This window comes from Pelmatolapia mariae, linkage group LG3_W (genome assembly GCF_036321145.2).
Source record: "Pelmatolapia mariae isolate MD_Pm_ZW linkage group LG3_W, Pm_UMD_F_2, whole genome shotgun sequence".
NCBI lineage: Eukaryota > Metazoa > Chordata > Actinopteri > Cichliformes > Cichlidae > Pelmatolapia > Pelmatolapia mariae.
The window spans coordinates 26,494,261-26,628,738 of record NC_086229.1 but is presented as its reverse complement, the minus strand read 5'-3'; the positions used below and the strand labels follow the sequence as shown (position 1 = coordinate 26,628,738).

Genomic DNA, 134,478 nt, shown 5'->3' with positions numbered 1-134,478 from the left:
ACACAGTCTGTAGTTGAGGAAGAATTTAGTGAGAGCAGATGTTTGGATGGAATTCCTCCAGTTAACAGTTGGAACCGTCCATCTGCATTGTTGAGCTTGTTGTTGGGGTTCCTACAGAGCTCAGAGTGGACACACCAAGGTTCTTCTAATGAATCAAAGTCCAAACTCAAACTAGGAGTGAAAAACATTTTCATCAACTTCAATAAAAATCCAAAGATTAGATAAAGTGAAGCAACAATGAGTCCTAGTACAGTCCCAGCACTGAAGTCCCTGCTGCTCTTTATACTGGATGTGCTGCATCACTGACTGACCGTTGGTGAAGAGTCTCTGGAAACACTCGTTTATCTCCTCTGCTCTTCCTTCTTCTCTCTGCAGGTGGAGCTGATGGTAAACTGGATGGTGTGTGTGCTGAGAGAGGAGGAGCTGTGTCCTGATGACCCAGAGAGGTTGAAGCAGGAGCAGCTTGTGTGTAGAGATGCTCTGAGTGTGCCATGTTACTGTGAGGTGGAGTGAAGAGGAGAGCTTAATCCAACAGTGAATGACAGATGCATGAGAAGAAGTGCAGATGACTGTCAGTGTTGTAGAGTGAACTGCTCTGAGAACAGCTCCACTGTCAGACACAATGTAGAGTCCAGCATCATCCCTGTGTGTCCCTCTGGATCTAATAGATGATCGTCAGTGTATGTGGACTGCTCTGCTGCTGCTCTGTCCTTCTACAGTCTCTGCACAGTCTCTGTCTGACTCTGGCTTCAGAGCCTGCTGGATCAAACTCACCTGGAAAGGCTTTAAACACTTTTGAATAATAAACATGTTTTTATAAGATAAATATCATGTTTTAATGTGTCTGTGCAGTTTGAGCCTCAGTGGATGAATCCGTGCTTAATGTTCAATGTGGATACTAATGATCAATAAATGTGCTGATTGGAATCAAAGGAATGACTCGGACTGAAGCTGTTTCTGCTTTTCTGTCATGTGTATCCGAACCAGACCTCCAGCGTCTGCCTCCACCTCACATTAGTCACCCAGCACAGCAGCTTCCCCATTAAAGCTCACACACTCTGAAAAAAGTCTCGGGCTGAAACATCTACTTTCTACTTTATTACGTACTCAAGTCATGTTTTTTTAAAGAGTATCACGGGTCCGAGGAGCACTAGGCATGCTTTTCTCCATGAGTGCGGGGGAATAGCGATCTCCAGCCGTGTGAGTTCCTGTGCAAAAGTGAGTCAAATTCCCTCCAGTTCTACGAGTCTATTTCCATTTATAGCACGGGTTGTACTTTGACGTTAATTACAGGGGGTTTATGCTAGCAGATTTAGAGAGATTGGTAAGGGCATGTGACTTGTTATTCAGAACCACACGCTTGTCCGCCCCTCCCACACTTGTTAAGAATGCCTGCTGCTGTACTGTTGAGCTGCAGTTAATTGTCATTAAAGTATATCCGGACACCACTCTCTGTGCCCCACTCTCTGACCGGAGTTTGAGTCCTGAGGGAGCTATCATCCCAGCATCCCAGAGAAAACTCTCTAATACACGGCCTTTTTTTAAACTGATGATCTTAAACATTTGAGCTCATCAGAACTCCAAAGGTTTGATTGCATTTGACATCTATGACTGAAATAAAGTAAACGGTTTAATAATTAAATGTAACATTATTAAGTAACTAAAGTTTTTACTCATGTCTCCCATGTGAATAAGTTGACATAGTATAAAAGCTACAACAGAGTCACTTTCAGTTCAGTAAAACTCAACATTTATTGTTCCCGAATGTAATATTGGGTAATTACACAAACTCAAAGCGCTGAACATTGAAAACTCAAAAACACAAATGAAAATTAAGACAACCAGTTGGCTCAATTCTACTGAGTCCAGCTAAATTTCAAGCTTAAGTACATTTCTCCTGTAACTGTGTTTTCTTGGCCTCCAGTGAGGTGAGCCACCTCCACGGGACAAGACTCAGCAGTCCATCTGCATCTTAAGGATAAAGGTCACTCTTTCGAGGATGCCAATGTTCACATTTTGGACAGAGAGGACAGATGGTTTGAAAGAGGAGTGAAAGAGGCCATCTATGTCCACTGTGAGCGACCATTTTTGAACAGAGGCGGGCTTTACGACACCAACTGTCTGCAATCTATAATCCAGTTTTGAGTTCCCTCCCCAGATGCCTTAACGCCCACTCACATCCTAGGCCATCTGACCTCAGGAAATCACATGACAAGGTGGGGCCAGGTTTCACAATGAGCTCACCCGAAACCCTGGCTGATTAGGTCCCACACCCGCTTTCACACCTTGGCTCAGGTGATTAGAGGATCACCAGGGGGTCCTTTGTCCCTCTTTTGGAGGGATACTCCCACTGGGTTTAAATCTGGGACTCTCGGCCATTTGACCTTAGAACTGAAGAAGCTTCTCGGATGAGAGGTGAAACGTCTTCAAGCAACTTAAAGAGGTCCAGACGCTTTTCTTTGCAAACTCCTTTGAATACAAATAGATTATTTTAAAAAGAAAAAATGTTTAAGATATTGTAAGTATTGTTGAATATGTTAATAGCAGGTTTGATTGAATTACAGTGTAAACGTGGTCAGTCTGATGTATGATTCAAACTGCATTTCTTAATGCAGTTCTGTTAAATACTGTGTTGTTAATGTTGATGCGTCACAAAGATCAGGTCTGTTCCAAATGAAACTCTGCTGCAGTTACTAGTGCTTCTAGTTTAACTTCCATGGAGACTGTGTGCTTGGCTGAAAACAGCAGCATCATTGAAACACCTCTGATTGTCATGAATATGATGTGAGACCGAGCAGACAGCTGATGCTGACTTTAGTAAAGAGCTCAGCTGTGACTGACTGTGTGGATTATATATGTTATACCTATAAGTGTCTCTGCATGTCTGTGACTCTGGATTAATGTGATTCTATATCGTGAACAACTTTGTGACGTCTGCGGAACCCCAACAGTGCACGTCAGAACTTCTCTGACACTGTTATACCAGAAATGTCCTTACCTGGTGTTGGGAAATCAGTTTTACCCCGTAAAACGGAAAAGGAAGTGCTAAGGTACTCTTCAAAATAAAAGCGCAACGTAAAGCGGCTTTGCCGGCATTTACACTCCCACCAAATCCTGATACAATGAACGAACAAATTCACAAAGCAAGTGAATTGTACAGGATTTCTTATACTAATAAATGGATGACTGAATTGAACTATCAGAGTTATACAGGTAAGTGTACTTCATGCATTGAGGTAGTGTATAAACATGACTATTATTGTCTTAACATATTTTGTTTTATTTAATTCTCAAGAAGTACCAGTTTTTGTATTGGTCTCTCAATAACTGAAGGTTTAGAAGGGACATCTTGCTTTCTTTGAGGCTTTCTCTCCCCAACTCGTACTTTAACTCGACGGACTAAGCGACGGACTTGTCTTGAAAGGTCTCCACAACTCGACCTAGCTGCCAATGGTTTCGTGAGAGGTTGCCATCCTTGTCATTTTTGTATCTCAGATAAGAACATGCACCGTATCCTACGCAGCTGGCGTCTGAAAAGTGGTGTAGCTCTACTCTGACAATGTTTTGGAAGTCATGTGGGTGGTAACATCTTGGAATCGAGACTTCATTCAACTTGTGAAGACCATTTATCCATTTCTCCCACCGTGGCTTCACATCTTCTGGGAGTGGGTTGTCCCATCCAATGCCTTTGTGACAAAGCTCTTGTAGGATATGTTTTCCACTTAGGCTGAATGCTGCAATAAATCCAAGTGGATCGTAGAGTGAGGCAATGACAGACAAACAACCACGGCGGGTCGAAGACTGATCTTTCAGGCTGATGTTAAAGCTGAAGGTGTCATCCTTTATCGACCATTGAACGCCAAGAGCGCGTTCTGAAGGGGATGGGTCAAACCCACGAGATTCAATGGTTGCTGCTCTTTCAGAGGGGTCTAAGTTGGAGAGAGCAGCTTCTTCATTTGAATTGAATTTGTAAAGGCGCAGGCCTCCTTTTCTGCACAACTCTTGTGACTGAGTGATCAGTTCTTCGGCTTCCTCAACTGATGAAACGCTGACTAATCCATCATCAACGTAGAAGTTTTTCTACACAAAGGCTGATGCTAGAGGATAGTCGGTTTGATGTTGTTGTGCAAGATGCTTTAAACTGAAATTGGCACATCCTGGAGATGATGCAGCTCCAAACAGATGAACTGCCATTCTGTACTCCTGGGGTTCTCTCTCCAAATCACCTTCTTTCCACCAGAGGAATTTCAGATAGTTTCTGGATTCAGGGGTGACAGTGAATTGATAGAACATTCTTTCAATGTCACAGATTACGGCCAAGGCTTCTTTCCGAAATCTGCAAAGCACCCCAACCAGAGGGTTGATGAGATCAGGTCCAGTTAATAGGGTATCATTTAGAGAGACACCATGGGATTTGGCCGAACAATCAAAAACAACTCTTAATTTGTCCAGCTTCCTGGGGTGATAGATTCCATGATGTGGCAGGTACCACTCGGTCTGCTCCTGAGATGCTGTAGGAGCAGGCTCTGCATCACCCCTGTTGATGGTTTCTATGGGCAGAAATCTGTGCCATCAGAAACTGAATTTGAATTGCTCGGATTGAATCTGAATTGTAAGTTGAATGAAAGCTTTTGAAAACTGAATTTGAATTAGTGTAATTTGAAATTGAATTTATGGTTTGAAAATGAATTCATTTGCTGTGAAACTTCATTTTATCCTTTCAAAATTCAGCTCTCGGACAATTTCAGTTTCACTTCCCACCATTCAGTTTCAGTTCTACAATTCAATTTCAGTTCCAAAATTCAGTTTTTTGGAACTTACATCCGGTTCCGGTTCAAGGGCAATCGAGCGCAGAGTAATCGAACTTCGTTTTACTAGCAGACCGCAAGTGGCAAACTACGACATCTTGAGCTGTAGCTGGAATAATTCTGAAGACATTCGTGATGTCAAATGACCAGCTGCGAAACTCTTGGTAATAAATGTATTACATGTATAAGAACAATCATGTTAACAAATAATACCCGTACAGTAACGTTTATGCGTGTTGTAGCTGTTAGCTAAAAACGCTAATTTTGCGTAGATTCCCGTGGGTTCAGCGTTGACAAACAAATATGAAAGACTCCTTCCAATAGAATTCCAATGTTGTCATCTTGTAGCCTTCAGGAGTACTCCACACTTGCAGAGGCCCCTACAGTAGGAAAACGTGCAAAAGAATATCAAAACCATTGCTGTATGGGTTTACTTATGTCTCACACAGCATCCCAACTCCTTAGCCAACTTAAAAACCTTAGCTACAGTGAATATTTAGTCTAACAGTCATCAGTGTCTGGATCATTACAGATCAGTTCGGTGTGATATGATATATAACTTCTCTGTCACATAGTGTATGATTTATTACACTGTACTCTTAACATACTCCTCAATTGTTGTGTTTGACAGGCAGACAGTTCAGAAATTGTCAGGTCAGCGAGACACCTGCTAAATTTAATAACTGCTACATCTTCTACTGTTCGGCCCAGTGTTCAGACTCACCAAGAGCCTCCCAGGTTTTGTGAAGCTAGACACAAACAACACTTGCACAGATTACCAAATAACTTTTGAATCATTTGACAAGTGTTTTATTGTTGGACTATATCAATTAGTTAGCATAAAATGATGTGATGCATCTTCTGAATATTATGTCGTTCTAGCAGACAGGAAACGAGTCAGGAGAGAGGGAGAGATGGCCGACCAAGTATCCACACAGAAATGACTAGGTTCCTTGTTGTATTTGTTCCTTTGTCAGACCTCTTGTTCCTTATACTTACTTATTCAAGTTCTCAATACCCATAACTTGGTAAGATGTACAGTTGTATTATTTTATATCAACTTACAACATGTCTTGACAGGTCTTTTCCTGCTCTTTACGGGAACAAAGGAAAGCGCCGGTGCCTTCGAGGGCCTGCCAACCAACTCACAGCAGTTAAAGAGTTCCAACTTAATTTCTATCTCTTACCCAAGCTTATTAAGTCTTCTCCAAAAGGCAGTGAAGAATTTGTCCATCTGCAAGCTGGTTTGGGACGTAGGTCTACAGTTATACTTGACAGCTACAGTCATGATGAGGTAAGGTTCTGCTCCACACTGACAGGAAAAAATATTTGTTGTAAGTTAACGATCAAACAGTGTTTGTCTTTATTCGGAGACAATTAATTTGGTGGCTGATGGTTTATTTCAAAGGTATGTTCAAGACTCAAAGCTCTGTATCCAAAACTGGAAAGTGTTTCTGGGGGCTGGCTGATTTACAAAGCAGCAGGTAGAAAAAACCTCTTAATGGCCATTCCAACTTTTGAATTGATAGTTTTAGAAGAATTTTGATGATATCATGACCATGAATGCACTGCCATGTGTACTGCCACATTTTGAATAGTACTGAGTCACTTGCTTTTCTCGACAGGTGGATGGGGTTCTCGGAAACTAAATATGGTGCCTCCTGGGGACAGTGGATATACTGGGTCAGTGCTAAAAACTGCAAGTGCTGGGGGAAAGACCGTCCTATACATTGCTCCACTCCAGGAAGAGTTAGACACTCAGCCGCTCCCCCCTGACTCCAGCTCCTTCTCCAATATGCCAAAGGCGATGTGCCAGTCATGTCAAACCAGCTACCCACTTCAACTCTTAGCGCTGCATGTTGAAACATGTCAGCCTTCTGATACTAATGCACAGGAGGTGTGTACAGTCCCGCGATCACATTACCACGTAGCTGTGTACTATAAAAATATGTAATGACTGAAACATGTGTTTTGAAAATGTTTTTATCAGTCTAAGGAGCTTGGAAAGAAAAGTTTATCAGTCAGGAACTTCATGTTCAATGTTGTGGATGTCACTACACTTTTTTTTCTGTATGTAATTTATGAAGTTTGTACTTGATATTCTCCTTTATCAGACTTGTAATGAAGACAAAGAGGATGCACCACATCCCACACCGCATATAGAAGACGATCAACTAAACTCACATCTAAATTCGGTACCCCTTTAACCTTTATCGATTTGACTGTGCATGACAAAAACAGGAACATAAATATGCTTTAAATTGAATGGGCAGAAAATTGCAATAACTTTGATTAAAGTGTCCTTGAATAGTTGAAGAGGTTCATTATTAGAGGTTTGAATTATTCCTTATATTTAAAGTGGGTAGCCTATGTAAGCTGTATTTGTAATAAAAGTTGACAGATAAGCAACAATCACATGTATGCAATCATGTCACAATTCCATTCTTTTAAAATTGATGTTTTTTACCCTATCTTCGCTTGTCTTCACAGCCTGTGGATGAAGATGTCATTATTTTGTCCTCAACTGCAAAGGTAATGTTGAGTGCAACATGTTGAATGTCTATCTTTGAGGCATTATTGATTCTATCGTTCATATTGTTTCCCGTTACAGATTGTGTGCCCTGTCTGCGGTGAGACATTTCCTCAGAATGAGGTGGAGGCACATGCAAGCGAGTGTTGTGAGAGGTAATGCAGTCTTTTAATGTGTCTTCTGACAGATGTTTGAGGATTTCCCTACAAGCGTTTTGCTTTCCACCTATTAATTTATATTTTGATAGACAGCACTTTATGCTTTGTTACTGATTGTGCCATGTATGTTATACTTTTTTTTATCCTTATAAACTTTTTATTTATTTTTCTTGCATTAGGTTTTGCCATTGTTACCATAACATTTTTAATTGTTTAAGTCTTACAGAAGTATTTACAACACGGTGAAGAAGTTCCTTTTTTAAGTTTTTAAGGTTTAAAGGTATTGTTTTATTTGTTGCTTTTGTACAATAAATATATGAGGTCAAGTGATGTGGTTTTTACTCTGGCATTTTTTCATTACAGCAATGCAAACCTACCTTCACCACCAAAGATGGACATTTCTAGGTTTGTACACATCAGTAGTCTTTCTTCAAGGCTCAGTACAGTTGTTTTCAAACAATTTCTGCCAAGTACCCTTTATGGAAAGGACACAATTCAGTTTGAAAACCTAAAAGACATTAAAGAATACACTTGAATACACACAACATGGTTTCCAGTATCATGTTTCTAATTGTGAGTTTTTCTCCATTAGCCTGGATGAAATCCTGCAGGCCATAAGTACTGCTGTGAACACAGAGGAAGAATTCCGTATCACTGTCTCAAGATCCAATATGGTGGAGCGAGGACTTGCACAGTGGAAGAGGCAAAAAAAGGCATTGCCTACAAATCAGCTGAGGGTCACATTTATCGGAGAGGCAGGAATTGATACTGGGGCATTACGGAAAGAATTCCTTACAGGTACACATATTTAAAATGTGATCTAAACTGATAGGAGTGAAAATGGCTACTTAACCGGATTAACTATTTGTGTTAAAAGACATGGTTGCAGGCTTGGAGCAAAGGCTGTTTGAGGGTGACCAGACTGGGAAAGCTCCAAAATACTCATTGTTGGATCTTGATCTAGGAAACTTCCGGTAGGCCTTTCACACATGCATTGGGGTCCTCATCTGTGTGTACACACACACACACACACACACACACACACACACACGTATTTGAAATTACCTGATTGATGTTATTTATCTCTTCTCCTCTCACAGTAGTGCTGGTGAAATTTGGGCAGTTAGTCTGGCGCAGGGTGGGCCACCACCCTGCTGCCTCAAAGACTGGTGTTACCAGTTCCTGTGTACTGGAGAGTTGCAGATTGAGAACATCATGAAAGAGGATGTCTGTGATGCCCATTACACTTCTGTAATCTCCCAGGTATGAAGTCTTAAAGGTTTCACTGCTCTACAATGTTTTGAATTACATGTTTAGCACAGATTTAACCATCCCTTATGTTAACATGTTATGTTATTTGCAAATTATAGGACTCTGGAATTGGTCATGTTAATGTGTATGCTTGTGTCCTTTAAGGTTCATTCGGCCACAGAAGATGAAATGACAGCACTCACTGATGAAATTTTGAGTTGTGGCTATCATGGACCGGTTAATGTCGAAAAGAAAGAAGAAATTCTTCGGTAAAACTGTTTAACTATTTTCCCCCACGAAAAAGGTTTTTTTTGTGTGTGTGTTTTTCATTTAGCAGCATGCTACCTTTTGTTTCCCTTTCTGCATTTCAGTGCTGTTGTTCTTCATGCCACACTTCGGTTGGTGCCTCTGCTCTCACAGCTACGTGATGGCCTTAACCTTTATGGTCTTACTAATCTACTGAAGCAGTACCCAAGCATCTGCCGATCGCTGTTTGTCCCAGGGGTGGAAGTTAAGGTGAGTAAATTGTGAATAGCAGTGCTCTTTACCTTTACTTTACACTATATACTTTAAGTCCTATAGTAGAGAATGTAAAAATGGTGGCACTGGAAAAACACTATTCAAAATTGTCCTAAGTTTCTTAATATTCCACAAAGCCTGAACCACTTAGAGCAAACACAAGGCATCAGGTGCAATGAAAAAAAAATCCCTTTTACATGTAACCTACAGATTTATAAAGAGGCTTTATTTATACAAAATTATAAGGTTAAATGACAAGACCTAGCAAGCAGCATGAGTCAGACGTTTAAGTCCCCGTCTTTATGAGTGACAGAATAAAGACAAAATAGTAGTTCCTTGATGTCAATTACAAGTCTTGATTCAGATAAAGTCTAAATTTCCTTTGTCTTTCTTACCAGGCTGATGCTGACTTTGTTTTTGCAACATGCCATCCTGAGTTCAGCGAGAAGGGCTCCAACAAAGAACAGGTGGAAATGAGGATTATGAACCATCTACAGGACTTCTTGCAAGAGCTGGAATCACGTCAGTACACATGTAGTTTATTGTCAATGTATTTTGTCTTTCTGTGTTAAACTTTGAATGATATTTTTATTTAAATAATGGCTAAAGGTTTACAGAAAGACAAGGCTTTGTTTTCATGGATTTTACTGCTTCAGTGTTTTTATATCTTTTTGTCCAATGTTTCTGGAGTACACTTCAGAAAACATTTTACACAAAGATATAAAACTACAAAAGAAGGAAAATGTGTGAAAACAAATAATTCTTATTCTGTAAAACTTTGGCTACAGCTGTAGATTACACTATGAGTGCATGTTCACTCTTGTCAGTAATTAAATTTCTAAGTTGTCTTTGTGAAATTACAGGTAAACAGTATCTAATATTTAATCTAAATGACTGCTTTGTCTTTTTTGAAAAAGGTGAAGAGCCTGAGGCCGGTGACCATCCAGTCATCCTTTCCCCAAGTTCATTCTTACAGTGGCTCACAGGACAAGGCCACATTCCTGTCCTGCCAGATGAGAAGATAAACTTCAAAGTCTCCGTGCAGTTCGACCACTCATGCCATATTCAGTATGGCGCTCATGAAGTTTGCTTCCCAACCGTTACAGCATGTAGTAACACAGTCAAACTACCAGTTCAGCATATGCAAAATTATGAAGACTTCAAGTATGTGATGACAAACGCGTTTCACCATGGTCAGGCATTCCTTCATATTTAGGAGCATGATCAGCCAGCCAGACATCATGATTGTTCTATGAAAAGTTATGAAAACCAAAAAATCGACACGGGTTCCTTGATCTTTTTTTTTTGTTTTATTTTATTTATTTATTTTTACATTTTTTTAAGTGTTCTGTTGATTGACATTCAAATTATTAAATAAACAGTTTTTGTCAATATAGTCCTTGTTGATTTCATTCCATCCTACATTTGAGTGTGTCAGCTTGTGAGTATCTATTTGGGTTCATGAGTGTAACAGAAAGTAACACAATAAAAGTTACCATTAAAATAAGGCGAGGTTCTTATTCTTCTTAGAAGAAGGTATTATTTAAAAGAAGAAGTATCACTAGCAGTTTGAAAAATAACATGTTCTTATAATTCTCTCTGATGGGCCAAGCTGCAACTTTCAGGGAAGGTGATGTAGGTGAAGAGCATGTGAGAGTGTGGTCAGGTAAATGTCTCTTCCAAAACTACATGAAGGCACAAGAGGATCTATGGAAAGGCGTAGAGATTCAAGGTCTTCAGCATTTAGTGGACATTCCATTTCTGGCACCAAAACACCTGGGTTGTTTTGATGGGATAGCCCTGCACTCTCCCAATCAATGCTCTCTATTTGGATTTCCTGAAATAAAGCAACATATGTAAATGATTTTAAAAATCTTACATATAGCACTCCAAAAACAACAACATTGCCATTATTACTCAACTGCCAAATTTTCTTCAGATCTCTGTGGCTCTCTGATGGGGTGCTGCAGCATCCCAAGTTCCCACAGCTGGTTTGGTGAAAGGCTATGCTCTGTCCTGATGGAATGATCATTCCAGCCAGCAGAAAACTTGGCCAAATCCACCTTGAGTCTTGGGAGGAAGGTGTAATGGGCACAGAAGAGATGAAGACTATCCGAGATGTTAAGAAATCCATCTTCCTCCAAGCTGTGTAGTACATCATAATAAATGTGTGTCACCCCTGTCCAAACGTCCCTCCATAGGCGCTCAATTCTACATTTGAAAAAATACAGAAAAGGTCTGGAAGATCAATCAAAAACTAACAAAGGACAGCCAAACAGCAATTCAGCTGGAGTCAATCATGATGAAATAATAATGTTATGCCCTTTAGATGTTACAAGCATTACCTCTGGTTGTGCACGCTTTTTCCACTTATGAAGCTTCCACATCCTGTGCCTCTCACAGTGAACATCATTTCAGCAATCTTGACATTTTCAACTCCTTGGTCAGCTCTTACTCTGTACCATATAAGATTTTGAAATAAGTATTCCAACAACAAAATACATACAAACTATTCACAAACATGATTTACACACTTTCAAATTAATAAAAAAATCCTAATAAGTTAATGGTTAAACATGGTAAACACAAATCATGAGACAAACTTCAAAATAAATTTAACGAAGAATTACTCACTTGTAAGGCCATCCAAATCTTCTCACTCCATCCAGAAAAAAATCAAGTGCAGTGCTGGCTGTGTTGTTGCATGCAGCATTAAGGTACATAATCTAAACCGGGGGGGAAAATTGATTAACACCACCACATTAAAAATTCATACATATTTACAAAATGTTTATAGGAGGACATGTGACAAGAGTGTGCAAGCCATCATAATACACAACATGATCAAAGTATGTGAACTGTATAATGACATAAGCAGAGAGAGGAAAGATAACAAGGTGTGATAAAGTCTTTGTGGATTTAATAATATGTGCTGTTTTGGGGTACACAACTTACCTTCCGAGAGTAGCCATCTATGCCGCCAAATATCACTATGTTGTATCTGGTGAAAAAAAAGACAAGCAAAGCATAATTATGATGGATAAAAATATTCAGAATTATGTAAGTCTTAATTTTCTATGCAATAACAAACCTAATTAGTTTGTGATTGGTGTCAATGTGCTGTAGGAAATGTGGGCCTTGAACAGAGTACTTTCGCCGAACCACACAGCCCAAAGTTGACATTCTTGTTAAGATGCCCTCTGTATCAACTCTGTGCATTGATGCCTTTACTCTGTTCCACTGTACACGGTGGCCCTCAGCTTGAAGGCAACCCTTGACAATCTGATATCCAGCATGAGGTAGTCTGGATTTAATGTCTCTCACTTTGGCATCCAGAGCGTCATTAGATATGGTAGAGTAAAGACTCCTAACTGACATGTTGTACTCCTGCATTCTCCTGTACATGGTACGTCTTGAGACACCAAGAAGGTCTGCTACACATGTGGCAGGTAGACCAAGCTGAAGAAGACTTTGGAGGTGATTCTCTGTGACCTGAAGCCTAAAACGCCCATAAGGACCAATAATCTGTAGCACAGAGTTGAAGGGGGGAGGGTTGTTTCGCTGGTGTAACAAGCTGCTCAGTTCTTCTATAGCTTCGCACACATCAGCAGGAAGGTCAGCATTCTCCAGTGCATTCATGAAAGTCCTCTCTTGGGTCACAATGTACTCCAGATAATCAAGGTCAAGTGGGTTGTTGTTGAGGACATACTCCAGCCTTTGCCTAAATCTGGACAAGCACTCCTGAATGAATATATTCTGCAAAAGGCAATGCAATACAATGTCATTTAGTATTAAAATAACTGTTAATAATAAGTGTCACTTAAGGCCATTGCAAACCATCAGTGTTCCCTTCACATTTTAAAACCACAAGAATTTAACAATAATAAGCATTGTTTCATAGATTTCAAGCACTTTAATTAATTAATTAATCAATAGTGCTTTTCAGGAAATCTTAAATTGAGGAAACTTGCAATTTCCTCACACCTGAAACAAAATTTTCCGACCCGTTCTCACTCCAGACGCGTAAAATACTGACGATTTGTTACGTCCCTTAACTTCTCATGCTGAAGCTAAAGGTACCCTTCAAACGTTTTTATGAGACGCGGTGGGTTTCCCTCATCCTACTGTAGGGGGTTACCCTGTAGGTACCCTACCCTGCAAGTGTGGAGTACTCCTGAAGGCTACAAGATGACAACATTGGAATTCTATTGGAAGGAGTCTTTCATATTTGTTTGTCAACGCTGAACCCACGGGAATCTACGCTAAATTAGCGTTTTTAGCTAACAGCTACAACACGCATAAACGTTACTGTACGGGTATTATTTGTTAACATGATTGTTCTTATACATGTAATACATTTATTACCAACCTGAGAGTTTCGCAGCTGGTCATTTGACATCACGAATGTCTTCAGAATTATTCCAGCTACAGCTCAAGATGTCGTAGTTTGCCACTTGCGGTCTGCTAGTAAAACGAAGTTCGATTACTCTGCGCTCGATTGCCCTTGAACCGGAACCGGATGTAAGTTCCAAAAAACTGAATTTTGGAACTGAAATTGAATTGTAGAACTGAAACTGAATGGTGGGAAGTGAAACTGAAATTGTCCGAGAGCTGAATTTTGAAAGGATAAAATGAAGTTTCACAGCAAATGAATTCATTTTCAAACCATAAATTCAATTTCAAATTACACTAATTCAAATTCAGTTTTCAAAAGCTTTCATTCAACTTACAATTCAGATTCAATCCGAGCAATTCAAATTCAGTTTCTGATGGCACAGATTTCTGCCCATAGGTTTCTTCCATGAATGTTCGGTACTGATCGTAGTATTGTTTGTTAGCCTTTAGTTTTGTCTTGAGACACTGTAGACGTACCGTGGCTAACCTCTTGTTGTTTGGCAGGTTGGGTGGGCTGTTGCCTTTGAAAGGGAGAGGCATTTCGTAATGTCCGTCTTCCCTTTGTGTGATGTGATTACTGAGGAACTGTATGAAATGGACATCTTCTTGGGACACATATTTGTTCTCATAGGTTCTCTCAGCAAAATCTGATTCCAGGGCCTTTAGAACATCTGTCGCTGATGGAACAGGCAACTCTTTTACTGTGAGCCGATGCACAAAGCTCTGGTTTCCTTGTCTGTCTAGGTGGGGGTTTGATGAGCCAATTATACTCCATCCTAGTTCTGACCTTTGTGCGAAGGGTTCATGCTTGTCACCTATGATGACTTCAAGAGGAGCCAGCGCTGATGGACAGTCTCACTGGTTCAGTTTCACTGGTTGAACATCCACTTTCAGCTTATCAAGTATGTCCTCCAAGACAAATGTTGAGTCACTTTGTGTGTCTAGCAATGCATAGGTGAATATTTCTCTCTGTGGTTCTTGTACAGAAGTCACAAAGACTCGGACAATACTTGAGGTGGCTGAAACACGTTGTGTTGATGTATGAGACATGACCTTGTGTGTTTCCTGGCTTGCAGGTTCTTCCGTGGGAGGGGAACTATTTGTTACTGCTTCTGCAGGGTTTTGCTTCCTGTTTTCGTGCAGGCAGGTTGGATGACGACGCTCACAAATGTTGCAAGTGTGTCGCCTTTTGCAATCTTTGGTGATATGACCTTTTCTTAAACATCCAAAGCAGAGCCGGTTTTCATGGATGAATGCCTTTTTATCTTCAACACTCTTAGGCTACGTTCACACTGCAGGTCTTAATGCTCAATTCCGATTTTTTGATCAAATCCGATTTTTTTGTCTGCCTGTTCACACTAAATATAAAATGCGACATCAAACGCTCTCCAGTGTGAACGCTCAAAGCGGCCCGGATGCGCAAAAGAAGATGTCACACACAACTCGCTCTGTTTAGACCCAGAGCAAACAATATTGTTTGACTGATTGCCCTTAATATAAAGACTTCGGACTTTATGTTTCCAGATTTTTGCTTTAAGTTATTTTGCTATTTACATAATAATGTAGATGACCTAATAATGATCGTTTTTGCTGTTTTAGAGGAGCGGTGCTTCAAAGGATAGCTGCAGATTTCTGTCAGAATCTGCAGAAAATACAGTAAAAATAAAATGTTCACATTTCTCCAACATTGTCTTCCCAACAGTTTCACCGGATGGTAGGAAATCGTTCGCGATGTCCTATCGGGCGCTTCTCCGGCGCTGATAATTGGCGTCTGTCTTGTGTCAGTGACGTAAAAGACGGATTTAATGCGACTTGACCGTTCACACAGCAGTCGCTTTCTAAAACATCGGATACGTATCGGATTCAGGACCACATACGAAAGTGACCCAGATCGGATTTGAAAAAATCGGATTTGTGCCGTTCACACTGTCATACCAAGATCGGATACGGGTCGCATAGGGGCGAAAAAATCGGATTTGATGCGCTTTCGCCTGCAGTGTGAACGTAGCCTTAGCTGCGAAGATGGGACACTTTGAGATTCCATGCGTTTCATTTTTTACAAACAGAACAAGGTGATTTTGGTTTACTAATGTTTGTGTCTTGTTTCTCTTGAGCGGAACTCTTTGGTTGCATGTTTGTGTTGAAGACCTTGGCTCTCTTTGGGATTCGATCATCTACAGGTTTGAAATTCATCAACAGTGGAGAAGCTATCGGGTTGCAAGCAATCCGTGCTTCTCTACTCAGGAAGTCTGTGAAGCATGCAAGATTTGGATAGGTGCCAGATTCGTCAAGTTCATCTACAACAAGTTCATCTACAACACGATCCATTCTGGCAGTTTTTTGAGCAATTTGTGATTTTCTTCACAATCGTTTAGGATAGCTAGTCCTTTGACGTGTGGGATTGCTTCAGAGCATCCTTTGAGGAAATCGGCAAACTCTCGTAGCGCTAGTGGGTCATTTGCGCTGATTTATGGCCATCTCATGAGTTTATCACGAAATGCTTTCTGTATAATGAATGGGTTCCCATATCTGTCATCTAAAACCTTCCATGCTCCCTTGTATGCATTTTCTGAATCTTGGTAAAAGAAACCTACCGCTTTGCGTGCTTCGCCTGCAAGATAATTTTTCAGATAAAACATCTTCTCGCTTGCTGGAAGGGGTTTTCGGTCAATCAGATTCATGAATGACATCTTCCAACATCTTCGGTAAACTGAAAAGGGTCCCCACTGAATGTGGCAGGCTCAGGGACTGGCAAGCCATTCATACTTAATGAGCTAGTGATTGCTTGTGCTAAGCTGACAGACTCCTGGGTCATTGTCATTTCTGGAATTGCTGGGTGAGGTTGGAATGATGCGGCATTTGGATTCAGCTGAGGTTCAATTTGCCTTCTGTAGCAAGCATAGCTAATTTTACTGTCAATTTCCCTGTTGTGGTTCACAAACCCTTCAAGGCTGTTGTACGCATTCACTCGAGCTGTTGCTATAGCAACTTCTTTGTCTGCTTGTACCTGCTGTAGTTTTGCTCTTTCTTGTTCCAACTGTTGTTGCATTTCCACCTCTTTTAGTTTAATTTCTGACAACATTTTTGTCTCTTTGAGTTTCCATTCACTTTCTAACTTGTGAAGATGTGCTTGCTGTGCTCAAATTTCTTCCATAGCCTTTGATTGCTCCAGCTTGGCAGCAAGCTCTGCTTCTGCATCTACTCTACTGCTGCGGGTGCAGGATGAACCAGAGTGACGGCTCAATTGCTCTGACAACTCTATAGAGCTTGCAGTTTCCGTTATGCTGTCGCCAAAAACAGACCCATATTCGTTCTTGCTTAACACTTCTCTTACTCTTTCTTTCTCAAGATGGTTATTATATTCCTCATGAACAGTCTTTAGACGGTCACTTATGAGGTTACATACCTCCTTTGTTAGCGTAACGCAGGCGTCCATTTTGTTGACAATGTCAGGTGTGGTGTTACTGTTACGCAGGATCAGTTCATACTGTGAACTTACAGCGTTGTGCTTTGCTTCAATGTTTTACTGCAGTTTATTGAAGTCTTCTGCTGTGCAGAGGGATTTCAGTTTTGTTCTAGTTTCCCTTGCTACGAGCTTCCAAGAGTCATAAGTCTTGTTGAATGATTTTTCACGTTATCTGATATCGTGCTTTTGCATCACTAGGCCTTTCTCTGTTAATTTTCTCTCACGTGAGCTGGATTCGCATGGTGCGCTTATGGGGTTGTCTGTTTGCTTTTCTGGTAGTGACATTTTGTTTCCGTAGCTGCCTTAAGTCGATTGTAGCTTTGATTGCCTTAGTGCCTGACTATACTTTTAAGCTGTAGTTAATCTCTACCACAGAGTAACGCTGTGTCAAACATTTACTGATTATGGACATTCAAAGGTATATTTAGTATAAGGCAGCAACAGCAAATGTTCATAAATTAGCTAATAAGCTTCACCTTTTAAACCTGTTCATAAGCAGACATCCTGTGAATAATTATTCCACAAAAAACACATTTCGCTCACCAAGAAACATTAACCAGATTCAGGAATATTATGTGTTGGAAGTCCATGAATTATTTTGGCCTCGTAATATTATTTAAAGAGTTTCTAGTTATGCATTAAGCTTGTGCATGTGTGTAAGCAGTCCCGTGTTTCTTGGTAGTCAATGTCTCTTTCAGTATTTGGAGTCCTGAGCTTTAGTGTGCTGTTCTTTCTAACCTTGCGAGTGCACTTTGTGGATGTGAGCAGAATCAGCTGGCTGGTAACAGGTTGGTAGCTGGATCTCTTTTGAAATGGTGTCAGGTTCTCTGCAGGGACGGCAGGTCTCTGGCAGTCAGAGAGTTTTCACTGTAGCTGCCCACTTGGAATTACCACTCGTGACGCAGAGAGCTTCGACTGATGCAACTTTATTTTCTCCTCTTTTAACCCACCGACAATATGGCACCGTGAAAACTATGAAGATGCACAAACAAATGCCATTATAACATTCAAGTAGAAAGTGCAGAAATGTTCACATTTTACTATATAGAAAATTATTTTGATGAACTCAAATCGTGACATTAATATAAATCAATCGCTTTTAAAACAATTTATGTTACAACATTTAATGAAATGAATTAATGACAACCTTTCTGTCTCTTAAATACATAAACAATCATTCACAATCATTAAACCAACCCCTTTCTGCTTCCAAAGGTGCTAATCATGTCAAACCAGCTAGCCAACCTCCTCCATGCACATCTCTTTGCCAGTCTTTCCACACCACAAACAAATGATATGCATTTATGCAACCTACAGTTACTGCCTGCTACCACGGATGGACAGAGAGTTAAATTAGCTCTCTTAAACGCAGGATCTGCATCAAATAAAACTCTTCGGGACTTTTTTGATACTCATAAGGTGGTGAAGTGGCACCCTTGCTGGAACTTTGCCCCTCCGATGCCAGCTTTTTCAGCTCCCCCAGGTTGTCTGGGAGGGGAGGTGGGGTAGCCTCTGTCATCAAAGACTGTTTTAAATACAAACAGATACAAAGTCCTGGTGTTTTTACCTCATTTGAGTCCCAACTCCCTGACTTTAAGCTGGTTCTAATTATAGTCATCTATCGTCCACCTAAATATAATGACTTGTTTATGTCAGAATTTTCAGACTTCTTGACATGTTTTATCGCTCACTATGAAAGGATTCTTATAGTGGGGGACTTTAATATTCATCTGTGTTGTGAGGATAAACCCCTGGTCAAAGATTTCTTAAATGTAATTGATTCCTTAAACTTCACACAATTTGTGTCTGGCCCAACACGTAAGGGCCACACCCTAGACCTTGTCTTGGGTTACGGACTGAATGTATCAATGACTGAAAATTGTGTTTTACCTATCTTAGATCACTCAGCAATTTTATTTGATATTTTAATCCCTAAATCTCCAGCTTATGAGAGGGGAAAATTGCCCCTCTGATCATCTCGTTATATTAGCCCCGAAGCATTGCTTGGAGTTTAACTACATCTACCTGATGTGTTGGACCCTATTTTTACCCAGGAGTTATGTGTGGACACCTTGATGGGAACCTTAATAATACACTTCTTGAATTACTGGACTCTGTTGCTCCCGTAAAGAAGTTAAAATGTCAAAAAAGGAACCCTATGCCTTGGTTAAATGAGGAGCTCTTGAACTTGAGAAGATTTTGTAGGAAAGCAGAGCGTCACTGGAGATTTTCCAGACTAGAAGTATTTCTCCAGGCTTGGAAGGACTCATTATCTTCTCTTCAATCAGCCATATCGACAGCGAAAGCAAATTATTATTATTATTATATTATAAATCTCATCATCAGTCATAAACATAACTCAGAACTCTTATTCAACACAGTGTCGCAACTTACAGAGAGTAACTCAACTCTCTGCTGTTCGAATTTGATAGCTCATGACTTTCTTACATTTTTCAGAGACAGGGCTGAAACACTTAGGAATCAGATTACTCCCTCGTCAAGCTGTTCATTAGACTACTCGGCTGCTTTGCCTGCTGGTGCTGATAAACTGTTCTCTGACTTCAAGGTTATTTCTCTGTCTGGATTAACTAAGGTTGTAAAAGCAGCTCGATGTACAACCTGTTCTTTGGATCCTCTACCAGCCTGGGCTATAAAGGAACTGTGGTCAGCATTAGGACCCTACATTCGGTTTCTTTGAAATACTTCATTGATGACCGGAGTCTTCAATGAATGCTTTAAATCAGCTGTGGTAGTGCCGATCTTGAAAAAGTCTGGACTGGATGTTGACATGGTCGCAAACTATAGACCCATCTCACATCTGTCTTTTTTATCTAAAGTCTTTGAAAAAGTGGTTTTTGAGCAGCTCACTGAGCATTTGTCAACAAGCAATCTGTTTGAACCATTTCAGTCTGCTTTTAGACCAAATCACTCCACAGAAACAGCTTTAGTAAAAGTGGTAAATGATCTGCTGGTAAATGCAGACAACGATCGCACTTCCGTTTTATTACTGCTGGATCTAAGTGCTGCGTTTGACACTGTGGATCACTGCATTTTATTGGATAGGCTTGAACATTTTATTGGAATTACAGGAAATGTTTTATCATGACTGAGATCTTACCTGTCTGGGAGGTCTCAGACTGTTAGTTTTAAAAATGATCTCTCCGAGACCTGTGCAGTGAGGCACGGGGTCCCTCAGGGCTCTGTTCTTGGACCGTTGCTGTTTTCTATGTGCCTGCTGCCTCTTGGTGTTCTTTTACGTTCTTTTAATGTAACCTTTCATTGTTACGCTGATGACCTGCAGCTTTATGTCCCTTTAACCATTGGAAATTGTGCTGAAGTTTCTAAACTAGAATCTTGTCTATCTGCAATTAAGGGCTGGTTATTGGATAATTTCTTGCTCCTAAATACTGATAAAACAGAGTTGATGGTCATTGGGCCACACAAATTTCAGCACTTGTCCCAAAATTTGAGAATTGATGACAGTGTCATAAATTGCAGAGACAAGGTAAAAAACTTGGGTGTGTGGTTCGACATGGTGCTCTCTTTTGAGTCTCATGTAAAAGAGATAACAAAGACCGCCTTTTATCATTTGAGGAACATAGCCAGAATCAGACAAGTTTTTTCAAGCGACACTGCAGAGGTTCTTATCCATGCATTTATGTCTTCACCTATTGATTATTGTAACGCTCTTCTTTCTGGGCTACCAAAGAAAAGTTTTAGAGGTCTACAGATGGTGCAAAATGCAGCTGCTCGCATTTTAACAAGGACTGGGAAATTTGAGCACATTAGCCCTGTACTGAACTCTCTGCATTGGCTACCTTGTCAGGTTCGAGCAGATTTTAAGGTCCTGCTGCTCACCTACAAGGCTTTAAACGGATTGGCACCTACATACCTATCCGACCTTTTACATCTTTATGTTCCATCCCGTGCTCTAGGATCCCAGGACTCTGGCCTTCTAAAAGTTCCTAGAGCCAGAAAAAAGACAAATGGAGAGCGTGCTTTTTCTTTTCGTGCCCCGTTTCTGTGGAACAACCTCCCTCAAGATATTCGGCAGGCATGCTCTGTGGAGGTTTTTAAAACTAAGCTAAAGACACATTTATTCACCCTATCTTACATGTCTTAATTCTATTGCTTTTAGTTTTTAGATTTTTACTATTTTTAACTTGCATTGTGTCTTTTACCTGTATTGCTATGTATCGCTTTTATTTTACTTATCTTTTTAGTTTTAAATAGTTGTACAGCACTTTGTTTGAAAGCGCTTTATAAATAAAATTATTATTATTATTATTATTATTATTATTATTATTATTACATACAATAAAAAACGAATTCAACCACACTGAGTAAACTTTCAAAGTTATAGCATGTGACAGGTAAATAGAAAACATAGTTTTGCATGAGTATTTTAAAAAAAAAAACGTTTTTACTCACTCTGAAGCATCGTGTTTGAACAGAACAGGAAGTCTGACACAATAAAAGAGGAAGTGCTAAAGTACTCTTCAAATTAAAAGTGCAAAGTAAAGTGGCTTTGCCGGCATTTACACCCCGGTTCTTTTTATTCCTCGGGCCTCCAGAGATGCACCGGACCCAGTAGTCATTTTCACAAAAACTTTATTCATCTTCATTCATCTTCATTCATCTTCATTTAAGCATGCATTCTTCTAGAAGGGAAGACAAGGCCGGTGTCCCTCTGCAAAATCTTCACTCCTTTGTTCGTTACAGTCAGCTTTATAGAAGTGACCCCATCATAAAACCCCCATGGTGTGCTGCAAACTCTGTGTGTCTGTGTGTATGCACGAGCATGTGAGTGCCTGTGTGTGCACGTACCCGCGTGTCTATGTGAGTGCACGTGAGTGAGTGTGTGCGTGAGTGAGTGTGCATGTAGGTGTGGGTGTGTCGTAACAATCAAAGCAGTGTCTCTGTCTGTGACTTCCTGGGGGTCATAAAAGTAATCTCCTCACCCAAGCTACACCAAATTCTTCTACACAACATAGAAACAGAGTTAACATATTACATCTTGTTGTTTTACATTTACAGATCAGGTGGAGAGTCTCTTGCAAGCCTACTTCTAAGTTATGGCAATTATGAGTTTTTATTAAAGGTACAAGCATCAGCGTCAGCAACCCCCAACTGTAGCTTCCTGTCTCCTTTTATGACACCAGACCATAAATTCCTTTCTCTCTAAACAATTACACACACTCCCAGGCCTACAGCTAAGCCAAACTGAAACACAGAGACAAATCCTTTCCTGTTCCTGTGATCTAAACCAATTTAACACATTACACTGTAATAATAATTTTCTTGTACTCACAGTTCTTGCTGTGTCCCAATCCAGCAACCGCATGCTTCGGAGTACGTGCAGTACGTGTACTATGTACGGTGCGTACTACACGTACAAGAAGTGCGGAAGTGAGAGGCTTGTGAAATGGGACGGTCTAGCCTTCGTCGCGCTGCTCAGGTTGCCTAGCAACCTTGATACTAATGGCGTTATTTTTGTGACACGTAAAGAAAATTCTGAGCGCACGTAAAAAAAAGTTTGCAGGTGCAAGAGTTGCATTTTGAGGACAAATTTATTTTGAGCGAAGAAAAGCTACATTTGAGTGAACAAAATTCATTGCTGCGTGCAAAAACTGTATTTCAGTGTTTGCTATTATCCACACACACGCACAACAGCAGCCCCTCTTGCTCAGTTTTTGCCATTGCACTTGCTCACAATGTGTTGCTTGCGCACTCAACTCTTTCTCTATACCATTATATTTTTCATAAAACCAGCCAATCACAGACTTGGAAGCAAAAAAATCTGATTGGCTGTTTTGGTTTCCAATCAGCTAGAAGTGACGAAATGCAATATCCCAGAATCCATTTCGTCCAAAACACAGTTTGAAATATTACTTTTTCTGTGTCACAAAATAAACTTTTAAGATATTTTCATGTGAGACTGGTGCTGTGTAAACTTCAAATATCTGATCAATTTATCCCCACCCCAAAGCCAGGAGGGTCAGCATGTCTGTTTGCCCTGCATTTAAGTTAGTATAAAAAAAAGAATGAATGAGCAGGAGACTGGAGCGGGAGAGTGGAATCTCACACACACACACACACACACACACATACCTGCTTTAGACATGTACTTTGTTGTGATGGCCGCCCTACACAGGAAACTGTTTACTTGTCCCACCTCTTTTCCAACTCCGCATTTGATCTATAGAAAGGAGGTCACAATACATGACTGCTGAATTCATTCAACCTTATAGCAAAATGTCTCAAACTAATGCGGCCATCTGCTGCAACCGGTTGGGGTGAGAGAAGGAAAACAGGATAAAGACATGCTGTGGAAGAGAGACAGAGATTAATAACAGGTATGAATCAATGCAGAGAGGTCTATTAACACATAGTGAGTGAGAAAGGTGACTGGAAAGGAAAAACTCAATGCATCATGGGAATCCCCGGCAGCCTACATCTATTGCAGCATAACTAAGGAGGGATTCAGGGTCACCTGGTCCAGCCCTAACTATATGCTTTAGCAAAAAGGAAAATTTGAAGCCTAATCTTGAAAGTAGAGATAGTGTCTGTCTCCTGAATCCAAACTGGAAGCTGGTTCCACAGAAGAGGGGCCTGAAAACTGAAGGCTCTGCCTCCCATTGTACTACTGTATTAAAATTTCTAAGGGATCCTAGAGAGGTGCCTTTAAAAACCTAATTATTTCTCATGGCCTCCCTGCGTCAGTAGAGCTTTGGGGTTTCTGATCTCCCTGGGACTTCCAACCCAGGACGCTGCCAGTCCTGTACCCTCGTCAGGCATACAGAAGGGACAACCACACAGAGAACAATAAACACTGTACAATTGTATTCATCTCACACTTAATTTATCGACAGACACACTCAGGACACTTGTGGGAATAACTTAGACAATAATCCAATGTGCAGATTTCGATTCAACAGGTTCTTTTCACCTTTTATTTTAAGCCAGATGTTCCCTCAGTGTAAGCACTGCGTTGCCTTGCACAAATGAAAACTCCTGCCAACAACTGGGCGGGAACACCAAAACTGTAGAGATTAGAGCTCTCCCCCATCCTTTGATGTTGGCAGAAGAAGCACGACGAGACAATGGACTAGGTTCAACTTTTTATTGCAGACAAATTAAACAAATGTGCATTTGAAGATCAACAGTTACACACACAATCTGTGCTATGCCCTATGTTGAACTGAAACTTCCTGACTCACCACATTGTTCCAGTCGAGAGATAAGAATCCTGTGATCTACTGTAACAAAAGCAGAACTGAGGTCTAATAATACTAAAATGGCAGAATCTCCTGAGTCAGTAAAAGTTAAAAGGTCATTAAAAACTTTTAAAATCAATGAGGAATTTCTCGGGGGAGCTTCAGATCCAGCCCCATTTGTCTTCTGTCTTTTATTTCCTTTTTTATTTTTTTAAATTTGAGGTGACATTTCTAAAAATGCTTATTCGTTTTTTTCTGTGCCGTCTCTTTTGTTAGGCTGTCCTCAGCCCCCACCACTGTCCCCCCTGCCACCCCACCCACCCCGCCAAGTGTCCTTTGCTGTTGTATCCTCTGCACATTTTTTTTTTCACACCAAAAATGTCAGATTGGGTCAAGAGGATTAAGTCTCTCTTTAAAGGTTTAAAGGCCCCCCAGTGACTCCCCCCCCCCCCCCCCCCCCCCCTTTTCATTATTAAGATATAAGCACTTATCAAACTGTTTTCTCCCTTTCTGCTCCGAGGTCAGCCACCTGCAATGGAAGAATTAAGATGGGTAAGGAAAAAGATCACCAAGGCATAATTTAATCTCAGTAAACCTGTTTATTTCATTCATAATGGACAGAAGCCAAATGGACTTTAACAGAGGGGCACTGAAAATGTCTGAATGGCGAATCAGGAAACATTAATGACAAATGCTCTTTTTGCAGGCTAACCAGGCCAGATCAGCTGATGCTAACCTCCTCAATTCAGCTTTTTTGTAAATGAATTGTTCGGATGAATGAAAGGTTAAGCTCAGTAACAAGCATTGTCTTTGTAGGCGCAGACTTACTGTGGCGGGAATGCAGTCAGATCTCCACATTGGGGTCTGTGAATCCCTTTTTTCCCTCGTTTACAAGGACGGGTTTCTCTGTTCTCGTGTGCCAAACGAGTATCTGGTGAAAACCCCCCAGAAATAAACAAGCAGGAACATTAGTGACACGTCACTCTTTTAATGCACCTATACAGTCAGTCTGATTGTCTGATGATGAGATAATAATGCAGCGTCTTTACCTTACAATATAAAGTACCTCGAGGTAATTATTGTTGTGATTTCGCACTATATAAAAAAAAAATGTATTGAATCAAAAGTCAAGCAGACACTGAAATGCCAAAACCCGGCATTCTTTTTAATGGCCAGTAACTCCTTTGATGTCAAAAATAAGTTCAGTTGTATATATAGAAGCCTGGGAATGTGACTCTTCAACTGCTTTGATACATAATACTGTGCAGAATTCTTATCCCAACCATTTCCTTTCTTTTTAGTTTGCAAGGAAAATTGGAAATAGATGCAGTGATTTATTGAGTTAGGTGACTTTTTTAATGCTTGAATGAGTCACAAGTCAGTGAAATGTGTTAAAAAGGAAACAAAAAAGCTTCCCCTGAAAATCCTTAGAACTGAAAATGAACCAAAAACAAAAATAAATAAATAAAACAAACTTTCAAAAGTGTTCAGAAGTCCTGGGTAACTATTGGTCATGACTATTTGACCAATGGTTACATAAAAGAAGGAGAAACCCACCACGCAAGGCTTGAAAACACAGTCCTACATGATATCAGTAGAGACTTTCCTGCTGGCCACAATTGGTACTTTATAGCCTTGAAAACTGGATAGCAAATATAGTTTGTATTATGCTGTCCCCATTAGAATAAAAGATAGATAGATATAATTTTATTTCGAACATGCAAATATAATTGAAATAACAACAGAAAAAAACAAAAAACAAAACTTAAAAATCATCAAGTTTTCATGTATATATCTTTGTCTACAGAATGTGTGTGCTCGAAAAGGAGTAGGATGAAGTTTACACTTTTCTTGATCCTACCCCCTTATTTCAAATTTCATTGCTTACAAATCCATATCCAAAAAAGGAGTATTAGCCGGCTTAGTGTTAGTGTCGTTATTTTACAAGGCTATAGTAAGTTGTAAGAAGTACATTTACATCAAGTGCATGTTTGTGGTCCTTTACATTAGAGTTTTCCATTTCAGTTTTTACGTTACACCATTATTCCACAACATTTCCAATCACGTGGTTCCCAGCCTGTAAAACAAAGTAGTGTAGTGTTTAAGGCTTTCTGTCTTGTAGGATTTAAAATCCTCACATTGAAGTAGGACTGCCACGATTAGTCACGATTACGTTGAATATTAAAATCGTCGACGCTTGTTTGAAGCTTTGTAAGATCCCGAAAGATGCAGGAATAAGTAGAAGGATTTAAGAGTGTAATAATGGACTGAAACAGCAGTACTCCATGTCCAAGGATGCCAGTTGCCGTTAAACCCCGAAAAAGAAGAAGCTGTGTCCGGTTTCATAGCTGTGTCCAAATTTAGCAGCTGCATCCTTCGGAGGTCGCATTTGTAGGGCAATTACGTTACAGCGATGCAGCGAAGCCTGTCCAAATTCGAAGACTCCCCCAAACGTGGCTAAAAAATGCATCCTTCATTTCCCCAGATTTGAAGGATCCTTCGTGGCCCAACCTATGAATCCTAGAGGATTCATGGCATGGCCCAGCTAATTCCAGTTTCCAACAATGGCGGCAGCTACTTAGTTTTAATATTACTCTTGTTAATCTTACTGGGTCACAAAATAAACTTTTAACATATTTTCAGGCGAGAATGTAGCTGTGTAAACTTCAAATATCTGCTCAGTTTATCAAAACACCACATATTTGCAAAAGTGCTCCGGAGAGATGTCTGTTACCCACCAGCTCGATAGCTAGCCGGGAGCTCAAGGGTCAATAGAGCCGCCGAGAACGGCACAACTCCCAGCACATCATTTTCAAACCCCCCGTGGTCGTTCGCTACTCAGGTTAAACATGATATATAATTCACTTAGATAGTTTAAAAATGTTATTGTTTGGCTTTTTTCAGTGTTTTATTTGGATGCATGATCTGATTAGTCGACTAATCGCAAAAATAATCAGTGACTAGTCAAATATCAAAATAATGGTTTGTGACAGCCCTACAGTGAAGCAAATCCCTGAAATCCAAACCGCTCAAGGTAAGCTGCTTAACATGAGTAAACATGTGGAAAAACTAAACCCTAAAAACAAGGAAATTACCTTCGTACAATTGGCTGCTTTCGGCTCCAGGTCATTGAGTGTGACAAGCTCCTGGAGCAAGCTACTCTCCTGGTAACCTGCCTTTACCCAGTGAAGCTTAAAATATGCCTTTGGCTTGAAGAGGATGAGCCTCAGGTTGATCGCAAAGCCAGCCATGTCGATGGCAAAAGCCCGATGGGTGTCAAACATTATCTTCCATCCGTAGACCTTACCGGCTGCATTGACTTTGGGGGATTCGTACCTTAAGCCACCCACAAAGGCCACAGGCCACACAGAAACCTTCTGAGTCGATCTCATCTAGTGAGAGGAGAGAGGGGGGAACAGTGAATTAGTCAACTGAAAAACCATACATGACAGAAAAGCAGTCTTTGATCATCAGCTGCTGGCTTTACAGTAGACCACGGACCGAGGCTTTTTAGAGCTGCTGCTGCTGTTCATTCTGAAAGAATATTGACCAAGCTATTGTGGCCTGCAAAGCTGACATGCTGTCAGATGAAGGCAGATCACACACACGGTTCAACAGCTGCCCCACAATAAATCTCTATATATGGAGAGGTACCAGCATTGTTTTTCTGCTGCACTGAGTTTGATTAAATGACTTCCCTCATTAGAAAAACATACCTGTTATGGCTGCAGCAGCTCTTTCTCGAATGGCAAAGACTCGCTGAGCTGCAGACAAAGAAGTGCACAGCAAAATGTGTGATGCTGGGAAATTAAAGGATGGGGGGAGTTAAAGAAAAAATAATAAGAAGAAAACGGTGGCTCTCCATCAGTGCCAGTTGCTCTAATGGCTCTGCTACTTCAAACCTGAAAATGGCTCTGCTACTTCTTTTTCTTTGCCTCTCCATATAAACATTACTGTGTGCCTGTAAGATAGAGTGCCTCTGTGCATAGATGATAGGAGAACACATGGAGGCAATATCCATAACCATACTCTCCCTGTAAGAACAGAACGTGAAATATCGGCATAAGGACCAAGCCCATCATATGTTAGTGATGATATATAGTATGGTATTATCCCAACAGAGCACTTCACTCTCATACAGAGTGCAGACTTGCCCGTGGCTCCTAAAGTTATCAAAGGTGGAACGGGAGGTAGAGCCTCCAGCTCTCAGACTCGTCTCCTGATGAACAAGTTTCCAGTTTGGGATTGGCAGATGGCAGAGTCTCTCTGAGTCTGGTTCTGCTTGAGGTTTGTTCTTGTTATGAAGACCCCCTCCTCACTCCAGAGTAAGTGCTTGCTCACAGAGGATCATTGGGCTTTCCTCTATAATGCTGTGTGATCTTTTCTAAAGGTACTGAAATGACTGCTATTGCAACATTGTACTATTTTACTACAATTGAGCTGAATTAAACACCCAAGAATACTTGTTTATATGTGTATTTAGAGCTTGCGATTTTGTGCAAATCACATGCAAATATAGCAGTGCGCATGAGTTGATGCATCAGGTTGGTGTGTGATCTGATGGGCAGCTGGATCAGAGAGAAGAGGTTTGAACAGCATGAAGCAGCATTTTTAAGAATTCCAGTCATTCCTCTTATAGCTGAATGGCTGCTGAAGTTTAAGGCTTTTCTTATTCCCCCTCAAATACCCATCACCAACTCTGCACGTGGTTAATGTTTTGGAAACTCAAGTTGAGCATCTGAAAGATTAATGCAGCTTGAGAGTAACATATTTTTTTTATCTCTGGATAAGCGCTGGCAGCATATTTGCCAAGTTAGTGAAAGTGCTTTTCTGCTTAGCTTACAGCTTTAAGTTCTCTTTGTGTTCATATTGGAGGTGTGGACAGTACATTTTCCTATTGCTGCCAAAGAATAATGTGCATGTGCTCGTATGTTTAGTATGTTTAGTACTACTCTGACACTGACCTCCTCAAACAGCTCCAGGCTGTATGTGTTATCATCGTCAGCAAAGTAGACGATTCCAGGCTGGCTGTTGTTGGTGTTGAATGTCTCCCTCAACCACCGCAAGGCCAGATTCCGCTGCATAGTCCCTCTTGGAGGCTTGAGACCCCCAATGGCACTTCGCAGCTTATAGTTCCTGGGTGTCTCTACATTGAGGTGGGTGTAGTTTAGCCCCGTTTCTCGGAGGAGTCGTGTAACAAGAGGCGTTTTTCTTTGGGAATCTTCCACCAAGATCCAGTGCAGGTTGGGGACATGGAGGAAGGTGTTTGCTAGCCGTGTCAGCTCAGCCTTCTGAATGGGCCGGCTATATGTGGGCGTGATGATGTAGATTGTGGGCAACACATTGGACCAGGGCGGAGGTCGTGTGTACACATATTTTGTCTTCACCACCTCCACAATGTCCTTAGCTGTGGCACAGTATTCCTGGGAGTCCTGCGCTTGGCCGCCTAGGAATAAGAAGAGATGTAAGGCATTAGAGTGGCCTTGAGCTGCTTGTGCCTCAGGTGACTTAAACCCAAATGGGGTAAAGTGTGCCTGAGAGCTGGTGGTGGCGAACTGCAAGGCTGTCTGGAATGATAAAAATCTCTTTTACTAAGTGGCTGCAAAAAGCAAAAGAGTGAGAGGATAACCAGGTGGACTGTATTTTTACACATTTATTTCTCACCAGTCCTAAGAGTCACTGATAGAATTTTTTTCCATTTACCACTGCAGATTTCATTATCTCGTAGAAAACACAGTGGGCTGTATGTGGCCCATCATGTAAAATGAGTTTGACCTAAACATCCACATCTACATGTGTGCTATTACAGTCAGATTTGTGGGCTTTTGAGTCAAGCAGCAGTGCCATAATGTTGGATTCTGCCATTTCTCAATAAGGGCCTTAGGTGAAAACTCTTGTATCAAGCCATCAAGAAATCTGCAAGGCTCTGTTCACTGAAAATCTGCTGCTTTTGTCCATATTTTGTCAGTATCTTCTTTGCATCCATGAGCTGCACATACACATACTGTATGTTAGACAGAAAGAACAGTAAAGTGAAGGTTTCTCATGGAAACGCTTTCATAACACACCCTGTGTGGGTTTCCGGGCATGTTTTAATTAACATGACATAAAATTATGATGGAGCTTAAAGTGTTTCATCGTGTATCAGTGCAGAAACTGAGGTTTGTGAGCTAAGTCGATAGCTTGTGTCAGTGCAGTACATAATTTACAATTTGATGTGTGGGAAGGTGAGGCTCATTTTCAAAAGTCTGATTGTAAGAGAAATGATGGACCTGACCACAGAGTTTGCACATTTTCACTTTATTCTGGCTGCTGTTCCTAGAATCTTGGCTGCAGCTTTTCAGCTGACAGCCACACACAATAACAACCACAACCAAGGTCAGTGTGTCCCATCAAGGGCCCACTTCAAGTTTGATATTGTCATTGGAGTGCAGCGTGCTGCGTACCCTTTTGGCTGGCAGGGAGTGGAGCAAAAGTGTTTTGGTGCCAAACAGTGATGAGCAGGGTCCAGGGTAACACAATCAACACAATGGCAAGAATATGTCTTCCGTTCGGCTCAGTATTACCTGGAGGGAAAAACATTTTAGAAAGATGATAGCATGTGTTATCATTCTTCAAGTAATGTCACAGTGGGAACCTTAAAAAAAAATATTAAAAGCCGTTGTGCTTATTTGCACAAACGTATAACCTTCACCAGATCAAGCTAACATTTTTTTTTCTTTAATGAATCTCAGTTATTTGAAAAAAGGGAAATCACACTTGCAGGACATATATTATTGTTGACAGACAGTGTTTTAAATAGCATCTAAGACATTCAAGAACTTTGTCTTTATGGACCTTGCTGGCTCTCCACAAAGCAAAACCTTAACTGATTAAAACTGAGTAATACACTGTTAGAAAAAGCATCTTGAAAAAACGGTGATATTCCGGCAGCTGGAGCGCCAAAATACGACCGTATAATTACAGAAAATAACTCCTGCATAAAAATACGGTTATTTCCAGTAATGAAAATACAATTAGTTGCGCTAATTTGACATGGGATCTCGGCTTTTCCAAGTGCCGCTAAACATTAAATTAGGAACATGTTCATGTCATTAAACAATGAAATCATCGATAAATAGGAAAAAAAAAACATCCCAAAAAAACAGTAATATTCCGGCAGCTGCGGCACCAAAATACGACCGTAAAATAACAGAAAATAACTGTCCCATAAAAATACGGTCATTTTCAGTAGTGAAAATAGAGTTTGTTGTGCTAATTTTACATGGGATTCTGCATTTTCCAAGTGCTTTTAGACATTAAATTAGGAACATTTTCACGTGATCAAACAATGAAATTACCTATAAACAAGGTCAATGAATGTGGCAATATGAATCATAATACGTAAATGTACAGAAATATACAGTTAACAGTTGGTTTAAATAATAATGGATTGCATGCTCTGGGACAGAGGCGAGGCTGCTATAACGCACCATCGGCCCCTTTGGCCATGGGCAGTAGGTGAAGAGTCTTGACCAAGGACACAACGACCGAGAGTGTCCGAGCCGGGACTCGAACCCGGCAACCTTCTGATCACAAGGCGAACTGCCAACTCTTGAGCCACAACCGCCCTAACTAGCGCTGATAATAATACTTATGTGATGTAACACAAGCTTATTGGGCTCATGTTATATACTTTACCATAGCATTACATTTGAATTCAACAGTTCAATCTTTCAAATAACGGACAGATATTTGTGAAACCATGATACATTTGTGAATGTATTTTAACAATCTAAATATGCATATGTACAGACAGATACATTTAATAATCATGAAAATTATGTTTCATTACATTACAGTGATTTTACGTTAATTGACATTTGAAATGTGAAGTCACAGTCTATTTACGTAACTTTAATGATATTCTAGAAGAACAGAACAAAACTGTAAAATGCACAGTAAAATACATTCATATTAGGATTTTTTCCTACAGTGCAGCCATACCCGCGACCTTGTTGTTGTTAGTTCACATTCATTGGCCAATGCTTAGCGTCATGTCCAATGGCATGTCACATTGTTTTCATGGCCACACCCTCACCCCAGATGCAGAGGCCTATTTCTGTTCAGGAATGTTGTGAACGATTCCTACCTCTACATTTATTTTTCAAAAGATATAATTAGCACAACGTGGCCATGCAATGTTTTATATTGTTTCATGCAGACGAATCTTAACCAAGAAGCTCACAGAAAGAGGTTGAACTTGTTATTCAATCCCAAGCTAGTAGGAGGAGCCCTTTATTAAAACACTTGCTGATGCTACTATGTGCCTCAAGGTTCAACAACAGCACAACAGCAGTCACTCATGGTACAGCACTCTCTCTACAAAACAACAACTGTCAGTACCTCTGCACCACGGCGTAAACACAACATTCAAGATAACAGTTAAAAGTAACGTAACCATAAACAATAAAACAAGAACATCTAAACAGCAGCACATGTCCCAAGGCATGATGGGAGAGAACTAGTTGTTCCCCCAACACGCCACAATATGTTTTTTTTAGTTTTTATTCCTATTAATCATATTTTCACTTGTTACCTCTAAATTATTGAATCAGACCTAGCTAGGTGACATGAAATTTTCAGCAAAATTATAATTCAAATACTCCTTTAATTATTGATTATTCTCATTAATTAATAATAAAAAACAAGTACATTGTGTTTTACTATATTTACAGAGATGTTATGTTATTTAACCTTTGAAATGTAAGATCACAGTCTACTTATGTAAATTTAATGATATCCTAGAAAGACAGTACAAAACTGTAAAATATACAGTAAGATACTTTGACATTACTATTTTTTGGAACAGTGTAGCTTAACTTAACGCTTTCACAGTTTCTACTCAAGTGAAAGAGAACATGATTGCTCTATTACCTACACAGAATTTAAAGTAAAATATAGGGTCTGATTTTAAGCAGTAACCAACAAATTGAAGGTCAAACCTGTTAGGTTTATCTTAGCACAAACCTTCGCTGGAACAAACGAGACAACCTACTGCAGCAGCAAGACAAGACACCAGACAGAGCTCTTTGTGTGATCTCGGACGAGGGAGGCCGACAGCGGTCCAGCGCTGTTACTCCCACTTGAATCCCGTCAGACTCTCGGCCGGCTTTCCTGTAGCGCTCCTTTTTTGCTGTTACATGAATATGCATAGTTTCTTTGACGTGACACCTTAAACAGGTATGTGGGTGTGAACAAAGTATGTGCCTGTCTGTGTGCATGTATCAAAATATGACCCTGTGAAACCTGCTCAGCCAGGCCTCACGATGCTTTCTATTTATCTGCAAAGGATACACACCCAAAGGTTACACCATCATACTGAGAACAGACTTCACTCAGTGTCTGATATATAATGACTCTAGTATCAGGTTATGAGTGTGGATTCATTTTCATTTGTATTTCTGATTATGCTGCTTTTACATGAATTCAATTCAATTCAATTCAATTTTATTTATATAGCGCCAAATCACAACAAAAGTCGCCTCAAGGCGCTTTATATTGTACAGTAGATCGCACAATAATAAATACAGAGAAAAACCCGACAATCATATCATATGACCCCCTATGAGCAAACACTTTGGCGACAGTGGGAAGGAAAAACTCCCTTTTAACAGGAAGAAACCTCCGGCAGAACCAGGCTCAGGGAGGGGCGGGGCCATCTGCTGCGACCGGTTGGGGTGAAAGAAGGAAAACAGGATAAAGACATGCTGTGGAAGAGAGACAGAGATTAATAACAGATATGATTTGATGCAGAGAGGTCTATTAACACATAGTGAGTGAGAAGGTGACTGGAAAGGAAAAACTCAATGCATCATGGGAATCCCCGGCAGCCTACGTCTATTGCAGCATAACTAAGGGAGGATTCAGGGTCACCTGGTCCAGCCCTAACTATATGCTTTAGCAAAAAGGAAAGTTTTAAGCCTAATCTTAAAAGTAGAGATAGTGTCTGTCTCCCGAATCCAAACTGGAAGCTGGTTCCACAGAAGAGGGGCCTGAAAACTGAAGGCTCTCCCTCCCATTCTACTTTTAAATACTCTAGGAACAGCAAGTAGGCCTGCAGAGCGAGAGCGAAGTGCTGTAATAGGGTGATATGGCACTACAAGGTCATTAAGATAAGATGGGGCCTGATTATTTAAGACCTTGTATGTGAGGAGCAGGATTTTGAATTCAATTCTGGATTTAACAGGAAGCCAATGAAGGGAAGCCAAAACAGGAGAAATATGCTCTCTCTTTCTAGTCCCTGTCAGTACTCTTGCTGCAGCATTTTGGATTAACTGAAGACTTTTCAGCGAGTTTTTAGGACATCCTGTGTCATGGTCCTGGGTCGGTTCGGCCCAGCATTTTGAGTTTCTTATGTTTTAGTTTATTTTCTGCATTATGGATTGTTCTTTATCCTCTGGTGCTTTGATTGTAATTGTGTTCTGTTCCTTTGCCGTTCATGATGAGTATTCTGGTTTGGGTTTTTGTTAGCTTGCCCTCATGTTTAGTTTAGGTGGCCTGTGTGTGGTCTTCTCTGTCTGTCCATGATGTGACTGTGCTTGCTTATGAGTCTACGTCTGTGTCACTGTCTGTCGTGTGCTTCCTGTTTTATTCTGAAGGTCCCCGTCTCATGTGAGTATGTTCAGTTTACGTTTTCCCTGTCCCGTCAGCTCTGATTTCTCCCAGGTGTGTTCCCCTCCTGTCTCTCATCCCTTGATTACTGCCATGTGTATATAAGCCCTGTGTTTCCTTTGTTCTCTGTCGCGTCGTTAACGTCTGTTCACCCTCACGTTATCTGTGTGTTCCGTCTGCCTGCCTGCCTGTCTGCTTGCTTAGTTTATTTCTGTATCCTCAGTTTAGTTTAGTTTCGGCTTCTCCAGCAATAAAGCTGTGTATTCTGAGTTCACGTCTGCCTCTGAGTCTCGCATTTGGATCCTCCTCTCCATCCGCCTGCACACTGACCCGTGACATCCTGATAATAACGAATTACAGTAGTCCAGCCTGGAAGTAATGAAGGCATGAACTAGTTTTTCAGCATCACTCTGAGACAGGATATTTCTCATTTTAGAGATGTTGCGCAAATGGAAGAAAGCAGTCTTACATATTTGTTTAACATTTCGTACTGGAAACCAAGGGTTCCCACACGGGTATTTCCACGTTTCCAAAACCCAGAGAAAGCACATGAACCACTAAAGATTACCCAAGTACCCAGTTGGACCCCTCAGACACCACCACTTTGGTTGTGGTGTGTATAACCGAATGAGCTGTGACATTACAGGCAGAATTTTTTATGTGACAAAGCTTTGTTCCTTTTATGTGAAATGTTAATATGCTGTGGATTTGTCTGCTGAAAGAAAATATTTCATCTTGTTTTGTTTCATGTGTTTAAAAAACCCACTGTGACAGCTGTTTTAGCCATAAAGTCATTATTATCCATTCTTCTGCCAGTGAGGAGACAAACAGAGAGAGCAGCAAATACATTTTCATCAAGTATTTGGATCAAAGTACTTACAGACACATTTCACATAGAGCTCTATATTCACACACATTATCTTTTTACGTTTACTGGCCAGCTTACACAATTTAATTATAGTTTTGTATTCATGGACTGACTGAAAGGCCATGTGCACATATCCCAGGGTAAAGGAGAAATGATTTGTAACACAGCATCAGTGGAAGTTGTCACCGTCCTGGGTTTGTGACCCAGTGTTTTATGTTTTTGGTTGAAGTTTTATCCTTTGTATAATGGTTTTCTGTCAATCTATACTTAGAGTTCCTGCTTTCTGTTCTTGTGCCTCACCTCTCCTTGCATCATGTTTCCATACCTCAGTGTCAAGTCTGTGTCTGTCTTATGTTTCCTTTTGTACTTTAACAATCTGTGTCTTGTGTCATTGCCTTCAGTTTTGCGCTCTTGCCCACCTTGTCACATGTGATTAATCCCACCTGTTCGCCATCCTCTCTGTCCTGCTTGTGTATATTGGGGCTGTGTACCAATTCAGGGTCTGCACGCTTGAAATACGCGCACTACGCCTACTACATACGGTGCGGTGCGTACTATAAGTACGAGAAGTGCGGAAGTGACAGGCTTGTGAAATGGGACGCTCTAGCCTTCGTCGTGCTGTTCAGGTTGCCTAGCAACCATGATACTAACTGCAAGAAACGTTTCATACAGCTTTGTTTGACAGAAATGAAGTGAGCAGTGAGCTTGAACTCTGTGTCAAATACGGAGCCTCAGTAAAGATTCAAGTTGCAGTTATTTATGTCCTGTCACCTTAAATCTTCACTCAAAGACAAGTATCTCTGACAGTGTATATATAGATGTATTATATATGAGACAAATATTGTTTATTTGTTGTTTCAGTATGTTGGCATTACTAAATTTGGCTCAATGCTCGCATATATTTATAAAAAGAAAATGTACGAGCTGTGATAACTGTTTCTTATAGAATGAAGATCAGACTGATATATGAAATATTCCTTTATTGGGTGAGAAAATCAGACCATGTCATAACTGCTTTAAGTCATACAGAATAGATATCAGAGCCTTAAACAGACTGACTTCTGCTAAATGGGTCAAACTGGGCAGAAAGTAAACAAACACATAACATCCTTATAGAATATGATGTAACACTATAGATCAACTTACCTCAGAATATATAAAGCATATAAACAGTTACAGCAATATGATGCAACAAACACAGCAGTACTACTAATCCAAAATACTCAAAGCTTCATAGAACTGAAACAAACATTTATTTTTAGCTCCATTCTGCTGCTGATACATACTTTAGGTTTCTGAATATTAAACTTGTTGCTGCCTTTCATAGTGTGTAACTTGAAGGCCCTGAGTACTTTCTCCCACACTGAAAACACTGGAATGATAACATTATTTGAACATTACCTAATAAGACTGATTCAGGACAGATAATTAGTTATGTTAAACTTTCCTAGCAGTCCTTCACAAACAGGAAACAGTCTGTCTATTCTCTCCATCTGTCAGCTGCTGCTGGCTCTTCCTCCTCCTCTTCCTCACACACTGCTGAGTTTGTCCTGGTGGATCATCAGGGGTGCAAAGCCTCACAGATGATGTGCAGCAGTGGGTCCCTCAGTCTGTCCTCACTCTGGACACTTGCAGTTGTCACACATGGAAATCAAATGTGTGATAAGCTGCAGGATTCAAACACAAGTGTAACTTATAAACACATTGTGGAATTACAGGGATTATTTTACATAACCATCATCTTAACATTGTATTAATTATCATTTCATCAAAGTGTTTATTGAAGCTGCTGGCATTATGTTATAATTTATATTATAGGGGTTATCATAATCAAATATTAACATGTTTATTACAGGTGCAGTTATAACTACTTTAAAATGATTGAGTTAAATATATGTATCATAACTCATATGCTGAGTATATTGTTACAGTAAAATAGTAGCTGAGCAAAGGCCTGAATGTATTCAGCTTCTTGTGGTAGTTGAGTTTGCTTAGTTACAGGTGACGGAAGGATGTCCAGTCCATGGTGACCTCAAAGGCCTTAGATCATCACCGTATTCTTAAGAGTATGCCACAAGGAGGAACTTCTGTGTCTGCATTTACTTCTTAAAATACATGAATGTTCTGTACATGCAAATTATATGCTTGTAAACGCAAGAAGGGGCGTTACAATACCCTGATGTTATAAAAGCAATCTAGAGTGTATTTTGGGTAGAGATGTACAACTGTTTTGCAGTTTGCACCTCTCCACGCAGCGTGCATTCATTAAAATCAATTGTTTGAACGACCTCTTCTGGACCATCATTGTTTTGCTCTCATCCTCAATTTCGAACCCGTAACATTTGGTGCATTGGCCCGGGGTTGAGGGAGAAAGTTGGAGAATGAGACTGAGAGGGTCCAAGGTGCTCGAACAGGCAGACACGAGTCAGTGGTCGAAGTGAGTGGACATAAGCCGGCTTATTTAAAGGTAAGGCACTACCTGTTGAATTATTTCCAAACAGTGCTGAATTGGATCTGAAAACAAATTGAAAGTCTACTCACTGAAAATTACTGGTAAAGGTCTGTTTTGATTTTGGTGAAAATCTCATGAGAATTGAAGTTGAAGTAATGATAATGTAAGGTTAAGTGACAGTACTGATTAAAGGAAAAGCAGTTGGACTGCTACGAGGATTTAAAATGCAGTTGGACTGCTAAGGAAAGAGAATTTAAAAAGTAGTTGGACTACTGAATTTAGGATATAGGTCATTTGAAATCTGTATATGGTCATACAGTCAGGATTGAATATAAAGCTGGGCTTGGACATCAATAAAGTTGGTTTGGTGGTTTCATAGGATGTCTTTAAAAACATAATTAAATTTTTAGAACGGAACTCTGGGAAGTTCTAGGAAAGTGCATTTTTCGGAGGTGACGCTCCCAATTCCCTGGTGACGACCAGGGTCTTCCGTTGGACGGGATAGTTCGGTTGGCAACCGTGGACAACTGAGGACGGTCCAAAATAGCTACTGATTGGATCAGTTCACCGTTTGGAACGGTGTTTGCACTTTGTTTGGGCGATAAAGCTTGGAGCTGGGCGTTGGACGCTTTTAAATTTATTTAGGAAACTTAGGAATTAGAACAGATACAGTTTGGAACTGAGACTGTCATTGATGATCAAAAACTTAGAGTTTTTCCCTTGGAGGGTTAATTCAAATTTTGTCTCAATTGTGTAGGTTGTGGAATTTAAGGCCTTGTAAATATAAATTTCTCGATCAGACGTCTGTATGTTATAATTTGTATGTTTGTGTTTCGGCTCTGTCTGTGACAGGCACTGCAGCAGCCTGGTTATTTTGAGAGTGTCTGTGTATATGTAAATGAGATGCTTGTGACTTATTTAGAGTGACATTTCCTGTTTACTGATGAGTGGCTAATGACTGACTGCAGAGCCTGGGTGAAGGACGACGTATATTGGTGTTTTAAGGGAAGAATTGCTTTTATTTCTACTTTGTTGGCATTAAGGTTGTTAAATACGATGATCACTTTATGATACATGTCTGTCTCATTTTGCATGTGTGCGATTGGCTTTCAAATGTAGTTTTGTAATGTAACCTGTACACTCCATGGAGGAAACAGACCATGGAGTTTTGGAAGAAGATCGCAGAGATATGACTGGCTTTACGTTTAGTCCTGTGTTGACTCCAATAACGGATGGTCAGACAGGGCTGGTTGAAACAGAGGTGCGTGTTTGCTGTGAAATAGGGGCCACTGACCATGACTCAAAACACAAAGGCTGTGAGATTAAAAATTACTGTGAGTAACGGTTTGACTTTTGACTAGGGAAATAAAATGCTTACTTTTGGGTCTATGAAGATATTTGACCTTGAGTGATGTGATGAGAGGTTGAGTTTATTTTTCTGTTTAAAAACACATAAGTATATGCACTTAGTACACCCACTCAAGAAATGATTGTGTGACTGATGCTACAAAACTGACCTAAAGAAGCGTGATGGGTGTGAGTGACAGAGCGCTATTTAAATGTGTGTGAGTGAAATGAAGGCATATTGTTTTTAGATAAAGTATCAGTAGAATTACTGATTATTTGTAGACTGATTATTAAAAGGAAGTCTCTGCAGAAGCTGTAGAAACAGGAAACCGTGTGTGTGTGTCTGGGACAGGAAATGCATGCCCATAAAAGGGAAGCTCACGGTGACAAGTGTGCACCCAGAGTAGAGAGGAGAGAGTTTTAGTAATAAAGACTGTGGGGTTTTAGTTTTCCAGTTATGTGTGTGCGGTGAGGATGGTTAAAGGGTTGAAGTGTTGTGATTAAATTTGCTGAATTTGCTGATTTATTATAGCATGCATGTAGAATACTCTTAGGGAAGCGTATTTTGACTGATCTGCACTGGGGGAAGTTCTGTATCAAATAGTAAATAAATACTAATAAAACTAGGGAGATTTATAGGAGAATGAGTGAAAAAGTGGAAGTCTGAGAGAAAAGGCAGTGTGTGTGAGGCGATTATGAAAGGATTGTGTGAATGAAGTAAAAAAATAAATAAATAAATAAAAATAAAAAAAACTAAACTAAATAGACAGATGAGTTAAATTCTGAGAAGATGAAGCGAATGCATGTTTAAGTAAAAGTAATAAAAAGACATTAATTACAGGTTTTAGAAAAGGGACATACCGAGAGAAATAAATACATGAACTAATAATTACATTAATGAATTAAAAACGCACGCACACAAACTGTTACATGTGAAATTATTGTTGGAAAGTTAATACACACATGAAATAAAGAACGCAGTTTACACTCCTTTGATTTACAGAACCAGTGGGTCCCCTAGATCTGGTAACACCCTTGCCCAGTTGGCCCCCGTATCAGGTGAGCATGGAAGGCTGGATAGCCCATGACGGGTAAGATCCCACCTCGAAACCCTGGGACAACCTAAGGCAGGCACAGTCACGATTGCTCGCTAAGTCCCTAAGTGAGCCTGGAGTCACTGGAGGAGATGGGACTAAAAGGTAAAGCTGCTGCGCAAAGGCAAGAGGGGAAAGGTCGTTAACAATGACCAGTGGTGAGCCAAAGACAGAAAACACACCCTGTCAAGAGGAGTCTGAAACACTGCAAAAGAAACATTTACAAGATCACAGGGATCACAAAGACACATTGATGAAATTACACATACAAACAGAAAATGCACTAACCTTATAAAGATAAGCTCATGAAGATTAATGCGATTAAAACCTGGCTAAGAATACAAACATATGTAATTAAATAAGGTATGCAAAAAATAAATAAATAAATAAATAAATAAAATAAAAAGGTGATTAAAGCAGGTTAAAAAGAGTGACTTAGCAGTGCTTTTGCACTGAGTGATTAAAACAAGAGATTAGTATAGAAAGAAAATGAAAATAACTGAATAATGGCATGAGGTTTTAAAAAAAAAAAAAAAAAAAAAAAAAAAAAAGTATTTCTCTTGCCAAGTTAAATTGTTGAGATATGGCTGAGTATGCAAAAGTTTGAGAGCTCGTGTGAATGTCGACAGAGGAGCTGGCTGTGGGTGTGTGATTGAGGCCTTAAAGGAGGGGTAGATTGTTCAGAGGTACAAAATTGGTTAAGAGGTTTTTAAATTAGTGTTGACATATTGTGAGAACGTGCTTATATGTTAAGGTTGAAGGTGAGTTTGGTAAAATGCTTAAAGGGGGATATTGTGTACGAAACGGTGTAGTTTTTTACGTTTTGGGTGTGTTCTATGGGTGAAATTTAAGAGTGTTGAAGATTTTGAGGTTGTTGTTTTATTTTAAAGAGGGAGTTTTAATAATCATGGACATGGTTAAGGGGTTTTGTAACAGTGCACTTATAAAGAAAAAACCTGTCAGGTGATTTTGTTTGGTACTTTGATGAGCTAATACTCAGCTCTCTTTTTTCTCATTTTTGTTCTAAGCAGGCCTGCAGAAGAAAACAATGAATAACGGCGCCGACAATAGTCTCAGGAGAACAAAAAAATAAGGTGACCTTTTTCTGATTACAATGGGCGAAGGAAAGAGGCCACGTGTGGGGATCTGATCAGATTGTGAGTCCCTGTCTAAAAGGATTGCAGCGAGCCAATCCAGTCCAAAAGTATAAAGAAATATTTTCCTAGAAACAACTAAAAAGAAAATAAATGATTATATAAATTAACGGAGTTTACTGAAAGTGGAAATCTGATTATTTGTGCGGACGTTTACCACTACCAGATGTTAATGCGTGTGAGTGAATGTGTGGGAATGGACAGGTGAATGGACGGACCAGGCAGACCATAGGTTGGACCGACTGGACCCTGATAAAAGACTGGACTCAGGTTGAACACATGACTGATAATTGTTCTGTTTTAACTTTTGTTTTATAACACAGGTGGGATCATAAGTGGAGAAGGTGATGTTCTGGGTAACACACAGGTTTGAAGTTCTGGAGCATTTATACATAATGCGATAGGAGTAAACTTTTGCTTTAATTCCCAAACCTGAGTGAAGGATTTTGATTTTGTAACACATGAGATGTGTTAAAAAAAAAAAGGGGGGTGTTAATATATGCGATTAGCTACATGAAATGTGCTGTTTTAGGGGTAATAAGCAAAGGTCTATGTGACCTGTACCTAACAACCTTTGTGATGATAAACTTGTTTACCGATTTGCTCTCTTGTAGAACATACAGAATTAGAAAAGGGGAACTTCAGCTCTGAGTTTAGAGCTTGTAATTAAATATGGGACTTGAAAAGAGGAAGTAAATTTGGTACAGGACGTACTTGAGATGATCAGACGAGAGAAGGAGAAGGTCAGGAATAGTTTAAACTAAGATTGAGAAATTAAATGGGGTAAAAGGGGGTGTAGCTTCAGGGCAGCTCACAGCCTGGCGTAAACGCAAGGTGCTGTCACACAGCTTAAGTTATTTGGTTGATTTATTTTATGACAAAATAATAAGGAAATATTAAAATATACAACACGTCGAGGAGATCTCTTTTGTTATATGCCTCTCTGGAGCTTCTCTCCTGATGCTACTCCACCAAAAGAAGTTTATTTACAGAGACTATGTCAGCTCCCAAACAGACAACAACAAACCAAGACTAGCAAAAAACAATATGAATATAAATAATAACAAATAAAGAACAATACAGAATCCAAATCTGAACCGAAGAACAAAATAGTGAAATGTGGATCATTGGGTTTTTCTCTGTATATATGAAGCATTTGTAATGTGTGTCTGCTATGAAGGCTTGTAGAGGCCAGTTTTTAATCACAAACAAGTGCTCAGCCAGACTGAAAAACAGGAAGCTTTAGTGCACAAGGCATATTAATAAATATAGACATAAAAAGAGGAACTCCCCATATAAACAACGTTGAAAATGTGTGAAGTATAAAGTACCGAAATAACACTATATAAGTCACAGATGATGATTCTAATGTTAGAGAGCTCTTGCAACTGGCGTCTGAGCTGTGCAGAGGTCGCTCTTAAGACAGGTACTTATGTAGGTTAACATAAGGTTGAGCCCAACAGAAGCAAGGCACCCTAAATGCGCACAGCATGCAGCAGGGGTGGCCAAAATAATATAGGAAACAGCACATGTAGGGAGAGAACACTCACCCAAAGTTCTAACTAACATAGTGTGGTGGCTTATGTGAACTTGCAGGCGTTCACTATGACATCATTAGCACAACAGAGACTGAGTAAAGTTTTAGATGCTCGAAATCTGACACTTACACATGAAGGAATCAATATGGCAGATTTAATGGGATTGGGGATTTAGAGGTTTTTTATTGCTATAATCTGCCTTAGGATGACTGTATTAATAATGTGTTGTACAGTATTATTTTATGTTTGACATAACAGTGATGTCTCTATTTACAGGTTGAGTTCATTTTATACACAAGGCATAACTGTGCTTGTTTAGAGTTGATGTTCCGTCCAAATAGGTTTTAAGCTTCACTGGTGAGAGTGTCCAGGTGATACATGTTGAGGGAAGATGAGAACATAGCAGGTTAATTGCATGCACGCTTACAAACACACATGATTTATATATAGGCCAGACCAAAGGCCTGGACTTGATGCAGCTTTCAACTTTACAGCTCCTAATTTGCAGGAATGGCGTGGAGTGTAACGAATGAATGCAAAACATGCTTACAGACACAAACATGACAGGGGTTTATTTTAGAGGGTAAAGGTGGACCACAGGTCGCTTTGTTTCTGCTTAGCAACTACTGAGGTAAAAGGTCTTAAAGATAAATATGCAATAAGCGAACAGGAAACATGTGAGGGTGACCCGGGTGAAACAAAATGCTGTAGATAATGGAAACTTGTTTAACTGGGATTAACAGTAACTTTTGCATGTTATGTATATGCTTGAAGCCAAAAGAGGCGTAAATCCTGATAGAAAACTTTGCAGTGTGCTTTTTAGTGGAGAGTTAGGCTGACAGGGGGATGGTGTGTATTTTACTGGGGTTGTGTTTAATAAAACTAAAAGCGTTGCTCACACACATTGGGATTGAATAAAGTTAATATAATGGATAGAGCCCAGAACATGATAATATATAAGTAAAATCAAATGTAATGTTTGATTTCACTTTTATTGGGAAAATAATTAGCCAAGAAATGTGTATTGAATTCTCCACATACTTTGAAACTGCGCAACTCTGAGTGGGCCATGTAATGAAGCAACTGTTACATATTTGCATTAAACTAGCCAACATAGACTCACCACCACATGATGTTGCCCTGCAGCGGGGGCAGAAAATCATTTGCAAACCAGGGATCTTATGTTGAGTATCATATTCTTACTTATGTACACACACACACACACAGAAGGGAAAAATTTCAAAACAAAACAAAAAACAACTTCGCTTAACCTGTCAAGCACAGGAGTAAAATAAAAATCTCTTTGGGCTCTGTTAAAATTTCTTTAGTAAAAGTGTAAAAGGCCAAACCTAGGAAGTTCGGCAAACAGGAAAGTTCCTCGAGTATCAGGAGTTAATAGTCAGGAAACATTTCTCACATTAACGCCTTATATCTGACAAATCATTGACTCATAGATGCAGATAGACATACAAGTGCACATACATCCAGATGTGCATTTAGACATTAAAAGTGTAGAGACATGTACACACAGATTGGCAAACCGGTACAGAGTCTAGCTGAAGAGCTTAACAAAGTAGACGTGGCAGTAGGGTTTGTGATTTGGCCTGATATGATATTGTGAACCAACTTTGAATAATGACAGGAACCTGAGATGAACACAGTAAGTTAGTAAGGTGTAGCAGAGAAAGGTTGTTTGTTTTCTATCCCTTACAGGAGAAGATTTCCACTAGAGAGGGACCCAGAAAAGGAGCAGAGACCACTTAAGCATGAAGTGTTTTCAAGTGGGAGCTGGTGTTTATTACTGGACCACTTAGATGACATGAGGTTATTGTCGGATTTGCTGAGTCAGGGGACGGCAAGAGAGGGTCAGAGCGAAGGTAGTGGACCTGGGAATAGTGTAGTGACGTCTTTGGAAGACGTCAAGAGAGGGAATTGTGGAATTACAGGGATTATTTTACATAACCATCATCTTAACATTGTATTAATTATCATTTCATCAAAGTGTTTATTGAAGCTGCTGGCATTATGTTATAATTTATATTATAGGGGTTATCATAATCAAATATTAACATGTTTATTACAGGTGCAGTTATAACTACTTTAAAATGATTGAGTTAAATATATGTATCATAACTCATATGCTGAGTATATTGTTACAGTAAAATAGTAGCTGAGCAAAGGCCTGAATGTATTCAGCTTCTTGTGGTAGTTGAGTTTGCTTAGTTACAGGTGACGGAAGGATGTCCAGTCCATGGTGACCTCAAAGGCCTTAGATCATCACCGTATTCTTAAGAGTATGCCACAAGGAGGAACTTCTGTGTCTGCATTTACTTCTTAAAATACATGAATGTTCTGTACATGCAAATTATATGCTTGTAAACGCAAGAAGGGGCGTTACAATACCCTGATGTTATAAAAGCAATCTAGAGTGTATTTTGGGTAGAGATGTACAACTGTTTTGCAGTTTGCACCTCTCCACGCAGCGTGCATTCATTAAAATCAATTGTTTGAACGACCTCTTCTGGACCATCATTGTTTTGCTCTCATCCTCAATTTCGAACCCGTAACAACATGTTCATACTTTTATTCCACAATCAGAGAGAAAGAAACAGAGAGAGAGTGCAGGACAGACAGACAGGTGACAGTCTCAGGTGTATACACTGCTACAAAACAGCACAAGAGAAGGAGGATTTAGTGTTTGTGTTATTACGAGTGCTAAACAAGAAGAGTTCCAGATGGTCCAGTGGACACATGTGTGACTCCTGTGATTAAAGCATCTTTCTTTCAGCTTAACGAGTGAACCGTCAGCTCGTTCAAACACACGTTAAAGTCCGTTTGGCTCGACACCACCGAACAGAGGCAGCAATATAACATAGCTAACATTAACAGTGCAGTGAATCCTGCTTGTGCCGTGATATTCAGGACTGCAAACCGAGCAGCATCACTGACTTTCAGCTTGTTGTGTTTGTGGATCTATGACTGACTTTAATTATCCATAAAATCATCACATTCTCTGTAAGATTAAGGTCAGCTATTGTATTATTATATTTTAAAGGCTTTAAAACAAAGTGAACGCTGAAAGTACAAACATCGCTAATGGCAAATAACTTTGCCGACATGTGACCAACAGTAATGTTTTAATGTTCTTCATTATTAAACATTCGCACATAAATAAGTGACATCATATTCAGTACTTACTTTTGACAGTTCACTCTTCGGCCGCTCCCTTCTGCCGTATTTTGCGGCAAAATTATCCACACCGACCGCTGCGCTATGGATTGTGGGATATATGGGACCACGAAGCGTGCACCGGACCACGCTTGATATTTGGGGAAATCGAGGGCGCATTTGGAGTATGCATTTGAAGTACACTTTGAATTGGGACAGCCGTCGTCGCGTGGCGGTGACGTATTAGCACTTGAAATGCGTACTTCAAGCGTGCATACCCTGAATTGGGACACAGCCTCAGGGACTCCTCTCATCCTGCCAATAAACTCTTCTAGCTTCTCCCCTCCAGGAGGAGCTACAGGAGCCTTCAGACTAAAACCAGCAGGTTTAGGAACAGCTTCTTCCCCACAGCTGTCACTCTACTGAACTCAGTCCCCTGCTGAACCTTTCCATCCACACTCACTCTCCATCCACACACCCCTATCCCCCCTTAGTGACCATGATCATAACTGTCATTCATTCTCAACATTCACCATATGCACACATTGGTTACTGCTATAGTTTAGGACACTGACATAGTGTAGTCTCTGTTATAGTGCGTACACTGTTATCTATTATAGTCTGCTCAGAGCTACGCTTCCACTGCGGTAGATATATTCATAGCAGTCTGTAGATCTGTTTACCTCACACCTCTACATCTGTATATATGTAGCACATCTGTATATTTGTTCATAGTACATCTTTATATCTGCCCATCTGTATAGCAGTATAGAACATCTGTATGCCATACAGATCATCTGTACATCTCTACATATGTATACACAGTTCATCTGTATATTTGGTCTCTCTGTACATAAACTGTTTATAACTATTTCACCATTTACACTACCCTTATCTGTATATATCAGTACATCTATATATTTGCTTATTGCACTTAGTGCTCTTGCACTTCTGATTAGATGCAAACTTTATTTTGTTACCCTGTATTTATTCATGTGTGATTACATTAAAGTGGAATCATATCCTATCTTAACAGAATTGTGGACTAGAATATGTTTGAGATGCCTCTGAGGATGATGCTGCCTGAACCTACAATGAGTGCCGCTCTGCAGTCAGATCTGTGAGCTGAACTAAGTGGCAGCAACATAAGCATATTTTATATTTTTTCACAATTTTAAGCTGTTTTTTAGGAATCACATCATGAGATTGGTGTGACTGGGGAGGTGTGAGAATGCATCTGGAAACAGAAATAAAATTGCCTAATACAGGATTGGGGAACTCCAGGTCTCAAGGGCCGGTCTCCTGCAGGATTTAGATGTGTCCTTGATCCATTAAAGCTGATTTAAATTGCTAAATTACCTTCTAATGGTGGGTGTGCGTGTATGTGTCCTGGTCGGCTGTCTGCGGCCCGGGACAGTGAGACTCCCCCTCAACATGTCTTAAAGTTCTCCAGAGGCCCAAAAATAAACTAATCATTTGATTTAGGTGTGTTCACCAGGGTGAGATCTAAAACCTGCAGGACACCGGCCCTTGAGGCATGTAGTTCCCCACCCCTGGCCTAATATATCTGGGACACAATTTAAAGACTTACAAACGTAATTACGAATACATTTTCTGAGAACTAACACAGAGCAGAAAACGTACTTTGTGATTGAGCTAATTTTTTTTATTATTCCTCCACAGAGCAGACCAGGAGAGCTCAGAGGTTCCCAGTGGTCAGTCTGCCCAGCAGCATCAAACACAGCTGGACTCCATATTTATGGTCTGTACATGTACAACAACTACTGTTACATCTATTCTGTTCACATTCATCTCCATGCTGCTCTTTGTAGACCAGTGGATTTTCAGTGTGTCCAACATGGATCTAATGTTTGGGTCCATGATTTCAGTCTGATTGAAAGTATTCTTTTCCAGCTGCTGGAGGACAACATCATCACTTTTGTGAAGAACGAGCTGAAGAAGATCCAGAAGGTTCAGAGTCCAGATTACCCAGAGTGGGAGGATGATGAGCAGAGGAGCAGCAGCAGAGAGGCATTTGTGAAGATCACAGTGAACTTCCTGAGGAGAATGAAGCAGGAGGAGCTGGCTGACCGACTGCAGACCAGGATTTATGTAAAAAGATTTAACCTTCTGTGTCATGGCACTTGGTCTTCGACCCAGTCTTTCTATGTTTCTGGACTTTACTGGGTTATTGAAATATGCTATGAGGCTAGTTTCATGGTTATGTTTACACCATGTATAACGTATGCAACAGCTGAATCTTTTATTAAACAAATATTGAACAAGTTCTCACAATCACCTCTTTACAATGGAATATAATGTTCAAATGATTTGCCTGTGTATAATAAACCATAACAGGACATTTCACATATCTGTAGTAACAAAATAACAGCCGGTCTAAAAAATGTCTTTCTGAAAACACTGCACGTCTTTAATGTGCTGCTTCGTCTGCTACGTCTTGATGTTGGTAAATACAATAAATGAAAAATACATGTACAACACATTATGCTTCTGCTGTGAGGTCCTGCTATTAATCACTGGACAGCTGGACAGTTATGTTTACAAATATTATTGTATTGCATTTTGTGGAGTCAACATTTGTTAGCAAGTACACCAGTATGATTACAATAGCGCTATGCACTTTCCTGATGGGCAGTGTTCTCAGAAAGAAATTTTCAGACCGGCTTTTTTTTTTTTTTTATTAACAATGCAGCTGTTAAACTTTTCTGTTTGTATTTCGTGGAATCAACATTTGTGTGCGAGTACACAAAAATCAGTGCAGTTATTGCAAAAGTACCAAAAATAAACAAACTCACAACTGTACAATGTACAGTGTAACTGTTACAGCCTCACTTTGTTTTTTCACTAATTGAAAATATTTTAATCACAATAATACAACCTGATGTGTAAATATTGGGATGACCACTAGATGGTTTCAGATCTCCATAAAATAAAAATCAGCAGAAACATGAGACGTGCTCGTTTCTACACAAATAAATAAAACGAAGCATTTTAATAACGACATGAAAAAGAAAATACTCTAAAGCAGTTATTAACGCTTACTACGCTGACCTATTATTGCTCTTGTATATTACAGATTAGCATGAAGCAACTATGAAAGGAGAGTTTTTACTGAGACCATAAAACTACATCTCCCTGATGATGACGACCATGACGACGATGTTAAAGATGATGACGAGTGCTTCACCAGATCTCAAACTGTGTGTGCTCTTTGAAGGCTGCTCTGATGATGATGATGACGACCATGATGATAATGATGACCAAGAGGATGATGATAATGACGATGGTGATGATGCCGAGCGCTTCACCAGATCTCAAACTGCGTGTGTTCCTTGAAGGCTGCTCTGTGCACGATGTTGTTGCTGAAGAGTCTAGAAAGAGACCAAAGCAGAGAGAGCAGACGTCACTCACACAGAACAACATGAATCCACGTGAGCTCAGGCTGTGAATGATTCCTCTGAGAGTCTGAGCAGAAACTCCTTCACTCATGGTGACTGATTCATGTTGGCTCACCGCACAGAGTGGATGGAGGGGTTGATGGAGAGCAGCTGCAGTAACACATCAGTCGAAGCATCAGTGATCTGATTGTGACTCAGACTGTAACACAAACACAACAAGTGTCTCTAACTGATCACTGCACATTATATTACTGTAGTGTGTGTGAACAGGCTGATGGGTATTGGTGCCTCCCAGAGCAGGATCAGTGTGTGACACTCACTCCAGGACTTGGACTTTGTGCAGATGTGTGATGAGAGGGAGCAGCAGCTGGTCAGTGAGCTGACAGTGACTGAGGTCCAGCTCTGTCAGCCCTTCACACGAGTCCAGCATCTGGACCAAAGCCCCACAGACCCTCTGATCCAGTGTGCTGTGACTGAGATCCAGCTCTCCACCCAGGGCTGTACAGAGGGACACCGCCCGCCTCACTGTTTCCCTCTCACTGTTCACAGGAACCAGAGACAGCAGCTGGAGGAGGACAGTTTTACTGACTCTAAACAGGACAAACAGAGAAACTGTCAGGATGCATCAACACCAGTGTGAACAAGGTTCTGTCTGGTTCAGAATCTTCGTTGGTCTTTCCCACCTGAGGCGGACCCTGTGCAGGACAGGAAACAGCAGGTCCAACACGCTGTCCTCCACCTCACAGTCTCGCAGGTCCAGCTGTGTGTCCTGGCTGCCCTGTGTCAGGATGGTGGAGACGGCCCTGCAGTCATCAGCAGTCAGACTCAGAGGCTCAGGCTGATCCTCCTCTGGTGGCTCTACACAGGAGGAGCAGGACAGATCCAAGCTGTGCTGCAGAGTCCTCAGCAGACCTGACGCTGCCTCCTGCTGGACGTCACAGGCAGCACAGCAGTGGATGAACCTCAGCAGCTGGTTCCTGTCAACACTGGACAGAAACGCATGGAGACAGAAAAACTAAAATTATAGATGCTGCAAATAAACTGCTAGCTTCAATAAAATGTGTTGATCTTTAAAACCTTAGGTTTTCAAGAACAGCATCTATGAACTAGCATCAGATACATTATTGTAATTAGATGTTGGATTTATGCACAGCACTCATGTTATTAAGACAAAGTCACACTGAGCCCAGTTTCACAGCTTGGGCTGATTGTGCAGGTGGATGTTAACAGATAACAGCTTTACATGAATAAGGACTCGGTTTATCCGGCAACTGTGTTCTTCATAATTTACTGCATTTATCAGATTAAAGGCATCATTTGTCAGCAGTGATGAAGAGTAAATGTCTCCTTTGTGTCCAGGAAGCCACAGAAACACAGCGTGTAGCAGATTATTTTAATGGGTCCAGTTCAAATGTGTCTGCAGACAAACTTGTGATTTCCAGCCTTCAGCTTATTGTTTGAGCAACTGATAAAAGCTCAGGAGGTGTAATGACAACACTTTATAATAACTATAATTAATACAATCTAAATTGTCAATTAGACCAATTTTAATTCACTAAGATTAAAATGACAATAACGCTGATGATACCATTTGGTAAAACCACAAACGTGACACAAATCAGAAGCAACAAGTCAGAGGCTGCAGTTTGGGAAACACTGAAGATCACCAGAAATGTTTGGGCCTCATTTGTAAACTTCATAGAAATTATTTCCAATAATATATTTTTAAACAATTATCTGTATAATTAATGAGAAATTGCAAAGCTGACATTTGTAAACTTTGTAAATAATTCATGAATATTGTGCATGACATCTAAAAACAGGACGGCTAATGCTAAGCTGCAGTGTGTTCAGTGATAAGTCGACCCTTTGGTGTAAATAAAAAAATATAAAACTTTTGATTAGTCTGAATTTCTTTTGTTTAGTAAAGTTTGTGTTGGATTAAAATACAACAAACGGCTCTCACTGTTGCCATGACAGCGGGCTAATGCTAAAGAAAAGCTTGTGTGAGTCTCTGAGACTAAACAACAGTCGAGGCATCTGTGATGAAACCCTCGATGTTAAATAGTGAAATAAACATCTGGTCAGAAAACTGAACTCAAAGCCATCTGTTCAAACCAGCTTACTGTCTGTAAAAATGAACGACGACTCCAGTTACTGTTTAATCCTGTTTACTGTTCTGTGTTTGTTATGGTGACCCTGGGTTTTTAGACAGGCGCCCACTAATAAAATGTGTTGTTATTTTTATTGCTGTTGTTGTTATTATTACTGGTCTACCTTTAAATTATGTTCACTCTGCCTGCTGTTTGAAAGTTTCCTTATAGTTTCTTGTTCAACTGTTCATATAATCTTTTCCACACTAACAGTAAAATGTTAGCTTGTTTTTGAAGCAATGTAATTATGTTACAATAAAGTGTGTTGTTCAGCACTCACACAGTGCAGCACAGAGAAACAGCTCTAATATCTGACCTGAGATGAGAAACGTTGTCCAGCATGAGGAGGATGGACTCTACTCCCTCTGCTGGTATGGAGGTCCACAGCAGGTTCAGTCTGACTCCGTCTCCATGTTTGAGGATGAAGATCAGAGCAGCACAGTCCACTGAGTCCAGCTTTCTGCAGCTCAGGTTGATCACAGGACCGAGTGACCTCAGCAAACTGGGTACAGCGTGACTGTTGTGAGCTCTGTAGATCTCTCTGATGGAGCTCATCACAAAGCTGGGACTGGGCCTGAAAACAAACAGTTTATTTCCACCTTTGTTTAAAGGATCCATAAAGTGCTGATTAAAGATGAGACAGCATTTCAAATCCTCCTGATTAAACAGCAGAAACTGTGTGAAAGGTCAAACTACATTCAGCACCTTTTAAACACAATCCTGTCCAGAAAGGGAAGCAGACGTGTGGTTTCCTCCTGTAAGAAGAGGTTCTTCCTCAGGTTCACAGTGATGGTCTGAGCTGACGGCTGCTGCAGCAGATAGTGAAGAAGCTCCCAGCTCAGACAGCAGGAGGTCAGGTCTCCACCAACCTTACTCAAGAAGGACAACGTCAAGTCCTTGTCCTGGGTTTCATGGAGGAGAGACAGAAGCTGCTGGAAGCTCTCTTCACTCAGTCTGCAGAGATCATGAATATAAAACAAGCTTTAAAGTAAAGATCTACATTTTATTTGTCCTGTGATGTTCAGAAAGACATTTACTTGACTGTTAGAGGACCATCATGGAGCAGCAGAGCAATGAGACCCTGAGCAGGGATGCAGGTCTCAGTCAGGTCTAACCGTCCGACTGTCCAGTATCTCAGCAGGGAAGCCAAACTACTGACAGTCCTCAACATTACTCTGTGTGATGGTCGGGCTTTCTTAGGCACAAGAGAAAGCTCTTCAACAGCCAGCCGACAGGCTGCTGTGCCTCTTCTTACCCACTGAGACAGCAGCAAGGACATGTCGATGGAAAGCCTGAAGATTGAAGAGACAAAAGAGCAGAAATGATGAACACCAAGAACGAAGGATTCAAATATTAATGGTGTTAGAAGAGCAAGAGAGTCATGGTTTCACTTCCTGCCTCAGACTGTGTAGTTGTGTTGTGTGTCTGAAGAGCAGAGCGCCTCCTCTGGCAGACATCTTGCTGGGTGTGAGGATGAGATCCACTTTAGAGCCACACAGTCTGAGAACTCTCCCCACAGACCAGCAGCTTTTACTGTGTAACTCTGCTGTTAGCAGCAGCTGGAAGCCCAGCAGCTGCAGCAGAGACTCCAGCTGCTGGGACTCCTCTCTGGATCTTACAGACATGGATGTGCACACACTCTGGAAGAACTCTGGATCACAGCTGGAAAAAAGTGAAGATGGGATCAGAGAACATGCTGGAAACGTTCTGCAAATGAAATCATGTCTTATTTACCTGAGCTGTGAGATATAAGGCAGACACTGCAGCAAACTCCTCACTTCACTCTCTTCATGTGAGCAGTCTGTCAGCTCCACTTGTTTCTTCTCTGGTTGGAGTTTCAGCACCTCCAGGAGGATGGAGGTCTTTCTCTCTGAGAGATTTATGGACCAGACTGCAGGAGCTGACTGGAAAACTGACTGTAATGATGGAAGGACACTCAGACCTGTTTTAGTCTCACAGTCCTTCACATGGGAGTACAGATCCAACAGGAAGTCACTCTGATAATGCTTCAGAACATAATCATAATAATCCAAGTATTTCTCATGAATGGGGAATGTTTGATATGTGCACAGTGATGCTAACAGCTCCAGGATCTTCTCTCCTGTCTGCTGCTCTCTCTCTGCTGCTGCACAGAACAGACTCACAAAGAACCTGACTGCTTCATGACAATTCCAAACATCAACTCTGGAACAATAAGAAGGAAACATTTAGTGATGATTTGATGTGAGCTGCATAAAAACAGCCACACACTGCTGATGGACTCCATCTGGTCCATGTTTCCTGTACATAATGACGCTCCATGTTAAATATAACATAAACGAGGGAAACATATCATCTCAGTTACAGCACATAACTAATTTATTGATCCTCATAAAAACAAGAAAACAAATATTTTAGAAATTTGTCAAAATTCCACTTTTAGAAGCTTCTTTAAATCAAGAAGAGACTGCAAAAACCTTATTTTAATTTAAGCTTAAATTAATAGAAAAGTTGTTTTCTGCTTTCTTTGTAAAGTAACTATATACTCTGTGTATACTGCATGTGATGAACGCATGTTCTCCATCAAAACTGTTCACTAAGCTTCTGAATACAATCTGACTTACCTGAGCTGTGAGATATAAGGCAGACACTGCAGGAAAATCCTCACTTCACTCTCTTCATGTGAGCAGTCTGTCAGCTCCACTTGTTTCTTCTCTGGTTGAAGTTTCAGCACCTCCAGGAGGATGGAGGTCTTTCTCTCTGAGAGCTTTATGAACCAGACTGCAGGAGCTGACTGGAAAACTGACTGTAATGATGGAAGGACACTCAGACCTGTTTTAGTCTCATAAGAGTACAGGTCCAGGAGGAAGTCACACCATTTCTCTTTAAGAGGACTGTTTTTGTATCTGCACACTGATGCTAACAGCTCCAGGATCTTCTCTCCTGTCTGCTGCTCTCTCTCTGCTGCTGCACAGAACAGACTCACAAAGATCTTCGTTCTGTCTTCATCTGATGTCTCAGCATCAACTCTGGAACAATAAGAAGGAAACATTCAGTGATGATTTGATGTGAGCTGCATTAAAACAACCACACACTGCTGACACACTTTGCAATGTTTGTGAGTTTCATCTGGATCTTTGTTCATTTTCTGTCTTCAGTAAAAAACAAAAACTTTGATAAAAATCAGAGTCTATTTATTTCTTTGTAAGTCAGCAAACTCATAAATTGAGCAGAGGATCAAATAATTATGTCACTGCTGTAAAAAGGTGGAACACTGTGTGAGAACAGCTGTAATACAGTGTTGTATTATTCATGTACGTCAGAGTATTTTGAGAGTTTATATTTGCTATGGTCACTGAATCCTGGTATTTCTTGGTTTAATGCAGTAACATGTCTGTTTTCTACAGGCTAATGTTTGATATGACAGGAAATGCTGTTTGCGTTGGATTCTCTACGATGAAGTAGATGGCGAGCCACCTCTGAACCTGATCACCTTCTTAGCCTGAGCAGCTGCTCTGAGTTTTCACTGTGCCAGACGAGGAGGCCACGCCCCCTTCACCTGAGGTCACCTGTGTGAAAGCACAGCACCAAACAGCTTAGCTGCTGTGTTTCATTCAGGAGCACTTTGGAAGTGAACCTGACTGGACCTGTTTACTAAAACTGACTGACTACAAACCAGAGGAACCAACTACACAACTTCCAAACTCTTAAACATCCCAGAGACACTTTCCTGCATCATCAGGTGACTCCTTGTGATGAGGGAGCAGCTAAAGTAGCCTTGATCACTTCAATATCAACATTGTGTTCGTGCTGTTTACACTCGTCTGTGTGAAATATTCACTAGTGTTTGTGATCATTCACATTTGATTTGAAAGAAGAAGTTTCAGTACATTGAAGTTAAAGCTCTGAGTGGCTCCAGCTGCTCAGTGAGTCTCTTTCTCTCTTAAAGCCTCAAACAAACTCAGACTCTGGCCCTGCTCACATTTAATATTCTGCAAACCTTCAGTGAGTTATGTTTGCATTGTGTGATCAATATTTGTATGTTCTGGATCACTTTGTGCGTTTTCCTTTTCCTGTCATGAAGCTCAGACCTGCTGGAGTCTCCAGGTCCTGCTGAGCTTTCAGTTTATGTGATAAATGCTTTGTCAGTCATGGATGGGCCTCACTTTAGACCAGCTCACACAGCACACTTCACTAACAACCAGTAACTGTCTGAATTAACTCAGGAATATCTGTAACACATGTACAACTTTATAAAGTGTTCATCCATCATTGAAAAAGTATCAAACTGCTGTCATTAAACATGTTATATTTGAGCCTCTTCAGCAAAACTTCATCATGTGTATCCATGTTTATGATTGACATACTGAGGAGGAGCTTTATAAATGATGGAATAAGTTTTGACTAACACTCACTGATGCTGAAGAGTGTGCAGCTGTTATAAAGTGTTAGCAGCAAAACACTAAACATCAACAATACAGAAACACACAGAGGGGAACAACAACATCTACAACAGCAGCTTCACCTGCTGCTCACATCACACACGTGGAAATCACATATTTACTAACATTTGATAATTAATTCATTTACATTTGCTTAAACTGAAAGTTTGTAAAATACAAAATTAATATTTTCTTGTTCAGAAAAGTCTTAAACACAAAGATTCACATGTTAGTGGCCATGTTGAGCCTCCTGTCAGTTTTTAGTTTCACCAAACTAGCTCTCTTTACCTGGCTATATCACCATGGTAACAGATGCTGAACACAGCCTGGTGTAGATCAGGTTATGTTCAGAGTGTCAGATTAAAATCAGCTGTAAGTGAAACATTTTCTCCGATTCTTTTATTTCCAGTCTGCTCTGAGCAGCACAGTCTGTGAGCCACATGGTCACACAAGTTTCCATGTATGCAGCTGCTGATGCAGTGTGAAACAGATGTGGAGCCTAATCTGCTGCACATCTGTTTCATACATTAGAACATCCATCAGTCTGTGTTTAGTCCATTTATCACAGAGATGATCCACCAATAGCAAGCAGGTCTGGCCCGGATCTGGTATCAAGCCGTCACTGCTGGCTGACTTCTAGCATGATAAGACGCATGTCATCCAGATGTGGGCCAGGCCTAGATGACACTGTCTTTGTGATGACATGCCACATCTGGCTCTATTGTGGTTTGGTTTATTTAGCCCAGGTTCATAGAAAACAGGTCTGGCCTGGATCTGGCATCAAGCTGGCGCCTCTGACTGACTGGTGTCATGGCAGAGTGTATGTCAACCAGATGTGGGCCAGGTCAGGCAATGATGGCACTATTTATGTTCTTATTTTCCTATTTTAGTTAGAAGACCGAAATGCCATGTTGCAATACTGCTATGGTGGCCAACGTTTCAAATGCAGGTTTTTTGAGTGTACACTTTATCCAAAACCTAGTGAGAGTTCACTCATGTTTACCACCGAGAGGCTGTAGCTCAGGAGGTACAACAAGTCCCCTACTGATCAGAAGGTAAGTGGTTCAATCCTTGGCTTCTCCAGTGTCCGTGTCAAGAGTGTGAATGTAGTTAGGAAGCACTCAGTTTAGAGAAAGTGTGTGATTGGGTGAATGTAGCTTGTTGTATAGAGACCTTTGAGCTATATAAGAATCAGTCCATTCACTGTCTGAACAGGGTTTCGTTATGTTGCTTTTATACTGTTATGTTCAGGCACATGTTGTTATTACATGGCTTGATTAAGGCACACATTAGGCTGACACCTGGGGCCAGAGCTGAGACTGTTCTGGGCCAGCACAGGAGCACCAGTGAGTTTGCAACAGTTCTTGTGCTGGACCATGTGTGGCCCACATCTGGCAAACCAGATGTGGGCCACCAAAGGGCTGCCATTCTTTGCACCATGTGGGCCATGTGTAAGCACACTGTGTGGGCCAGATCCAGGCCATACCAATTTTGCTATGTGGGAACAGTCTCTGCTACATGAGCTCAGTCACATGCTCACCTTCATTCATACAACTTACATCAACTTATTGAATTGAACATGAAATCAGTTCATTTCTACACCTATCAAAGACGATCCAATCCAACCTTTCTGATGAGAACGTCTTTATTTTAGATCCTGTTGTCCTGTTTCAGCATTAAAAGTCATCTGATATTTATAGAAAATAACCATAAGTCAAAATCATCACTTTACAGTTCATGGAGCTTCAAATATTTCCATCACTTGTTTTCACAGCACATCTTTTCTCACAGATTTTTGACTCGTGTGAAGAACATGTCATTTACCTGAGCTGTGAGATATAAGGCAGACACTGCAGCAAACTCCTCACTTCACTCTCTTCATGTGAGCAGTCTGTCAGCTCCACTTGTTTCTTCTCTGGTTGGAGTTTCAGCACCTCCAGGAGGATGGAGGTCTTTCTCTCTGAGAGCTTTATGACCCAGACTGCAGGAGCTGACTGGAAAACTGACTGTAATGATGGAAGGACACTCAGACCTGTTTTAGTCTCATAGTCCTTCACATGGGAGCACAGATCCAACAGGAAGTCAAGATGATATAGCTTCAGATTATTATCATAGAAGTATTTCTCATAAAAACGGAATGTTTGATATGTGCACAGTGATGCTAACAGCTCCAGGATCTTCTCTCCTGTCTGCTGCTCTCTCTCTGCTGCTGCACAGAACAGACTCACAAAGATCCTGACTGCTTCAGGACGATTGTAAACATTAATCCTGTAACAATAAGAAGGAAACATTTAGTGATGATTTGATGTGAGCTGCATAAAAACAGCCACACACTGCTGATGGACTTGTCCATGTGTGTCCTGTTTATAATGAAACAGCCAGTGTTGGGAAGGTTACTTTTAAAATGTATTCCACTACAGATTACAGATTACATGCCTTAAAACGTATTTTCTAATGTATTTCATTACAAAATACTCAATGACAGTAACGTATTCTGAATACTATGAATTACTTAATATGTTATTAAGATTTTACAACTACATTAATGTTTTATTGCTGTGTGATTTATTACTATTACTGAAGGTTACCATACCAATACCAACTAGATTTGAAATTTATTTCAAACCTAAAACTTTTAGTAAACAATTAAACAAATAAGAGTAAAACTGCAATCATTTACTTGTAGCAATAAAATAATCTTCTACCTCTTCTAAGCTCTGTCCACACCTACACAGCTTTTTCTATGTGTATGGGCCTTTTGTCCACATGTAAACGGCATTTTGAATCATCTAAAACTGAGATTTTTTTAAACTCCTTCTTTGCATTTACGTGGACGAGGAATACGGGGTTCATCACGCAACGTCAAAAGTTGTGCGTCTTTTTTCACGTCACATTTTTCACGTCTTATTATTTGGCAATATGAGCAGTGTTACAGGCATAGGCCTAAAGACGGGAGCCTCATGGGCAGTGTGGTCCGTGCAATTATGCACTTTTATTTTTTTCTTGCAACGCATTGTGTTGTGCATCCTGATTTTTTACACATAAAATAATGACGCCTTTGCCTTTCTAAATGGGGGGGACAGTAACTGTGTGTGTAAGTGTGTAAAAACCACTTACTATTAAAATATTTTTTCAATAATAACTTTTACAAATATTTCTTACATCTCTAACGTGCAGCTGTCAGCTTACAAATAAACCGCAGCACAGAGCTCAAACACATCTATTCATTCACTTCTTCATAGAAGTTTATCATCCATTCATGTGCTCATGTTTGTGACTGATGAAGGCGGCATTTGATTGGTCCATTTTGTGTGGAAAAACAGAGAAATAGCAAATCAAAGGGCCCCTTTTATGTGAGTGTGGACAGAGACTGAAGCTGAGTGAACACAAAGTTTTCCCCCACATTGTCACAGCTGTCAGCTAACAGAAAGAAAGTCTGCTTATGATCAAGCTGCTTCACTCTTCAGCTCCCTGTACAATTATACTAAAATTCATATACTGAAAAATGTTTCCACTGCTGACATCAGGGAGCATCTCGTCTTATGAAGAATTAATCATGTAAAGTAGAATTCATGTACCTGAGCTGTGAGATATAAGGCAGACACTGCAGCAAACTCCTCACTTCACTCTCTTCATGTGAGCAGCCTCTCAGCTCCACTTGTTTCTTCTCTGGTTGGAGTTTCAGCACCTCCAGGAGGATGGAGGTCTTTCTCTCTGAGAGCTTTATGAACCAGACTGCAGGAGCTGACTGGAAAACTGACTGTAATGATGGAAGGACACTCAGACCTGTTTTAGTCTCATAGTCCTTCATATGGGAGTACAGATCCAATAGGAAGTCAAGACGATATTGCTTCAGTTCATCATTATAGAAGTGTCTCTCATGAAGAGGGAATGTTGGATATCTGCACACTGATGCTAACAGCTCCAGGATCTTCTCTCCTGTCTGCTGCTCTCTCTCTGCTGCTGCACAGAACAGACTCACAAAGATCTTCGTTCTGTCTTCATCTGATGTCTCAGCATCAACTCTGGAACAATAAGAAGGAAACATTCAGTGATGATTTGATGTGAGCTGCATTAAAACAACCACACACTGCTGACACACTTTGCAATGTTTGTGAGTTTCATCTGGATCTTTGTTGATTTTCTGTCTTCAGTAAAATAAAACTTTGATAAAAATCAGAGTCTATTTATTTCTTTGTAAGTCAGCAAACTCATAAATTGAGCAGAGGATCAAATAATTATGTCACTGCTGTAAAAAGGTAGAACACTGTGTGAGAACAGCTGTAATACAGTGTTGTATTATTCATGTACGTCAGAGTATTTTGAGAGTTTATATTTGCTATGGTCACTGAATCCTGGTATTTCTTGGTTTAATGCAGTAACATGTCTGTTTTCTACAGGCTAATGTTTGATATGACAGGAAATGCTGTTTGCGTTGGATTCTCTACGATGAAGGAGATGGCGAGCCACCTCTGAACCTGATCACCTTCTTAGCCTGAGCAGCTGCTCTGAGTTTTCACTGTGCCAGACGAGGAGGCCACGCCCCCTTTTCCAGCCTTCACCTGTGTGAAAGCACAGCACCAAACAGCTTAGCTGCTGTGTTTCATTCACTTTGGAAGTGAACCTGACTGGACCTGTTTACTAAAACTGACTGACTACAAACCAGAGGAACCAACTACACAACTTCCAAACTCTTAAACATCCCAGAGACACTTTCCTGCATCATCAGGTGACTCCTTGTGATGAGGGAGCAGCTAAAGTAGCCTTGATCACTTCAATATCAACATTGTGTTCGTGCTGTTTACACTCGTCTGTGACGCTGTGTGAAATATTCACTAGTGTTTGTGATCATTCACATTTGATTTGAAAGAAGAAGTTTCAGTACATTGAAGTTAAAGCTCTGAGTGGCTCCAGCTGCTCAGTGAGTCTCTTTCTCTCTTAAAGCCTCAAACAAACTCAGACTCTGGCCCTGCTCACATTTAATATTCTGCAAACCTTCAGTGAGTTATGTTTGCATTGTGTGATCAATATTTGTATGTTCTGGATCACTTTGTGCGTTTTCCTTTTCCTGTCATGAAGCTCAGACCTGCTGGAGTCTCCAGGTCCTGCTGAGCTTTCAGTTTATGTGATAAATGCTTTGTCAGTCATGGATGGGCCTCACTTTAGACCAGCTCACACAGCACACTTCACTAACAACCAGTAACTGTCTGAATTAACTCAGGAATATCTGTAACACATGTACAACTTTATAAAGTGTTCATCCATCATTGAAAAAGTATCAAACTGCTGTCATTGAACATGTTATATTTGAGCCTCTTCAGTAAAACTTCATCATGTGTATCCATGTTTATGATTGACATACTGAGGAGGAGCTTTATAAATGATGGAATAAGTTTTGACTAACACTCACTGATGCTGAAGAGTGTGCAGCTGTTATAAAGTGTTAGCAGCAAAACACTAAATATCAACAATACAGAAACACACAGAGGGAACAACAACATCTACAACAGCAGCTTCACCTGCTGCTCACATCACACACGTGGAAATCACATATTTACTAACATTTGATAATTAATTCATTTAGATTTAGATTTGTTTACTTTGAAAATTAGACTAAATTAATATTTTCTGCTGCAGAAAAGTCTTAAACACAAAGATTCACATGTTAGTGGCCACGCTGAGCCTCCTGTCAGTGTTTAGTTTCACCAGACTAGCTCTCTTTACCTGGCTATATCACCATGGTAACAGATGCTGAACACAGCCTGGTGTAGATCAGGTTATGTTCAGAGTGTCAGATTAAAATCAGCTGTAAGTGAAACATTTTCTCTGATTCTTTTATTTCCAGTCTGCTCTGAGCAGCACAGTCTGTGAGCCACATGGTCACACAAGTTTCCATGTATGCAGCTGCTGATGCAGTGTGAAACAGATGTGGACCCTAATCTGCTGCACATCTGTTTCACACATTAGAACATCCATCAGTCTGTGTTTAGTCCATTTATCACAGAGATGATCCACCAATAGCAAGCAGGTCTGGCCCGGATCTGGTATCAAGCCGTCACTGCTGGCTGACTTCTAGCATGATAAGACGCATGTCATCCAGATGTGGGCCAGGCCTAGATGACACTGTCTTTGTGATGACATGCCACATCTGGCTCTATTGTGGTTTGGTTTATTTAGCCCAGGTTCATAGAAAACAGGTCTGGCCTGGATCTGGCATCAAGCTGGCACCTCTGATTGACTGGTGTCATGGCAGAGTGTATGTCAACCAGATGTGGGCCAGGTCTGACAATGATGCACTATTTATGTTCTTATTTTGCTATTTTAGTTAGAAGACCCAAATGCCATGTTGCAATACTACACTGCTATGGTGGCCAACGTTTCAAATGCAGGTTTTTTGAGTGTACACTTTATCCAAAACCTAGTGAGAGTTCACTCATGTTTACCACTGGGAGGCTGTAGCTCAGGAGGTACAGCAAGTCCCCTACTGATCAGAAGGTAAGTGGTTCAATCCTTGGCTTCTTCAGTCTGCATGTAAAGAGTGTGAGTGTGTGTGAATGTAGTTAGGAAGCACTCAGTTTAGAGAAAGTGTGTGATTGGGTGAATGTAGCTTGTTGTATAGAGACCTTTGAGCTATATAAGAATCAGTCCATTCACTGTCTGAACAGGGTTTCGTCATGTTGCTTTTGTACTATTATGTTCAGGCACATGTTGTTGTTACATGGCTTGATTAAAGCACACATTAGGCTGACACCTGGGGCCAGAGCTGAAACTGTTCTGGGCCAGCACAGGAGCACCAGTGAGTTTGCAACAGTTCTTGTGCTGGACCATGTGTGGCCCACATCTGGCAAACCACATCTGGGCCACCAAAGGGCCGCCATTCTTTGCACCATCACTTGTTTTCACAGCACATCTTTTCTCACAGATTTTTGACTCATGTGAAGAACATGTTATTTACCTGAGCTGTGAGATATAAGGCAGACACTGCAGCAAACTCCTCACTTCACTCTCTTCATGTGAGCAGCCTGTCAGCACCACTTGTTTCTTCTCTGGTTGGAGTTTCAGCACCTCCAGGAGGATGGAGGTCTTTCTCTCTGAGAGCTTTATGGGCCAGACTGCAGGAGCTGAAAATACTGACTGTAATGATGGAAGGACACTCAGACCTGTTTTAGTCTCATAGTCCTTCACATGGGAGCACAGATCCAACAGGAAGTCAAGACGATATTGCATCAGATTCTTATCATAGAAGTGTCTCTCATGAAGAGGGAATGTTTTATATGTGCACAGTGATGCTAACAGCTCCAGGATCTTCTCTCCTGTCTGCTGCTCTCTCTCTGCTGCTGCACAGAACAGACTCACAAAGATCCTGACTGCTTCATGACGAAGTGACCTCAGAGGAAGAACACTGGAACAATAAGAAGGAAACATTTAGTGATGATTTGATGTGAGCTGCATAAAAACAGCCACACACTGCTGATGGACTCCATCTGGTCCATGTTTCCTGTACATAATGATGCTCCATGTTAAATATAACATAAAAGAGGGAAACATATCATCTCAGTTACAGCACATAACTAATTTATTAGTCCTCATAAAAACAAGAAAACACAAATATTTTAGAAATTTGTCAAAATTCCACTTTTAGAAGCTTCTTTAAATCAAGAAGAGACTAAAAACCTTATTTTAATTTAAGCTTCAATTAATAGAAAAGTTGTTTTCTGCTTTCTTTGTAAAGTAACTATATACTCTGTGTATACTGCATGTGGTGAACGCATGTTCTCCATCAAAACTGTTCACTAAGCTTCTGAATACAATCTGACTTACCTGAGCTGTGAGATATAAGGCAGACACTGCAGCAAACTCCTCACTTCACTCTCTTCATGTGAGCAGCCTCTCAGCTCCACTTGTTTCTTCTCTGGTTGGAGTTTCAGCACCTCCAGGAGGATGGAGGTCTTTCTCTCTGAGAGCTTTATGGACCAGACTGCAGGAGCTGACTGGAAAACTGACTGTAATGATGGAAGGACACTCAGACCTGTTTTAGTCTCGTGGTCCTTCATCTGGGAGTACAGATCCAATAGGAAGTCAAGGCGATATTGCTTCAGATCATCATCATCATCATCATCATAATAATGCAAGTGTCTCTCATGAAGAGGGAATGTTTGATATCTGCACACTGATGCTAACAGCTCCAGAATCTTCTCTCCTGTCTGCTGCTCTCTCTCTGCTGCTGCACAGAACAGACTCACAAAGAGCTTGATTTCATCATCTTGAGTCTCCAAATAAACACTGGAACAATAAGAAGGAAACATTTAGTGATGATTTGATGTGAGCAGCATAAAAACAACCACACACTGCTGATGGACTTGTCCATGTGTGTCCTGTTTATAATGAAACAGCCAGTGTTGGGAAGGTTACTTTTGAAATGTATTCCACTACAGATTACAGATTACAGATTACATGGCCCAAAATGTATTTTCTAACGTATTTCATTACAAAATCCTCCATGACAGTAACGTATTCTGAATACTATGGATTACTTAATATATTATCAAGATTTTACAACAACATTAATGTATTATTGCTGTGTGATTTATTACTATTACTGAAGGTTACCATACCAATACCAACTCGATTTGAAATTTATTTCAAACCTAAAACCTTTAGTAAACAATTAAACAAATAAGAGTAAAAATGCAAGAATTTACTTGTAGCAATAAAATAATCTTCTACCTCTTCTAAGCTCTGTCCACACCTATACAGCTTTTTCTATGTGTATGGGCCTTTTGTCCACATGTAAACGACATTTTGAATCATCTAAAACTGAGATTTTTTTTTGAACTCCTTCTTTGCATTATTGGGATTAGAGAAATTATTTCACTGCTATTGTTCATATTACCATGGCATTAATCACATAATCTCCAAGTAGGGATATTGCATTTAGATGTTTAAACATATTGGCACCCAATTAAGCTTTTATTACAAGTCCAGTAAGAACCACTTTAAACTGTTAAGTTGAATCTATAATCTTAAAATGCTTATAGGCAGATTACATTGCATTATTTGAAAAAGGCCAACCTCTGAAGATAATCTGAGCCTAAAAGTCTTCACAGGAAACTGCAGGTTTGCAGAGTGTGCAGGGTAGGAAGTGAAACTGAAAGCAGAGTCTAGGTGTAAGTTATTTTGAGCAGGTTATTTTATTATGCATTTATCTTTGATTAAGCTTTTAGTAGAGGTTAAAACATTTACTCAACATATTACATATATAGTTCCAGTTAGGTTATTACATGTAAGGATGAGCCTCTGTTCTGGTGAAAGGTCAGAAGTGCAACGGGTGAGATGAGAGAGCATTTAAGGACGAGACACACATACACACACATAGCTTCAGTTGTGTACGTGCTGGCCTTCTGTCTGGTGGAAAGGTTACAAGGTCTAGCTGATGAAGTGAAGGGTGAAATAAAGGGCAGCAGAAGCTGACACACACATACACATACATATAAGTAGACTCATTTAGTAGGTAAGAAGTTAAGATGTGTTTTGCTATAACTGCAAAGTTGGGGTGCGTACGTGTTAGTCTGTTCCAGGAAGTACACCAGATGTCCCAGAGATAAGCGACACCGAAGCTGGGGGAAGCACCTGGGTTCGAGCCGAAGACGATGTTCTTTTAGACTGTGTCAAGGGTTGACTGAACGGTTGTGGTTTTGGATTGACGTATGCTGTACTGGATCTGCCTGGCAACAGAAGGGGGGCTGTACTATCTTACCCCTATAAAACCTTTGTTCTGACTATTGTAAGATAGTTCAACACTGAATCTGCACAAGTGTTGGACTCCACATGTGTATCCATTAAAATCTTCGTCTAATTGCACCAGGCTGGATCAGTGGTCATTATTTTTGGTCTTCCTCCTCAATTTCTGAACCCTTAACAGCATTTACGTGGACGAGGAATACGGGGTTCATCACGCAAAGTCAAAAGTTGTGCGTCTTTTTTCACGTCACATTTTTCACGTCTTGCTATTTGTGGTTCTTACACACTTACACACGCAGTTACTGTCCCCCCATTTAGAAAGGCAGAGGCGTCATTATTTTATGTGTAAAGCGGTCCCTTGTTTATTGCGGCAGTTAGGTTCTAAAAATATCCTGCGATAGGTGAAATCTGTACAGTAGTTATTATAGATGTTTGAAGCCCTCACTACAAGCTGTAGACACTTTTCTCAGACAGGTATGAACATTTTCACTCTTTTCTCACTTGTTTAAACACAAAGTTCAAACCTTGTTAGAAAAATAAGTCCAGTATTATAGAATGAAACCAAAGATCAAACACTGTTTTCAGAACATGGGAATAGAGCAGCTGCAGAGAATTCAAAATTAATGAATCAATGCTACGGAAGCAAACAAAGCAAGAAGAATGAGTCAAGTTTGACTTCTGACTGTTTGGCTTTGCTTAATAGGTCTTATAATCTGAAAAATGCAGTAACTTCTACCTTCCTTTAGCATGTCCACAAGTCAAACTTTTGGTGCCATAGTTAGCGTCTTCCACAGCCTTTTGGGAGATATCGCAGGAGCCTCTGACGGTGAAAATGGTTTCGTCGACATTGTTGTGTTTGTGGGGGAGAAAACTTACAAACATACAGCACTGCTAGCGATCGAGGATTTATGTAAATTTGACAAGCTGAACTCGTTCTGCACTGGACAGGAGACACGGCTCAAGGTTGATTGATAATGGTCTGCAGCAAATCAGGATGCACAACACAATGCGTTGTAAGAAAACAAATAAAAGTGCATAATTGCACGGACCACACTGCCCACGAGGCTCCCGTCTATAGAGCTATGCCTGTAACACTGCTCATATCGCCTTACTATTAAAATATTTTTTCAATAATAACTTTTACAAATATTTCTTACAGCTCTAACGTGCAGCTGTCAGCTTACAAAGAAACCGCAGCACAGAGCGCTCAAACATCTATTCATTCACTTCTTCATAGATGTTTATCTTCCATTCATGTGCTCATGTTTGTGACTGATGAAGGCGGCATTCGATTGGTCCATTTTGTGTGGAAGAACAGAGAAATAGCAAATCAAAGGGCCCCTTTTATGTGAGTGTGGACAGAGACTGAAGCTGAGTGAACACAAAGTTTTCCCCCACATGGTCACAGCTGTCATCTCTGACTGCAGGTTTAGCTTTCATCAAGCCAGCTAACACAAAGAAAGCCTGCTTATGATCAAGCTGCTTCACTGTTAAGCTCCCTGTACAATTATATTAAAATTCATATACTGAAAAATGTTTCCACAGCTGACTTCAGGGAGCATCTCGTCTTATGAAGAATTAATCATGTAAAGTAGAATTCATGTACCTGAGCTGTGAGATATAAGGCAGACACTGCAGCAAACTCCTCACTTCACTCTCTTCATGTGAGCAGCCTCTCAGCTCCACTTGTTTCTTCTCTGGTCGGAGTTTCAGCACCTCCAGGAGGATGGAGGTCTTTCTCTCTGAGAGGTCTATGGACCAGACTGCAGGAGCTGACTGGAAAACTGACTGTAATGATGGAAGGACACTCAGACCTGTTTTAGTCTCATAAGAGTACAGGTCCAGGAGGAAGTCACTCTGATATTGCTTCAGATCATAATCATCATCATCATCATAATCAGAGTATTTCTCATGAAGAGGGAATGTTTCATTTGTGCACAGTGATGCTAACAGCTCCAGGATCTTCTCTCCTGTCTGCTGCTCTCTCTCTGCTGCTGCACAGAACAGACTCACAAAGAACCTGACTGCTTCATGACGATTACAAACATCAAAACTGTAACAATAAGAAGGAAACATTTAGTGATGATTTGATGTGAGCTGCATAAAAACAGCCACACACTGCTGATGGACTCCATCTTGTATATAATGAAAGTTCATTTTAAAGCCATCTTCCATCAGAGCAGCTGAACAATGTTTTTAGACTGTTACTGACTCACAACACAAACACTGATGTGTGAAATCACTGCTTACTGAACTGTAACTGTTATTTTCTTTGCTGTCTGACTTTAGAAAGTAAAACACTAAATATCAACAATACAGAAACACACAGAGGGGAACAACAACATCTACAACAGCAGCTTCACCTGCTGCTCATCACACACCTCTCTGCTGTCTGAAATCTTCATCTGCTCACTATAGAGCTGCTACCACCATCATCATCATCATGCTCAGTAAAACAAAGTCAGAGATAAAGTCCAGCTTCATGTAACTCATTCATTTACAGAGTTACGTCACTGAAGGACTCGCTGAGTTTGCTTTCATGTTGTTTCCATGGTGATGATGGATTCGGGTGTAAAGGATGTTTCTGGCATGTGTGCACTCCAACACTCTCTGCAGCATGAGCTCAGTCACATGATCCTATCAAATATAAATCTAACCTTTCTGATGAGAACGTCTTTATTCTACATCCTGTTTAAGCTTTAAAAGTCATCTGATATTTATAGAAAATATGAAACTTCATAGCAACAAACAGCTGAACAAGTCAGTGAAACACAGTCTGAATACATTTATAACATGATCCATGTAGATAAAGTCACAAATATGATGCTGATGACAAACAAGCAGCACAAGACAAAATCATCACTTTACAATTTATGGAGCTTCAAATATTTCCATCACTTATTTTCACAGCACATCTTTTCTTACAGATACTTGCCTCATGTGAAGAACATGTTATTTACCTGAGCTGTGAGATATAAGGCAGACACTGCAGCAAACTCCTCACTTCACTCTCTTCATGTGAGCAGTCTCTCAGCTCCACTTGTTTCTTCTCTGGTTGGAGTTTCAGCACCTCCAGGAGGATGGAGGTCTTTCTCTCTGAGAGGTCTATGGACCAGACTGCAGGAGCTGACTGGAAAACTGACTGTAATGATGGAAGGACACTCAGACCTGTTTTAGTCTCGTGGTCCTTCATCTGGGAGTACAGATCCAATAGGAAGTCAAGGCGATATTGCTTCAGATCATCATCATCATCATCATAATAATGCAAGTGTCTCTCATGAAGAGGGAATGTTTGATATCTGCACACTGATGCTAACAGCTCCAGGATCTTCTCTCCTGTCTGCTGCTCTCTCTCTGCTGCTGCACAGAACAGACTCACAAAGATCTTCGTTCTGTCTTCATCTGATGTCTCAGCATCAACTCTGGAACAATAAGAAGGAAACATTTAGTGATGATTTGATGTGAGCTGCATAAAAACAGCCACACACTGCTGATGGACTCTATCTGGTCCATGTTTCCTGTACATAATGACGCTCCATGTTAAATATAACATAAACGAGGGAAACATATCATCTCAGTTACAGCACTTAACTAATTTATTAGTCCTCATAAAAACAAGAAAACACAAATATTTTAGAAATTTGTCAAAATTCCACTTTTAGAAGCTTCTTTAAATCAAGAAGAGACTGAAAAAAACTTATTTAAATTTAAGATTAAATTAATAGAAAAAGTTGTTTTCTGCTTTCTCTGTAAAGTAACTATATACTCTGTGTATACTGCATGTGATGAACGCATGTTCTCCATCAAAACTGTTCACTAAGCTTCTGAATACAATCTGACTTACCTGAGCTGTGAGATATAAGGCAGACACTGCAGGAAACTCCTCACTTCACTCTCTTCATGTGAGCAGTCTGTCAGCTCCACTTGTTTCTTCTCTGGTTGGAGTTTCAGCACCTCCAGGAGGATGGAGGTCTTTCTCTCTGAGAGCTTTATGGACCAGACTGCAGGAGCTGACTGGAAAACTGACTGTAATGATGGAAGGACACTCAGACCTGTTTTAGTCTCATAAGAGTACAGGTCCAGGAGGAAGTCACACCATTTCTGTTTAAGAGGACTGTTTTTGTATCTGCACACTGATGCTAACAGCTCCAGGATCTTCTCTCCTGTCTGCTGCTCTCTCTCTGCTGTTGCACAGAACAGACTCACAAAGATCTTCGTTCTGTCTTCATCTGATGTCTCAGCATCAACTCTGGAACAATAAGAAGGAAACATTCAGTGATGATTTGATGTGAGCTGCATTAAAACAACCACACACTGCTGACACACTTTGCAATGTTTGTGAGTTTCATCTGGATCTTTGTTGATTTTCTGTCTTTAGTAAAATAAAACTTTGATAAAAATCAGAGTCTCTTTATTTCTTTGTAAGTCAGCAAACTCATAAATTGAGCAGAGGATCAAATAATTATGTCACTGCTGTAAAAAGGTGGAACACTGTGTGAGAACAGCTGTAATACAGTGTTGTATTATTCATGTACGTCAGAGTATTTTGAGAGTTTATATTTGCTATGGTCACTGAATCCTGGTATTTCTTGGTTTAATGCAGTAACATGTCTGTTTTCTACAGGCTAATGTTTGATATGACAGGAAATGCTGTTTGCGTTGGATTCTCTACGATGAAGGAGATGGCGAGCCACCTCTGAACCTGATCACCTTCTTAGCCTGAGCAGCTGCTCTGAGTTTTCACTGTGCCTGATGAGGAGGCCACGCCCCCTTTTTCAGCCTTCACCTGTGTGAAAGCACAGCACCAAACAGCTTAGCTGCTGTGTTTCATTCACTTTGGAAGTGAACCTGCCTGGACCTGTTTACTAAAACTGACTGACTACAAACCAGAGGAACCAACTACACAACTTCCAAACTCTTAAACATCCCAGAGACACTTTCCTGCATCATCAGGTGACTCCTTGTGATGAGGGAGCAGCTAAAGTAGCCTTGATCACTTCAATATCAACATTGTGTTCGTGATGTTTACACTCGTCTGTGACGCTGTGTGAAATATTCACTAGTGTTTTGTGATCATTCACATTTGATTTGAAAGAAGAAGTTTCAGTACATTGAAGTTAAAGCTCTGAGTGGCTCCAGCTGCTCAGTGAGTCTCTTTCTCTCTTAAAGCCTCAAACAAACTCAGACTCTGGCCCTGCTCACATTTAATATTCTGCAAACCTTCAGTGAGTTATGTTTGCATTGTGTGATCAATATTTGTATGTTCTGGATCACTTTGTGCGTTTTCCTTTTCCTGTCATGAAGACAGCTCAGACCTGCTGGAGTCTCCAGGTCCTGCTGAGCTTTCAGTTTATGTGATAAATGCTTTGTCAGTCATGGATGGGCCTCACTTTAGACCAGCTCACACAGCACACTTCACTAACAACCAGTAACTGTCTGAATTAACTCAGGAATATCTGTAACACATGTACAACTTTATAAAGTGTTCATCCATCATTGAAAAAGTATCAAACTGCTGTCATTAAACATGTTATATTTGAGCCTCTTCAGTAAAACTTCATCATGTGTATCCATGTTTATGATTGACATACTGAGGAGGAGCTTTATAAATGATGGAATAAGTTTTGACTCACACTCACTGATGCTGAAGAGTGTGCAGCTGTTATAAAGTGTTAGCAGCAAAACACTAAATATCAACAACACAGAAACACACAGAGGGGAACAACAACATCTACAACAGCAGCTTCACCTGCTGCTCACATCACACACGTGGAAATCACATATTTACTAACATTTGATAATTAATTCATTTACATTTAGATTTGTTTACTTTGAAAATTAAACTAAATTAATATTTTCTGCTGCAGAAAAGTCTTAAACACAAAGATTCACATGTTAGTGGCCACGCTGAGCCTCCTGTCGGTGTTTAGTTTCACCAGACTAGCTCTCTTTACCTGGCCATATCACCATGGTAACAGATGCTGAACACAGCCTGGTGTAGATCAGGTTATGTTCAGAGTGTCAGATTAAAATCAGCTGTAAGTGAAACATTTTCTCTGATTCTTTTATTTCCAGTCTGCTCTGAGCAGCACAGTCTGTGAGCCACATGGTCACACAAGTTCCCATGTATGCAGCTGCTGATGCAGTGTGAAACAGATGTGGAGCCTAATCTGCTGCACATCTGTTTCACACATTAGAACATCCATCAGTCTGTGTTTAGTCCATTTATCACAGAGATGATCCACCAATAACATGAACTTCACTTTGATGTGGTGACAAACTCATTCATCAGATTGTGTGTCAGAGCTGAATGCAGCGAGTAACCTTTCATGTTTAAGTGGATCGAGGTCAAAGTGTCACAGCTTTAATGTGCAGCTGTCAGCTTACAAATAAACTGCAGCACAGAGCGCTCACACACATACATTCATTCATTCATTCATTCATTCATTCATTCACATGTTAATGATTGCTACCAGCATCACTTAGTCTCCTTTGATGCAGCAACAGTGTTGCCTGTGTTGTTATAGTTACATATTGTTTATAGCTCTGTGTCACCTGTTAATGTAACAATATTTCTTATTAACAGAGGTGAAAATCAGTGGGTCTACTTTGTGTAGAAGAAGACAGAAATAACGTCTGAATGGTCGTTGTGTGGATGTGGAGACGAGAGGCCCCAAATGCAGGCCTCACAGGCTGAAGCTGAACATCCTGGATAACTCAAACTGTTTCACTCTGCAGTAACAGCTGCTTGATGCTGTTTTGTTTTAAAGCCTATCAGAAACCAATAAATACCTTAACAGTACAATTTTTATTTATACTTTTAATGAAGCTTTTTTTCCCAGGAGGTCTTAGTGATGCTGTAAATGTCACTAAGTGCAGTTTTATTCTCACAGACAAACTGTAACATGTTTAAAAACTGTTGAAGGTAAACGCTACAAATTTGTGGACTCATTTCTATAAACTGAGTTCAATCAACCAGCAACTAAATTGTCAAATAGAGCTAAAATATTTTCATGAATTATTTTCAGCACTCATTTATTGATAGACAGACTTTATTGTGTGAACAACATGTTATTTACCTGAGCTGTGAGATATAAGGCAGACACTGCAGCAAAATCCTCACTTCACTCTCTTCATGTGAGCAGCCTCTCAGCTCCACTTGTTTCTTCTCTGGTTGGAGTTTCAGCACCTCCAGGAGGATGGAGGTCTTTCTCTCTGAGAGGTCTATGGACCAGACTGCAGGAGCTGACTGGAAAACTGACTGTAATGATGGAAGGACACTCAGACCTGTTTTAGTCTCACAGTCCTTCACATGGGAGAACAGATCCAACAGGAAATCACTCTGATATTTGTCATTGGAATTAGAATGAAGAGGGAATTTCTGATAAGAGCAGACTGATGATAACATGTTGAGGATCTTCTCTCCTGTCCTCTGTTCTCTATCTGCTGCTACAATGAAGAGATTCATCAACAACTCAGTTTGATCTGAGAGATTTCCTGATGACTGACAGAAACTGGAAGAAAGAAAAGGAAACATGATGTGATGATTTGATCTGAGCACAACAAACAGAAACAAGCAGCACTCGCTGATACCGTCCTAGATTTGTCTCAGATAAATATCTCCAGTATTTAAAATACATTAAAGACATACAAGGTCAGTATTACAGTTGGTTCAATTAATTCTATAAAGTAACTCAACTGGATTTTGAACCACAATTGAAGAGCACATGAAAACATTGAGTGTTTAATAAGTAAAACCAAAGAGCATACCTGAGTGAGTGGATGTGGGGTAAATGGTGTAAGAGGAACGAGCTCGCACTTTGACAGACTCTGTGATCACAGTGAAGGCAGACTTTCACCTTCCTCTTCCTCTCCTGCAGGACTCTCACAGCTCTGTCATACAGTTGTGTTTTACTGTTGACTGGGAGGTGCAGCTGATTCTCAGTGAAGTCAAGTAAACTCACGTAATCCACGTCCCCATCAGTCAGAAGAGAAATGGTCCACAGCTGGCGTGACAAGGAGTCACTCCTACAGGTTGGTAGAGAACTGTTTATGGCAATATTTTTTCATCGTTTTGATGATCACTGAAGTGGCTATATTAATTTCTTAAAGTTCTCTCTTTCGCTCATATTTAATATAACCACACTACAGACAGACAAGCGCCTGTTTTTATGTGTTGTCGTTAGCAACAACGACGGTAACACGCTTGTCTATGTTCCACATGAACCTTGCACAATAAAGCTCAAGATCCTGTTGAGACTTTTCAAAATAAACTGAAACACGTGAAAGAGCAGATTATTTATGGATAAGAAGTAAAAAGAGCCGCCAGGTGCTAAAAAATAAACCTTAGACTCAAACGTTAGAAGAGGCTTTTCCCCGCAGCACGCCGTGTAATAAATACTAACAAAGAAAACGGCGGCTGTTACAACCTATGTCTAAAAATGTAACGTTTCATGCATCGGTTAAAACCCTCGACTTAAACTTTTTTCCTTTTTTTAACAAACTTTTTATTGTCTACAACTCACTGGAAACATGATGAAACAAAGCTGAAACATTCTCACTACTATGTTTTCATTTTTCACTTTAAGAAAAACACATACTGCTCTAAATCACTGAATGCTTTACATTTAAAACAGAACCCAAAACAAACCCTTTAACTTCAGTTCTAAATGTTCTCACTTACCTTTGAAGTTTACTGAGGCATCCCAGCAAAGGCCTCATTCCCTGTTTTGATACTGTTGTATCCTCCAGGTTCAGCTCTATTTTCCTCTCCTTACTCTGGCTGATTACATAGGCCAGAACACAACACTGCTGAGGATCAAGAGTCTCTCCACTCACATCAATAAAGTAGTCCAGTTTCTCCAGGAGGCAGAGGCAGGCATCAGGTGACTGAGACTCATAGAGGCATTGACATAAGAACATTAAGTCCATTTCACAGTCTTCATGGTCACTATAACCTACAAAGTTGGTCACCAAGTGTTTGAAGAACCAGTCAGACGTGTCTCTGAGCTGCTGAGGAGGAAGGAGACTCTCTAACAAATCAGTGTTCTTCTCATTCAACAGTCCACACAGGAAAGGGACCAAATGTTTCATGTGTTTGCTGCCCTGAACCAGACACTGCTGTAGAACACACCTGGTCTTCTCTGGATCCTTTAAGACCCACAGAGCTGCAAAAAACTCCTGAACTGTGTAGTGGAGAAAGGCACACAAGTGTTTCTTTACAGTTGGGCTGACTTGAATTACATTCCTGCTCAAAATGGCCAAATTAGCACAGCTGTCTAGTTTGGGCAGTGAAGTTAGGTTCACATTTTTCCCTTCTGTTGCACAAAAAGCTGCCTGAGATAAAGACAGTATTGCATCCCATTTAGTGCTTTCATTTTCAGGTGTCTTAGAAACATTTCTCTGATTGCAGAAATTGAGGATATTGAGGTATATTTCAGTAACTGTGCAGGGATGTGGAGAGAAATCGGAGCCCTCAAAGCTAAAGCAGGCGACCACCATCAGGGCGTACATGGGGACGTGGCAAAGAGAGAATAACTCCAAGTTACACAAAACTTTGTTGAAGTGGTCCTCACTCAGATTCTTGGATAAGTACTCTCTGATGCCCTGCTCACTGAAGCCTTTCACTTCCACTCTGAGACAGTCCCAATCCAACAGGAAGTCTGCTGACTCCACCTCTGGTCTGCAGGTGATGATGATCTTTGCTTCAGGTAGAAGAGTCTTCTGTATGAGCTCCAGCACTGCAGACTGGGTTGATGTAGAGGGAACATCTGTAACTCCATCAAAAATGATGGTAACACTGTCAGCATTATCCTTCATGTCCTCTAAGACCTCATCGTTGCCTTCATCTGGTTCACAGAACACACTGAAGAGAAGATCCTCCAGTTTATGGACCTCTGTGATGTTGGGTGTTGATATTCTCATATCAAAGTAGAACATGTAATCCAGATCTCTGTTATCTTTCTCTGACCACAGTTTCAACATCTGATGGACCACAGCTGTTTTCCCAGTTCCAGGTTTTCCTACCAAAAGGATTTTTCTTTCATATGTTTTCAGGAGTTCACTCGGAGAAGTTCCATGTTTGTCCTCAGGTATGTACGTTTTTAGTTTTTTAGGTCGAAGCTTCCTGCTTTTCTTGATCTTTGACTTTTTTATTTTGGATGCTGAAGCCTGTCCTGGTGTGTCTAACACAAGTGAGATGTAGGACAGGGAGCTCTGCTTGTTGAACAGGACTGCTTTACTTTGAGTCCATGATCTTTCTGAAATCTTTTGAGCTTCTGATTTCAGCTTTTGTTGGTATCTGTGGCGCGGGCTGGGGCCTGAAAGAAAGGAGGTGTGGGAGAAAAAAAAAGCAGAACAATTTAATGTCACTGATGTGTCACTGGACAGCATCACAATATAGATGGATTAAAAATCATCAATCAATACATTAAAATCATTTCAGTTTAAAAAATACCTTGTAAAGATTTTACATCCATGTTAACGTCCTCCCTGAAGGAAAAGCAGCTGATCCAGTAGTTGAGGTCAAACATGTTGGACAGAGAGGACGATGACTCTGGATCTTCTGCAAAAGACAGTGATCTCTCTCCAGAGGTCCTCCTTGTTGTATCAATAATCCTGAGAAACTCATAACAAGCTTCTTCCCCCTTTTCTATAACATAGTCCACAATTCTGCTGGTTTTGTCAAATCCATCACTCTCTGACTTTATTTTATTCACATCTTCCTCTGAGAAAAATCCTCTCGTGGACAATTTCTCCACAATCTCAGTAATCCCCTTTAATGTTCTCACCAGGTGGTCTCTGGCACTCCTGACGTAATCCAAGGCTGACTGAGATGCACAAGCCATGATCTTTACTTGCTGGATTTCAGAGATGCTGTTCAGAGAAAAAAAATATATCAGGGTGAACAACATGGATTTCAAACAGCGATTTATGCTTTGTGGCATGGAGTGTTTGGTTAAAGCAAGATAAAACTCATCTCTCTTTTTAATTATCACTACTGTGCAAACAGATGACACTGATAAGTCTGCACCACAGGATTAGGAAGATGGCTGGAAAACAGGCAACATTTAGTTTGAGACTGTGTATTGGCCTTTGTTACGGCCCTAGCAGGGCCTCCTCCTGAAGTTGCCTGTGTGGGTGTGTCCTACTGAAGGTCCCGTCTTAGGTGCCAACGTTTTTCTTTCTGACGCCTATCAGCAATTAAAGGTATTTAAGGCCAGAGAAAGATGAGCTCTGGAGCCAGAGAGCTGTTTTTGGTGCGTGCAGCTAATGAGCTGTGATTGGTTACGCCTGCTCCGTAGAGGAGTGTTTGTTGACTAAACTTTTTTTACTTTTCAGTTTACTAACCGACGCCTGAGTTTTGGGCTTGTTTCCTTTGATGGTGACATCAATGCACTATATGGGTTCTGGAACCAGCCTCCAGGAGAGGGGACGAGGAGATTTAGGAGAGGTTCAGAGTTCATTTTTGTTTTTTAAATATAATTTAAAAGAAAAGGACAGGCAATATTATCTTAAGATTAGTTGCCATAGCAACAACTTATCTTAAACTTTAAACACATTTAAACACTTGGTTTTAACAGTTGAAGATCAAATTCTTTACATTTTGAAGTCAGACTTGGTCATTTAAAATGATCTTGAGCCATATTTCTCCAAGATTTCTAAAGCCTGTAGTGTGTGAGATTTGACTGAATTATAAAGACAGCAAAGAACCATTAGATTTTAATTCTCTGTGTAAAACCATCTAGCAAGTGTCTGATTGACAGCAGCTTCATTTTTCAGCATGTCAATAAGCCCAAACACTCCCATTCCAGGATAGAAAAACACAGTAAAGCACCATCAGTCATAGACTGACCATGGACTGGAGGATCATCTTGACAGAGAACCAAATAAAAGGCAACATCCAAAGGAGAGCTTTGAATGTTCTTGAAGAAGCCTGCAGAACTAGTCCTGAAGACTAGGGACATTAAAAAGAATGGGCTAACCAACTAGTCTAAAACCAACAAACACTCAGATACCAAGTTAAAGCTTAGCCTTGATTAATGTCAAACACACATTAGACATAGTCATTGGAAAAGATGAATAACATTCTTTAGTAATCAATCATGCTGCTTAACTGTACGGCAGCTCACATCATGCTTTTGTTGTGGAAGTTTTCCATTAAATAAAGCCTGCAGACGAGCGGTGAGCAGTAGCTAACATTCTTTAATCAAAGCACACAAAGAACAGACAACCAAGCTGGTGGAGCCCACATGACTGCGGGACAGACAGTCAGCAGAGTCTCACTGAGCCTAGCATGGCTTCAGTTAAATACCTTCTCCAGGAACAAAAGGCAGTACACAGCTGTTTCACACCTTAAGGTTCACACTCCCTTGCTACCTCCCAGAGTCCTCGAAGAGACAAAAGACTCTTCCTGTGGAGTGGTCTGCTTCCCCCAACTTCCTTCTTACAGTATGGGTGTCAGACATGTTAAAATCCAGTGGCACCAAGGCACTGACTTAAAACTTTCCTCTTTGCTAAAGCATATAGTTAGGGCTGGACCAGGTGACCCTGAATCCTCCCTTAGTTATGCTGCAATAGACGTAGGCTGCCGGGAATTCCCATGATGCATTGAGTTTTTCCTTTCCAGTCACCTTTCTCACTCACTATGTGTTAATAGACCTCTCTGCATCGAATCATATCTGTTATTAATTTCTGTCTCTCTTCCACAGCATGTCTTTATCCTGTTTTCCTTCTTTCACCCCAACCGGTCGCAGCAGATGGCCGCCCCTCCCTGAGGCCTGGTTCTGCCGGAGGTTTCTTCCTGTTAAAAGGGAGTTTTTCCTTCCCACTGTCGCCAAAGTGCTTGCTCATAGGGGGTCATATGATATGATTGTTGGGTTTTTCTCTGTATTTATTATTGTGCTATCTACTGTGCAATATAAAGCGCCTTGAGGCGACTTTTGTTGTGATTTGGCGCTGTATAAATAAAATTGAATTGAATTATACAATAAAATAATGTGATTAATACACAAGTAAAAGAAATTCCTATACACATTGCATATTATAATCCAGACAACAAAGAAGAAAACTAAGTTAAAAACTAAGTTTGGCAACAGCAAAGATTAGCTGAAGGAGGAACATCTACGTGTGAACATCGTACACACGTAGAAAAACATATTTAGTATACACATCCAGTAATGCATATACTCTTATATTGTACATATATTTATTACTTTCAGATTTAGCCATTCCTATATTTTGCTTGTTTTACGTTATTGTATTTTTGCACAACTCTGTTGCTTGTGAAGCTTGCACACAAGAATTTCACTCGCATGTACTGTACCAGTGTACCTGCACATGTGACGTGACAATAAAAGTGATTTGATTTGAAGAGTAAAAGTTCAGACTATTGGAAAAAATTTAAGATGGTCATACGAAATACTGACGTTCTTTATAAAGTCATTATTTAGACTATTCTGCACATTTCAATGAACCACTGTACCCGTTTTCCATTTACCAAGAACATTTTAAAGAAACGAGGGTTGGCTCAAGACTTTTGACAAGTACTGTAATATTTCAAAGTATCAATTTGTTGAACCGATGTTATATAAAGTTTTTTCCCCCTTTTCTTTTTAAATAGGTCTACTTTTTTTCTAGAAAATGTCAGTTTCATTTATGTGTATAAACGTATAGAGCCATGTTCTTGCTACAGAACTGCTACAAAAAACAGCAATGCAGTATTTAGCATGGAAATAATTTTATACAGTGAAATAAGTAGCAAAGTACTTATGCCCTACATTTGCAATGTGTCTAAAAAGTATGAAGTTAAACTGCACCACTGATGTTTTTGCCATCTATAAACCTGTAAATATTCCTGCACCTTAACATTAGTAAAGCGAAAGTGAAGGTGGTTCCAGGATTCTTTGTTTCAGATCAACACGGATCACTTTTTTGCCTCAGTTTAAACAAAGTTAACAAAGCAAGTCATTACTTTTTTTAAAAAGAGCCCAAAAATATAAAGAGGAGGAAAAACAAACCTTGTAGATCTTCTCAGTTTTACTCAGAATGTGCACCTGCGCTGATAACCACGTGGCCGCTGTTTTAAGGCACAATCTGCAGTTTCTGAGTGTGGAAAATAATCCGGTCTAAATGTATTACGATAGTCTACAGACCACAGAGTGTATTAAACCCTGTTTATTATTGCTGCTGTTACTTTGACATTTATCTTTGTGTTAAGTAGAAATCTTCCTGGACTCACGTGTAAGAATGAGAACAGTTTTATTGATCACAGGGGGAACTTTATATACATGAACATGTGCTGTATGCTTTCACTTAAAATTTGTAATCACATTAATCGTGATGACGGCATTAACGTTGACAGCCCTACAGCAAACGCACAAAAATGATGATACAGACTTATAATTTGCACCGATGTTTTTTCTAAATTCGCAGCACTTGTTGACAGACATGTGACGTTCACACAGCAACATTTTAGTCTAAAAACATCCTAAAAATGGATTCTCATATTCACGAGTCACCATCCCCGGCGTCCTTGAATACATCGAGCGTTTTTTTAAACCGCACTTGAAACTTTAAAACGTAAATTAAAACCAACGAAAAATGAAAAGAAGACACCGCCATGAGCTTATACTGAGGTAAACAGGGCAGTGTCAGGAAGACACACAACTGACCTGAACACTCAACATCCCGTGAATGTGACAAAGTTTCAGCCCATTGAGAAGCAGGAACAAAGGAGACTGAAGATAATCCGGGTTTGAACAGAATCACGTCCCACAATAAACAAACACATTTCCTCCAACGTTTTCCTTCTTCTTCTTCTTCCTCTTCTTCTAAATTTTATTGGCGGTTGGCAAACAACAGAATGGTGCAATACCGCCACCAACTGGTATGGAGCAGAACGTCACTTCAGGATTAGATCCTATCATATAAATGTGTTTGTCTAAGAAATCTAAATATTACCTGACAATTTTTACTTCGGGAATCATTTAACTCTAGTTTCACTTTAATTGAGGTTTTGAATCAGTCTTCTTTCTTCCATATAGTCTTGACACTGTAACACAACATGAATGTTACAGTGTTTCCCCTAAAATGAAGTGTGCTGTGTATCCCGGTGATCAAATCTGACATGTGAAATGTTTGATTCTTCTCTCCTCCTCCTGTCTCCTTCTCATTTCTCCAGTTTTCCTTTGGATTAAAACAAACACTGTCATTTCCTTTCTTTCTCATGAATTAGACATTTATGGCACACAATTTGCTGCAAACTGCATTAAATCCATGCCCGTTGAGGCTTTGTTATAGCTATATAAGTGGGATTTGTTATTCGAATGAGTGTTAATGGGCTACAAGCTGTGAGCGCAGTGCAGTGTAAAACTCTTCCCTCAGTCCTCACGCTGAGTGTTTAGAGGCAAGTCACTCTCGCTGCTGCATCTACAACAAATAAAAGTGAAATATCTGTGAAAATGCAACTTTTAATGAAACTGTGTTAGATGAATGCCTGGATGTTACATTGTGGTATTATCTGATATTATGATCTGACAGTAAATAATATGTTGTGTTTATTGCGCATTGCACAGGCCAGCTGTTACACACAAATTTCAGGGTGGTGTGGTTTTACTGATGCACCGCTCCTCCGGATCAATCTGAGTCCTAATCTTCAGAAGCCTTTAACCTCACCTATGCTGTTAATAACGAGCCTGAGGGCTTTGGTAGCTAGTATAACATCCACATTGGCTTTAGAAATCTTTCCCGGGGTAACTCCCTCCCCAGGTGGCGTTGTCAGCATTCCTTTACTGGTTATTCCTCCTTCGCCACAATGAGATGAATTTCTACAATGGCACATAGACAGAATCCTGTTGCTGCTAATGTTACGTATGCTGTATGCAGTGGCGGTCCTAGCCTATTTGGCGCCCTGGGCGAACACTCCCTCTGGCGCCCCCCCCCCCCCCCCCACACACACACACACACACTCACATATGAAGAGAGTGAGAGTATGCATAGTATGCAAACGGCTACTAAACAGACATCATAATTCGTCATACAATAAGAACAGGACAAATCAACAATTGACACTGACTAATTAATATTATATTATTGTATATATTGTTTGGAGTTTAGTCTGTTACTGTTACTATTTTTACCATTTCTTCTTGGAGCAACTGTAACCCACATAATTTCCTTAGGGATTAATAAAGTATTCTGATTCTTAATGTTTTAGGATACATGACCTGCCATTATCCAATGACACATCTGCTTACCTGTATCTTTTGCTCTTTTTCTCCTTGTAGGAGCCGTAATTAAATGTATTGAATTTTAATTATCACTGGGTTTTTCATTTGTTTGGTTGCTATGGTGATGTGTAACGGGAGTCACGTGGGTGCTAGCGGTGACATTAAGAGGGCGTTGTCAGTCTGTCTTTCACTGGTTTGATTTTGACAGAGAGCAGGGCTGGGTAGCCGTAGTTTCTGTTGACCAGAGCACAACGAGTTTCCCCATGTTGCATTACAGTCTGTGATGTTTTAAGAGTTTGAATCGCGAGCCGATCACATTGCTCTGTAAACTTTTCAAGCACTTTAATAAACAAGCAAGCAATTCCACCTCTCGCATTATTGCGTAAAGTTGACAGCGCGTCAGGCAAATAGGCAGGCTCAATCCCCGGCCTCTAGTGACTGTGGAAGTCGCTACACTCCTCTTCTTCTTTTCTCTTTTTTTAAACTTTAAAAACGGGTTGTGTGTGAGACTTTAAATCAACAAAATATAAAATATACATTTTAAATTGTTATTGATCCCTTTACCCCGAGTCCTAAAGTGTATATTTATTTTCTTACTCTTCTTATATTTATTGTTCGTTTACTTGCACTGCTGTAACTGGAGCCTCGTCGTCTCGTCTCTATATACTGGACTGTATGTAGCGGAGATGACAATAAAGTTTACTTTGACTTCAGCAGCGCGCAGGCGCACCGAGGGCTCACTTTTCGCGTATAGAATTTTGAAAAAAAACATCGGTGCAAATTATAAGTCTGTATCATGATGTCTGGTGTTTTCCTGTTGTTGGTTTGTTTTTATTTTGTTTTATTTTGCGAGTTGGTTATTAGATGCTGCTCCAGCTCCAGAGAATCCCCCGCCGCCCCGCCCTCTCCTCCCTGTGCCGCAAGCAGCAGACGCACCTCGCAAACGGAGGGCGCCCTTACTCCCAGCAAATGGGCGATAGAAAACCAATCGGTGCCTATGCCATTCCCAGTATGCGCTGGCTGATGTCGGGGCAGCATGAGTACGAGAATTTTTTTTTTTTTTGCCGATGCCCGTGATGCCGCCCCGGGCAACCGCCCGTGTCGCCCGTATCTAAAACCGCTACTGGCTATATGCATTTTGTTCATTCCTAAGTTGTGAGTCTACAACAGCCATAATACTGTCTTTAGTTATTAACATTTGAAAGATTGAAGGCAGTTGAAAAATAAAAAATTAGCTTCCTTTCGAGAAAAACACAAACTTCAGAAGTACAAAACCCTGTGCCCCCCCCGTCCCTGCCCTCCAAGCTCCTGATAAACCAACATTACTCCTCGGTTAGGATTTGGCACGTTCTTGCCAGCGTTTGACTTTGTTTTTGGCGTTTACATGTGGGCGGAGAGATTTTAATAACGGAAAGTCCCCGTTTTCATAAACACCCGTGTGCGTGTGGACGTAGAGGTGCGGCTCTCTCTTGTAATATGAGACAGTCTCGGTGAACAGCAGCTGCTCGGGTGTTTCCGTGTTCATTACTTTTTTCCCCTGAACTTTGTGTCAGTGGACCGTCTCCGTGTGAAGCTACATGTTAAGGTAATGCAAGGAGTCAGTAATGTTTGTAATGTTTCCCTGTGTGCAGATTAGTTCACGGTAACGGACTCGAAGCTCAGACTGTGAATACGGCACCACAACGAGGCCGTGTTCGCCATATTGTGTTAGTTTGTGCGATCGCGTTTGGCACAAGACCAGAATGTAGAGACTCTGAGCTCCGGACGGGAACTTTATCTTCACAGTGCTGCCAGCGGGAAAGACGGACTCAATTATTACTTGTTATAAATAGGACTTATGTGGATTACACATAATGACCTGCGATTAAAAATACTGCGTCACACTGGCTGTTCTCCTGTAACAGGAAGTCATCTTGACTGTAAGGACGGTTGTTACGACACTTGTAACGTTTGTAACTCGGACAGACCTGAGACTGATAAATATAATATAAAGTGTAATAGTCATATAAAACTGGGAATATAATTTTTCAAGAGTCAGATCAATAAACAAATATGATAATGGCACAGATATCAGTAAAATCTTTAAATAGAAGTAGAGCAGCTGATGGCAGCTTCCTCTGCCTCACACTGCTGTCTGACTGCATTCAGCTGACACTGAGATGAAGCAGGAAAGAAGCAGCTGATATTTGGACAGCACACATGATGGAAAGGAGGATTTCAGTTGATGTGCACATGAATGATTTGTGTTTCCTCTGCAGGTGAAGGTAGAAAGTGTGTGTGAGCTGATGTGAGCAGCATGGATCAGTGTGAGGACAGAGAGGAGGGAGTCCCTCCCTCTAAAAGCACTCTGTGTGGGGAACATGAGAGCCAGACCAAAGCTCAGAGGTGAGATGACCATCTCTAACTGTCCATGACTCTTCTCCATGTCACAGCTCAGCACATGGTCACACTCAAAGCTCCAATAAACACATGCTGGATCCATCTTGTAGTGTGTGGGAACATATAACCAGGTTCTCATAACGCAGTGAAACATGCAGGGTGTGATAAACACAGCCAGGCTCCACAAGAACATGAGAGGATAGTTTAGAGGTTTGATCTGGTTGTGAAATAAATCATTCAACCACAAATCAAAGCTGTAAATAATGAATCCCTTATTCTTCTTATTCTTATTGTATCCTGGTTATTTTTCTAGCATCAAACATCAACAAATACATTACAAGTCGACCAAACAAGTGGCTCAAAGAGCAAATTTTAAAAAAATAAAGATAATTCTTAAATATTTAGGCCAATTTCTTAATATAACTTTTTTCTGAGTAATACGAGCTGGAGGCTGGAGAGGCCTGCAGGTGAAGGAAAAAGGGTAAAGTATATAAATACTCATTATTTCTAACATTTAGGAGCAATTTTACATGAATCATAACACAAATGAGTTTTAGAATGAAAGAAATGTATATTTACTAATGTAACACCAGTTATCATAGTTATCTCACTCATAAGGTAAAGATGTTCAATATTAGAGAGAAGTGCCAATGATAATCATCTGTGAGCAGCTCTTGGTGAAAGTGGGGAGGAAGAACTCCCTTCTAACATGAAGAGACCTCCTACAGGTCAGATGTCTGTGGAGAGAGAATCTTCTGTGAACAATGATTTAACATGATTTTCTCTCCATGTCTGTCAGAGTCAGTGGGAGAACCTGTTGGCCTCATGTCCTCCAGAGGTTTTCTGAATCCAGCTGTGTGTCTCTGAGGAGTAATCAGTCCAGAGAGCCTCCACTGTTCTTTGCTCCAGACATGTAAGCTGGAACTGAGTCCTTAATGCCACATTCGTGTGTTCAGTGTTACTTTTCACTAGGTTTGTGTATCTACAGCATGTCAGCTTTATGTGTTCTTACATAGATATAAAGCTGTGCATCAGAATCAGTCAGCAGCTTCAGCCTGCAGATAAATGTGTGAACAAAATAAGAAATCTAATCACGACAGTTTATCAACTCCGTGATCAACTTTAGTCTGACTGACAGCAAAGAGTTAGAGGATGAAGGGTTTAAATGAGGCTGCAGAAGAAAATAACTGTTTGTATTTATGTGAGATGATTTGAGGAGATCATTATATTTCCTATGACTTTGGAGAGAACAGTGAAAACAGTGTGTGGGTCCATCTGTAGGGCAGCGTCATGGTTCACAGTTCAGAAAGCAGAAGGATTAATAACAGAGTAATGAGGAGAAATGACTCAAATATTTTTTGTAAATCATTCAGAATTGTTGTTGTTTATAATGTGGTTGCATGTTTTTCTGCATTTTCTGAACACAAAAATATGTTTTAATTAAAATCTTAATCTTGATCCTGGGACTTAATCTTTCTGTCTGCTGCGATCCGCCTCAGACCATCAGACTATCCTGAACCTGATCCCAGCTGTGTGTCCTTAAAGAGTAATCAGTCCATGGAGCCTCCACTGTTCTTCAAAAAGCAGATTATTTCAGAGACAGTGTAAGTAAACATCAGGTCATCTTCTTCCTCATGTGTCCTCATCTTCAGAATCATCCAAGACGTCATGTGGCATTTTAGTTCAGTCCAGCAGAAACAGCAGAGGACATTTTTATGTATGATGAACATTTATGTTATTATGTGTCTTCTGAGTGAGTTAGTAAACTCTCTGTATGTATTATTGTTGGGTCTACCTTACAACATAAAGCACCTTGAGGCGACTGATTTGGCGCTATGTCAACAAAACTGAATTGAATAAACTTGTTCTTGGTGGTCTACTTCTTTATCTGGCAGACATGACAGACCAGGCTGCTGTGAACCTGATCACAGCTGTGTGTCTATGAAGAGTGACGCCTCCATGGAGCCACCGCTATTCTTCAAGAAACCAGCATCAACCTTTAGATCAGGAAAACCAAAGAGGTGAGCTCTCCCAGACCGTCCATTGTCGCTATAATTACCTGGTTCCCTGTACTCGGGTTTAAGCTGATATTTAGACCTAAAATGGTTGTAAAGATTAATGTGAGTGTTAGTGGGACGTGCAACTTCACGTAGCAGTGACACCTGAAATCAGATTTTGGAAGTCCGGTTTAAGTAACCGACTCATAAGTAACAGACACCAAAACACTGCTCAGAGGTGGTTAAAGCTCTGAGGCAGAACTCTTAATAATAATGGCAGCAGATGAGTTCATCTAGTAGATCTAGAAGAAATATTTTGGAGCAAAACTACAAAAAGGCCTTTTATGCATCTCGGTCTACTCTCAGGATTCTGGATTGTTTTTAACATTTAATGGTTATTAATTTTTAAACTGTGTACATTTATGATCTAATTTCCTCTGGGATGGCTCATTTTTTGCTTACCAGGATCTGTCAAAGAACTGTCTCCAAACAGACACGTAGCTGTGAGTCTGTGAAGAGTGATGCATCCATGGAGCCACCACTATTTTTCAAAAACGTTATACACTTAAGACCAGGGAAACGAAGGAGGTACGTTTTCCATCAGTACCGTCTCATTAAGTGGCTGTTTGCTCTGTACTGAGGTGTAAGTAGGTATTTATGGTATACTAAAAACAGCTCAGGGTAAAGAATAATCTGAAGAGCAGTGTTAGTGTAGTGTGTGTGAATATGTGTGTGAATGGGTGGATGACTGAACGTGTAAAGCACTTTGGGGTCCTTAGGGACTAGTAAGGTGCTATACAAATACAGGCCATTTTTACAGGCCATAGTGTATGTGTTATTTCACATAACAGCGAGACATGAAATCAAGTAGAGGAACTACAGTTTGAGCAACACAGTCACAAGTTTGTTCTTCAGATACCAAACATTACACAAAGGTTCATAAAACTCAGATATAACATATGAAAAGTAGTCATGACAGCCTTTGTATGATCTTCTGGCAGAACTTCTCTAAAGTATGAACATATCAGTGCAGACGGAGCATTTACAACCATTAAACATAAAGTGGCAATTAGTTGAGTAAAATTTATTATGCAAAGAACGAGATCTCTAAAACTCCAGATAAGCTTCTCAGTTTGAAACGAAACCCTTAGAGATGCCTTTAACACCAGTTTTAGTAACATACGCTGGGCTGCATACTTTTAAAAACTACTGAAATCTTAAAAAACTTTTGTGATTAATTTTATTAAAGGAAGAAACATATCATTGGCATTTATTCAGGAAGTTTCACAGAAGTTTCAAAACTGGTTTCAAGCAGGAAGCATGTGAGACTCAAACGGTACAACCGGACAAGGAAATGAGAAAAATGAGGATTTAGATACACATGAGATAATTAGAGAAAGAGACAGCTGGCAAACAAGGTGCAGGTGAATGGAATCAACTAACGAGCAGGGGGTGGAGAAAACTGAACATAATGCACCAGAGACTATGAAAATAACACACTGCAGTTTCATATAAACATGTTGTGGTTTTCCCTACATTCAGGTTGAGAGTGTTATAATATGATGGTGTTGCTTTGACTGCACAAAACGATATAGAAAATATGTAAAATATATCAGCTGTGAATAACCTTCTAATTGCATTGTTTTAAAAAGAATGATTGTCTGTAGGTGCAGGGAGCGCTGTTTGCATAGTCGCTCATTAAGACGAGGTTAATTCTGTCCATTTGCAATTACAATTGCTTAACTAACTAAATAGATTCTGCACATGAGACAAGTGGACAGTCCCTTTCACACTACAAATTTTTAAATTTAAACAAATCACAAAAGTGTTAAACTGAGATTAGCCACAACTTGAGTAAGCAGGCATGACTAACTTATTTGAAAGCGTAAATGGCACATTAATAACCAGGTGACCATTTTACGTGGCTGGATGTGTATGTGGAAAGATAGTGTAATATAATTGTTCATGATTCCTCCACAGAGTGGACCAGCAGAGCTCAGAGGTTCCCAGTGGTCAGTCTGCCCAGCAGCATCAAACACAGCTGGACTCCATATTTATGGTCTGTACATGTACAACAACTACTTTTACATCTATTCTGTTCACAATCATCTCCATGCTGCTCTTTGTAGACCAGTGGATTGTCAGTGTGTCTAACATGGATCTGATGTTTGGCTCCATGATTTCAGTCTGATTGGCTCATTCATAAAATATTCTGTTTCAGCTGCTGGAGGACAACATCATCACTTTTGTGAAGAACGAGCTGAAGAAGATCCAGAAGGTTCTGACTACAGATTATGAAGGCAGTGAGATGGAGGATGAAGCAGTATTGCATTGTGAAGACGAAGAGCAATGGAGGAGCAACAGAGAGGCAGTTCTGAAAATCACAGTAAACTTCCTAAGAAGAATGAAGCAGGAGGATCTGGTCGACCGTCTGAAGAACAGTGAGGATTTCTCTAAAGATTTTCTTTTGCTGAGTAACTGGAACATTTACTAATGTATCAAAAGAGGGACCCACATGTGTTGAAATGCTAATGATTTAGGGCATGAAATTGTTGCCTGAACCTTCTAAATATTTAGTTGGTATTCTTGGTCTGCTGTTCTTTTAGGAACTCCCAGCAGAGTTTGCCAGCAAAACCTTAAATCTGCACTGAAGAAGAAGTTCCAGTGTGTGTTTGAGGGAATCGCTAAAGCAGGAAGCCCAACCCTTCTGAATCAGATCTACACAGAGCTCTACATCACAGAGGGAGGGACTGCAGAGGTCAATGATGAACATGAGGTCAGACAGATTGAAACAGCATCCAGGAAAACAGACAGACCAGAAACAACAATCAGACAAGAAGACATCTTTAAAGCCTCACCTGGAAGAGATGAACCAATCAGAACAGTGCTGACAAAGGGAGTGGCTGGCATTGGGAAAACAGTCTTAACACAGAAATACACCCTGGACTGGGCTGAAGACAAAGCCAACCAGGACATCCAGTTCATATTTCCATTCACTTTCAGAGAGCTGAATGTGCTGAAAGAGGAAAAGTTCAGCTTGGTGGAACTTGTTCATCACTTCTTTACTGAAACCAAAGAAGCAGGAATCTGCAGCTTTGAAGACTTCCAGGTTGTGTTCATCTTTGATGGTCTGGATGAGTGTCGACTTCCTCTGGACTTCCACAAAACTACAATCCTAACTGACCCTAGAAAGTCCACCTCAGTGGATGTGCTGCTGATAAACCTCATCAGGGGGAAACTGCTTCCCTCTGCTCGCCTCTGGATAACCACACGACCTGCAGCAGCCAATCAGATCCCTGCTGACTGTGTTGGCCTGGTGACAGAGGTCAGAGGGTTCACTGACCCACAGAAGGAGGAGTACTTCAGGAAGAGATTCAGAGATAAGGAGCAGGCCAGCAGGATCATCTCCCATATCAAGACATCACGAAGCCTCCACATCATGTGCCACATCCCAGTCTTCTGCTGGATCACTGCTACAGTTCTGGAGGATGTGCTGAAAACCAGAGAGGGAAGACAGCTGCCCAAGACCCTGACTGAGATGTACATCCACTTCCTGGTGGTTCAGGCCAAAGTGAAGAAGGTCAAGTATGATGGAGGAGCTGAGACAGATCCACACTGGAGTCCAGAGAGCAGGAAGATGATTGAGTCTTTGGGAAAACTGGCTTTTGATCAGCTGCAGAAAGGAAACCTGATCTTCTATGAATCAGACCTGACAGAGTGTGGCATCGATATCAGAGCAGCCTCAGTGTACTCAGGAGTGTTCACACAGATCTTTAAAGAGGAGAGAGGACTGTACCAGGACAAGGTGTTCTGCTTCATCCATCTGAGTGTTCAGGAGTTTCTGGCTGCTCTTCATGTCCATCTGACCTTCATCCACTCTGGACTCAATCTGCTGGAAGGACAACAACCAACCTCCAAGAGGTCAAAACCAAGATACTTTACAGAGACACATTTCTATCAAAGTGCTGTGAATAAGGCGTTACAGAGTCCAAATGGACACCTGGACTTGTTCCTCCGCTTCCTCCTGGGTCTTTCACTGCACACCAGTCAGTCTCTCCTTCAAGGTCTGCTGATACAGACAGGAAGTAGCTCACAGACCAATCAGGAAACAGTTCAGTACATCAAGGAGAAACTCAGTGAAAATCTGTCTGCAGAGAAAAGTATCAATCTTTTCCACTGTTTGAATGAACTGAATGATCGTTCTCTAATGAAAGAGATCCAACAGTCTCTGAGATCAGGAAGTCTCTCCACAGATAAACTGTCTCCTGCTCAGTGGTCAGCTCTGGTCTTCATCTTACTGTCATCAGAAGAAGATCTGGATGTATTTGACTTGAGAAAATACTCTGCTTCAGAGGAGGCTCTTCTGAATCTGTTGCCAGTTGTGAAAGCCTCTAAAAAAGCTCTGTAAGTACATAGATAGCATTTATTTATGAATAAAAATGATACAAAGTAGCTTATAACTAAAGAAAAAGTAAAACACCTTTTGTATGTTGTTTGTCTCTTTAGGCTAAGTTGCTGCAACCTTTCAGAAAGAACATGTGAAGCTCTTTCCACAGTCCTCTGTTCCCAGTCTTGCAGTCTAAAAGAGCTGGACCTGAGTAACAACAATCTGCAGGATTCAGGCGTGAAGTTTCTCTCAGTGGGGCTTGAAAGTCCTCAGTGTACACTGGAAACTCTCAGGTCAGATCAAGAGCTTTTTAAATTTACATTTAGATAGGAAAGACATGGTTATAGCTTACTCTCTTTCTCAGTTATTATAAGTATAGTATAATTATTTTTTCAAAAAAACGTTAAAAACATTTTACCATATTTGACAGTTCTGAAAATCTGTTAAATTTGTTGGGACTCTAGTTTGTCAGGCTGTCTGATCACAGAAGAAGGCTGCACTTCTCTTGCATCAGCTATCAGCTCCAACCCCTCCCATCTGAAAGAGCTGGATCTGAGTTACAATCACTCAAGAGGCTTCGGGATGCAACGGCTTTTAGCTGGAATGAGTGATCCAAGCTGGAGACTGGAAACTCTGAGGTATGGAGAGTCTTGTGACAGCCACACATGAATAGATAGAGAACACACATTAAGAGGATCAATTTTACTAAATAGTTTTGAAAAATTATTATTTTCATGAATACTTGGGCAAAGAAATAAAGAAGTCTGGTGCATGGGAAGTGACAGTGCAGCCTTCCTGAAGCATTACGCAGAAGTGTTTGGCCCACACGTACCCCAGTCTGGGTTATCTTTGGAAAGTTTAACTACAGTGAAGTGGATAAGAGTTTTTTGTCATAATCTTGGCACACTCACTTTGCTGGTGGGATTGTAGCATGACACAGGTTATTTTAACGTGTTTCAGGTGAGAGCAGTACACAAACCCTATAGACATTTTGATAATTACAGGTTAATTTAAGCTGCGTCTTTGAGTTCATTAGTATAAGATGAAATAAGTAAGCTAACTGAAGCTAGCTGCTTTAAGTAAATTGGAATTGTTAACATGTTTTTGTGTTCTTCCTGTCAGCTATCATGTCTGAAGGCAAATAGAAACATTTGGAGTGTAACAAGCTATAAAACTAATGTTAGTCCAACCCTTTTAAATGTTAGGTTTTCTGGAGTGCACAAATTTGAATACAGAAGACAGACAAGGTACAGAAATAGCTGCAGAAATGCATCACCTACAGCATGTTCCAGATGGTGACCGCTGTAAAGAATGCTGAAAACTTTCTGACAACCAAAGAAATGTGGATTGTAAGAGTCGGAGTCCTATTTGTAAGATGTGTGGTAGCAGGACCTTTCTATTCCCATTTTGTTAGCAAAGTCAGTAAAGACAATAATTACAAATGTGTGATTGTTCCTTTAACAGTGTCTAACAGTGTGTGAATGACAGCCATGTAATGTCCATGTGTGCATGCTGACTGTGCTGGTCTGACCCCTCTCCTCCTTTCAGGGTGGAGCCTGCTGCAGTCCGATGGTTGAGACCAGGTCTGAGGAAGTGTAAGTGTGTTTTTAATGTGATTCATGAAAACAAAGCAGCACACATTCAACCATCTTCAAACTGTCACATCACTCATTCATATCTCTGATGTCAGGAGTCATCATCAAAGTGTCAATCAATGAACAGATGATGGATCAATAACTCCAGCTGGATTGTGTTTGTTCTCTCCATCAGATTCCTGTCAGCTCACAATCGACACAAACACAGTTCACACAAACCTCCAACTGTCTGAGAACAACAGGAAGGTGACACATGTGGAGGAGGTTCTGTCATATCCTTATCATCCAGACAGATTTGATCAGTATCCTCAGCTCCTGTGCAGAGATGGTCTGACTGGTCGCTGTTACTGGGAGGTCGAGTGGAGAGGAATGGTTGATATATCAGTGAGTTACAGAAGAATCAGAAGGAAGGGAGACAGATATGACTGTGAACTTGGATTTAACGAACATTCATGGAGTCTGAGCTGCTTTGATCATGGTCCTCATGCTGTGTGGCACAATAAGACAAGAACAACAATCTCCTCCTCCTCCTCCTCCTCTGTCTCTAACAGAGTAGCAGTGTATGTGGACTGTCCTGCTGGCACTCTGTCCTTCTACAGAGTCTCCTCTGACACTCTGATCCACCTCCACACCTTCAACACCACATTCACTGAACCTCTTTATCCTGGATTTGTTTTTGGGTCAAATTCTTCAGTCTTTCTGTGTGCAGTCTAAAGGCTGTCCTCCTTTTACAGAAACACTTCAGAAGTCACGTTTTCAGTATTTTTAAACAGGCTGTTTGTTATTAAAGGTTTATTTTATTGTTCAAGTGTGATGTAAGTATACAGTATAGTGTGAATATAGAACTCGTGTTCCTTCTAATTAGTTTTGTTGCTCATATTTTTTGTTGTGTATTCTCTCCTGTTCCCTTCAGGCACTACAATATCATAGATCAAACGGTACACAATTTTTAAATTCAATTCAGAATGTCTGTATGGCCTGAACCTTCCTTCCTCCAGTATTGATTATATATTATTTAATCAGTAAGCATTCTTTCCACAATGATTCATAGATGTTCTCACTATCAAAATACTCTATAGATATGTTTTATCGGTCTGGTTGCTAACTTTCGCTTAAGCTGACACTGCAGACATCTACTGGATCCACTCTGACGTATGTAATCCTCTAACTTTAAAATAATTGCACAATATACCAACAGTTACATTGTTAGGGCCCTGAGCTAAAAACATAGCACTTTAACATCAGTGAGAGGGTGGTTGAGAAACCAAAATCAAAGTTTTTTTAAATTATTTTACAATCTGAAAGTTAATTTAATATTTAATCATTTAATTTTAAATGCCGGGACACCGTCTATTATTTTAATTTGGTTCAGAATTGTATAAAATCTCTTTTTATGGTTTCAATTGTTAGGTTCAGTTACTTGATTTTGTGCTGAGAAAACTGTGTATACAATGTAAAATAGAAGCTATTTCACCTTACAGACAACTTTGGTACCTGTCAGAAAGCCCACTCTGTCCCTGCTAACAACATTACTTGGATTACTTTTTGAAATGAAAGTAACTCTAATTAAATTTATTGACATGGTTCTAATCAATGTTCCCTCTAAGCTGCGCGTGTGCGCTATTGCGCACTGCTGGCATGGTCTCTGCGCACAGAAAATCTGCGTTGCGCACAAAAATAAAATCTAACCTGAATTGAAATTGAAATTAAAACTTTAACACTGCAATACAGAATTGTTAGTCAGTAAGTGACTGGCTGCTCCCGTATGGGATTAGAACGATGCCACCTTATCCCATAGTCCAGCCAATAATGCGATTCACATTCGTATATACGCAGCTAAGCGTTGACAGGCTATGACAGCGTCCTTATGTACCGACACCGGTGTTTTAGCTAGCAAAGCGGCGTGGCTGTTGTGGAGTGAAGCCACGTTAATGACAACGTGGACAACAGTTATTGTAAACGTTGTCATTAATACAGAGAGTTACAGGACTCTCTCCCAGACCACAGACTCATACTCCTCGGTCTTTCATTGCAGAGCAGTCAGACTCTCCTTCGAGGCCTGCTGACACAGACAGGAAGTAGCACACAGACCAATAAGGAAACAGTCCAGTAAATCAAGGAGAAACTCAGTGAAAATCTGTCTGCAGAGAAAAGCATCAATCTGTTCCACTGTCTGAATGAACTGAATGATCGTTCTCTAGTGGAGGAGATCCAACAGTCCCTGAGATCAGGAAGTCTCTCCACAGATAAACTGTCTCCTGTTTAGTGGTCAGCTCTGGTCTTCATCTTAATGTCATCAGAAGAAGATCTGGATGTTGTATGGAATATCGTGACCTATGAACTTCTATCCCCTGAGATTCAATTGTACAGTTTGAGCAGTAGCTGAATAACGCAAAAAAAATCGCACAGTGTATGCCCAGTTTAACCAGGTCAGACCTTTTAATTCCTGCAGTCATGGTAAAAGCCATGTTTCAGAAAACATCTGGAACTGTCTCCACAGTGACAGGTGCTACTACACTCGATGATCTGTGATGATAAACCTGCAAAGCTTTTAATAAACGTCCTTATTATAAACCTGCTGTCTGTGAGTAACTGTGATGAACACATGGCCAGATCTCATTTTGAACATGTTGAGACTGTAAAGATTCTGTGCCTCTAACACGGTTTCTGCCTCTGTGAACAAGTGAGAGTGTTCAATAATAACTCAGTGCAAAGCACAACAAACCGAGTCATTAGATATGATCTCCCCTCGTTATGTTTGTAATTATAACAATGGAGGTTTTCACTCTGGATCTGCGTCAGCTTCACATGTCCTGTGATCAGGTGTGCTCTGGTCTAGAGTTTGTTTTCATAATAAATATCTAAATAAATAAAAGACAACATGTTTTTCTCTTAAAGGCTAGCAGTCAGTCAGAATGAGGCTGGACTCAAACACAACAATGTGTTTTTGTCCAGATGAGCCCAGAGAAGAAACACGAGTGTTCACAGACATCAGAACCTCAGAGGTGAAACATGAGGTTGGAGTCCTCCTCAGCATCCAGAAGAGCTGCTGTGAAACCCTGAGTACTGATGACAGACTCTGATGGCACAAATACATCATGATTCAAAAAAAAAGAATATGACAAACATGGAGCTCCTGATCCTCCTGCATTAGAACAAGCTGACATGACAGCTGTGTCTGAGAGTGTCTCTCTTTCACAGTGAGAATAACACAGCTGCTGATCTGAGCTCGCAGTCATTAAACTGACCTGAGGTCAGCTGCTAGGACATCTCTGTGCTCCTTACATATGAACATAAACCATGTGACCTCACATCAGTCCTGTGGATGACTGTAGTCATAGAAGAGTAGAGGTGTAGCAGGTGGTGTGAGGCTAAGGAGGAATAGGTGTATTCTAGTTAATGCAGTACTGAGGTGCTCCACCAGAGGGCTCTGTTAAGTCCTTATTGTAATACAGTTACTGTGTGCGGTTATACCTGATACAACATCTGCACTTATTTAAATCATACGCGTAATTGCTGTCAGTAAATGATTGATTGCTATTTATTCTACTTCCTCTTGACTAGTTTTATTAAAATGAAACATTAAAGCACAGCTGATCGAGTGACTGGATGTAAACAGGTGCTGGAGTTCATGTAACAGGTTCACACCTGAATCTGGGCCCGTGGTGCCAGAGTGTTCAGGGTCAGGTGGTCACATGCTTCAGGTGCACGAGTGCTTCAGGGGCTCAGCACAGCGTGGAACATCCCATCACTGCTGTTCTGGAGTCAGCCTGGATTAAACACCTGTGACGCGCTACAGTGACCGAGCACACCTGCACTTCACAGCTTCTCATCATGTCACTGTTGTTAAGTTAGACTGCTGTGCAGACTGTTAGCTTCACCAACAATTTTGAACCTTCTTTTTACACTTAGCAACATCACGCTGTGTCCATGAAGAATTTACAGATATGAATTTTGCATGTTTCCTGATACGTTTTACACGCGTGCGTGTGTTCACACACCTGTCACTGTGTCTGACAACCTGGTTATAATATTGTTAGAAATACTTGAACGTGTCCATAGATCAGTGTGTATTAAACATGAAAGCTTCATAGAAGCCCTGCTGATGTGTTAAATAAAGATATGTAGGAATATTATGATTTAAATGGGTCTTCTTCTGAGATAAAAACTTTATAACCTGCTTTATATTTATGATTTTAACTCTGCATTAAAAGGAACAACAAAGTGATCACAGACATGTTGATCTGTACAAAACAAAATCAACCCGGCTAAGTTAAATCAACCTTCTCTTTGTGCGAGTACAGATGGCTGAACGTACAAGGCGGACCTGAAGGCAGCATGAATGACCTGTACATGAACGTGTATGTGCTCAGGCTGAAACCCTGCTGCTGCCCCGAGGCCGGTTTGTTCCACAGAATGATTTCTGATGTTTCTGTGATTTTATGTCTAACATATTTACTTTATTAGTAAATAGACTGCAGGGAGCAGGATTTAAAAAGAGGTTATAGATAAAGAAATGAGAGCAAGTATCTTTAACACTCTGTGTTTGTACCAGCATTATAATCCTTTCATATCAAACATTCTTGAAAGAGTAGTTGTCAAACAGCTAGCAGATCATCTGCAGAGAAATGGCTTATTTGAAGAGTTTTAGTCAGGTTTCAGAGCTCATCACAGAACAGAAACAAATGACCTCTTTGTCTCCAAAGAGCTGCTGATGTGTCCGATATGATCCACAAGCTTAAATTAGGATTTATAAATGTGTGCAGTGATGTGTGTGAAACCGTAGAGGACTCATCCGTGTGTGCTTCAACACACACACACACGTATGAAGCACTGTGACCTCACACAGAACTATGCAGGTAAAGGTGATTATTAACTTTAATTATTGTATAAATGTAAGTATAAGGACTTTTCCTCATAACAAGTGCCTAAATTAAGGGTGAAAAATCTGAGATGTTATTGGTACAGCTGTGGGTGAGCCCACAGAACCCCACAGGAAGTCTGTCTCAGCTCTCTGATAACAGCGTCCCAACCTCTGGTCCTGGTTCTGACCCGGCAGGTAGCCCAGAGCCAGGTAGTGAGACTGGCCCAGTACTAACTGGTACAGCTGACGGCGTTATTAGCTATTAATGAAACGTAGCTTCTTCTTTTTTTCTTTTTTTTTGCCTGTCCCATTTGGCTCTTTTGCCATCAGAATTATTGTCTAAAGGTGAAGAAAGATGCCCAACGGATTTACTTTACTTAAGGTTGTTTATAATCAACCTGGAGACTAATGAAAAGTATAATAGTATTAAAAGCCTTTATTATTTGAGTAATGCCCGAACCTGCTCAGAGACACAGACAACACAGAAGCTGTATCCCAAAACGTAGGCCGCATCATTAGGATTATCCGGCCTTCGCGGTCTGTGTGGGCCGGGTCCAGAGGTGGGTCGAGTATCCAAAAATTGTACTCAATTAAGAGTATCATTACTTTAAAAAATTATTACTCAAGTAAAAGTAAAAAGTAGTCGTCAAAAAAGTTACTCCAGTAAGAGTAAAAAAGTACTTGGTGAAAAGGCTACTCAAGTACTAAGTAAGTAGCGAGTAACTGTTTGAAATGTCAGATGTTATTTATTTTATAAATAAATGTTATCAGACAATCAAAAATAAATAAATATACAAATTTTAGTATTTTCAAAAGGAATATATGTAAAAAGATCCACAAAATAAGGCACAACAATTCTAATTTCAAGATTTCAGTTTTTCACAACGTAAAGCTTTTTCAAGCAAAACCTACAGTAAATATATTCACATTTACAGCAGCCTCAGAGAAAACATTAGAACGAGGCAACTTCAACATAACAGACTACAGCTGATGCGCCAGAATGTCATACTAGGGGTGGTTCTTTTAAATACAAGGAGGGATTAAGTAAATCAGAAACAAATGACACAGAGATGCAACAGGTATAATCAGGAAAAGTTTATTCCCAAGGCAGACAGCAGGAATTAAAAAAAAAAACATCACTGATGCTACCTGAGTTTAGATATTGCAAACACAGCTTGGAGCCTGGTGTCAGTAACAGTAAGAGGGTCAGTGTCAGTGTGGTGTTTCAGTCTCAGCTCACAGTCATGTATTTGTGGGTCCATAGTGAAAGTGGCAGTGCTCACAGTGCTGACAGTGATTGTGTTTGTGTAGATTTTTGTGAAGAAGGAAGCTTCTGTGAGGGTTACAGACGTGGTGGGGCTGCTGTCTCTGGGGAGAGCTGAGCTCATGTATGGCTGTTCTTTCATAGAGAAAAGAACAAAATCTAATTTCATGTGATCCAAAGCTATGAACTACACTAAAGCCATGTGGAACAAAGACCTTGATACCTGCTAGCATGCTAAATCTCTGCACAGACAAACACATTGAAATAGTACTGGAAATGAAGTCAGCAGCTCCTGGTTTCAGCTGGGAAAACATCAAACACATGATGAACTCTGGTGTTCTGAGGCTACTTTAAGCCAGCAGACAGGATTAATCATGGTATTTATCTCAAACAGACCAGTGAAACTGGGAGTAGGTTTCTTCAGACTCACACTCAGAGGGCAATGGTATATTCATACTAGATAATCAGATCCTCTGACCTGAGTGTTATGATAGTGCAGAGCTCTGATGGCAATCATCTTATGTCTTTAAGAGAGTCTGTTGGGTGGAGCTTCAGAGAGGGAGGCAACAATGAAGATAATGGTGCACGGAGGGAACTGAGTGCTCACCTTCAACTGTGGGGAAGAGTGGAGGTTGATAACAGAGTGAAGCTCAATTAAACTTCTGCAGGAAATCTGAACCCAACACCACAACCTTCCACGCCATTCAAGACACCGTGTGTCCATCCAAGGCATAGTTACGTTTGTCAGGAAGTGCACGTCAGGTTACGTGGACGGTGTAATATTTAAAGAAATTAGGTCACTGCTGAACTGTATATAACCACCATCCTTAACATTCTATCATTTCATCAAAGTGTTTATTGAAGCTGCTGGCATTATGTTATAATTTATATTATAGGGGTTATCATAATAAAATATTAACATGTTTATTACAGGTGCAGTTATAACTACTTTAAAATGATTGAGTTAAATATATATGTATCATAACTCATATCCTGAGTATATTGGCATAGTAAAATAGAAGCTGAGCAAAGGCCTGAGCAAAGCTTCTTGTGGTATTTGAGTTTGCCTAGTTACAGGTGACGGAAGGATGTCCAGTCCAGGGTGACCTCAAGGCCTTAGGTCATCACCATATTTGGAAGAGTATGCCACAAGGAGGAACCTCTATGTTACATTTAATTCTTAAAATACCTGAATGTTCTGTACATGCAAATTATGTGCTTGTAAACGCAAGAAGGGGCGTTACAATACCCTGATGTTATAAAAGCAATCTAGAGTGTATTTTGGGTAGAGATGTACAACTGTTTTGCAGTTTACACCTCTCCACGCAGCGTGCATTCATTAAAATCAATTGTTTGAACGACCTCTTCTGGACTATCATTGTTTTGCTCTCATCCTCAATTTCGAACCCGTAACAACGGTTGCGGTGTAAGTTACTCAGATTACTCAAAAAAGTCTAAATCAAGCTTTGGTCTGAGTCGAGTCAGCCGAGGTTCAGAACAGTGGATCCTCACATTGCTCATTCAGAGATTTACTCAAGTGTTGGTGTGAATACAGAGAGACGCAGCTCTGCTTTATTCATAACTACTAGTCAATAAATTGATCTACAATAATTTTATAGCACAATCACATGTACGAGTGTCATGTGACCTGGGGTAGAAAGATTGAAGTCCCCCCTGGTTGTCTCTACATCACAGCTCAGAGGTTCAAAGGTCTTAATATCCAGCTTTATGTGAATATGATCAGAGTGCTGAAACAGAACTTTTCTCTATTTCCTAATAATAAAGCATTTTTATTGTTAATGAAAAATAAATGAGTCATCTGTGAGAGGAGCAGGTCAACAGGTTGGATCTAAGACAGGGGTGGGCAATTCCAGGCCCCGAGGGCCGGTGTCCTGCAGGTTTTAGATCTCACCTTGGGTCAACACACCTGAATCACATGATTAGTTTGTTACCAGGCCTCTGGAGAACTTCAGGACATGTTGAGAAGGTAATTTAGCCATTTAAATCAGCTGTGTTGGTTCAGGACACATCTAAAACCTGCAGGGATACCGGCCCTCGAGGCCTGGAATTGCCCACCCCTGATCTAAGAGGTTCATGTTGAAGACTCCAGAATACATTTGTTGCCACATTTGGAGGACTTTTAAAGTTTATACAGCCTTCATTGCGTCAAGGTGACGCCATTGCCTCCAAATATGGAACTTGAAGCATCCTCCTCCTGAATTTGGATGCAGCCTATGTCTCAGTGTCTACTCTGCGTCTTTGTGTGTCTCTTATTTCCTGTTTTTCTTGGAGTTTTGTGTTCAGTGTTTTAAGTTTTGCTTCTCCTTTGTCTTGTCATGTTTGATTACTTCCAGCTGTGTTTCCTTCCTGTTTTCCATTTCCTCATTAATCCCTTGTGTATTTTAGCCCTGTGTTTTCCTTTTTCCCTTTTTCACGGCGTACCTCATCATGTGTTGTAATCCTCTCTGTGTTTCTGATTTCAGTTTAAGTTCCGCGTTTCTAGTTTTCATGTTTTGTTCTTAGTTTTATACTCAAGGTTTTGGTTTGTTTTTCTGTGAGTTTATGTTATGAAAGATGTTTTTCCAGCAAATACAGCATCCATTCTCTGTTTATTTTCATTTCACAAGTGTCTGCATTTGAGTCCACTTCCTGCCTGCCACACAGCCTCACATGACAATCTTCTGTGTGGTACTGAGGCAGATTATCGGCTGGTCCCTTCAGGGGATTCTTGGTGTATCATACAGTGCGTCCACTGCACATTTGGGGAAATGCGCTTGTTGAGCGCTTGCATCCCTCCTTGTTTCCCAACCAAAAACCTCCGCCCTGTCTCTGCAGATCCCCACACGTTCCTCCCATTTCAGCTCAGTAAGGAAGAGTCAATGATTTTAAACAGTTCTTCTGCAGTGGCTCTGGCAGGAACTTGTTTGTAGAAAAGAAATTCCTCCCTCATCTCATCTCATCTGCATCAATAAATCTTACATACATTATGAGTGGCTGTCACGCACCTTATCATTAAGCTGCTCCTCTATGTCCTTTGACATATCATAAATATGCCTGCTCATAAATAGCCATGTCTTATGGGAGTGGCTACATGCTTATCTAAATTCTCACTCTCTCCTAGACTCTTGGTCCACTTTACCTTACTCCCTTTGGAGTTTAGCTGTCTGTGACAAAAAAACAATATTACAATTGGGGATTAAGAATAACCCAATCGTTTATAATACAATAAGGGTCTGGAGGGGAAATGCGTAAAAGGTTGGGTAGAGAAGACTGCACTTCATTCTTGACTCCTTTACTGAGAAACAAAGACTTCGTTCCAGGAATGTCTCGCAGTATGTTTGATAAGTGGCACAAAAAGGGATTAAGGGTAATTGGCGATTTGTACCAAAACAACATACTGATGAACTTTGAGCAATTGCAGTCAAATTTTAATATTCCTAGAGACCACTTTTTTGGTTTTCTCCAGGTTCGTAACTTTGTTCATTCTAAAATTCCACAGTCTTCAGAAATAGTTATATATGATGATTTTGAGACATTTCTTATTAAGCGAAAAGACAGAACTCATTTTATCTCAGCCGTTTATTCTCTCCTATATACTCTCAGTAGCAACACATTGAGTGCTATTAATAAATGGGAGAGAGATCTTAATAATCAATATACCGAAGAGGAGTGGGAAGGAGCCATTAACATGGGTAGTTCTACTTTTACTTGTAACCGCTTGCGAGAAACCCAATACAAAATTCTACATCGCCTTTATATAGCTCCTAATGTCTTGCATAAGATTGCACCTCATATTTCCCATTTTTGTAGTAAATGTCAAAAAGAAACTGGCACTTTTTTTCATTACTTTTGGGAATGTAAATTAATCAAAAGATTTTGGAACTCCATATCTCAAGAACTAAGTAATATTTTTAACAATGTGCTTCAAAGGGACCCCGGGTATTTTCTTCTTGGCCTACCGTCAAAAGAAGTAACATTAAATCACTCACTGCGCAAATTATGTGACAAACTATTGTTGGTAGCTAGGAAATTCGTTAAGGATAAACCTCCTTCTGTGACTTTGTGGTACAGAAAATTATTTAAAGTTATTCCTCACGAAAGAACTGCTGCTATTTTAGGAGGAAATGAGGGTCTCTTTCTCAATGTCTGGTCCCCTTTGCTTTCTTATTTGCCAAATGATTTGTCCCAACTGTTGAGGGGGGGTGGTTGCGATTAAGATGTTCTCAGTTAAATTGGAAGTAAGCGTAAAGGACAACAATTCACTCTTGGAGTTTATCTTTTTCTTTTTCTAAATGTGTGGGTAAACATGTTTTCTTTTTCTTTTCTTTTTTTTCTTTCTTTTTTTTCTACTCTTTACCCCATATGTGTATGTGTACAGGTATATAATGAATTTAATATATTACCTTTGTTTTTTTTTTTTTGTTTTTTTTTTTTTCTCTGTTTGTTTGCTTTGTTATGTTTTTTTTATGCCTCTCTTAATAATGAATAAAACTGTGAAAAAAAAGAAAGAAATCACACAGTTAACAACAGCAAAAAAAATAATAATAAATAAATAAATAAATATGCCTGCTGATGGTATTATTGGACAGAGGAATAGCCCGTAGTTTGCTGGCTCTGTCGTCAATCATTGTTGAAGCCATATTGATAGCACAGGGAAGTATTAATTCCTCCGCAATTGTCTGCGGCTTATACACTGAGCCACTTGGTAGGGAACTTTATAGGAGCTGAGGAGAGCATTTGACAAAACAGATGCAGCTTTAGTAAAGAAACACTGTTGACCACGACAATTTAGAAGTTTTTTTCTGAAAAAGTGCACAGATTTGTCTTTGTGCTCTGGATGTTTTGACTCTAAGTGGCGTCTTATCTTAGTAGGCTTTAAACTGTCACAAGCTAGCACTTTAAGACAGACAACACATTGCAGCCTCTCCTCATTATCCACGGTTGAGAAGCCAAAGGCAAGATATGCTTCATCATATTTTCTAGTCTTTGGTTTGGAAGTGGGTTTGTAAGCATATTTGGTGATGCTTCATCTTCTGCTTTCCGTTTGTGTGGGAGCCCCGTCAAAAACCTGCCCGTTATGCTAGCAGAGGTCTTTTTTTTTTCATTCATCCCCCCCCCCTATAATTCCTCCGAGATAGTCTATACAGAGTTTTCAGTTCAGTTCACTTTGGGCATGTTATTTTCAAGTAAGAAGCAACCCAGAGCAACCACTGGGGCTTAACAGGTTGTCTCCTTGAGGATTTGAGATCTATTTTGAAGATTGATTGGAGAAGGGTTTGTCTTTTCTTTTTTTTTGCCTTTCTTAGACAGCTCTTTCCTTTTCCTTTTAAGCTTAGAGGGGGAGGGGCAATAAGGTGACCTTGCTCATGGCAGTAAAAACATTCTCGTGTTTCCGTAGCAGTGGTGTTACAAAGGGAGATTTTAGTGAAGCATTTTTTTTAGCTAATCGAATCTAGTGTGTTATAGGAGCTGAGGGAACACTCTTATGTGTTGGAGCAAACTCTTCTGCTTGTATAATAGCAGCACCTAGCACAGTGACATTTTTCCTATTTAAATAAGTTAGGATCCTCTGTTGAGTTGGTTTTTGAACTCCTTTAATAAAACGAGCTTATCATTTGTATAATCCTAAAAAAAAAAGCACAAAGATCTCAAAATCAGATGCTCTTAATGCAACCTAAGTCAAGCCTGAAAACCAGAGGTGGTCGTGCCTTTGCTATTGCAGCACCTAGACTGTGGAACAATCTCCCTATTGCCATTCGCTCTTCTGAGTCTGTTCAGTCTTTTAAATCTCGCTTAAAGACTCATCTTTTTACCCTGGGTCTGACTTAAGCGCACATAGCAAAATTGGTATGGTCCGGATCTGGCCAGATCTGGTTTGCTAAAGGTGGCCCACACATGGGCCAGCACAAGGCCAGTTGCAGACACACTGGTGGTCCTTTGGTGGCTCATGTGTGGATTACCTCTGGTAAACCTGGTCTGGGCCACCAAAGGGCCATCATTCTTTGCGGTATGTGGGTGTAAGTTGTGCGCAGCCACGGGCCAGTTGCAGACACACTGCTGGCCCTGTGTTGGCCCAGAAAAGTTTCAGCTCTGGCCCCAGATGTCAGCCTAATGTGTACCTTAATTAAGCCATGTAATAATAACATGTGCATAATAGTGCAAAAGTAACATGTAAAAATTCTGTTCAGACAATGCATGGACTCATTATTATATAGCAAGTGCTCAATACAACATGCCGCATTCACCCAACCACACACTTTCTCTTAACTGAGTGCTTCCTAACTACACTCATGCACATTCACATTCACGACATGCAGACTGGAGATGCCAGGGATCAAACCACTAGCCTTCCGATTGGTAGGAGACCTGCTCTACCGCCTGAGCTACAGCCACCCACTGGCAAAGATGAGTAAACTCTCACTAGGTTTTGGACAAAGTGTACACTCACACTGTACAGTGTACACTGTCAAACGTTCATTTGCAATGTTGGCTACCATAGCAGTATAGTATTGCAACATGGCATTTGGGTCTTCTAACTAAAATAGGAAAATAGGAACATAAATAGTGCCTCATTGCCAGACCTGGCCCGCATCTGGTTGACATACACGCTGCCATGACACCAGTCAGTCAGAAGTGCCAGCTTGATGCCGGATTCCGGCCAGGCCTGGTTTCTATGGGCCTGGGCCACATAAACCAAACCATAACCGGGCCAGATATGGCATGGCATCGCATAAACAGTGGCGTCATTACCAGACCTGCTGCACATCTTGTTGACATTTGGTTGGCTTCTAAGTTTGTCTTGTCTTGTGTTGCTGTTTCGTAAATGATTCTTATTTCATTTATTTCATAATTTGTGAAGCAGTTTGAGTGACACTGTTTTTTAAAAATGTGCTATATAAATACATTTTGATTTGATTTAATTGAGCCTGACACGATTTGTGAAAAAAAATTTCTTTCCCTCCTCGCAAGACCCTGATGAAGGCCACAAGCCGAAACGCGTTGGTCAATTATTAAAGCTGTTCTTCGTTTCTCAAGTGTTGCTGGAGTTCCTGCTTCTTTAATTCTTTCATCTTCTCCATGCACCTTGGAAGCAGGTGAAGTTGTGCCAGGATTTTTTGCTGTGATTTACCCTCCTCGCAAACTCCACATGAGGCTGGTATGTTTTTCCAAATTGAAACTTTTGCCTATACGCCTTCACCACTAACTCATACGCACACAGAACAGTGGTTTTCACAATATCATAATTTAAGCTGTCGTCAGCTGACAATGCTGTGCATACTTCTTGAACTTTTCCCAATAGTCTATATAAGCTGGATCAGGTTACTTTGTACTCTTTCTTAGTCATCCTGCAATAGTCCTAGGCTCCCATTGCACGGTTTCTCTAGTCAATTTCATCTCACCATTTTTTATAAACAAATGTGCATTTAATTATTATTGTTAATGTTATCATTGTTAATCTCTGGCGCTCTTCCACAGCATGTCTTTGTCCAGTCTTTCTCCTACACCCCCAGCTTGTTGTGGAAGATGGCCAATGTCCTGGGTCAATTTGACCCAGCGGTTTGAGTTTCCTGTGTGTTTGTCAGTTTTGTATTACGTTAAGTCTATTTGGTTGTGTTAAGAATTATTCTATAATACCTGAGTTGTTCTGTTCAATATTGTTTATTAGATTTCCCCTTGTGTCTTTGCCCTCTGTGTCCATCTGTGTCCTTCTGCCTTGTTTCCCCTCCTTGAGAATTGATGTGTAAACTCAGAGATATATACTCCAAAAGACAGAAGGTTGTTTCAAAAGCATTTTTATTGACGTAAATACATATGAAACCACTTCCTTAATGTTTTTCACACAACATTTAATTAAATGTGAAGTTGAAATTATGACAGTGATTCTAATATTTCTATATTAAAAATAAATTTCATGTCTGTCACAAAATTCCACAAGATTCTTCACCAGGACCCTTTGTGATAGTTTCATTTTTATAGAAGCTGAAGTAATACACAATATGTATTTAGATATTTCTAAGAAAATTAGAAACAGTTACCACCATACTACACCATGTTGTTATTCAAAATGTCTCTGAAAACACAATGCAAGTTTAAAATGTTTAATGCAGCCTTTGCTATGTATATAGTCGCATGCATTATGATATCTCAATACAATCAGATTCTGCTTAGAACTGCATTCAAAACTATTGCGCCAATATTTTCAGCTTATATGGCTGAAACATTTTCAAAATATGAGCTTCCAACAATGAGTGAAACAGTAAGAGCATGTGCAGAGTTTGAAAACATCCCATTGAGAAAGAGAAATCAAACATTTGGATTCATTTTAATGAGCTCAGACTTGTTGAAAATGCAGAGGAGCTGGTTGTGAACTGAGCCTCAGAGAAACACAACATACTGATATTCACTGTGAAGCTTTGAGTGGAAAAAGACAGAAAAACAACATGATCCTGTAATAATGGGAACTTCCATCTTTAAAGGACTGAAGAGGAAGAAGTTTACAAGGAATCATTTAGAACAGTTTAAAACATCAACTGATTGAATCCATGAATCTGAAAATATATTTCTGACTGAAAGAGACAGACATGTACAGACTGAACTCTGGTCAACAGTCAGTGTTTCTCAAACAGGAGGACACTCTTTACAGTCAACTCAGCACAGATACACTGACGAACGAGACCAGATAAAAAACCCAGGATAAAGTTTTAGAGTGAATGTGGTGTTGAAGGTGTGGAGGTGGATCAGAGTGTCAGAGGAGACTCTGTAGAAGGACAGAGTGCCAGCAGGATGATCCACATACACTGCTACTCTGTTAGAGACAAAGGAGGAGGAGGAGATGGAGGAAATAGGTGTGTTTTTGTTATTGTGCCACACAGAACGAGGACCATCATCAGAGCAGTACAGACTCCAGGACTTCTCGTTGTATCCAAACACACAGTCATCACTGTTTCCTTTCCTTCTGATTCTTCTGTAACTCACTGATATTTGGACCTCTCCTCTCCATTCAACCTCCCAGTAACAGCGACCAGTCAGACCATTTCTACACAGCAGTTGAGGTTCATAATCAAATCTGTCTGGATGATAGGGATATGACTGAACCTCGATCACACGTGCCACCTTCCTGTTGTTGTCAGACAGTTGGAGGTTTGTGTGTACTGTGTTTGTGTCGATTGTGAGTTGACAGGAATCTGATGGAGAGAACAAACACAATCCAGCTGCAGTTATTGATCCATCATCTGTTCATTGATTGACAGTTTTATGATGACTCCTGACATCAGAGATGTGAATGAGTGATGTGACAGTTTGAAGATGTTTGAATGTGTGCTGCTTTGTTTTCATGAATCACATTAAAAACACACTTACACTTCCTCAGACCTGGTGTCAACCATTGGACTCCAGCAGGCTCCACCCTGAAAGGAGGAGAGGGGTCAGACCAGCACAGTCTCTTTCAGCATGCACACATGGACATTGCATGGCTCTCATACACATAATGTTAGACAATGATAAAGGAACAGTCCAACATTTTCAGAAATACACTTCAATCCATACGTGGATCAAACTGCTGATGATTTGGACTGATCCTGGATCTGTCAGTCCTTTGAAGCAGTTGGTGGAATGGTTGTTGGAGCAATGAAATCTGGTTTGACATCCTTTGACTGTTCTCCACTTGAAATATTCTCCTTACTGTCAATAAAGTGATTTTTAATCCACCTCAGAATAACAAAATCCCCCAAGATTGATGTTTTTGAGTGGCCATGTCAAAGTTTAGAATTAATTCTTATTTAGATAGTTTGGCATGACCATTATTGTAATAATTTTTCATTGTTATTTCTTTCTTTGCCTGTCCCATTTGATTCTTTTGTTATCAGAATTATTGTCTAAAGACAAAGAAAGATGCCCAACAGATTTACTTACTTACTTTAAATGGACCATCCTGGCCTTGCCGTATTGGTCTATTTGATTCACCTTTGTTTTTATTGTTTATTACATTTTAACTTACTACACACGGGACAGAAATGACTGGGGGAAAGAAAAGGGAGAAAGAAAGTAGGGAAAAAAACAAAAACCAACAGACAAAAAATACATATATCAATCACCTGGATCACCTGTTGGAAAAAAAAGAGAAACAAGCAAAAAAAAGAAAAGAAAAAAGAGAGCAACATAATAAACAACATTATCGTGATAATCTATGTGAATATAACAGTAAATACCAAATATTGAATATTATTGTGCAGCATGTAGGATCGAAAGCGCACAGTGTGCTTTGAGGTAGGAGCCAAAAAGGGTGTAGAATAATCCTTTAATTGTCCCACAAGGGGAAATTTGGTTGTAACAGCAGCCAAAAAAAGACACATATACAACAAACAGTACACAGGACACAGAACAGAAACATACACAATTTTTCTTACATATTTACATTAAGGACAATGGTTACTATATACAGAGAGTACTGTACAGTTATTAAATTAAATAAAAATAACTACAGATAAGAGGCAAACCAGGTTGTAGTGCGAATCGGTTAAATAACTTATTGCAGTTACAGCACAGATGTAAACATCTATGTTTGTTGGGAGCAGTTCTGATTGTACAGTCTGACAGCTGCAGGGAGGAGGTTGTTTGTGTCTGTAAGGTATGGAGGAGATCCAGGCTCTAGACATCCAGAGACCCCAAGAGAACAACAGACCAAGGAAGACCAGAGGAGGGGCAACTGTGCCACTCTCCTCGAAAGAGCTGAGGAGAGCCACAGATGAGGGGTCACTCAGCAGCTGCGGAGCAGAAGGAGCAGCGGGTTGCAGTAACGTGCCCGTGAGCTCCGCCGGCAGCCAGCTGTGCCAGAGTGACACATAAATATAATGCACCTAATGACACCGACAGAACCACGGTGTCTACAAAAAGGATAGATGAGATTCTGAGGCCATCCAAGTGGAAGCCTTCCACTACATAGATACAACAGAATTTTTCTGTCCATAAAAATAAGGAACAGAATCAGCAAGAAAGGTCAGCCCTGTCGGAGTCCACAACACACCAGGAATGAATCCAATTCCCAGCACATTTGGCAGGCATTCCCAGCACAACCTCACTGTTAAGGGATTTTATTAATACCATCATGACATGTGTATACATATATGTTTTTGCTTGCGTGTGTGAATATGTTTATCCATTTTAAACTTATCTGAACAGTGCGTACCTGAGAGCAGTGTGTCATGCACTTATCTTTCCTTTCTGTCAGCAATAGATTACATACACACTCACTCAGTTTTCTGATTATTAATCATTGTACTTCTGCCTCATCCTCTTCTAACTGAAACCAGCATAAACTGATTTCACAGAACCCAAGATCAGCACACGCTCAGCATTTCTTGAGAGCTGGAACATGACGTATGAAATGCTGTGCAACTTCTGCAACACTATAAATAAAAAGTTTCTGCGTGCTCAAGGGAGAGTCTCACTCGAGCTCTCTCCGGTGCACGTCGCGTTATTATACTCTTAACCTGTCTGAGTGTCTCTATTCAACCTGAAGAATGTCTCTTAAAATATAAACACCTGACACTCACTATATGTTTAGGTTTGCCTGTCCAGCATCCTGCAGTGCCAAATGATACAACTCACCACCATGTGGTGATCACTTGACAGTTGACCTCTCTTCACCCAAGTGTCCAATTATAGGATTACAAAATCAATCATCGATCTATGACCTAGGGTGCCCTGATCCCACATGTCACTTATGGACATACATAACTTGAAACAAGCAACCGTGTCATCCACTGGGAAAAATAACACCCTAGAGCAAGATGAAGGTTTGCAGGATGATATGGCTGATGGCTGTCTCCAAGACAATCGTGAATAAATTGTTAAATTTACAGTAATGAAACTTCTTTCTTCAGACTTCAGTACAATAAAACAAACAAACAAACAAACAAACAAAAATTATCTCCATACCTGAGAGTGTCCAGTCTCCAACTTGGATCCTTCAGTCCAGCCAACAGCAGCTTCAATCCTGAGCCTCCTGGATAATTGTAGCTCAGGTCCAGCTCTCTCAGATGGGAGGGGTTGGAGCTCAGAGCTGAAGCCAGAGAATTACAGCCTTTCTCTGTGATCAGACAGCCTGACAGACTGCAGAAACACAAAACAGTAATCCATCAGTGAAAACTTCCTGCAAAGCTTGTTTTTATTCATCTATTTTACTTTTTTCAATTAATTTAATAGACAGTCAATGCCAGATGAATGTATGGATTACATCATTTTAAATTTCCTACTTTGAACCACATGTATTTTTTTTAAATGTCCTCCTGCGCTCTGCACATCTCTGATAAATCACTGCAGTCATTTAAAGGCCAAACCCAACTTCACACATTAGGTGATAATTCAAGAAGCTTTCAAACCCCCCACAGAAAACCAACAACTTCCAAATCCTGGCCCAGATATCCTGTCTATGCTGGTTGTGTTTTTAACACATGTTAACGGTATTCCAGGAATCATTGACAGAAAGTATTTACAGAACACTATTACCAAAACAATAATTTTCTTTGTATCTTCCCAAACTATTAAAAAGTTCGAATGAGGGATTTTCGCTTGTTTCATTTTAGAGCTGCTGCTCTTCATTTGCATATCGTCACCTCTTAACGAAGAGCCCTCTACAGACAAGCAGCAACACATACACACACACACACACACACACACACACACACACACACACACACACACACACACACACACACACACATGAAGTAAGGGCATAGGTAAAGAAGTTAATTTGATCAAAACTGTGTATGACGTGTAAGTTGAACAAAGTACCAAAATAACAGGAGGAGTGGGTGCTAGGTGAGGAGCGCTGAAATTATAAATGTAACAGATCCAAAGTGGGCTCTTCAGATCTTCCAATGCTTGCACTGGGCACATCTCTCTTCCGGAAGATAATATATTGAATAAAATTATTATAAATACTTTGATCAGTATGAGTCTACATCTTCTCTGTCCAGTAGAAGTATAAAAGAACTGGATTCAATAACCATTAATTGTACCTCTCTTCTAGATTGGTGCACTTGGTAACTAACTGGGTGGAATGTAGTTGCTTAGACGACTAAAGCCTATGTGCCTGTTACATTTAAAGAGCTAGAGTAACCTGTAACAATTATTTATAGTAGTGGGAATTGATACTTTTTTTTACCTTTACTGTATCCCAAAGGGTTCGAAAGGGTCCACATTGTTGTGATGGTAAATTTGATTCTTTTTACTGAATCGAGTTTTAATGAGTCACTCACCAAAGTGAATCGGGTCTTTTGAGTCATTTGATTCACTGACTCAGTTGACCAGAGAGTGCAAAAAATGTAAATTTTCAGTCAAACTTAATTTGTTTCTCTTTTCATGTATATCCTACTGCTAAGATGAATGATTCTAAAATAAAACAACTATTTTATACAGCAAAAAAAAAGAGCAAAAAAAAATTCTGAAGGGAACATTTATTTTGTTTGTTTTTATTTTATTAGTATTTTCCTTAAATGTGTCAAATATATATTTTCTCATCTAAATGTCGCCTGAGCTGTGAGCCAGGGGCGGTAATGCGCCTTAACATTGGTTGCCAACCAAGAAGAAGAAGAAGGAGCTGTGAGCCAGAAGGAAGGGGTTGAGTGAGGGCGTTTATCAATATGCGTACTTGTGCGTACTTGCGTTCTCGTGTACTCGTGATACGTCATCAGTCGGAGACCAAGTACTGTTCCAATTCGAAGTACGCATCAAGCCGAGAACGCGAAAAAGTCCCGGATGTGTTCTCGATCAGCCCGTTTTATCGAGCATGCATCGGTGTGGACTTGGGACAGCTATATATCCCAGAATGCATTTCGTCCAAAACTCAACAGCGGACTCCCGGCACATCGTTTTCAACCCCCCCCCCCCGCTCGCGGACTTCTCACTACTCAGGTTAAAGAAACCCCAGCAGCTGTCTATAGTATTGAGTGTCCACTAGAATGGAAATAAAAGCGTTCTAACATCTCACCTGCTTGTTTTTATTAAGGTATGTACACGTATGTACATGTACACTATTTTTATTAATAGAGGTTTCACTACTGAGGTTAAAAATGATATATAAGTCACTTAGATCACATCTAAATGTTAATGTTTGGTTTATTTCAGTGTTTTATTTGTTCTTGAGTACAAATTTGGCTGGTTTGGCTGTGATTAAAGTTAAGCTTCATAACATGTTACTCACAGTTAAATTAGGAGGGGACGGCAGTAAAAACTCTTTTGGAGTGGTTCTTTAAAGAACCATTTTAAATCTTTCAAAATAAAATGTATCATTGAAAGAATTTGAGTAGGTAGGGTAAAAGAAACATGAGCACATATTACACATTTATTAATTGTTTATTGCCATTTCATAGTATACCAAAAGACAAAAAAGGCATCTTAACCCTCAGCACAACATCACTACTTATACATGTCACATATTAGTAATTTAAACAGTAATATTTAAATATTTTTAGTAGACTATAAATAAAATATAAAACTTTACTTAAATAGCACAACAATCAATACATGTATTGTTTAATTAATAAAACACCAGAAAGTGATAAAAACACATTAGAAATAGCAATAGCTTCATAACAGACCAATAAATCAACACATTTTCATCAGCAGATGTTTCCATGTTTTTCCAAGTTTTTGATTAAACTTATCAATGAACTTCAGCTTTACGTTATGTAAAATAAATATGAGCAGAAATCTGTGACATCAGAAACTGAATTTCAATAAGTTAAATTTGAATTTCAATTGCTTGGATTGAATCTGAACTGTAACTTGAATAAATGCTTTTACAAACTGAATATGAATTATCCTAATTTGAAATTCAAAAGACATCATCTGAGGATTTGGCCTGAGGGGTCCACAGTTAGGCCAGAATAGCAACCGCTGCCCAAAACTGTGGACTTACACATTATTTTTGTATTTATTTTTTTTTCCAAGGGATATCGTTAACACAAAACACAGAGATAAGTGCATCTTCAGCTCCATTTCGGCTCCATGCATACTCTTTCTAACCTCTCTCCTCCCAAAAATAAGAACAAAATTAGCAATAGCTTAGAGTAGGCTTATTAGATAATTATAGTTAGTTTCCTCAATTTTTTATATTATTTGATTTTGCTTTGCTCCGGCTATATAACAATATCTTGCAATTAAAGTCCAAAATTTGGACAATGTGGTAGTAATGCGCGAATTATGAACGAATCGTTCAATACTCGAGAATCACTTTACTGACTCATGAATCATGATTCACAAGCCCAACTGACTCACTGACTCATCCCCGTTGCTGTTTGCAAACTAATTTCATTAGTAGAAATATATCTAGCTTATAATTAAAATTGTGGAGAAAAACACAACATCCAGTATCTTAACAAAAAAATTTCTGCTCTGAACTGGAAGAAAAAACCCTGAATAGAAGCATCACATCACATCAAGACAATAGCTCCTCAGTTCACAGTAGCATCGCTCTGCTAACATGCTAACAGCACATGTGAGCTACTCACCCCCTCCCTTTCTGTGCTGAATCACAGGGTGAACGAATCACTCAGGCCGTTTATCAATGCCGAAGTACGCGAGTACGTACTCGCGTTCTCGGTGAGTACGTACTCGCCAAGAACGCACGGGAGTACGTACCCGCCGAGAACGCGAGCACGGACTCGTGGGCCGTTTCTCAATTCTCAAGTACGCGAGCACGGACTCGTGATTTGTACAGTCGGAACACCAGCGTACGTGATGATGTCACAGGTCCGGAGTTTTTACTGCTGTCCCCTCTTAATGTAACTGTGAGTAACATGTTATGAAGCTTAACTTTAATCACAGCCAAACCGGTTTACTCAGGAACAAATAAAACACTGAAATAAACCAAACATTAACATTAATTAACATTAACATTTAACATTTAATGGTTTTTCAATGAACCACTGAAAGAAATGGTTCTTCAAAGAACCATTGCTTGAAAGGCTCTTTATGGCAATATAAAAGGTTCTTCTATGGCCTGGCTCGAAAGAACGACTTTCAGTTCCAGTTGAAACTTTTATTTTTCTGAGTGTAAGATGAAAACCCCAGACCCTGCCCACCTCCTCCAGCTTGTCCAGGGAAACATTGTTACGACACGTCTCTGCTAGGGGACAGGGGAGGTAACGTAAACTAGGCCCTCTCAAGGGGAATCAGTTTAATAAAAAGCTTTATTAAGAAAAGGACTCAGAACTGAAAATCGATAGTGTTGCTTACTGCAGACCACTTGTCAGGTGGATTGCCACCTTCGAATTTAGGAGGGTTGGCACAGGTCCCCACCCAGCCAATTGTCTGTGGGTCCCAGCACACTTGGATTTGCTTGAAGGAAGGCTGGCTCACTTCCTCCAAGGCCAGGGGCTGTAAAACAAACAAAAACACCAGGGCGTTCCCAGGCCAGCTGAGAGATATAATCTCTGCAGCGTGTTCTGGGTCTGCCTCAGGGCGTCTTCCCGGTGGGACATCACCTAGGAGGCATCCTTGTAAGATGCCCAAACCACCTAAACTGGCTCGAATTTGATGTGGAGGAGCAGCAGCAGCTCTACTCTGGGCCCCTCCCGAATGGCTAAACTCCTCACCCTGTCTACCTGTCAACCCTCTCTAAGGGAGAGGCCAGCCAGCCTTTGGAGAAAACTCTTTTCAGCTGCTTGCATCCGCTATCTCCTTCTTTCAGTCACTATCCACAGCTTGTGACCATAGGTGAGAGTAAGGATGTAGATCAACCTGTAAATTGAGAGCTTGGCTTCGCTGGTGTTTCCAAAGTGTGTGATTATAGGGGGACATATGATTGTTGATTTTTTCGCTGTCATTTTCAGCATTAATGAAAATGACTGCTGAGTCATTTTCATCATGCCAAGTAGGCACCTAAAACATGCATTGTTTAATATTTTCTTTCCTCCAGTATGAAAAGAAAGTGAAAATAGGTTTTTCCAGGCAGAAATTGAGAGACAAATAATTGACAGATACTAGGTAATTCTGTGAAAGTTAGGCTTTTTATGCAATAAGATTAACATGACCATAAGTGGAAAGTCTGAATCCTGACCTGAGAGTTTCCAGTGTACAGTGTGCACTTTCCAGTCCAGCAGATAGAAGCTTCACTCCTGAATCCTGGAGATCACTGTTACTTAGGTCCAGCTCTCTGACACTAGAAAACTGGGAGCCTAGAACTGAGGACAGAGCTTCACAGCTTCTCTCTGAAAGGTTGCAGATACTCATTCTGAAGAAAAAACAAAGATATTTGTGGTCAGATTAAATTACATATAATGAAGAATGATTAGCAGTGATCTACTGCAATTTGTGACAACTGGTTGCCCAGCTGAAAACAAACGCAATGGCACAGGAACCTCTGTACCATTTTGTCCTCTCTAATTCCAATGATGGCAGTCATAGCAGAGAAAAAAAAGACAAACTGAGTTGTGAGTGTTTACAACTGACAAAAAGTGTATTGGTGTATGTATTAGAAAGAAGAATAAAAGAAGATGACTGAAGAATAAAACTCTTGGAGATAGAGACAAGATCAACCTGAGGCTAGTAAACCCAGGGGCCTGAAGTATTAGACCTATGTTCTTATTTTAGTAAAATGGATACAGAGGTCATTGGTGATGACACCTAAATTATGTTGAAGGGAGTGCACTGGGTCAGGAAAGAAACAGAAAATAATGCTCCACCAACAAAACATCAATTATTTTTTTCCAACCAGAGAGCAAACTAAAAGTTGTGGTGTGTCATTTTTTAGTGCTGAAGCCTGTCAATGATTGATTGATAATACTTTATTCATCCTGAGGGAAATTGTGTTATCCGGTCTTTAAGTCTGACGTCATTAGCCATTTCCGGGCCCAAACTCCACTTCAGGTCACAAAGTCAAGCGAACACTGCAGCATCCCTGAGAGTTAAAAACTGTCTAAATTATTTTATCTTTAATAAAATGATCACCGTGGCTGATCTACCAGCTGTGATAATTAGGTTTAACATCCAGGCATCCGTGAAAACAGAATTTTAGCTGAGTTAGAAGTTAGCAGGGTTAAGTGCCATGCTATTGCACTTGTCACTAACCCAATGGTTAGTGATAAGTGCAATGGCATGGTAGGAAGCTGAAAATGGACCACACTTCAGTCAGGAGAACGACTGAGATAATCCATCCACAATACGAGGTTAGTCATTAATATACTCTTGCATGGGCTGGGCTATGGTTACATTGCAGGGTTTTAAAACTGAGCTTTAAAATGTGCTGCCGATGAATAGTGCTAATACAAACCTATAGAGGCCAACAGTGATCACTGCCTTGTTTTTATAGGCTTGTTCAGATTAAATAGAAAAAGATATAAAGCCTTAAAACATGTTAAAAAGACAAAAGCCTTAATAAATGCAGAGTAGTTTGGGTCCAGAAGCAGCGTTCATGTATGTCATCACTTAAAGACAGGATAGGCTGCCAGGCACTCCAGCGCCATCTTGAGCACCCCTTTCGGCCATACAGCCGACAACAGCCCCACAGTTCCTGCAGCCATCTTTACGGCGCTGTGTCTGTATACATGAGAGATTTTTGTGTATGTGTGTATCCTGTGTCTGACTGGGAGGAGAAGCTAGTCAACACTCTTCCAGCTGGCGTAGTTGACCTTGAAGGATAAGGGAAGAGAATCAAACACAGTCCTGTTTTCAAGGAGAATTTTCAATTCCAGTCAGCCTAGGCCATGACGCACAGCTGGCACCGTAGCCGCATGAAATGAAGATGGTAGTTGTTTGGGTTAGTGCGAACAAACTGCATCCAATTTTACAGTTGGTCTACTGTCCATCACTGGTCACCAGGTCTCTCAATTTCCCATTAAAGAGCCGTGAGCTTCTCCAAGCTTCTCTTATCCGTGTTGTGTTGAATGAGCACAGTCTGAATACTCACAGCCCGCCAGTTCCGATCAGCAAGAACACGGTTATCATGGTTCCGAAACCAGGTTTTTCGTCAAGAAGATGGTTTCAATTGCATTAAGGGAAAAGTTGATTAAAACCATAATTTGTCTTTAGGTTTTAGAGAACAAGACTTGAAGACTCTATGAGGGTTTAGAGCTCGACGTGACTAGACAAAGACATGAGAAGCGAAGCGGGAAAGATAAGTGAGAGGAAGAAAGATGAGACCGCCTCCATTGAGAGCCGAGAGAAGAATGCACTAGTGCTACTTTGATAAAAGTTGCATCCATATATCCTTCAGAAACACTGGCATTTTCAACTGTTGTAAAGCAAAATATACTTGATTCTGAGTGCTAACAATCATTTACATTAATGATTTTTATATTAACATTCTTAGACTTGTATGAGAGCCACTTCTTTGCCTCAGGTGGTCACCTACTTATCGGAAGGTTGGTAGTTGGATCTCTGTCTGCTCCAGTTAGCATGTGTATGTTAGATTGAAAGCATTTAAAGAAAAGGAGCTTAGAAACAGTGCATGTGCAAAACGGTGTGAACGGGTGAAAGAGGCAAGTTTTATAAAGTGCTTTCAGTGCTCAGATGTAGTAGAAAAGCACTATATAAGAACCAGTCCATTCACCATTATGCTGTTCATGTTTTTTAAATTATACACGGAAGCTTTTCGGTAAGTAGAATCAACATTAGGTAGAATAGAAAAAATAAAAGCACAAATATATTTACACAGCTTTGTGGGAGGCTTTGACCACTGGCAGCAGCCTCAGAAGAGCCTCCTCTGAAGCAGAGTATTTCTTCAGGTCAAACACATCCAGATCTTTTTCTGATGACAGTAAGATGAAGACCAGAGCTGACCACTGAGCAGGAGACAGTTTATTTGTGGAGAGACTTCCTAAACTCAAGTACTGTCTGATCTCCTGCACTAGAGAATGATCATTCAGTTCATTCAGACAGTGGAACAGAATGATGCTTTTCTCTACAGACAGAGTCTCATTGAGCTTCTCCTTGATGTACTGAACTGTTTTCTGATGAGAATTTGAGCTACTTCCTTTCTGTGTCAGCAGGCCTTGTAGAAGAGTCTGATTGGTTTGCAGTGAAAGACCCAGGAGGAAACGGAGGAGCAAGTCCAGGTGTCCATTTGAACTCTGTAAGGCCTTGTCCACTGCACTCTGGTAGAAAAATGTCAATGCAGATTCCACTTCTCTTGACTCCTTTTTTGCAAACAATTTAGACCATATAGCGGTCTTCTGTTGTTCTTCCAGCAGATTGAGTCCAGACTTGATGAAGATCAGATGGACATGAAGAGCAGCCAGAAACTCCTGAACACTCAGATGGATGAAGCAGAACACCTTGTCCTGGTACAGTCCTCTCTCCTCTTTAAAGATCTGTGTGAACACTCCTGAGTACACTGAGGCTGCTCTGATATCGATGCCACACTCTGTCAGGTCTGATTCATAGAAGATCAGGTTTCCTTTCTGCAGCTGATCAAAAGCCAGTTTTCCCAGAGACTCAATCATCTTCCTGCTCTCTGGACTCCAGTGTGGATCTGTCTCAGCTCCTCCATCATACTTGACCTTCTTCACTTTGGCCTGAACCACCAGGAAGTGGATGTACATCTCAGTCAGGGTCTTGGGCAGCTGTCCTTCCTCTCTGGTTTCCAGCACATCCTCAAGAACTGTAGCAGTGATCCAGCAGAAGACTGGGATGTGGCACATGATGTGGAGGCTTCGTGATGTCTTCATGTGGAAGGTGATGGTGCTGGCTAGCTTTTCTCCTCTGAATCTCTTCTTAAAGTACTTCTTCATCTGTCGCTCAGTGAATCCTCTGATCTCTGTCACCATGCCAACACAGACAGGAGGAATCTGATTGGCTGCTGCAGGACGTGTAGTTATCCAGAGGCGAGCAGAGGGAAGCAGCTTCCCCCTGATGAGGTTTATCAGCAGCACATCCACTGAGGTGGACTTTCTAGGGTCAGTTAGGATTGTAGTTTTGTGGAAGTCCAGAGGAAGTCGACACTCATCCAGACCATCAAAGATGAACACAACCTGGAAGTCTTCAAAGCTGCAGATTCCTGCTTCTTTGGTTTCAGTAAAGAAATGATGAACAAGTTCCACCAAGCTGAACTTTTCCTCTTTCAGCATATTCAGCTCTCTGAAAGTGAATGGAAATATGAACTGGATGTCCTGGTTGGCTTTGTCTTCAGCCCAGTCCAGGGTGTATTTCTGTGTTAAGACTGTTTTCCCAATGCCAGCCACTCCCTTTGTCAGCACTATTCTGATTGGTTCATCTCTTCCAGGTGAGACTTTAAAGATGTCTTCTTGTCTGATTGTTGTTTCTGGTCTGTCTGTTTTCCTGGATGCTGTTTCAATCTGTCTGACCTCATGTTCATCATTGACCTCTGCAGTCCCTCCCTCTGTGATGTAGAGCTCTGTGTAGATCTGATTCAGAAGGGTTGGGTTTCCTGCTTTAGCGATGCCCTCAAACACACACTGGAACTTCTTCTTCAGTGCAGATTTAAGTTCGCGTTGACAAACTGAAACAACACATTCTGAAAAAAAAAAGCAGATTATCAGTTCACGTTGTGTAAAGGAAGAGTTGAGTTTCTTTTCTCTAAGATATGTCCATTTGACCACATGTTGGTCAATCTCTTGAGACATCAGTAAAATGTCCCATTTATCCAGCAGCTTAAATCTTTAGATAAATCCTCTTACTGCTCTTCAGGCGGTCAGCCACCTCCTCCTGCTTCATTCTCCTCAGGAAGTTCATTGTGATCTTTATAAATGCCTCTCTGGTGCTCCTCTGTTCATCATCCTCACGATGACTCTCTACGCATTCTGGGTAATCTGGACTCAAAACCTTCTGGATCTTCTTCAGCTCGTTCTTCACAAAAGTGATGATGTTGTCCTCCAGCAGCTGAAACAGAATACTTTATGAATGACCCAATCAGACTGAAATCATGGATCCAAACATCAGATCTATGTTGGACACACTGACAATCCACTGGTCTACAAAGAGCAGCATGGAGATGACTCTGAACAGAATAGATGTGAAAGTAGTTGTTGTACATGTACAGACCATAAATATGGAGTCCAGGTGTGTTTGATGATGCTGGACAGAGTGATCACTGAGAACCTCTGAGCTCTCCTGGTCCACTCTGTGGAGGAACCATGAAGAATTAGTTCATGCACAGAGTAAAAATTCAAAAAGTGACCTTTTAAGATAGTGATTAAGATGATTCCCTATAGTTCCCTAAATTTACTAGTCCGTCTGAATCCACAGAGGCTCAACAGCTTAGTGAATTGTATTGAGTTCAAGTACGAACAGTGTTTTGTTGCGTATCACTGTTTCAATAACATGTGAATATGTAGAAGTTGGTAGAAAACCAGAAAAAAAGTATTTAACATTCAGTAACTGGCCAGTCTCTCTTCCAGCACCTTAACATCAGCCTTCCAAACCAGGCTGATTAGTATGTTACAGCTGACGAGTAACTGGGGAGCCAGTCCATCAAATATCTGTGAGTACCTCTCATCTGACAACCTCTGATTTTTTTCATTTGTACAATAACTTATGAAATCAATTTTATATAGTTATAATTTATAAAGTTATAATTTTACAACTTTAAGTGTCACAATCTAAAGCATTTAAAAAACACAACGCTTTTTCAATAACCAACATTAACATTAGTATTGTGGGATATCTAATACTTTCAGTAAATTGCAACAACTTAATGTCTACAACATAGAGGAATGGGAATTAATATTGGTACACTGGATATTTGATCTGTTTTCTCACTGAAGAAAAATTCAAAATACATATCCTGAGTAAACTTCAAAGCAGATGTCACAAACTCCTGGATCATGGAGAGTTGACAGAAAAGCTAAGTTTGTGTTCCATATATGGCCAAACCAAAGCAAAAGATCCAGATCCAGCAATGGCTCTTCATTGCATTAAACATCAACAAGCACTGTGCAGAAAATGCTTGAAGTCATGTCTGTAATCCTGAAATGTGTAAATTACATCAGGTCCAGAGGTTTACACCCTCTTGTATGGTACTTTACTGATGTGCATTAGCACAGGAAGGGGTGTGTTGAGGAGGAATTCAAGATATTCATTGAAGTTTTAAACCAGATGTTCTTGAATTGGATGATTCAAAATGGATAATGGCATTTCTTGTGAACATTACACACGAGCTAAACATTCTGAACTTAAAGCTGCCAGGTTTTGGACAGCTCATCATAGCGGCCTATGAGAGTGTGAAAACCTTCTCCACAAAACTGAAACTATGCAAAACTCATCTGTCTGCTATTGAAATCCTGCAATGAGAGTTTGAAACATGATTTGCTGACTTGAAGGCATGCGGTGACACTTCCCAGCTGCTTGCAGACCCCTTCTCAGCTGATGTGGAGTGTCCCCACTGACCTCACTGAATTGCAGTGCAACAGTGAACTAAAAAAATCAGTTCAGGGAAACACAGGGAAAAGCAGACAAGATTGCTTGTTTCTAAGACATCTGCCTCTGTAATTCCCAAAGCTGTTAAGAGTTTTCAGGTGTTTAATGTCCCTTTTGGAAGCAAATGTCTGTGTCCCAAAATGTTGATTAGGTCATCTGGACTAGGGATGCACCGATACTGATACTGGTATCGGGTATCGGGGCCGATACTGTAAAATGTGTGCGTACTCGTACTCGTAAAAGTTAACCGATACCATGAACCGATACTAATGTAGCCCGGATGGGAATTTGGGAGAAGATGCACGAGGTTAGCTGAACCAAAGTGAGAGACTCGGCTAGTTTTACTGAGGTTAACCAGCACAAAAGAGTGTGTGACTAGAAAGCTGACCGTGTGAGAGCTTCACAACAGAGTGTGGGTGAAGTGACTTTTTGTTTCAATGGTCGCGCCACTGTGCTGTGTTTCCAGCTATGACCGCCGAGGCTAAAGGCTAGCCCGGACTGCTTGGCTGCCACGGAGGCAGCCGCTATGGACTGTCGGAGAGCTGGACAGTGACTGGCTAATGCGCTGTAGCAGAGACAGCATCCGGTCCGCAGGGAGTGGATTTAGTGTGGGACTGGTACACGGCGACCTACCGAGCAACGGAACTGTAAGTCAGAGGCTGTGTCCCAATTCAGGGTATGCACGCTTGAAGTATGCATTTCAAGTGCGAGTACGTCACCGCCACGCGACGACGGTTGTCCCAATTCAAAGTGTACTTCAAATGCATACTCCAAATGCGCCGTCGATTTCCCCAAATATCAAGCGTGGTCCGGTGCACGCTTCGTGGTCTCATATATCCCACAATTCGTAGCGCAGCGGTGGGTGTGGATAATTTTGCCGCAAAATACGGCAGAAGGGAGCGGCTGAAGAGTGAACTGGCAAAAGGGAGTACTGAATATCATGTCACTTATTTATGTGCGAATGTTTAAGAACATTAAAACATTACTGTTGGCCACATGTCGGCAAAGTTATGTGACATTAGTGATGTGTGTACTTCCAGCGGTAACTTGGTTTTAACGCCTTTACTTCCAAATATATATATATAGCTGACCTTAATCTTACAGAGAATTTGATGAATTTATGGATAATTAAAGTCAGTCATATATCCACAAACACAACAAGCTGAAAGTCAGTGATGCTGCTCGGTTTGCAGTCCTGAATATCACGGCACAAGCAGCATTCACTGCACTGTTAATGTTAGCTATGTTATATTGCTGCCTCTGTTCGGTGGTGTCGAGCCAAACGGACTTTAACGTGAGTTTGAACGAGCTGACGGTTCACTCGTTAAGCTGAAAGAAAGATGCTTTAATCACAGGAGTCACACATGTGTCCACTGTACCATCTGGAACTCTTCTTGTTTAGCACTCGTAATAACACAAACACTAAATCCTCCTTCTCTTGTGCTGTTTTGTAGCAGTGTATACACCTGAGACTGTCACCTGTCTGTCTGTCCTGCACTCTCTCTCTGTTTCTTTCTCTCTGATTGTGGAATAAAAGTATGAACATGTATTTATAAGTTACACTTGTGTTTGAATCCTGCAGCTTATCACACATTTGATTTCCATGTGTGACGACTGCAAGTGTCCAGAGTGAGGACAGACTGAGGGACCCACTGCTGCACATCATCTGTGACACTTTGCACCCCTGATGATCCACCAGGACAAACTCAGCAGTGTGTGAGGAAGAGGAGGAGGAAGAGCCAGCAGCAGCTGACAGATGGAGAGAAAAGACAGACTGTTCCCTGTTTGTGAAGGACTGCTAGGAAAGTTTAACATAACTAATGTCTGTCCTGAATCAGTCTTATTAAGTAATGTTCAAATAATTTGATCATCCCAGTGTTTTCAGTGTGGGAGAAAGTACTCAGGGCCTTCAAGTTACACACTATGAAAGGCAGCAACAAGTTTAATATTCAGAAACCTAAAGTATGTATCAGCAGCAGAATGGAGCTAAAAATAAATGTTTGTTTCAGTTCTATGAAGCTTTGAGTATTTTGGATTAGTAGCACTGCTGTGTTTGTTGCATCATATCGCTGTGATTGTTTATATGCTTTATATATTCTGAGGTAAGTTGATCTATAGTGTTACATCATATTCTATAAGGATGTTATGTGTTTGTATACTTTCTGCCCAGTTTGACCCATTTAGCAGAAGTCAGCCTGTTTAAGGCTCTGATGTCTATTCTGTATGACTTAAAGCAGTTATGACATGGTCTGATTTTCTCACCCAATAAAGGAATATTTCATATATCAGTCTACTCTTCATTCTATCAGAAACAGTTTTCACAGCTCGTACATTTTCCTTTTTACACATATATGTGAGCATTGAGCCAAATTTAATGCCAGCATATTAGACGAACAATATTTGTCTCTTATGTATAATAAAGATATTTGTCTTTGAGTGAAGATTTAAGGTGATAGGAAATATAAATAACTGCAATTTTAATCTTCGACCCAGAGTGCAAGCTCACTGCTGTAATACATCCTGTAATATATATGTATATGTGTATATGTGTGTGTGTGTGTGTATACCATAATAATCTGACAATACATATAATATTGGCCATATTATATTTACAGTACCACAGTGAGATGACTTTAGTCTCATGAACAACATTAGCTAATTATTATTTACTAACTAATCTTGTAATGACTGTTCAGTACAGAAATGAAGCCCAACTATCATGTTTTACAGTCCTGTGGTCTCAGCCTCAGATACTCAACTAATCAAAGTGATGTCATGACAAAAATGAATGACCAACAGAACATTATTTCTCCTTCATTTCTGTCACACACTGCTGAATGACACATTTCTCGCGGTTAGTATCATGGTTGCTAGGCAACCTGAACAGCGCGACAAGGGCTAGACCGTCCCATTTCACAAGCCTCTCACTTCCGCACTACCTGTACTTGTAGTACGCACCGTCCGTAGTACGCGTAGTGTGCGTAGTGTGCGTACTTCAAGCGTGCATACCCTGAATTGGGACACAGCCAGACTTTCCTGCTCTTACTGGGGAGAAGAGGATTTTTCTCCATCGTCCGGCGTGAGCAGCAAACAGGCCTGCAACAAGTGTGAGTGTGTGTGGGGCCCATGTGTGAATATTGTGTGTTTAGTGGATTTATATAACGTGTTTTGGAGTGTATATTAGTGAGTCACTTACCAAAAGGTGATAACATAAGTTGGGTTGTTTAATATAATTTGAAAGGGAATTATGTCATTTATACAGTGTATTTCATTTGGTTAAGGAATTGGAATATCATTTGAGTTTAAAAAAAGGTTGTGTTGTACAGTATTTGTCTCTGCCCTTACGTTCAGTAAACGTTTCGTTTGGGTTAAAGAGTTGTCTGGGGTTGTTTCTTTACTACTGGTTAAGTTTAACTTGTGTGTGGTAGAAGTATCGGTTTTTGTACTCGGTATCGGCAAGTACTCAGATCCAAGTATCGGTATCGGATCGGTTTGAAAAAATTGGTATCGTTGCATCCCTAATCTGGACGTAGCGTTTGATGGGAGAAACGTTTCGTCACTCATCCAAGTGACTTCTTCAGTCTCAGCTGACTGCAGGTTTCCCCAAACCTTATAAACAGTACATTTGCATAATGACTGAAACCAGCCCACTGAAGGAACAATGGGCTGTGAGGTCAGTTCCTTGACTCCGTGTTCAAACCAGCGTTCCTCCCTGTCCAGGATGTGTATCATTGATAGAGTGTCCACTGGCCTGTAGGTGTAAATAGACGGTGGAGTCCTGAGGTTGAGGATTGAAGCAAGAAACTTAAGAGATGTTATAGGTGACCGAGTTGATCATACACACAGTTTGTCTTAAAGGTACACCCTGTTTATGTATCTTCGGTAAACCATACAGACTTGGTGTAGATTCCTCTTGGTACAGCCTGTGGTATGAGGTCCGGTCAATAGCCTTGTCTTGTTCTAACTGCTTCAGACAATCTATCACCTATTCTTGTAGCCACTTTCTGGGTCTCATTTCAGAATTTTGTCTCTTAGCTGTGACAAAATTCTCTCATGATACGGTTTACGGTTTAGCAAAACCTTGTCCCTACCCTTGTCTGCTGGAAGGATGATAACGTTGTTGTCATCACTGAGTAATGCAAATGCCTTCCTCTCCTCAATTGTGATGTTAGATTCAGGGGGCTTTGCATTGCTGAGACAGGCTGAAACTTTAGTCCGTAGTTGCTCTGCTTCCACGTCTGCAATGTTGTTGTTTCAAATTGCTGTTTCTGTGGCTGTGATCAGTTCCACTAGCGGGATTTGTCTCGGCGTCAAAGCAGAATTCAACCCTTTAGCAGGGATGTTTTTCTCTGCTTGGGTGAGTCGTCTGTCAGACAAATTACTAACACTTGTCCAAATCCTCGGTGTGGCATCCCTCTCTCTTCGGGCCACTGAGGACACTCTTGTATTTTGCTGTGGTTTCCCCTAACAGAACAAGTAAGACAAACTTCATATCCAGATTTTCCATTAGTCACAGCCAAGGTTAACAACAAGCGCCATCAATGCTGTTGCCAACAAGTTGTCAGTCAAAACTGTGATACTGCTGGATGAAGACAAAGGAATAGCAGACAGGGGAAGCACGTTAGGAGGAAGCGAGAGAGAAGGAAAGGCTGGAGGGTGGATGTGAAAGTGAGGACTTCAAATGTATTAATTATGACCGTTAAAAAATGGAGGTACATTTTTATTTGTTGGATTTTCAGAGTGGAGTAAAATGGAGAGTGCCTTGTTGGACTGGTTTTTGCTTTGCAATGCTTGGAAATGATGAAGAATCACTTCAGATAAAATCTGGATCACTGTTTTGCTTGGAGACAAATTTAAATGTTTATATTGACTATTGATTGACTGGAACAGCTCATGTTTGGTTTCCTCAGAAAACAAACCACAATGTGTTTTTATTTCCTGAAAGAAAACCATTACCATTGAAGTCATACACAGCAGTGTGCTGCTGCTTTCTGTCAAAAACAGATTTAAAACTGTTGCCTAAGTTTACAGTATAATCAATCATGAGAAAAAAGGTTTTTTTAAGAAGATTAAAAGAAAAAAAAATACTGAAATGATGCTTGGGCTGTTTTATAAGTAAAAATAATTTCTCTGCAGGAAACGTAGTGTTTTCTTTCACTTAATTGGGGAATGAATTTAAATGGGATTGAGAGAATTATGTTTGCACTGCAGTTTATATCCAACAACATCAGCAGTTAATTTGCTAAGAGTTCCTAATACTTCACTTCTCTGCAGCAGAGAGTTGGTGTGTTTTAAATTGATTGGATTCAATAATATAATAATGGAGCAGTGATGTGAGTGCTGAGCTGTGACATGGAGAAGAGTCATGGACAGTTAGAGATGGTCATCTCACCTTTGAGCTTTGGTCTGGCTCTCATGTTCCCCACACAGAGTGCTTTTAGAGGGAGGGACTCCCTCCTCTCTGTCCTCACACTGATCCATGCTGCTCAATTCACATCAGCTCACACACACTTTCTACCTTCACCTGCAGAGGAAACACAAATCATTTGTTTGCACATCAACTGAAATCCTCCTTTCCATCATGTGTGCTGTCCAAATATCAGCTACATATTTCCTGCTTCATCTCAGTGTCCGCTGAATGCAGTCAGACAGCAGTGTGAGACAGAGGAAGCTGCCATCAGCTGATATACTTCTACTATCAGCCCACTAGATGGAGCCATAAAGTTGTAGGTCAGCACACACGCAAACACACAAAATACAGTTACTGACAAACACTGATTCACTGTGACTGGAAGCAGGGCAGGGCGATATGGCCAAAAATATATATCACGATATATATTTGAAAATTTGCGATAACGATATAACTGACGACATAATTTCTGCAAGACAAAATACAACTCCACAACTTTACTAGCGCAAAAAACCCAGATCCATTCATTTTACTTAAACAAGTAGCTGTTTTTATAGGCATTAAAGCTATATAAACATTTAACAGTGCAAATGCAAATTCCTTGCTGAAAGTTTAACCAAAAGGCATTTCCAGTAGAAATGGGCTGACATATCCTGAGCATAACCATGTATAATATCCACTGAAGTTAAAAAGAGGTGCTTTGCAACATTATACTGCAGTGTGCCAAATAAAAAAGTCAAATACGTATTTCTCGGACCATAAGGTACACGGGATTATAAGGCACATTAAGTGAAACAAAGCAGTCAGAAAAATCAAACTTTATTCAACTCATTCTTCTTGCTTCCTCCACTTCTGTACCATTGATTCATTAATGCTGTATTCTATCACATCTGCTCTGTTCCCATGTTGTTGCAGTATATTAATGACAAACCTATTGTGGATGGATTATCTCAGTTCCTGATTGAAGTTTGGTCCGTTTACAGCATCCTGCTATGCGATTGCATTGGTCTCTAACCATCAGGAACCTTCACATTAACTTTTATCGAGTGGATAAAAGTTAGCGTTCATCCTCCAGCTTCACTGTTTATGTTATGCTAACATAGCTGTGTCGCTAGCGATCACGTAGCACATCATTACATACCAGCTAACCCAACTTCAGTAACCCTACAAACGTCACTGCTGTTTAGTTTCCTGTCTTCATTTATGTTGGAAGTGATAGCAGAGCTGTACGTTTGAATTTTTTCAGAAATCTCTTAGTCAGAACATGCTATATCATGTTTAGGTAACTAGCGAAACTAGCGAGCTAACTTCCGCTAACGTCCTGCTAACTTCTAACTCCGTTAAATGTAATGAATTCTGTTTTCATGGATGCCTGGATGTTAAACTAAATAGTTACACCTGGTAAAGTAGCAATGCTGATCATTTCATTAAAGGTGAAAGAATTTAGACAGTTTTAAACTCTCAGTGATGTTCGTTTGACTTTGGGACTTTAAAGGAATGGGTTTAGGACCCAGATTACTCCCAGATTTACAAGCACCTTAGTCCGACAAATACGGCAATAACGACGGCCTGCTTGCGTGTTCGACAAAAAAAAAAGTGCTCTTTTGTGTCTCTGACGGACAAACACCAAACCAGTTAAGCTGCACCATTTTTACAAAACAATTCTGGCTCATCCTTTTCACTCAACAATCTACTTTCCCCATTCACATTCTCTGTTACCGTGCATTCTCCGTGCTTTTTCGGCACTACGCATGCGTGTTTTACCCATATTCTATCGCGATATGTCATTTTCTTATCGTTGCCTAGCTTTCTACCGGTATTATCGTGAACGGTATAATATGGCCCAGCCCTAACTGGAAGTTTCTGTTAATTTACATTAAGTCAATTCAACATGTCTGAACAACATTTTCAAACATTTCGGTTGATCCAGGATTCAAAGAGGATCCACCGTCTTAACATGTAGGAGAACTGAATGTGACTAAAGTAGAGAAACCTTTCTTTTTTAATCTCTGCACAGATGCAGCATCAAGTGCTTTTAATGACCATGTCCTTATTAAATAGAGATACAGTTTTAACAGGATGTTTTATTAAAATTCATTTTAAGAACCTCACAGTCATCTCTAACTATGGACTGAATGTTGGCTCATTACTATTACCAACTTGGTACATTTTTAATTTAAAGCACATTTTGGAAGATTCAGTTTCATAGAAGCTTTTTCCTGTATTGTGCGGGTGGTCTGATCTGTAGAAAGTAACAGATCAGACCACCCTCATTGAAACCCACAAAGACAAGAAGGGACACATTTCTGCATACTTGCCTGTGTCAGCACAAGAGGTGCTTTCATCAAAATGGTGCACTTCCTGTGGTTACAACCATGTTTCTATTAGCGGTTGTTTAGTTAGTGGTTTAGCATTTGTCCCCATATGTGAGTTCGGAGAAGTGGAAATGACAGGAAGGGTGGTTGCTAAGCTGTTGCTATGTGCACTTAATGTAACAGACTAGAATAAAATGGATTATTAAACAGAGAAACCTCAGACTGTTCTTCTTGCTCAGTTCATCTTTCTGTTATTTAATAGCTAATAGATTTATGTGGCTAAACAAGTCACTCCTGATCCAACTGAGGAGATGGCCAGAAAAAACCTACAGTCTGACATTCTTTTGGCAAAGTTACACACCAATTCAATATTAATTTAAGCAAACTCCATTTGACTTAACAATTACTACCGATGTGAATCTTAACTTTACCAAATACCTAATATTTTATCTTCCCAGTTCTAATCTTTAAGATATTTACAATATTTGACTTCACAAATATTTTCAATCTTTTGTCTCCATACTCTGACCCCTACCAGTTCAAGCAGATGGTTGCCCCTCCCTGATCCTGGTTCTGAGGGAGGTTTCTTCCTGTCAAAAGGGAGTTTTCCCTTCTCAATTTTGTCAGAGTGCTTGCTCATAGGTGGTCATTTGATTGTTGGGGTTTTAACTGTTGTATTATTGTAGGGTCTACCTTACAATATAAAGCAACTTGAGGTGACTGTTGTTGTGATTTGGTGCTGTATAACTAAACTTTAATTAGACTGAATTGAACTGTCATGTGAAACCTGTTAACTCTGAGAGCTAGTTGCACAGCTCTCAGGTGACACAAATTTGAGTTCCTGCTGAAACAACACACAGTTATTTATGTTTAACCAAAAAAGTGGACGACTTTAGTTTTGATAATTACTTTAACTGCATGATAACTATCATGAAGACAAACTGTTACATTTTGCCTGTTACATAAAACTCGCACCAATGCTCCGAGCTCTTTAGCAAATAACCTCATCTTTGGAAAGCGAAGCAGCCCGATAGGACTCAGGACTCAGAAGTCGAAGATCATGTGAGTTGGTTACGCTGCACCATCAACCACAGTGGTCACTGTGAATCAGCAGCAGCTAGAAGAGGTGGACAGGTTCACGTACCTGGGTTGCACTCTCAGCAGTGACGGGGACGCGGAGCATGACGTCAAGTGCCAAATTGGGAAAGCATGGGCAGCCTTTCAAAGACTACGACCTATATGGATGACCACTGCACTGCCTTTACCAACCAAGTTGCAGCTTCTGAAGACCATTGTTATACCAATGGCACTGTACGCAGCGGAGACTTGGAAATCGACTGTTAAGATCAACCGCAATCTCGACGTCTTCCAACAGCGTTGCCTTTGACGCCTTCTCAAGATCACATATCGGGATCACGTTACCAACGAGGAAGTATATTGCTGTGCTCCACGTCCAAGTCACCTAGCCTCCGTTCAGATTCGCTGGTCACATCCTTCGGCTACCGAACCCGAGACCTGCCCGTGTCGCAGTTCAGTGGAACCCAAGGAATGGAAAGAGACGGCGAAGAAGACTCAAAATAACATGGAGGAGTACGTTTATTGAGGACTTGCGCTCAGTCGAACTGTCATGGGATGAAGCAGCAACTGCCGCGATGGACCGAGTTCGATGGCGTTCTCTTGTCGCCCGATGCACTGGTCGGCGTGGGAGGATGTAAGTCTAAGTCTAAGTAAGTGTTACATAAAAGAGTGCATAAAAATATCATTGGGTATCACTCACATTCATCACAATTCATTTCATTCAACCACCAGTCCAGTGACTCAGTTTGTGTGTATGTGTGTGTGTTAAAGATGGAAAGAGAGAGTAACCATTCCACTGTAAAATAAAGGGAAAAGAGAAGAGAACAGAACAGATCTAGGGAGATGTTAAACACATGTAATATTTGACAGCGATGACAGGCAGAGATGTAAGCAGTCACTGTAGTAGTGAGTCTAACATTTGATTATGTGCTCAGTTAACTGATGTGTTTAAAGCTGCCACATTACAAGCCCTCAAAATGTACACACACTATCGTGTGCTACTTAAGAAGAATTCACCTCTGTTTATAGAATCACCTCCAAACAGCCAAGCTATCAACTGCAAATGCCAGAGCAGGTCATGATATCTGGCAAGTACCACAGCAAGGTAAGGTTTGAGTCTGTGCTGCAAATTGTCACCCAAGAAATCTGGCACATTTATCTGCATAATGCCCTACACGCTGAGCCGCAAAAACCACCATGCACTGAAAGCTAAAAATGACCTTCATTGTTATTTCTTTACAAATTATCGCTGAATACAGTTCTAGAATCTACATTTTTTCAGGGCTTTTTGTGGTTCAAATATATTTAAGCATATTCCAAAATGCATTTTGAGTATGTAGCAGGCAAATGTTTTCAGCCCTTTATAACTCTGCAAACCTCAGTTCAGTTAGGTACATTTTACAGTGTTACTTTCAAAAGCAACGGTTTTGAAGCTGTTGTTGTGTCTAAGGATAATTCAGAATGGATAGCCAGATTTTCGTAGAATGGATCTGTTTTAGCCTGGAACTAACCTGAGGCAAAGGCTCAGTTGCATTTGCCAGAATTTTCCAAAGAAAATTAAAAGAAAACAAGATAATAGAAAAAGCATACACAGCACAACCTCTTAACCACATAAGGACGGTCCACCAACTCATCGAGAAACTTAGCATTGTTCATGACAGACCCTGAAAATCAGTCTGCCATCTGTCAAATACCATCACCTCTATTTTAAATACTCAAAGTATCATCTACCCCAATTCAAGTGTGCTACTGAAATGCACACAAAGTATTGTGCATGCATGTAAATCTGTATTTTTTGGCTAAACACTTATTGATTTCATCTTTACATTGCTCACCTGGTTCTTCCGGCTCTTGTAGAATCCTTTCTCCGCGTTCCTCGCTCTCTCTTTTAACTGGCAATTACATAAACATGTTGTTTCCAACTAAAAAAAAATGGTATGATTTCACTTCGACAAATGAAGTAATTGTAACATAAGTTATTCTACAAGGACACTGGAGAAAATCCATATTCCATGACAGTATAACACATCACATCATGTTGACTTGTTTCTCTGTCTCTCTCCTCCTCTTTTAAACTTTGTGCTTTACCCATAATAAAAATGTAAGACTTTTATGGATGAAAAATAACATCCACAACTGTTTGGACTCTTTCAAATGCTTCACTGATTTGCGTAATTCATTTACTTCTCCCTTGTCTCCCTGTCCTTTGTGTTAATGAAGCCTCATTTACCATTTATTCATGACAAACCTGCTGTTTGACTGTTCACTGCCTTTGTGCATGTGCAGTAACATCCTAACATCAAGAAAACTGGAAATGTAAACCTGTTTTCTTTCTAATCTCTGCCATTTCCAGGAGACCATTCGTCACAGCATAACATTTAAAGATAATGAAAATAATAATCAGTGCGCAGTTCTGACTGAAACTATTACTGTAGATGAACTCACCAATAACTAAACTTCCAGAAACTGATGATAGGATACTGAACTCCAGGCTTCAACATGGAAAAATTGTAATACCACAACTAATTTGACTTATTATGTTCTACAGACACAAACACTAAAAAGACGAAGAGCGTTTAGCGCTCGGCCTCGTTGGTCCAGCTGGGAGTCCGTTACCGTGAACAGTGGAGCGGCAATTTTGTGCTGGATATAAGCTGCACACAGCTGATGTTAGCCAGGAAAACATTACAGACTGCTAACATTACCTTCAGATGGAGCTTCACACTGAGACGATTACATGCAACACAAAGTTCATGAAACTTTGAGAAAGAAGGAAGCGCGAAGAGAGGGGTCCACAAACCACGGCCCTGTTACAAACACACTGCGGTCTCTACAGCTACACTTCAGAGAAAAAGACCGACGCTGCATTCAGGTGCACCTCGGAATTCCCCTAATCTCTCCTCGAACAGCTGGAAGGCTGCCCGATGGTTTATTTCTTCTAATTGCCCCGTTTAGTTGAAATATAAACATCTGCAATCACTCTGTTCTTCTTCTTCCAGCAGCGTTTGAACAATAGAACGCCGAGTGTCTTTTCGGAGTATAAATATATATTTTTTATGACAGCCCAGTGAGTAACGTGTTAAAGTGAGGAAGAAGCAACTTAATGCAGCAATCAAAAATTTCTGAAAACTAGAGACCAAATGGAGTCACAGTTGCCACTGACCCATTATAGATTATCTGCCTAATCATATGGAGCCCGTTCTCACTCCCGAGGCGTAACATCCCGACGTTTT

At 40.4% G+C, this 134,478-nt stretch overlaps 5 protein-coding genes across 7 annotated transcripts; 2 read left to right on the top strand and 3 right to left on the bottom strand.

The window, feature by feature from the left end:
- Positions 1-6,097: 6,097 nt before the first annotated feature.
- Positions 6,098-11,286, top strand: LOC134621459 (uncharacterized). Its single transcript, XM_065470141.1, has 8 exons — positions 6,098-6,102; positions 8,089-8,294; positions 8,374-8,470; positions 8,597-8,759; positions 8,913-9,016; positions 9,119-9,263; positions 9,665-9,788; positions 11,237-11,286. Exons 1-8 carry the CDS (start codon positions 6,098-6,100, stop codon positions 11,284-11,286), a joined length of 894 nt encoding a protein of 297 aa, XP_065326213.1.
- Positions 11,287-25,188: 13,902 nt separating this feature from the next.
- On the bottom strand, positions 25,189-31,835 carry LOC134621445 (galactosylgalactosylxylosylprotein 3-beta-glucuronosyltransferase 1-like). The gene is made up of 6 exons (XM_063467954.1): positions 31,817-31,835; positions 30,784-30,910; positions 29,879-29,943; positions 29,309-29,790; positions 27,440-27,736; positions 25,189-25,275 (listed from the first exon to the last, which is right to left on the bottom strand). Exons 1-6 carry the CDS (start codon positions 31,833-31,835, stop codon positions 25,189-25,191), a joined length of 1,077 nt encoding a protein of 358 aa, XP_063324024.1.
- An 18,065-nt stretch (positions 31,836-49,900) lies between these two features.
- LOC134624307 (uncharacterized) lies at positions 49,901-81,135 on the bottom strand. 2 transcript variants are annotated; one of them, XM_063469272.2, is made up of 22 exons: positions 81,025-81,135; positions 76,809-77,227; positions 75,036-76,671; positions 74,123-74,380; positions 73,432-73,866; positions 70,197-70,601; positions 69,313-69,774; positions 67,959-68,405; positions 64,433-64,894; positions 63,567-64,013; positions 60,190-60,636; positions 58,436-58,879; positions 54,794-55,198; positions 53,925-54,374; positions 53,589-53,852; positions 53,228-53,482; positions 52,896-53,144; positions 52,507-52,764; positions 50,721-51,023; positions 50,358-50,627; positions 50,153-50,236; positions 49,901-50,010 (listed from the first exon to the last, which is right to left on the bottom strand). In XM_063469272.2, the coding sequence occupies exons 2-22, from the start codon at positions 77,197-77,199 to the stop codon at positions 49,944-49,946; spliced, it is 8,439 nt and encodes a 2,812-aa protein (XP_063325342.1). In that variant the 5' UTR covers positions 77,200-77,227; positions 81,025-81,135; the 3' UTR covers positions 49,901-49,943. The 2 variants fall into 2 exon arrangements, with proteins under 2 accessions (XP_063325342.1, XP_063325343.1); XM_063469273.1 differs by lacking the exon at positions 58,436-58,879.
- Positions 81,136-84,006: 2,871 nt separating this feature from the next.
- LOC134624312 (NACHT, LRR and PYD domains-containing protein 12-like) lies at positions 84,007-95,513 on the top strand. 2 transcript variants are annotated; one of them, XR_010093508.1, is made up of 13 exons: positions 84,007-84,166; positions 84,840-84,966; positions 85,760-85,873; positions 86,460-86,564; positions 86,856-86,981; positions 87,423-87,545; positions 88,938-89,016; positions 89,179-89,398; positions 89,564-91,361; positions 91,464-91,637; positions 91,859-91,982; positions 92,893-92,939; positions 93,115-93,176. XR_010093508.1 is itself a non-coding variant. In XM_063469287.1 (13 exons), the coding sequence occupies exons 2-13, from the start codon at positions 84,878-84,880 to the stop codon at positions 93,651-93,653; spliced, it is 3,588 nt and encodes a 1,195-aa protein (XP_063325357.1). In that variant the 5' UTR covers positions 84,015-84,166; positions 84,840-84,877; the 3' UTR covers positions 93,654-95,513. The 2 variants fall into 2 exon arrangements, 1 of the variants encoding a protein (XP_063325357.1); XM_063469287.1 differs by having other exon boundaries at positions 84,015-84,166; positions 91,809-91,982; positions 93,115-95,513.
- A 12,203-nt stretch (positions 95,514-107,716) lies between these two features.
- On the bottom strand, positions 107,717-127,963 carry LOC134621436 (NACHT, LRR and PYD domains-containing protein 12-like). The gene is made up of 8 exons (XM_063467945.1): positions 127,850-127,963; positions 121,070-121,162; positions 120,706-120,907; positions 118,721-120,542; positions 116,130-116,303; positions 111,005-111,178; positions 108,428-108,474; positions 107,717-108,252 (listed from the first exon to the last, which is right to left on the bottom strand). Exons 1-8 carry the CDS (start codon positions 127,922-127,924, stop codon positions 107,717-107,719), a joined length of 3,123 nt encoding a protein of 1,040 aa, XP_063324015.1. The 5' UTR covers positions 127,925-127,963.
- Between the last annotated feature and the right edge of the window lie 6,515 nt (positions 127,964-134,478).

Coding starts and splice junctions, on each gene's coding strand:
- LOC134621436 (XM_063467945.1), bottom strand. CDS start 127,924: ATGGATCAGTGTGAGGACAGAGAGGAGGGAGTCCCTCCCTCTAAAAGC. Junction 120,543..120,705: donor GGCTGACCGCCTGAAGAGCA/GTAAGAGGATTT, acceptor TTTTTTTTTCAG/AATGTGTTGTTTCAGTTTGT. Junction 108,253..108,427: donor GACACCAGGTCTGAGGAAGT/GTAAGTGTGTTT, acceptor TCTCTCCATCAG/ATTCCTGTCAACTCACAATC.
- LOC134621459 (XM_065470141.1), top strand. Junction 9,264..9,664: donor TCCCAGGGGTGGAAGTTAAG/GTGAGTAAATTG, acceptor CTTTCTTACCAG/GCTGATGCTGACTTTGTTTT. Junction 9,789..11,236: donor CTTGCAAGAGCTGGAATCAC/GTCAGTACACAT, acceptor GGGGTGCTGCAG/CATCCCAAGTTCCCACAGCT.
- LOC134624307 (XM_063469272.2), bottom strand. CDS start 77,199: ATGGCTTGTGCATCTCAGTCAGCCTTGGATTACGTCAGGAGTGCCAGA. Junction 51,024..52,506: donor GACAACGTTTCTCATCTCAG/GTCAGATATTAG, acceptor GTTTCTGTCCAG/TGTTGACAGGAACCAGCTGC. Junction 50,628..50,720: donor CTGCACAGGGTCCGCCTCAG/GTGGGAAAGACC, acceptor TGTCCTGTTTAG/AGTCAGTAAAACTGTCCTCC.
- LOC134621445 (XM_063467954.1), bottom strand. Junction 27,737..29,308: donor GCCTGGAGCTGTTTGAGGAG/GTCAGTGTCAGA, acceptor TCCTCTCACTAG/ATGAGATCGACTCAGAAGGT. Junction 25,276..27,439: donor AAGCAGCCAATTGTACGAAG/GTAATTTCCTTG, acceptor GGTTTTCACCAG/ATACTCGTTTGGCACACGAG.
- LOC134624312 (XM_063469287.1), top strand. CDS start 84,878: ATGGATCAGTGTGAGGACAGAGAGGAGGGAGTCCCTCCCTCTAAAAGC. Junction 86,565..86,855: donor CAGATTATTTCAGAGACAGT/GTAAGTAAACAT, acceptor TTTATCTGGCAG/ACATGACAGACCAGGCTGCT. Junction 89,399..89,563: donor GGTCGACCGTCTGAAGAACA/GTGAGGATTTCT, acceptor CTGTTCTTTTAG/GAACTCCCAGCAGAGTTTGC.